Raw genomic sequence first — 113,393 nt, 5'->3', positions numbered from 1 at the left:
TACTGGCTCGCCTCACCCCCAGGTATTACCGACGCTGCCTTCCATTTTGCCCCATGGCGAAGCGTCGCCGCCGCCGCCGCCGCCACCACCGCCGCTTGGTCTCCCGCCGGCGCCGCCCGCAGTGGACGCTTCGCTGCAACCGCCGAGCGCCTCCCTGGGTCACGCGCCGCCGATCGCCTCTCGTGACCAGCTGTCCTCCGCCATGGAACTCTTGCCCGCTCCGGACCACATGGCGTCTTCGCGCGTCGGGTACCCCGACGCAATGGAGGTCGACCCTTCGGCCCCTCCTGTCTCTTTACGGGCGCATACACCGCATGTTGACGTGCACCCTGGACTAGGTTTTCAGGCGTTTCCTAGCTCCCCTCGGACCGAATGGCCGGGTGCGGGTGGCACAGCCTCGCCTGTTGTTAGGCTGCCCACCTCATCGCATACGTCAACATGGGGTCCTCCCCACGGCGGGCGGAAGCCTTATAACACGGCCGTTCGCCGATTTGTGTGGGAGGAATGTGGTGTCACCGCCAGACACCACACTTGCTAGGTGGTAGTTTTAAATCGGCCGCGGTCCATTAGTACATGTGGGACCCGCGTGTCGCCACTGTGTGATCGCAGACCGAGCGCCACCACAAGGCAGGTCTCGAGATACGGACTAGCACTCGCCCCAGTTGTACGGACGACGTAGCTAGCGATGCACACTGTCGAAGCCTCGCTCATTTGCAGAGCAGATAGTTGGAATAGCCTTCAGCTAAGTCAGTGGCTACGACCTAGCAAGGCGCCATTAGTAACATTGCATGTATCTACAGAGTCTCACTTGTATCGTCAAGAGCGATGTACCACAAGTATGGATTAAAGTTAAGTATTCCAGAAGCTAAGTACTTTTCTTTGTAGCATTCATTACGTATCCTGTTTCAGACCTCACGCCCATCTGCGTGAGCTTGGCGCGTGCCTTTCGGCTACTTCCGTGGCGTGGCTGTCTTGCTACGCCACAACAGCTAGTCTGATTAATTTTGAAATTAATTTAAATTTTCTAAAACCCCTTTAAGAGCCGTAAGTGCCGATTTGTTCTCAATGTTTTGGAAGAGTAATTCTTTTAATTATTCCAAGGCCACATTGTTTTAATTAAGACATATCTTACCTTATTACCTTGCAATTAGATCAATGGCTTAAACCGATTATTTGTAAAAAAGAGAAAAGGAACAGAAAAACAGTAATAGTTCTGTTGCTCATTCTTTGGCATGGTTAATATTGTACTCGGTTTGTTAGTGTAATTGCTTCTATAAATAAATGTGAACTGTCAAAGGAAAAATGATGCTATTATCGTGGGTGCCCACTCCCATGTGTCCTTCTCCTTTCCCGTCTTGCACAAGGGGATTTCACTCGGATTAATTATTCCACCACATATATTGGTTTCTGTATGAATAGTGGATTATGTATAGTATATATTGTATCATTTACTCCCAATGTGGCCCAAATAACGCCATTTTTCAGCTGTCTCGCTGCCTGGCGGCAGCTCCTGTTAGCTAATTGTGTAAAGCTGTTTATTGAATTCTGTATTCTGTACGCACTGTTGTACATACTCTTCTTTTATCGTATTTCTAAGTTTATTCTCAGATTTTTAATGTAAAGTTGCTCAACTATTTATATGGGCACAATACAGCGCCACTGTCCTTTATGATATCAGTTAAGCTTTGTAACACCGTCCTGCTACCAGCTAAATTCCGATGCTGACGGATGATACACCTGACTCCACACACTGAATGAATATTTTGTTCATATTTTTGGTATGTCTACTTTTGTACTTACTGTAACAACTTTTGTAAAATTTTCTCTAAGTGATGTGTTGTTAATTACATTTGTGCTTATGACTTTGCAGTCTTCCTTGGCTGGTATTTCTAATGATGGGCAGAGCCCGAAATGCATCAGTAAATCACTCCTGAACAGCAAAGTCGACAGTTATTTTAATGAGGTATTTAGCAGTGGATGAAGATTCAGAAGTAAGGAGTCCAGCAACCAGGCGGTTTACAAACAAAAAGTACAGTGGTTACACTTCGTCTTGCTTAAAATGAGGGTTCAGGGTATGGGAGAGGCAAGTGTCTCCTGAGAGGGGAGTGGTGCAGAGGAATCATTTTTTGTACCGTGCGTACCGTTAATGTGGATAGTTAACGTCCTTTTAAAACTGTTTCATCGTTCTATAAAAAGCTGTTTTTTAAAACAAGCTGTATAATTGTATAGTGCCTCAATAGATCTTGGTTTAATAAGACACCTACAAAAAGTATAATTTACCTTTCGTCTTTTTTTTTAAGCGGCCAAAGAATATCCTTTTTCGTTCTGAAATTTAGTCAGGTGCTAATGGTGGTGTTGATGGCAGAAAGGGGGCGGCGGTTACTAGCTAATATATGATACATGGGTGATGGTCTCAGGTTGGCAACCACTGCTCTAACACGTCAACCTTCAGGAAAGCACGAGTGAACAATTTGTATGTCCTACGACTTCCACTCCTTCAGAAACTCTCCACGTACGGGCGGCCTTGTGTGATTACGAAGACTAAAACTAAAACTCCGCCTGAACAGGCCATGAAGGACCAACGGTACCGACCGGGCGCCGTGTCATCCTCAGACACAGGCGTCACCAGATGCGGATATGGAGGGGCATGCGGTCAGCGCACCGCTCTCCCGGACGGGTGTCAGTTTACGAGACCGGAGCCGCTGCTTCTCAGCCTCAATTTGCCGCACAAGGACTGAGTGCAACCCGCTTGCCAACAGCGCTCGGCAGACCGGGTGGTCACCCATACAACTACTAACCCAGCCCGACAGCGCTTACCTTCGGTGATCTAACGGTGTTACCACTGTGGCAAGGCCGTTGACATTTCGAAGTAGCTGATTTCTTTCATAGTCTAAAACTATATTTAAGAACTGTTCGTCTTGACATTGCACTTTATCTACAGTGTGGAAGAGAAGTCCCCGTACACCCTAGTATGGAATGCTAATTTATTTGTTTTGTTTTAGCACAAGTACTTACTTAAGTAGTAAGTGTCAAAAATATAGGTATGCTCCCCATAATGCTGTAAATGCATTTCCATGCGCCTCCATGTTCTACTTGACATATTTTTGGCCATGTCTGAAATGCATTCTCAACAGCATAACGATGTGTAGGTAGCCTACAAGCGCCTTAATGACTCCCCTCACAACGAGTTGCCAGGCATGGCAAGGACAGGACATCTTGGGAACCATTTCAAGGGAGCTGGTGTTGTTGGCGAGCCACGACCTATCCACCGTCCTAGAACGCGTTCATTCACGAACTCGCGCACTGCAAGAGCGAAGTGAGGTGGCGCTGCGTTTTCCTTCGACCATATGCATTCAGTGAGGCCCCTTTCCTCAAGCTGAGATATTAACCATGTTTATAACAATTTTGCCATTCATAGTCCCTTCAAAAATGTACAGTCCAGGCAGATGTTGTAATGTCATCGCTGTCCATATCATTACGTGAGGAGGGTTCCTTTCTGACTCGAATATGCAATGAGAATTCTCTTATTTCTAGAACGTGAGCAGCAATAAATACCACAAGATCCTCTGAAAATATAACCTTGGTGCGGTTCATTGCATTTGGAAACTGAGTTAACAATGCACGGCATGCCTAAACGCGCTCACTTCGATCTGCAGCCGATAACTCGTTTACGAACGTCGGTCGAAAAGGGTTTGACCTTCATGTCTTTTTTCATGTGACCTCGCACTGTTTCCCTCAGCATACCGAGCTCCGAAGTACGTTTACGTGCCAACTTCATAGGATATTGTTCAATCGAAGCAGAGACTCCGGTACATGTTTCTTCTCCTGTCTTGTTCCTTCGAGTCCACGGTCTCTCTTTAACGGTGCCAAAAGGAAAAAGCACGTCTTCCCAAACCCAAAAGTGTTGGCTTTCGCAGTGTAGCTTTATTAAATCTTTCCTGGAATGCTCCTCTAATCTGTCTCATTGTCTGTAGTCGTTCGTACACCCACACATTTGTCAGTCTGCGCTGCTCAGTAGTTAACTATGACCGCTCACATCTCTCATGGCTACAAATTGTAGCTCGACTGCAACTGCGAAAACATATAAATATGAATTCCAACAATTGATAAGAGGTAACATAGTATCAACCTGCATAATACAAGGGATGTTTGGAAAGTAAGTTCCGATCGGCCGCGAAATGGAAACCACTGTGAAAATCAAAAATGTTTTATTTGCAACAATTAGCTACACCTTCTATAAACTAATCTGCATAGCTGCCGCTCCGACTTAGACATTTGTAATAGCTTTGTACCAACTTTTCAATATTCTCGTCATAGAAGGCAGCCGCCAGTGCTTGCCGCCAATTCTGTACACTGGTCTACAGCACGCTGTCCGTGCCAAAATGTTGTCTTCACAGCCACTGATTCATGTGAGGAGCAATGAAACTCAGAGAGTGCTAATTACGGGCTGTATTGTGAATGATCGAACATTCCCTATCGAAAACGCTGCAGGTGCATCTTCATTGCCCCTGCAGAATGCGGCTGAGAATTGTTTTGAAAGGGGATACGCATGACAGTTATGTTATGTGGGCTGCATAGTTTGGTGGGAGACACTATTTTCTAGGCGTAATTACGTGCTCACAGTGCGCTCACGCCTTAAAAGACGTGACGCGATTGATGGGCGTACTAGAGACACTGCCCAACACGTCAATGCAAAGCTTCATCCGATTTTCACAGTGGTTTCCATTTCGCGACCGATCGGAACTTACTTCCCGAATGGCCCTCGTAATTTCTGATACTAAAGTAAAGTCGTATTTACGAACGGCTGGGAGACCCCGAAGGGCAGCTTCAACCGCCTGATTGGAAAGGTTTTCTCTATCCTTTAGCCCTTAGGCAACTTTCCTTCGCGAAGTATGAGAGCTGTGTACGGAAGCGTGTTTTTAAGTGTAGGTGTCTTTGATGGGTATGTATGTAGTGTAGTGCCGTGTTCGTGTTGGAGATGATGAGAGAAGGGAGAGGGTGGAACCTGGTGCCGGCACATAGCCTGCCGCCCTCGAAAAGCAGCAACGGGACCACGGAGCTTAGCGTCCCTCCGAATGACGAATCACCTCAACAGTGTCGGTATGCCCTCACTTAGAGACGCTGCAGAGAGGTTTCGAATTGAATCGAGGACAATTGGCACCACCATCCCTCCGGTCCTCTCTGGCGTAAAGGCAAATGGAAAAATGTCAACAGGGAGCGGCATACCTCGACGATCACCAATTCAAGTACTGGCCATGCCCGACAGTTGTTAGCTTCGGCGATCTGACGGGCCGGTGTGTCCACCTCGGCACGGTCGTTGACTCACATTTTATATTAAACAGGGGGACTTCTCGCCCCTCTTTTACATCGTTAATAAAAAAGTATTTATTACAAAAGGCATACAGAGCTATACAACATGTATAAAATATCGTTATACAGTAACGTAACATACGTAAAACAGAACTAGCACAAATAACAAGTAGCAAACAATCTTCTCCTTCGATGCAGAGCTCAGCTGCAGCTGCGACGTGTCGGAGGGGCGAGCAGTCGGCACGATGCGGACAGCGAGGCGTGAGCCGGCGCGGTCACAGGTCTGCAGTGGAGGCAGCGGCACGCACGGCTCCCAGGATGAGGGCGGTGGAGTGCGGGCAGCCGCGGAACGCCGCCCAGCACGCCGCCGGGTCCGCAGCGCTGCGGCCCACCTCCACCGCCCGCCAGAAGGCGCGCCACGACACGTCGCCGCGGCCGCCGCCCCCGCCGTCACTGTAAGCACAGCAGCCAGCTGACATTCAAGAGCCGTCTCAAGCGCGTACGGGTCGTGTCGGCGGCCTCTGCAGGTACATCAGATAACTAAAGGGAATATTGAAGTAACTTACGGAAATGCAACCGCCGAAATTTCGACAGGAGCACACCCCATAATTTTTAGGGGAAGGCTGCAGCAAGTGAGCACTGTACAAGGAAATATATATACCTGGTGATCAAAAAGTCAGTATAAATTTGAAAACTGAATAACTCACGGAATAATGTAGATAGAGAGGTAAAAATTGACACATGCTTGGAATGACATGGGGTTTTATTAGAACAAAAAAAAGTTCACAAAATGTCCGACAGATGGCGCTGGACAGCAAAATGTCAGTGACTGCGCATGACAATCGTGTATAAAAGGAGCTGTAATGAGAGAGAGAATCGCCGCCCCACCCTTTTATAAATCCCTTCAAATCCTTGAACGCCATGCTCTCCGCCTCGCCTATCGCATCCATCTCCCCTCCCCCATCGGATCCTGTACGATCTCATTCCGTTCCCCCACCTCCTCCTTTTCCTTGAAAAGATACGGATCCTGTACACCTCCCGCAAACTCGATCCTCCTCACCCGCTTGTCTCGCCCATCCTCTCCCACCCCCGCCTGCTGCCGCACCTGTATTCCCACGTCCCGCCCGGTCTCCATCTCTCCACCCTCCTTACCCTCTCCCAAGGTGGCTTCCGCCAGCTCCCCCTCCCTGATGATGTCCTCCTCCCCTCCATCTACCCCTCCTATCAACTTTGATCCTGCCCCCCCACTTCCGGTGTCCTTTCCTTTAGGCACCCTCCCTCCCTTCTCTCTCCTTTTCGCCCCATCCCTCTTCCCCCGGGCTTCCCCTCCCCCTTTCTCCTTTCCCCCTATCTCCTCTGCCCATGGCATCTCTGCTCTCCCCTCTCCCTCTCCCACCCCTCCCCTCTTGGCAGGTCCCCGGACTCGCACACGCTACGTGGACATTCGCGTGCTGGAGATCATCGCCATCAGTGTCTCGTGTGTGCCGTCGTGTTTAGTGTTCAGTGCTCACCATCGCACTCCATCGTTCACCTGTGCCATGGCCATCTTCAGTGTTTGTGCGTCGTATCAACAGTTTGCAGTGTGGATTATCATCAAGTGTGAACGGCTCCGTGTTTGTCTTTATGTGTCTACTGTTTTATTGCCCACCGTTCTGTAACTTATGTGTATTCTTCATGTTTTTTCTCATTGTGTATTCTATGGCTGAAGAGCAGCGTAGAATGCTGCTGACAGCCTGCCTGTTGTACAGGTTTAAAAATAACAATAAAGTAAAAAAAAAAAGAGAGAGAATCAGATGCGCCAGCAGTTGCAGCATGTTGACGTTACTGGAAGACGCGCTTTTAGTGAAGCTGTATTATCAGAATGGGGAATGTGCTAGTTCAGCTTTACGATCCTATCGCCATAGGAAGGGGATTCGAACGGGTAAAGGTCCGTTGACAAATGCAGCTGTGGCGAGAATGATTTCGAAGTTCGAAGCCACGGGTTGTTTAGACGATAGACCCCGTAGCGGCCCACCGAGCATAAGGCGTAATGCTGCTCAGAGAGTTCAGGAAGAAATGGAGACTGTAGCGGGTTCGTCTATGCACGGGGAAGTCAGCGCTCGTGCAGTGGCACGTCGCACTGGCATTCCATACACTACTGTTTGGTTGGCACTTAGGCGTACACTCCGATGCTATCCGTACAAAATCCATCGGCATCATGAACTGTTACCTGGCGATTTAGTGAAGCGGAGGGCATTTGCTGTGTGGGCGTCTCAAAAGATGGCGGAAGATGACGATTGGTTGAGTAACGTGTTGTGGACCGACGGAGCTCATTTCACGCTCCGAGGGTCTGTCAACGCCCACAACTGCAGAATTTGGGCTACCGAAAATTCTAGAACTGTCGTGGAAACTCCATTGCACGACGAGAAAGTCACGGTATGGGTTGGATTTACCACATCTACCGTTATCGGGCCTTTTTACTTCGAGGGCCGGCCGCGGTGATCTAGCGGTTCAGGCGCTCAGTCCGGAACCGCGCGACTGCTACGGTCGCAGGTTCGAATCCTGCCTCGGGCATGGATGTGTGTGATGTCCTTAGGTTAGTTAGGTTTAAGTAGTTCTAAGTTCTAGGGGACTGATGACCACAGATGTTAAGTCCCATAGTGCTCAAAGCCATTTGAACCATTTTTTTTACTTCGAGGAAATGAGTGATTCTGGTTTTGTAACTGCTACCGTGTCGGGTGAGAGGTACGCCGATATGTTACAGAATCGCATCATCCCCAGCCTCGCTGATAAACATCTGTTGGAACGTACGATGTTTATGCAGGATGGCGCTCCACCCCATATTGCTAGACGCGTGAAAAATTTCTTGCGCGCGTCGTTTGGTGATGATCGTGTGCTCAGCCGCCACTTTCGTCATGCTTGGCCTCCGAGGTCTCCAGACCTCAGTCCATGCAATTATTGGCTTTGGGGTTACCTGTAGTCGCAAGTATATCGTGATCGACCGACATCTCTAAGGATGCTGAAAGACAACATCCGACGCCAATGCCTCACCATAGCTCCGGAAATGCTTTACAGTGCTGTTCACAACATTATTCCTCGACTACTGCTATTATTGAGGAATGATGGTGGACATATTGAGCATTTCCTGTAAAGAACTTCATCTTTGCTTTGTCTTACTTTGTTATGCTAATTATTGCTATTCTGATCAGATGAAGCGCCATCTGTCGGAAATTTTTGAACTTTTGTATTTTTTTGGTTCTAATAAAACCCCAAGTCATTCCAAACATGTGAGACAATTTGTACCTCTCTATCTACATTATTCTGTGATTTATTCAGTTTTCAAATTTATACTGACTTTTTGATCACCCGGTACATACACACAAGCACTGTGAACACTAGCGCCTTCACAAGCCAAATATGAACGACGTCGGAGGTCATCGACAGCGAAATTAATAACACTAGTCTGCATTTTAAAACTTTTTTTGTCATACAATTTGTTGAAAGTAGGAGTTCTTGAATCAATTTTTTATGCGGATTCTAGAAATAACTTCCGATTTCTCTATCACGTCAGCTTTTTACACAAAATAAGTTATATTTTGATGATTTTGACTACTGAGGCCACAAATATATTCAAACATCATTTCACACAAGGAGAATTTTTAATCAAAACGCATTTGAAAAATGAAATACATTTAAAAATATTCTACAGAATTCCACTAATTTATTTCGTGATTACTTTTTATAAAAACAAGAAGTCAACACTGAACCATCAATTTTTAAATTTTCTTTGTGTATGACGACTTTCCCTCTTCAACATCCGACAGTGGTCGGCCCTTATAAACGCATTACAATTCTCCGGGTACCCCCTCTTCATCTCCTTGAGATCAGGGTAAAAAGGCTCACCCCGATCTCACCCCGATAACGTGCCAAATTTTCCGGAAAGTAATCGACATGCGAGTATAGAATGTGGACTTTCACACTCATGTTACAACATAACTTCTTGAAGTTTTGGAACACTTTTGCAATAGCCTTGTTATAAGGATCTTTGTTATTCCCTTGAAACTTATCAGTGACTGATCGTAAGGCGGTCCATGCGTCTTTTTCTCTGTTCTTCACTGTCTTATCAAAATCTTCAACCTTCATCAATTTCTTCATTTGAGGACCAACACAAATTCTAGCTTTCAGTTTGTCTTGTGTGGTGAAGGCAAATTTATTCGAAGGGTACTTGAAGCAGTGTCCATCCGGTGGTAGAGCCTTTACAAATTGCTTCATCAAGCCCAATTTTATGTGTAGTAGTGAAGCAAGATTTTTTTTGTACTAGTGGTTCGTGCAGGATATTTTTAGTTCCGACACAAAATTTCTCAGCTCTGGTCAGACGCTCAGACTCAAATGTCTTTGTCTTGCCCAACTGTCCCATTTGCGTAGAAAGCAAGGAATTTTTATGATCTCAGCTTCTTGTCCTAATATTATTCCGATGTAACAGAAAACGTTTAGATTGTTGTCACACTTGCGTGTTGACATTTTAGTAACTACAAACAGCAGGCGAACTGTTTTATTAATATTGTCTTAAACATTCAGAATAACCATAACATAGCACTATAATGCACGCTTTTGAGGCAAACAACATTTCCAAGGTCACACAATAAAAATTAGCATCAACAAGTGTAACAACATGGAAGTATACAGGACCGTATAGGGAAATTTCCTCCAACATTACGCGTAACCTACTAGCACAGCAATATATCTTTGAAGTCAAATTCCAGAAGAACTATACGTTATAGAAACAGATCTGAGAACTGATTTGGAATCTACATAAAAATTTGAGGTAGTATCACATAGGCCTATTAGTTTTCATTCATCTGATACCAATGCAGACTAGTGTAACCATCGGGTGAGGTAGCATTAACTCTGATCCTCTGCATTTTGACAAGGGAGAAAGCAGCATTCCATGCAGAATTTAAACAAAAACCATTTATAAGGTCACTTGCTAATTTAATTTCAACAGCTTCTTTAATAACATTACCCCAACAGCTGGAGGTGCATGCCAGAATATCCGTGTTGTTATAATCAGTACGATGACTGGTGCCATGACAATGTTCTGCAATGGTGTATTTGCTTGGTTGTTGTAAGCGTGTGTGACGCTCATGCTAGTACACCCGTCTTCCACAGTCCTGGTAGTCTGACCAATATACGACATACCATAACTGCAACTTGGTACTTTTTTTTGGCGTCAAGGCAGTTAGAACTTGAAAGACTTTTTAGAACACTTAAATTCAATTCATCGGAATATTTGTTTCGTGATGAAGGTGCAAAAGGATAGCTGTCTTCCCTTCCTTTACGTATTGCTCAGGAGGAAGGGGTAGGTTGGGACATGCCGTTTATCGGAAGCCTACTCACACTGACTTATATCTGCAAGCTGATAGTTGTCACCATCCGGCTCAGCGTGAAGGGATACTTAGTGCCTTGGTTCGCAGTCCCACGTGACCTCTGATGGTTCAAATGGCTCTGAGCACTATGGGACTCAACTGCTGAGGTCATTAGTCCCCTAGAACTGAGAACTAGTTAAACCTAACCAACCTAAGGACATCACAAACATCCATGCCCGAGGCAGGATTCGAACCTGCGACCGTAGCGGTCTTGCGGTTCCAGACTGCAGCGCCTTTAACCGCACGGCCACTTCGGCCGGCTCACGTGACCTCTGACCTTGAGAGTTTGTTAGCTGAGTTAGCCCATCTCGAGTCACCTTTGTCAGAATGGTTATAGTGAAAGACAGATCAGACGTACGTTGTGCTATCTACCAACTGTGCATCGTGTGAGTGATGATAGCAAAGAGGTGGTGCCAAAGTCTACGGCCATTTTGCCTTATTTAGTGAACATTTAGAACGGGATTGGTCGTATTTCGTGGAAATATGATGTGAAACGTGTTTTCCGACCAGCATCTAAGATCAGAGTTCTTTTAGGTCCCGTAAAGGATGATCCTGGTGTGCGTAAGGCGGATGTCTGCCGTATTTCTTGCTGTTGTGGACTGCACTATCAGGACTGCGGAGGACTGGTGTACTGAGCACATGCGTCACACACGCTTACAACATCCGAGCAAATCCCCCATTGCAGAACATTGTCTGTGCGTCGGTCATATTATGGAATATAACAATACTGAGATTCTGGCATTCACTTTCAGCCATTATTTCTAAATAAGCAGTGGAAAGTAAATTAGCAAGTAACCTTATAAATTGAGATGGTGCTTTTTGTTTGAATTCTGCATGGAATGCTGCTCTCTCCCTTGTCAAAATACAGAGAGACAGGTGTGTGTGTGTGTGTGTGTGTGTGTGTGTGTGTGTGTGTGTGTTACCTTTCCGGAGTTTCTCTACAAACCGAGGTTTTGAATTCAATTGCACAGCGCTTACTTGCTCCATTTTGTCTTGGAACTGGCCGAGTGTGCTTCTGTAGAAATATCGGCGGTTGTCAACGACGTCAGGGTGCTGTATTCCAGTAAGTTACTTGACTGTTGTATACGTCAGGAGAAACTAAGTCACACAGCTTAAGAAAAGTTATAATGCACAGATAGTGCAGTATGGAGTAGGAAGTTGGTTGAAAACGGAAGAGAACGGAAAAGAAATTCTACGTTCAGATTGGGATATTTATCGCAATGATAGGTTAGTGTCGTCAGTGGTAGTGGTCTATTTATTTCAGTAAAGAATTGGATAATATCTATCGAGATCATTACGGATTCCGAGTGTGAATTAATCTGGGCGCAGTTAAGCACCAAAGGTCGGTCAAAAATGGTAATCGGATGTTTTTATAGACCGCCTGGATCAGGAGCTGTAGCGGTAAAGCGCTTCAGAGAGAACTTGCAAATATGATATCTTCTCAGGTTATCAGCCGAGAGGCATCGTCGTCCTGTTGCAGCTTTTCGATGAATTCCGTATCCATCATCTTCAAGCGAAGGAAACAGTTCTGAAGATGATGAATATGGAATCCATTGAAACGTTGCAACAAGACGACGATCCCACTCGGCTGATATCCTAGAAGATTTCATAGCCGAAATACGCCGAGAAAGCCTGCGATCGCATGTAAAACTGGTAGAATATTGTTAATAACTTTCCTGATCATGCCTTTGTAGTAGCGGGTGACTTCAACTTGCCAGGTATAGATTGGGAGTGTCATGCTATCAAAACCGGTGCCAAAGATGGGGCATTGTTCTGGATGACTGGTCCGAAAATTACATTGAGCAGATAATTAGAGAACCAAATCCAGAAGGCAACCTCTTAGACCTCCTAGCTACAAGCGGACCTGAACGTATCGAATCAGTTAACACAAAGGAAGGTATGGTAATCATAAGGCTGTGACATCATCTATGACAACGGGACTTACAAAGAATGGTAAGAGAGGTAGGAAGATATTGTTGCTTAGCAACAGTGACAGGATACGCTCTGCAGAGTATCTGGGTAGTTAACAGCAAATATACAGTGCTGAGGACGAAGATGTGCAGCAAAAATGGAAGAAATGCAAGAGCATCGTTCAATATGCCTTAGACAAGTATATGCCGGCCAAGGCCTTAATGGGTGGGAAAGACACTCCGTGGTTTAGTGGCCGTATTAGAAAACTGCTAAATAAACAAAGAGAGCTTCATCACATAGATTCAAGGCAAGTCACAACATAGCTGAGATACAACATTCGAAAGAAGCGAAAGTGAGCGTAAGGAGAGGAATGAGAGAAGCATTCAATGACGTAAAAAGTAAATTTTTGTCAACTAATCTGACTAAAAGTCCTAAGAGGTTTTGGGCTCACGTGAAATCATATATTCAATCATTCAGTGGCCATACAGGCACCGAAACGTAAGATTACAGAGAGAAGGTCGCGTTACTGAATTCGGTCTCCCGAAATTGTTTCACCGCGGAAAATCGTAATACTGTCCTTCCTTTCAGTTATCGTTCGAACATCGAAATGCAGGTATTGAGATAATCGATTGCGGAATAGAAAAGCAACTACAGTGGCTGAGTAGTGAAAAGGCATCAGGACCAGATGAGATACGTGTAAGGTTCAACAAACATTATGTGGAAGAATTTGCTCCCCTTGTAGATGCAGTTATCGTAGTAGGGTGGAGCAACAAAGGGTACCTAGTGACTGGAAAAAAGCGCAGAACATTCCGTTTCCAAGAACCGGACCTATGCCGCTGACGTCAATCTGTTGTAGAATTATGGAACATGTTTTATGCTAAAAAAATTATGACTTTTTTGGAGAATGAAAAATCTTCTCTACAAAAATGAACATGGATTCCGCAAACAGGGATCTTGTGAAACACAGCTCGCTGTGTTCTTTGATGAGAGCCATAGCACTGTAGAAAATGGCGCTCAGGTTGTTGCCGTGTTCCTTGACTTCAGGGACGCATTTGACACCGTCCCGCACTGCCGTCTAGTGAAAAAAAATAAAAGCTCACCGAGTATCGGACCAGACTTGCGACTGGATTCAATACTTCCTTGGAGCCAGAACTCAACAAGTCGCTCTTAACGGAAAAAAATCGATAGATGTTAAGGTAATTTCCGGAGTACCCCAAGGAAGTGAGATGGGACTGTTACTGTTTGCGGTGTATATGAATGATCTAGTAGTAAGCGTTGGAAGTCTTTAAGATTCTTCACACATGATGCTGCTGTCTATAAGAAAGTAACAGCGCCGGAAGACAGTATCGCTTCGCAAAATGAGCTGCAGAAGATTGATGAATGGTGCAGTCTCTGGCAGTTGATCACGAACGTAAATGAACATAACTCGCACCTGAACTGTTCCGTACTGTCACTCATGTAACGAACTCATATTCTTTATGATACTAAACGGATGGGATACGAGGGATAGGATACGGCAGATGAGATACAAGGGAAGATCTTTGAGAACTTTCGAGCTCGAGCAGCTCGAAAACTTCTGAATACATTTTCTCGTAATACAGTAAGCGTCTCAAGAGACCAGCGAGAAGACCAATTCACTTCTTACGTTACTGCAAAGCATCCTGCTGAGAATAACAGCAGGCTTAGGCACCTTGGTCTAAGGAGCAACAGGATGTTATGAACGGAGGTTTGGCCTTCGGAAGATTGGACAGAAGAATGTTCTGTCAAGACTGGTTTGATGATGTTCTTCACACGATTCCATCCAGTGCAAGGCTCTTCATCTGACTGTGAGCGTAACTACTGCAACGTAATTTCAGCTTGCTTATTGCAGTCAAGGTTTGGTCTTCCTTTACAGTTTTACCCTCCTTACTTCCTTCCACGATACCAAACTGATGATTCCTTGATGCCGTCTGATGTGTCCTAACAACCAAGTCGTTTGTTTAGCTCAGTTTCGCCATAAATTTCGTTTTTGCCCAGTTTGATTCAGTACTTCATCATTAGTTATTCGATCTATCCATCTGATCTTCACCATTCTTATACAGCACCATATTTCATAATCCGCTATTCTCTTCTTGTCTACAGTGTCCTTCGTCCAAGTTTCACATCTGTACAAGGCAACACACTAAACGAATACCTTCAGAGAAGACTTGTTAACACCTAAAAATCCCACTTGTGAACCTCCCCGGTTTCGTGTGGTTACCACTAACTGTCTACTTATCTGATGTAGCGCTAACTTTGTTGACAGACCACTGTGTACAGTTACCATAAAAATTCTAGGAACAACATTGGCTAACTGAATGTCATCACTTTCAATAGCAAACGGTTTAAAAAGTGCACGCAAGGCAAGTTCTCCAGAGGCACGAATGTTACACGTTCCCATATTTAATTGACGTTTGGAATCACATCTCTTGGCAATGATGGTACCGCGAACTACTGAGTCGCCCAGACTGCCTGACTTCAGTGTCAGTTCGGTGCATGCTTTGACCACTTGTTGGCCACGCGACTCCACTGTGAGTCCGGCACAATTTACAATTTCGGTGTGGCTTTTTCCCATATCTTCCAACATAACATGACTAAAAAGCACCATCTGCCACGGAAAATTTGTAAGAAGCACAGACCATTTGTGTGAAACAACCTCTATCAAATAACATCGGTTGCATGCAAAACTGGTAATAAGTATCCTCTGCATTCTAACATTGATATAAAGACCCTCTGCCACACCCCCTGCCGTGTATCATTGGTACGAGGCACCCTCTGCCTTGCCAAGTTGGAAAGGAGGATCCCCTGCCATGCAACGTTGGCACAAAGCATCCTCTGGCATGTAACATTCCTTACGAAATATGCTCTGCCATGCTAAATTTGTTCGATGCACCCTCTGCCACACAACGTGGGTGGATAGCGCCCTCTGCTATGTAACAGTGGTACCAAGCATCCTGTGTCACGTAACGTTGGTATGGAACACTGTCGGAACAACGGTAATTCCAAGGAGTTTTGCCGTCCACTAGTGGATGGCAATGTCATCGTTTTGACAGTGGTGCGTGATTTTAATTTATCATTGCTCTCAATTTCCACTAAATATTTATAGATTATATACACTCCTGGAAATTGAAATAAGAACACCGTGAATTCATTGTCCCAGGAAGGGGAAACTTTATTGACACATTCCTGGGGTCAGATACATCACATGATCACACTGACAGAACCACAGGCACATAGACACAGGCAACAGATCATGCACAATGTCGGCACTAGTACAGTGTATATCCACCTTTCGCAGCAATGCAGGCTGCTATTCTCCCATGGAGACGATCGTAGAGATGCTGGATGTAGTCCTGTGGAACGGCTTGCCATGCCATTTCCACCTGGCGCCTCAGTTGGACCAGCGTTCGTGCTGGACGTGCAGACCGCGCGAGACGACGCTTCATCCAGTCCCAAACATGCTCAATGGGGGACAGATCCGGAGATCTTGCTGGCCAGGGTAGTTGACTTACACCTTCTAGAGCACGTTGGGTGGCACGGGATACATGCGGACGTACATTGTCCTGTTGGAACAGCAAGTTCCCTTGCCGGTCTAGGAATGGTAGAACAATGGGTTCGATGACAGTTTGGATGTACCGTGCACTATTCAGTGTCCCCTCGACGATCACCAGTGGTGTACGGCCAGTGTAGGAGATCGCTCCCCACACCATGATGCCGGGTGTTGGCCCTGTGTGCCTCGGTCGTATGCAGTCCTGATTGTGGCGCTCACCTGCACGGCGCCAAACACGCATACGACCATCATTGGCACCAAGGCAGAAGCGACTCTCATCGCTGAAGACGACACGTCTCCATTCGTCCCTCCATTCACGCCTGTCGCGACACCACTGGAGGCGGGCTGCACGATGTTGGGACGTGAGCGGAAGACGGCCTAACGGTGTGCGGGACCGTAGCCCAGCTTCATGGAGACGGTTGCGAATGGTCCTCGCCGATACCCCAGGAGCAACAGTGTCCCTAATTTGCTGGGAAGTGGCGGTGCGGTCCCCTACGGCACTGCGTAGGATCCTACGGTCTTGGCGTGCATCCGTGCGTCGCTGCGGTCCGGTCCCAGGTCGACGGGCACGTGCACCTTCCGCCGACCACTGGCGACAACATCGATGTACTGTGGAGACCTCACGCCCCACGTGTTGAGCAATTCGGCGATACGTCCACCCGGCCTCCCGCATGCCCACTATACGCCCTCGCTCAAAGTCCGTCAACTGCACATACGGTTCACGTCCACGCTGTCGCGGCATGCTACCAGTGTTAAAGACTGCGTTGGAGCTCCGTATGCCACGGCAAACTGGCTGACTCTGACGGCGGCGGTGTACAAATGCTGCGCAGCTAGCGCCATTCGACGGCCAACACCGCGGTTCCTGGTGTGTCCGCTGTGCCGTGCGTGTGATCATTGCTTGTACAGCCCTCTCGCAGTGTCTGGAGCAAGTATGGTGGGTCTGACACACCGGTGTCAATGTGTTCTTTTTTCCATTTCCAGGAGTGTACATAAATCTTACTTGTAAATCAATCTATCTATTAGTGAAAACTGTACAGAAATCCTGACAGTAGTTGTTCCAGTTAGCCTGAACATTTAGACACAACTGCGGCTGGGAGCTTGAATTGATCTGTGTGTAGATACATACACTGAAGCGCCAAAGGAACTGCTATAGGCATGCGTATTCAAATACAGAGACACGTAAACAGGCAGAACACGCCACTGGCGTCGGCAACGCCTGTATAAGACAACAAGTGTCTGGCGCAGTTGTTAGATCTGTTACTGCTGCTACAATGGCAGGCTATCAAGATTCAAGTGAGTTTGAACGTGGTGTGATGTTCGGCGCGCGAGCGACGGGATAAAGCATTTCCGAGGTAGCGATGAACTGGGGATTTTCCCGTACAACCATTTCACGAGTGTACCGTGAATGTTAGGAATCCCGTAAAATATCAAATCTCCATCATCGCTGCGGCCGGAGAAAGATCCTGCAAGAACAGGACCAACGACGACTGAAGAAACCGTTCAACGTGACAGAAGTGTTACGCTTCCGCAAATTGCTGCAGATTTCAATGCTGGGCGATCAACAAGTGTCACCGTGCGAACCATTCAACGAAACATCATCGATATGGGATTTCGGAGCGGAAGGCCCACTCGTGTACCGTTGATAACAGCACAACATAAAGCTTTAAGCCTCGCCTGGGCCCGTCAACACCAACATTTGACTGTTGATGACTGGAAACATGTTGCCTGGTCGGACACGTCTCGTTTCATGTTGTATCGAGCGGATAGACGTGTACAGGTATGGAGACAACTTCATGAATCCGTGGACCCTGCATGTCAGGAGGGGACTGTTCAAGCTGATGGAGGCTCGGTAATGGTGCGGGGCGTGTGCAGTTGGAGTGATATGGGACCCCTGATACGTCTAGACGTATCAGGGGTCCCATACGGCTCTGACAGGTGACACGTACGTAACCATACTGTCTGATCATCTGCGTCCATTCATGTCCATTGTGCATTCTGATGGACTTGGGCAATTCCTGCAGGACAATGCGACACCACACACGTCCAGAATTGCTACAGAGTGACTCCAATAAGACTCTTCTCAGTTTAAACACTACCGCTGGCCACCAAACTCCCCAGGCATGAGCATTATCGAGCACATCTGGGATGCCTTACAAGAAGAGATCTCTACCCCATCGTACACTTACGGATTCATGTACAGCCCAGCAGGATTCCCTCCCGCACTACTTCAGACACTAGTCGAGACCATGCCACGTCGTGTTGCGGCACTTGTGCGTGCTTGCGGAGGCCCTGCATGATATTAGGCAGGTTTGCTAGTTTCTTTGGGTCTTCAGTGTAGAAGAAGATAGATAAATAATAGGTACATAGATGTTAATTAAGAAATTTTTATTTACCTGTATATTGAGTGAAATGACCATGAAGAGGAAATCATGTGAATTAGAGCTCATGCGAGGTTCATCGACAGTCGTTCTTCATGCTCACCTATTGCGAAACCCTCACCACAGACTGTAAAGTGAGTTGCGGAGTATGGCTGTAGATGAAGGTGTAGATCGAGAACTTGACTTTCGGCGAGTCAGTATTCAGTATCTTCATATCCAAGAAAACGAAGTGTATAATATTGATTTTACAAATTTCAGTATATCTAATTTTATTTTGCTTCATGTTTCTGGATGACATACTGGGTCATCGCCCGAAGCCATTTAAAACAGGGCAAGTAGGTGTACGCACGTGACGAGGGCGAGGAGCCGCCTGTCGGCGTCGCTGAGCCGCAGCTCTGGCTTGGCGGCCAGCTCGCAGAGCACCCTGCGCGCGCAGCCCGCGGGGTCGGCCCGCAGCACGCGCCCCCAGTCCAGCGACGGCCGGCCCGCCGACGCCGCCTCTCCGACCACCTGCGCGCAAACCACACACAGCCTGCAGTCCGAGCTACCCACCACTCGTTCTCACAAGGCATAAAAACACCAACACGAATATGAACACGCCAGTACGATCCCACTTCTAGCTATTCTAAATTTTCGCTTCTGCTGTACTTACCTCATTTGAAACATTCACTATTACTGCGTATGAGGTGCAGGTCATAACTCATTCCATGTCGTACTGGTATGTTCGTACTCACGAGGAAATATTGGAATGTCACTGCATAATTCAACATAGATATGAGATACTATACAGCTTTCCAGGTTCTGTACTGTCTGGTTAACCACATTTATACAATGTGAAAGTATTTACCTTTATGGCCCTTAACGACTGTATGTACACTTCTAACGTGCTGGATATGTGGACAAAAGATGAAACTTTCTGGCACATTAAAACTGTGTGCCAGACCGAGACTCGGACTTGGGAGCTTTGCCTTTCGCGGGCAAGTGCTCTACCAACTGAGCTACCCAAGCACGACTCACGCTCCGTCCTCGCAGCTTTATTTCCGCCAGTACCTCGTCTTCTACCTTCCAAACTTAACAGAAGCTCTCCTGCGAACCTTGCAGAACTAGCACTCCTGGAAGAAGAGATATAGCGGAGACATGGCTTAGGCACAGCCTGGGGGATGTTTCTAGAATGAAATTTTCACTCTGCAGCGGAGTGTGCGCTGATATGTAACTTTCTGGCAGAAGTAAAACTGTGAGGACGGGGCGTGAGTCATGCTTGCGTAGCTCCGTTGGTAGAGCACTTGCCCGTGAAAGGCAAAGGTCCCGAGTTCGAGTCTCGGTCCGGCACAGCGTTTTAATTTGCCAGAAAGCTTCATATCAGCGCACACGCCGCTGTAGAGTGAACATTTCATTCTGGACAAAATATATTTCAGTATGCACTAGATGTATTAAAACGTACGTATAAGCCATGAAAGTATTCACTAGCAATATATTGTACAAAAACGCTACTTACGTACGTAACTTTCTATGCTTTAACACCCTGAGTTGTCTCTGTAGTGTGCCACTGAAGATGGGCGGAGAACGTAGTCTATACAGCTCCCATAAACAAATTTTAAAACCTAAAATAATCCCTCCTATACAACAGACATCGCCATATTAGTCACCGTGCAGTTCCTGAAATTCGTGTGAAATACAAAATACCGTCTGTATATAAAAAGTCAAAGCATTATGGCTGGTGTTTCGAAATGAACATAGAGTTTTTAAGGCTATGTAGTATTTATTACATTCAAATTACAAGTACAAATAATAAACCAAATCTTTAATGCGTTTAATGTGAACACCATTCGTCACGTGAAACACATCGAGCGTAAAGACGAGATCTTCCCAAACCATGATCAGTGTGTCTGGAGTAACTGACGCAACAACTGCTTCAGTCCTGTTTGTTAAGCCGGGTAGATCAGCAGGCAGCCGAGGCACACACATCATCCCTTATGAATTCCCAAAGGCGGCGTCAGATCGGGTGAACCTGGAAACCATGGGAAACAAGCTGTGTCATCCGACCCCTCGCGGCCAATCCAACGGTCGTTTACGTCGTTTATCCCGTAGTTACGCCAGTGAGGCGGCACATCATGTTGCTTTCAAGTAAAGTTCTGTGTTCAGCTTGTCCCAGTCGAAGAAAGAGTCACAGTTCTAGCGCATCAAGATAGGAAACAACAATTACATTTGCTTCAAGGAAAAAATGCCCATAAAATTTCTGCCGCGATGTAGCACAAAGGGGAGTCTCGTTGCTGCTGAACCATCTCCTGGGGATTTGCTGAGTCCCAGATACTAACATTATCTGAGTTCACATTTACACTTAGCTGAAATGTCGATTCGTCTCTGAAAACGACAGGATCCAGAAAATCTTCGTCAGGCAACATAATTTCTCTCGCAAAGTTGGCATGTAAACTGTAGGCTTAGGAGCTTGTAACATCTGCAAACGGTGAGGACGTAGTTGTTAAGTGTCTCCTTAAGCCGGCCGGTGTGGCCGAGTGGTTCTAGGCGCTTCAGTCTGCAACCGCGCGACCGCTACGGTCGCAGGTTCGATTCCTGCCTCGGGCATGGATGTATGTGATGTCCTTAGGTTAGTTAGGTTTAAGTAGTTCTAAGTTCTAGGGGACTGATGACCTTAGATGTTAAGTCCCATAGTGCTCAGAGCCATTTATTTTTTTGTCTCCTTAAATGTTTCCTCACATACATCAATGAAACTGTTAATTCACGACTAGCCTTCCGAAATGACTTCTTGGGACTACACATGAAAGACACCTTGACTCGTTCGATAAGTTCTTGAGTTACTCTTGATTGTTTCATACTCTTCCCTCTGCAAAGATAGCTGGTGTCTTCAAACCGATGGTACCATCTACGGACGTTATTATCACTTGGAGGGTTTACAATGGAACTTAATACGGAACACACGTTGCACTGTGACAACAGATTCAGTCGTTGCAAACTGTAAAACACAAAAAGCTTTCTGTTCACTTGTCGCCATCTTTGCTACTAGCGCTTTCTAACGGAAGACACAGTAAACAGTACATGTGCACATGTATACAAACTAAACTGTTTGAGTCACTCTTTCATTTGATTTACTATTTATAATTGTAAGATGAATGTAATAAATTCTACTAAAATCTTAAAACCCCAGTGTTCATCTTCAAAAACCCAGTATTAGTCAGTCTAGGTGAGTTACGTGTGTAGTGCTTCCGCTGGTTTGACTCAAGGACTGGAACAGCAAATTTTCAGTCCTTTCAAGATTTATGAGATGATACGGGGGTGTCAGAAAGAATTCCTACTCTCTGGCAAGGTGACGAAATATGACATCCAAATGCAAGAAACACGGAACTTCTCCCATAAGAAGCACAGGTGTACGGTAAATATTACATGTAACGTGCTGAAGTAATTCTGTATTCTGGTTAAGGTTTGCCATACACGTAAATTGGGCTCAATTAAATTGGGACTCAACCAAAAACTTTACATTTGAAACACATTTCTACTATATACAACAATATTTCTTACTGCAGTCAGTGCCAGCCTGTTGCCACACGTTCCCAATTATTTCGCAAATGGGTCAGTTTCAGTCTCATATTTACTGGAATATTTGTGCTTCTGTCATTATATAAAAGGTTATTATAAACGCCTGACGCGATTTCATAAATTTGCTGTAAATATTCTCATATATTATTTGACATATTGTCATAGAGGTTTGCCTCTACTAATCCTGCAAATATGAAATCGAGAATCAAGTTCTTCCTACGTTGTTCAAAACCACTACTGATACGAGCTCGCAGTTCTTGCAGGGTTGTTGGCATAGGAAGAGTAAGCACTAAATCTTTCTCACAACCCCACGCAAAAAAATCGCATGGGGTTAAGTCCAAAGAGCGTGGAGGCCATACCATGAATTGCCGATCATCAATTTCAACGTGACCAACCCATTGGTTTCTCTATTTCCCATATAATAATTTGCGAAAATCATTATGGAAATGAGGAGAAGGACCATCCTGTTGATAGGTCACACTGTCGGTCTCCAGCTGTGGCATGAGCCAGTTTTTCAGCATGTCCAGATATACGTGCCCTTTGCGGTCTTCTCGCAGAAGAAAATGGGACTGTAAACTTAAAATCATGAGATTGCACAGAACACATTGCGCCGGCCGCGGTGGTCTAGCGGTTCTAGGAGCTCAGTCCGGAACCGCGCGACTGCTACGGTCGCAGGCTCGAATCCTGCCTCGGGCATGGATGTGTGTGATGTCCTTAGGTTAGTTGGGTTTAAGTAGTTCTAAGTTCTAGGGGACTGATGACCACAGATGTTAAGTCCCATAGTGCTCAGAGCCATTTTTTGAACACATTGCAACAGCATGAAGATTCTCTGTCCATCACGTCATCAGTGAAGATGAGTTTCTCACAAAACCTGTCCTCTTCCACAACAGCAACTCTGTCGAAAATTCAAAACATCTGACATTGTCATCGCTATCGGGGCTTGTAAAAGTTGGAAGCGGTAAGGCTTCAGCTTCAATTGTTTCCTTGAGATCTTCCAGCGGTCGGTTGCAGTATGTTCAATTTCCTTCTTGATCTGTTCGTCGACTTCTGTAGGCTACGTGCGATACAAGCCCCCACACATGGTCAATCGTTTCTTCATTCACTGCAAGTGGACCCGTCGATTTCCTTTTGCAGAGGGCTCCTGTAGCTTTAACCAGCTTATACCTCAGCTGAATGGAGTTGGCAGTTGGTGGTCCCAGCTGAACTTCGTTCTACAGTGTCGTTGCAATGCTACGATGGACTGATGTGAATGCATTTCAGGCACAATGCATACGCTTTCTCGGTGTCTGTCCCCATCTTGCCCAACCGCTCACTGAAGCGCTCTCGGGACAGAAATTTGAAGTGCGACTGCAACTTTCTGAGTTTTTCTATATGAGTCTTGAGTTTTGTGACAATAAGTTAATTAATGTAGCTGCAGCGAATTTGTGAAAGTGATTCACTCACAATAATCTCATATTTTCGCTCGTATCAGCTTTAGCTGTTAATTTTGATACAGCGCGTTTTTATTAGTGATTTTGCAGTTTACCGTACCAGAAGACTGAATACTGTGTTTTCTGGGTGTGTGTGTGGGGGGGGGGGGGGGGGGGGACCGGGTTTAAGGGGGGAGGAGGGGGTAGAAGGAGGGCTTTCTGCCAGGGACCTAGAGAGAGAGAGGTCATTCTGAAACTTCCCCTTAGAAAAATTTATGAATGACTGTGCTGATAAACCTCTTACATTATTTGATTTTCAAACAGCTGAGCAGAACTGAACGTACTCAGACATTTCGCTCTAAACTGACAGCCAATATTTTTAGCGCAACGCAATCTGACTTTCAATAATCCCTACAAGAGAATGGCCCTGACAAACATTAACTTATACGTTTCACAAATCACTTACCTCACAAAAATCTTCGTTACTCGAACTACTGCAATACAGCGAGCGCCACTACTGCCAGCTAAATAAAAGATTCAAACTACTGAAATCACTAACTACTGATAGGCGTGGTTAGCAAATGAAAGATTTTGATAGAGAACAAGCAATGTATTTACCTTAATAGTGTTCAAAAGTCATAATATATATAGCAGTTCATGGCATCCAGTCTTACAAATTTACTGACTCTGATGGACACACGTCCAGATCATCCGCTCTCAAAACTTCGCCACTTCTCTCCCCACATCCACCACTGCTGACGGCTCACCTCCAACTGCGCAACGCTACGCGCTGTTAACAGCCAACTGCCCAACACAACAATAGCATATACTCCAACAATGCTAACCAGCCACAGACTGCACACAGCACAGCCAGTGATTTTCATACAGAGCGCTACGTGGCGTTACCTACATAAAAACCTAAACAGCCTACTTACAATTCGAAAACCTCCAAGTGCCACTCACTGGCTGAAAAGAATGGGTACATACCCTGCCCGTGTTTAGGCCGGTTACAGGAATGCAGACATTTATAGAATTAAGACCCTTATCAAAGACATCTGCCAAATGAACACATTAACGGAAGGCAGGGGATATGGATACCGGGGGAGTTACACGCAAATAAACATTGGCCTGGAAAGCTTTCGAAGAAGAACTTTCTTGGCGAGTGCGTGTTTTAAAGAAGGAGAAACAGACATTGCAGAACAACTAAAAAGTTATAATTAAGAAATTTCAGTTTTGAGGACGAATAAACTAAGCTGGCGAATCAGATATGAAGCCACAAAAAACTTTGCAGAACGCTACATGGGATATCCTCCTAGTATGACACTTTGCTACTGTGCCTAGTGAGGCACATCGTCTGCTGACTAGCCACAAAGACTATGCTTGCGCGCGTAAATGAGTCATAGCCACGACCGTTAGCTGTGGTCCTTTCTGGGCTGCAAATACACAATTGCTCCCACCCAAGAACGCTGCTAACAGATTCTACATTGAATCTTTTTGACTACGGTATATTTTATAAATATGGCTGTATATTATTATGGAATTGTGGAAATTTAGGCTTCGGGTAGCGTAAATTACGATGGATATAACATAAGCTTATAGTATATTCACATATTGGCTATAGTTCAGTCACTGAATGACTGTTAAGCAAAATTTCTTCAAACTTAATGTATCCCAATTAAATTTTCTATCCTACTGTTATTTAAATATACGCATGAGACTAGTTACCTTTAATACTTACATATTCACACACAACTATTAGTACGTGGAATAATTAGAGGTATCACTTCTTATCCTTAATTAAAAGTAAATGAGTTAGATATTTCACACACAGCCACTTTTCTTGACTTTATAATAAAAACTATTTTTATCAGAAAATGCACACAATATCACTTCACTTCTTAATGTATTTTACTCTTTTTACCTTTTTTGCTTGAAGTTTTGTAATCTCAGGGAAATTTCTAATTGTCTTCTGGCCTCGCGAGAAATTCAGAATAATTTGATTTAATCCTGTGAGTATCGCGTTGGCACCATAAGAAAAAAATGTAGTAAAGAAATAGCTATAACATTTATAAATTGGAAATTTGGGACTGCTGTTACGAAATGAAAGCAAAAATGTTAAATCAAACAATTATTATTTAACGAAGTAAATAATTTGTACAGAAATCTAACATTTTGTGAATAATTGTCACAGTTTTGAATATAACAAATAATTGTGCCGTATTTCGACAAAATACTTGGAAATTAAAATAATCTTAGCTCAACTCTGAAGCGAAAGAATAAAGCATTCATAATAAGGTCATATTAGTGCTCGCAATTGGCGATAATAATAGAATGAATAAATAAATTCCCAGCAGCAATACAAGTTGAGTTCATTCGAACAAAACGGAAGAAAATAGTTACCCATCTAAACTTCAGCATTCGTCTGTAGCACCACATTTCAAAAGCTTCTATTCTCTTCTTGTCTAAACTGTTTATCTTCCATACTTCACTTCCGTATATGGCTATACACCATACAAATACTTTCAGAAAGGACTTCCTGACACTTAAATCTATGCTCAATGTTAACAAATTTCTTTCCTTCAGAAACGCTTTTCTTGCCATTGCCAGTCTATATTTTATATCCTCCCTACTTCGACCATGAGTTATTTTGCTTCCCAAATAGCAAAACTCATCTACTACTTTAAGTGTCGGATTTCCTAATCTAATTCCCCAGCATCGCCTGATGTAATTCGATTACATTCCATTATCCTTGTTTTGCTTTTTTTGATGTGCAGCTTATGTACTCCTTTCACGACACTGTCCAATCCGTTCAACTGCTCTTCCAAGTCCTTTGCTGTCTGTGATAGAATTACAATGTCATTGGCAAACCTCAAAGTTTTTATTACTTCTCCTGGAACTTTAATTCCTACTCCAATTTTTTTTCGTTTCGCTTACTGCTTCCCCAATACGCAGATTGAATAACGTCGGGGATAGGCTATAACCCTGTCTCACTCCCTTCTCAACCATTGCTTTCCTTTCGTGCCCCTCTACTCTCATAACTGCCATCTGGTTTCTGTGCAAACTGTAAATAGCTTTTGCTCCCTGTATTTTACCACTGCCACCTTTAGGATTTGCAAGAGATTATTCCAATCAACATTGTCCTAAGCTTTCTCTAAGTCTACAAATGCTACAAACGTAGGTTTGCCTTTCCTTAACCTACCTTCTATGAGAAGTCGTAGGGTCAGATTGCCTCGCCTGTTCCTACATTTCTCCGGAATCCAAACTGATTTTCCATCAGGTCGGCTTCTATCAGTTTTTCCATTCTTCTGTAAGGCATTTTGCAACTGTGACTTATTAAACTGATAGTTCGGCAATTTTTACACCTGTCAACACCTGCTTTCTTTGGAATTGGAATTGTTATATTCTTCTTAAAGTCTGAGGGTATTTCGCCTGTCTCATACATCTTGCTCGTCAGATGGAAGAGTGTTGTATGGCTGGCTCTTCCAAGGCTATCAGTAACTCAAAAGGAATGTAGTCTACTACCGCAGCATTGTCTCCGCTTATGTCTTTCAGTATTTTGTCAAATTCTTCTACCAGTATCATATTTCCCTTCTTATCTTCATCCATGTCCTCTTCCATTTCCATAATATTGTCCTCAAGGACATCCCCTTGTATAGGCCCTCTACATACTCCTTCCACCTTTCTGCTCTCCCTTCTTTGCTCAGGACTGGCATTCCATCTGAGCTCTTGATATTCATACAGGCGGTTTTCTTTTCTCCAAAGGTCTCTTTAATTTTGCTGTAGGCATCTTCTGTCTTATTCCTAGTGACATGTGCTTCTACATCTTTACATTTGTCCTCAAGCCATTCCTGCTAGGCCATTTTGCACTTCCTGTCGATCTCGTTTTTCAAACGTTTGTATTCCCTTTCGCCTGCTTCATTCTTTACCTTTTTATATTTCCTCCTTTCATCGATTAAATTCAATATGTCTTGTGTTTCCCAAGGATTTCCACTACTCCTCGTCTTTTTACCTACTTGTTCCTCTGACCTAATGTCACTATTTCATCTCTCAAAGCTATCCATTCTACTGTATTTCTTTCTCCCATTCTTGTCAATCGTTCCCTAATGCTCCCTCCGAATCTCTCTACAGCTTCTGGTTCTTTCAGTTTATCCCGATACTATCTCCCTAGATTCCCGCCTTTTTGTAGTTTCTCCACATTTAATTTGCCGTTCAGAATACACATCTGCCTCTGGAAATGTCCATCAATTTAAAACATGGTTCCAAAACCTCTGTAGTACTATCATATAACCAATCTGAAAGATTCCAGTGTATCCAGGTCTCTTCCATATATACAACCTTCTTTCATGATTCTTAAACCAAGTGTAACTATGATTAAGTTATGCTCTGTGCTAAATTCTACCAGATAGCTTCCTCTTTCATTCCTTTCCCTCAATCAATATTCACCTACTACTTTCCCTTCTCTTCCTTTTCCTACTGTCGAATTCCAATACCCCATGACTATTAAATTTTTGTCTCATTTAGCTGTCTGAATAATTTCTTTTATCTCATTATACACTTCCTCAATCTACTCCTCATATGTGGGGCTAGTTGGCATATAAACTTATACAACTGTGGTAGGTGTGGGCGTCTTGTCTATCTTGGCTATAATATTGCATTCAATTTCCTGTTCATAGTAGTTTATCCGCATTCCTATTTTATTATTCATTATTAAACCTGCTCCTGCATTACCCCTATTTGATTTTGTATTTATAACCCTGTATTCACCTAACCACAAGACCTGTTCCTTCTGCCCCCAAACTTCACAAATTCCCACTATATCTAAATTTAAACTATTCATTTCCCTTTTTAAATTTTCTAACCTACCTGCCCGATTAAGAAATCTGGCATTCGATACTCCAACTTGTAGAATGCCAGTTTTATTTCTCCTGATAACGACGTCCTCCTGAGTAGTCCCTACCCAGAGATTCAAATGGGCAACTATTTTACGTCCGGAATATTTTACCCAAGAGGATGCCATCATCATTTAACCACACATAGAGATGCACGCCCACAGGAAAAATTACAGCTGTAGTTTCCTCTTGCTTTCAGCTGTTATCAGTACCAGCACAGCAAGGCCGTTTTGGTTGATGTTACAAGGCCAGATCAGTCAATCACCCAGACTGTTGCCCCTGCAACTACTGAAAAGGCTACTGCCCCTCTTCAGGAACGACACGTTCGTCTGGCTTCTCAACAGGTATCCCTCCATCGTGGCTACACCTATGGTACGGCTATCTGTATTGCTGAGGCATGCAAGCCTCCCCACCAACAGCAAGGTCAATGATTCATTTCCTTGTAGTGTTTTATTTACGAATATCTCTATTTGTCTGAAACATGGATGGGTTATCGATCACAAATTTCATAAGAGAATAATTTACTGCGAAGTTGTGGTAAATTTTCCCAGCTGCTTAAATAGACCTTTGGAAGTTGTACGTGTGTGAACTTCACACATAATTCTAATTACTGAACACTTTTTACCTAAGTTAGGCATTACCACTCAATATTATCACATAAGGCATAAGTAAATGAAGTGTGTAAAATATGTTAAGTAATTGTCTTCTGTATTTCCAAAGTTGGTAGTTATGGTGGAAATAGCTGAGTTGAACGTTTTAGCAGATTTACTATATGGAAAAATAATATAGTAAATCTGTTAAAATGGTCGACTCAGCTATTTCCACCATAACTGCCAACTCTGGAAATATAGAAGACAATTACTTAACATATTTTTCCAATTTACGTTTTCATCAGTATGTACTCATCAGAACACAGCACTTCTAGCCTGTTTATTATTTCTTGTTGATGTATTGGGTTAATAATAGGAAGTGGAAAATTTCCGAGAGCACAAAACTGAATGAGCTATGTTATTTCAAAGATTAGCCATTGACATACCAAGGTAAGTGAAGATGGTGTTCTTTACGCCCACCTTTTGAAGATATTGTAATACACTCCTGGAAATTGAAATAAGAACACCGTGAATTCATTGTCCCAGGAAGGGGAAACTTTATTGACACATTCCTGGGGTCAGATACATCACATGATCACACTGACAGAACCACAGGCACATAGACACAGGCAACAGAGCATGCACAATGTCGGCACTAGTACAGTGTATATCCACCTTTCGCAGCAATGCAGGCTGCTATTCTCCCATGGAGACGATCGTAGAGATGCTGGATGTAGTCCTGTGGAACAGCTTGCCATGCCATTTCCACCTGGCGCCTCAGTTGGACCAGCGTTCGTGCTGGACGTGCAGACCGCGTGGGACGACGCTTCATCCAGTCCCAAACATGCTCAATGGGGGACAGATCCGGAGATCTTGCTGGCCAGGGTAGTCCTGTTGGAACAGCAAGTTCCCTTGCCGGTCTAGGAATGGTAGAACGATGGGTTCGATGACGGTTTGGATGTACCGTGCACTATTCAGTGTCCCCTCGACGATCACCAGTGGTGTACGGCCAGTGTAGGAGATCGCTCCCCACACCATGATGCTGGGTGTTGGCCCTGTGTGCCTCGGTCGTATGCAGTCCTGATTGTGACGCTCACCTGCACGGCGCCAAACACGCATACGACCATCATTGGCACCAAGGCAGAAGCGACTCTCATCGCTGAAGACGACACGTCTCCATTCGTCCCTCCATTCACGCCTGTCGCGACACCACTGGAGGCGGGCTGCACGATGTTGGGGCGTGAGCGGAAGACGGCCTAACGGTGTGCGGGACCGTAGCCCAGCTTCATGGAGACGGTTGCGAATGGTCCTCGCCGATACCCCAGGAGCAACAGTGTCCCTAATTTGCTGCGAAGTGGCGGTGCGGTCCCCTACGGCACTGCGTAGGATCCTACGGTCTTGGCGTGCATCCGTGCGTCGCTGCGGTCCGGTCCCAGGTCGACGGGCACGTGCACCTTCCGCCGACCACTGGCGACAACATCGATGTACTGTGGAGACCTCACGCCCCACGTGTTGAGCAATTCGGCGGTACGTCCACCCGGCCTCCCGCATGCCCACTATACGCCCTCGCTCAAAGTCCGTCAACTGCACATACGGTTCACGTCCACGCTGTCGCGGCATGCTACCAGTGTTAAAGACTGCGATGGAGCTCCGTATGCCACGGCAAACTGGCTGACACTGACGGCGGCGGTGCACAAATGCTGCGCAGCTAGCGCCATTCGACGGCCAACACCGCGGTTCCTGGTGTGTCCGCTGTGCCGTGCGTGTGATCATTGCTAGTACAGCCCTCTCGCAGTGTCTGGAGCAAGTATGGTGGGTCTGACACACCGGTGTCAATGTGTTCTTTTTTCCATTTCCAGGAGTGTATAATTAGTTGCTTTCTGTTTTAAAATTCAGAAAAAAATTATTGTTTTTAATAAACTCTTTTACTGGATTCCCTATCTGTTTAAAATTTTTGGTTAAACTTAACCCGCAAATTTAAGTCTCGACAGCAGATGTTACAAGATGTTTCAAAAACGATTTTACAACTTCGAAAATCCATAGAAATTAGTTCATAGTGCCTACAGAGGTCATTGAAGTGTCAGATTGTAGCGAAATTCATCAAGTTTTGTTTCGCGTAGTTCGCTAGTGCCGAATCGCATCGTAAAGAGCGCTAGTGGCACTTGCGTCAAAGATGGCTGCCTTCACTGGACTCGAGCGTGCCAGCTGTGTGTTTTAGTTTGAAGAATCAAAGTTGGCGACAAAAGTTCAGTACGCTAAAGATCCTCCTAGTAGACCTACAATTTATGAGTGGTATAAATGTTTTGTAGAAACAGTGTTTTCGGTAAGACATGGGAAATCATCAGGTCACCCAAGCACATGTGACAACATCGTTGAGTGAGTGAGACAACGTTTTGTCAACAGCCCTACGAAATCAACCTGGCGTGCATATCACGAACTGCGAATCCCACATACGACTGTTTGGCAAGTGTTGAGAAATTGTTTGCGTTTGAAACCGTGCAGAATGACGATCGAACAAGCAGTAAAATACACTGATAAAATTGCTCGCAAGAAATTTCTTGGGCAGAATCATCTTTTCTGGTGAGTCGACTTTTCACTTAAGTGACAGGGTTAACACACATAACTGTAGGGTTTGGGGCAGTGAAAATCCACATCAAACATTGAAACATGTTCGTGAATGCCCTAAGCTGAATGTTTTTTGTGCATTCAACAAGAACAAAATGAATGGCCCCTTTTTTATCCGTGAGAGAACCATCAACAGAATAGTGTACCTGGATATGTTACAACAATTTTTGATACCACAGATCGATGAGGATGACCAAGAACGAAATGTTTACTTCATGCAAGATGGTGCACCACCCCACTACCTAGTTGACGTCTGAGAGTTTCTCAGTGACCGCGTTCCAGATCAATGGATTGGCCATGATGTGTCAATTGCACGGCCCCAACATTCCCCAGACCTGACACCACTCGATTTTGTTTTTATGGGGATTCATCAAGGATATCGTGTTTGTTCCTCTTGTGCCGGCTTCTCTAACTGAACGTAGTGCAAGAATTTACGCCCCCACTGAGCAAGTTACACTTGCAATGCTACAGTGAGTTTGGGAAGAAATTGACTGCCAATGGGATGTGTGTAGGATAACCAATGGAAGCCACATATATCTTTAGTTTTAGTTAAAAAAGCTTGATATGTTCCCCTACAAAATAATACTAAATCCAGCTCTACATCTTCTGTCAATAAATTTACATGAATTTTTAAAGTTGTAAAGTCCTGTACTTCCTGCAGTGAATGTTGTATTCAATATTTCCAGGCTAAGGAACTTAATTACACATAAATATCTCTTTAAAAATTATGTTAAGAGCAAAAGCGATCAAGAATGACAAAATATGCGTCTTTTTTATGGTGGTAATAAAATCGGTAGTATATGTTACTGAAAGTATATTACGAGGCGTATTTTTTAAGTAAGTACCGTTTTGAAATTACAAAAAGACATGCTAAGATATCTCAATAATTTTATTTTTACAAGAAAGCCTGTACCTTACTCTACTTTCCTACATAATTTCCGTCAATATTGAGGCACTTGTCATAACGTTGTACCAGTTTTGGAATACCCTCCTCATAGAAGTCTGCCTCCTGACTTGTTAACCACTGCATCACCACTGTTTTGACTTCATCATCGTCGTCTTGAAGACGCTGACTGCCCAGCTGTTTGTTCAAGTGCTGGAACAGATGGTAGTCACTGGGCGCAAGATTGGGGCTGTACGCAGGATGATATAGAGTTTCCCATCGAAAAGATGTGATGAGGCATTTGGTCTGATTCGCCACATGCGTACGGGCATTGTCTTGCAGCAAAACGATGCCCTTGCTCAACTTGCCATGTCTTTTGTTCTGAATTGAACGGCGCAGATTGTGCACAGTAAGCTGCTGCATTGATTGTCTCATTACGAGGCAGAAATTCCACAAGCAATACTCCTTTTCTGTCCCAAAAAACTGTGCACATGATTTTCCAGGCAGAAATTGTTTGCTTTAACTTCACTTTCCTGGGTGAATCTGAACGCCGCCATTCCATGCACTGTTGCTTTGATTCTGGTGTGATGTAGGCCACCCATGTTTCATCACCCATAACAGTTTGGCTTAAGAAATCATCACCGTCGTTGTGGTACCGCTCAGGGAAAGTCAGTGCACTGTTTGGTTTTGTGCACATCCGTCAACATGTTCAGTACCCAATGTGAGCACAATTTTCGGTAATCCAAGTGCTCGGTCACAGTTCCATACAAAACACTATGAGAAACATTAGGAAAGTGATCCCGCAAGGAGGAAATTGTAAAGCATCTATTTTCTCTCACCTTATTGTCTACTTCCTGCACCAAAGTTTCATTAACGACCGAAGGACACCCACTCCGTTGTTCATCATGCACATTTGTGTGGCCATCTTTAAATGCTCTCACCCACTTTCGTACCATTCCATTTTCTCCATAAATTGCACAGATCTCACGATGACTATCGTTCGCTTTTAGGCCTTTAGCATTAAGAAATCTTAAACAGCCTGTGCTTCACAGTTGGCGGGACTCACGATTATCGTAGGCATCTTAAACACTCAGTACACAATGTAAACAAGGAAGAATCAGACTTTAATGGCGTCAGTGCGTAGACAACAGATGTAGGTACCCAGTGCGCATGCGCAGAACGCCGACCGCAGCGCTGCGGCCGCGGTGTGGCAAAACGGTACTTACTTAAAAAACACGCATCGTATTATTGTTGAGAGAGTGCTAAAAGGTATTTTCAAGTTCTGGAATCTAATTACAGGTCAATACCTCTTTAAAAAGTATGTTGTTAGTGTAATTCAACAAACGGTTAACGAATTCTGTTTTCTTCTACAATAAATGAAAAGATACGTAAGGAATAAAACTGAATGAAATGTGATGCGAACTGTAAAGGCCCCCCGGCAATTCACATTATGGAAAATGCCTTGGTATTGCAAGGGTTACAGGTAAAGTATTTGTTGAGAACTAGTCACTTACACAAAAACACCATTATGTGTTTTCTCTGTTGCTGCTTGTTTGTTTGGGTTCAAAACAGTACTTGTATCATATGTTAAATGTACCAGTTTTGCCTTGTTTTAAATAAAATGGCAGATCATTAACATAATGTAAGAATAGTAATGGGTCAATTATTGAACCCTGTGGGACTCCCATTGTAGTTTCTCCTCCATGCCATTGGTGTGGTGACGGTCTCGTAATACCTACCGGCGAGTCTGCCGCTGACCTCTTGGCGATGACGGAGCGCAGTATGGCGGAGGCGACCTTGGCCCTGACGGGCTGTCGGATGGCGTTGTAGTCCTGGGCGAGCACGTGCAGCATGTACATGCCAGCGAGGCCCATGACGGCGACCAGCGCCAGCCGGATGAAGTGAGCGCTGGCGCGCGCCACGCCCGCCGCCGCCGCCAGCAGCAGCACCGTCGCCAGGCGCCTGTCCATGGCCTGCCCTGCCTGCGCACACACAGAGCAACGGTCCATGAGACGGCGACGAGCACCACCGAGCACGCGATATGCTTCAGAGAACTACATGCTGGAGAGCCATTTCAGACCATCTGTTAAGGGCTGCAGTCTTCACAAAAAGCTACATCTCACTATCAAAATACAAAATGGAGAGTAACCAGTGATTCGCATAATTTTTCAGCCATTGTCCTCAAAATAGATCCACAAGCAGTTGGGATACAAAAATGTACTCGTAGGAGGACAGTGGAGCACTTCACCTATCTCCCATCAAATAACTACACCCTCACTCTAAACACTCAAGAATGTTTTGATAGACCTCTCTAATACTTGTCGTTCTGACACACTTAAATGTTCTTGCAGTAGGTTCCTCCTCTGCCTTTACAATTCGCATCACATTTCATTCAGTTGTGGTCCTTACGTATCTTCAGCTCACGAGTGACACATTTCACCATTGCTTCAGGTTCTTTTTGTTCTATTTGCTTGTTTCTAATTACACTACTGGCCATTAAAATTGCTACACCACGAAGATGACGTGCTACAGATGCGAAATTTAACCGACAGGAAGAAGATGCTGTGATATGCAAATGATTAGCTTTTCAGAGCATTCACACAAGGTTGGCGCCGGTAGCGACACCTACAATGTGCTGACATGAGGGAAGTTTCCAACCGATTTCTCATATACAAACAGCAGTTGACCAGCGTTGCCTGGTGGAACGTTGTTGTGATGCCTCGTGTAAGGTGGCGAAATGCGTACCATCACGTTTCCGACTTTGATAAAGGTCGAATTGTAGCCTATCGCGATTGCGGTTTATCGTATCGCGACATTGCTGCTCGCGTTGGTCGAGATCCAATGACTGTTAGCAGAATATGGAATCGGTGGGTTCAGGAAGGTAATACGGAACGCCGTGCTGGATCCCACCGGCCTCGTATCACCAGCAATCGAGAGGACAGGCATCTTATCCGCATGGCTGTAACCGATCGTGCAGCCGCGTCTCGATCCCTGAGTCAACAGATGGGGACGTTTGCAAGACAACAACCATCTGCACGAACAGTTCCACGACGTTTGCAGCAGCATGGACTATCAGCTCGGAGACCGTGGATGCGGTTACCCTTGACGCTGCATTACAGACAGGAGCGCCTGCGATGGTGTACTCAACGACGAACATGGGTGTACGAATGGCAAAACGTCATTTTTTCGGATTAATCCAGGTTCTGTTTACAGCATCATGATGGTCGCATCCGTGTTTGGCGGCATTGCGGTGAACGCACATTGGAAGCGTGTATTCGTCATCGCCATACTGGCGTGATGGTATGGGGTGCCATTGGTTACACGTCTCGGTCACCTCTTGTTCCCATTGACGGCACTTTGAACAGTGGACGTTACATTTCAGATGTGTTACGACCCGTGGCTCTACCCTTCATTCGATCCCTGCGAAACCCTACATTTCAGCAGGATAATGCACGACCGCATGGTGCAGGTCCTGTACGGGCCTTTCTGGATATAGAAAATGTTCGAGTGCTGCCCTGTCCAGCACATTCTCCAGATCACTCACCAACTGAAACGTTTGGTCAATGGTGGCCGAGCAACTGGCTCGTCACAATACGCCAGTCACTACTCTTGATGAACTGTGGTATAGTGTTGAAGCCGCATGGGCAGCTGTACCTGTACACGCCATCCAAGCTCTGTTTGACCCAATGCCCAGGTGTATCAAGGCCGTTATTACGGCCAGAGGTGGTTGTTCTGGGTACTGATTTCTCAGGATCTATGCACCCAAATTGCGTGAAAATGTAATCACATGTCAGTTTTAGTATATTTGCCCAATGAAAACCCGTTTATCATCTGCATTTCTTCTTGGTGTAGCAATTTTAATGGTCAGTAGTGTATGATCCTATTTCGCAGAAGGTGCATACTATCAATGATCCTCATTCGAATACTCGCTTCCTGGCATGGATGAAGGCACCAACAAAGGAGTTCTCAATTAGAGGTTGCTGGAACTGATACTCAGAGGGCAATCTGTCGTGATCAGGCGGAGGTATTGAAAGGTGAAACATATCGTACGGCTGGTAAACATCACCAAAACAGTAGGCTGCGTGTCCTTTGGCGATGTCAGGATTATCTTTCAGAAATCAAAAACAGATAGGCACGATTGCAGAGATTCAGCTACAAGCCAGCTACAGAAAATATTGCTGCGAGGGTTACAATCACAGTTATTGAATGGAAGGGAAGTTAAGAGTGAATTCTTTGACCCAATAAGTTACACCACTAATTATCTAAAAACAAGTAAAGCGATCAACATGACTTGAAACACGTAATACCCGTACCCCAATCGACAGCTTGTCAGTGCGTGACAGTGGTTGCTCCAGAAAGTCCGTATAGGGGATGCAGCGACCCATCCCCTAAACAACAGGTTCGGCTTGCTGTCTACGACTGAAACTGGCTCCGCGCCAGCAAGACGCACTTCACCTGTCGAGAAAGCGTCTGTGTCCTGTGTCAAGGGTAGGCCAAAACACAAAAGCATATACGGTCCGTTAATCGTCGGAAGTTCAAACGTGCAGTAGATAATGGTACCTCTTGCGTAACTGACAGTAAGAGATGGGAGGGATCACTTTGTGTACTCTGTGTATATGAATGGAGGCCACGTTAAACGTGATGAAGAAGCTGTTCCGGCAGGCATTGAGGAAACAAGATACAACCAACTGTATATTATCGTGCATGTACGAACAAGCGATGCCTGTCGTCTAGTGTATGATAATACTTCGATCATTCCAGCAGCTGGAAGAGAGGGTAGAGAAGACCAGCTCACAATCTGCAGCATTGTCGCCAGAGCTGACCGGGACCCTCTGATTCTGAGCCGTATAGAAGTTTGTACTAAGGACTGCGAAGATTCTGTGACAAACGAAGTTCCGATTCGTGGGACTTGGAAATAGAGTAGAGAATTGGACGGGCCCGTAAATGAATCAGAGGCGCACGATAAAAGCTGCTACGCAGGTAGACGACTGTGTGTGGAGTGCACACAATTCTGTTTTCAGTTTAGGTGACTAGTCATCCATTTTAGATAATGATAACTGCAAGAGACTTCGACTTGTTAGGGTAATATTCAAAGAAATGATTAGAATACTATTGATCAGCTGTCGAAGCATTTGTAACAAAATCCCACAGTTTGAAGCTTTCTAAAAAGCAATGGAGCTTATATAAATCCAGATATAAAAGCTGGTTAAAACCGGATTTTTTATGTTGTTGCTCAGTGAATGCTAATAATAACAAAAGTAAATGTTTCCGAGCATTTATCATTTTTGAATTTAACATATTGCATTTTGGTGTCCCTCAACAATTTTTACTTTATTATAGTAAAAAAATTCTTAACAAACAGCACCTTGTACATAATAGGTGCAATACAAAGCACAGGGCCGAGATAGATTTGCTGAATTAAACGTGTAACTGCTATGATTTTGTTGTTTTTTGTGTTGTGTTGTAAACTGAAATCGGTTCCTATTCTTGAGCTTCCGTGTATTTCTGTGTTGAATTTGAACCTAACCGAGCCAAGTGTTGTGATTACGTAAACCCTATCTAATAAAAAAAGTAGCCAAATGACTCAAACTGTACAACTGTATTGCAATTAACTATGACCAAAAATAATTAGAACACCTACAACTGTATACTAAACAAGCAGACTCGTCAATTTCTGTGTTGCACAGTGCTACAATGCGTGACGTCACAGCATGTGACTAACATTTACAACCCTCAAAACTAACAGAATAAACATTCTACACAAAATTACAAATCCAATTTTGAAAGAACTGTCCAAAACGCTTCTATTAAAAATGCCCTGTACATTTATGTACCCAAAGTGACTAAAAAAAATCCAAACATTAAATGATGCACACGCGAATATAACGCTGCACTGTAAGAATAAGACTATCTAACAAAGAAATGAAACCTGAACCAAACTTTACCTAAACTGACCCTGACAGTAATTTTAAAATGCAACACATAACTTAAATGATCTTATTGTGTCCTGACTGTACGTTAAGCTGACCATTATAAATTATGTGAGAAGAAAAAGCCTGTGCAATGCGAAGACGAGCAGCTGTGCTAAGCACACTATGCTTTACTTTCGAGCAACAGTGTTCCGCTACGTGCAATGCAGAACAAAATTTTTGTGAGGAGATGGTGGTAGAATCTCGCCTTACTAAATGACTGAAAAAAGACTAGCATTCAAAAACTTTCTGCAAAATCTTACAAACGTACATGGCTTTCAAGATCGCAGTATATGAAGCTTTAATAACTACCATAGCAGAATGCCATCGAAAGATCTCTCACAAATCCCAGAGAAAACTGGGCATTTGTAAAGGCTGTCAGTAACACCAAAGTTAGTGTCCAGATTGAGAGTAACCAAGCAAAAGAAGAAATACTGAACTTCGTTTTCAAATTTGCCCTTTCTGAAGAAGGTAGAGCTGACTGCATTAGTTTATTTCCTGCACCAATGCAAACATGAGTGATATAGATATTAGTATCAGTGTCGCTGAGGAACAAAACTACCAATAGAATTAAATAAGATCCTAGATCCCGGAGGGAACACTCTCAGATACTACACATGAATTACTGGTCAAAAGTTTTAGATCACCTATCAGAACTGTCGATCTGTGTTTATTAATTCTGAATATTCTATCATATCGCCATTCTGAAAATAAAACAAGTATAAACATATAAAGTCTAAGCGCCTCTGCTGTGTATTTTACACGTGGTTTGCGTAGAGGGGCGCTTATGAGTTACCTCTCACATCACTGACGTTCCTTTACCTAAGATGGTTCTATTCGAATATTCCTCATGCCTTCAACTGTCTGTGAAGCAATCAGCTTGCATTAGTTTGCATAGCGTGCATCTAGCAGCGTGTTTGTATACCCGATCAACTTCATACCATATTACCTCTTACATTGGAGCGGAAGCAGGACATTGGAACTGAAACATGTGCTGTAATTGTAGCTCTGCATCAGGAAGACTATTCTAATAGGACAATTGCAATAAAAGTTGGCGTAGCCCAATCTATAGTGGTGTACACGTTGCAGCGGTTAAAGCAAACTAGTACCAATGCAAGTGTTTTGCGACTTGGAAGATCTCAAGTAACATCATATACGTAAAATCAGTTCCTGTGTTTACATAGTAAACGTCAAAAACCAGAAATTCACGAGGAAGTAAACAGTATGCGAGCAGCTCCAACCTCTGTCTCAATAGTGCAATGCCGTTTTCATGAACACGGCGTGCATGGCGGTGAAGAAACCTTTACTGCGCAGACAAAATAAGTTGAAAAGGATACAATAGGCACAGCAACATAAAAACTGGAGCGTTCATCAATGGTCCAACGTGTTATTCGCGGTCGAAACTAAGTTTGGAGTACCTGGAAACAAGTGTCGAAAGTTTGTTCATAGGCATCGTGGAGATGTATGAAGAGTCAGTTTGTGACGCCAATGGTGAAGTATGGTGGAAGGGAGGTAATGGTATGAGGTCATTTTGCGGATGATAAAGTCGACGATCTAGCAACAGTTAATGAAACATGAAAGAGGGAAGGATACCACAGGATAGTTATCAACAATGCAGTTCCATCTGGCGAGAGACTTATTAGTCGTGGGTTTGTTCCGCAGTAGGACATTGCTCCAAAACATGCTTCTCAATTGTGCAAACGGTCTGTCAGTACAAAAGAGAAATGTGTGGAACTGAAGAATATGAAACTTCCTGGCAGATTAAAACTGTGTGCCGGCCCGAGACTCGAACTCGGGACTTTTGCCTTTCGCGGGCAAGTGCTCTACCATCTGAGCTACCCAAGCACGACTCACGCCCCGTCATCACAGCTTTACTTCTGCCCGTACCTCGTCTCCTACCTTCCAAACTTTACAGAAGCTCTCCTGCATGGTTCGCAGGAGAGCTTCTGAAGAATATGATTTGGCCAAGTCAGTCACCTGCCCTAAATTCCATTGAACTCTTATCGGATGAACTTGACAGGGAAGTCACAATAGTGAGGCTATCTAATGTTGAAGATCTGTGGAATAATTTACAGACTTGTCGAACTACAATATCTGCAAAAACAGTATTAAATCTTATCTCCAGAATGACAAGAGTTTCTGTAGCTTCTCTGAGGGCAAAGGATGGATACTTTGAAGAGCCTAAAATCTAAACCACATTGAATTGTGCTTATTGATACATAGAGAAAATAATTATTTTGTTGGTCTACCTAATTTGTACGCTGTATTTGCTCACTGAAATGAAGTCATCATGAGTAACGAAAATTTTTGATGGATAGTGGAATTTGCAGCTAAGTTAGCTCCCACTGACTCTTAATATTCTGCATGACGGAAAAACTGTGGCCAGTGACTGGAAGAAAGCACAGATCACACCCATCTACAAGAAGAGTGGTGGAGATAATCTAGAAGCCTATTAAACAGTCTACATCTACATCTACATTTATTCTCCGCAAGCCACTCAACGGTGTGTGGCGGAGGGCACTTTACGTGCCACTGTCATTACCTCCCTTTCCTGTTCCAGTCGCGTATGGTTCGCGGGAAGAACGACTGTCTGAAAGCCTCCGTGCGCGCTCGAATCTCTCTAATTTTACATTCGTGATCTCCTCGGGAGGTATAAGCAGGGGGAAGCAATATATTCGATACCTCATCCAGAAACGCACCCTCTCGAAACCTGGCGAGCAAGCTACACCGCGATGCAGAGCGCCTCTCTTGTAGAGTCTGCCAGTTGAGTTTGTTAAACATCTCCGTAACGCTATCACGGTTACCAAATAACCCTGTGACGAAACGCGCCGCTCTTCCTTGGATCTTCTCTATCTCCTCCGTCAGACCGATCTGGTACGGATCCCACACTGATGAGCAATACTCAAGTATAGGTCGAACGAGTGTTTTGTAAGCCACCTCCTTTGTTGATGGACTACATTTTCTAAGCACTCTCCCAATGAATCTCAACCTGGTACCCGCCTTACCAACAATTAATTTTATATGATCATTCCACTTCAAATCGTTCCGCACGCATACTCCCAGATATTTTACAGAAGTAACTCCTACCAGTGTTTGTTCCGCTATCATATACTCATACAATAAAGGATCCTTCTTTCTATGTATTCGCAATACATTACATTTGTCTATGTTAAGGGTCAGTTGCCACTCCCTGCACCAAGTGCCTATCCGCTGCATATCTTCCTGCATTTCGCTACAATTTTGTAATGCTGCAACTTCTCTGTATACTACAGCATCATCCGCGAAAAGCCGCATGGGACTTCCAACACTATCTACTAGGTCATTTATATATATTGTGAAAAGCAATGGTCCCATAACACTCCCCTGTGGCACGCCAGAGGTTACTTTAACGTCTGTAGACGTCTCTCCATTGACAACAACATGCTGTGTTCCGTTTGCTAAAAACTCTTCAATCCAGCCACACAGCTGGTCTGATATTCTGTAGGCTCTTACTTTGTTTATCAGGCGACAGTGCGGAACTGTATCGAACGCCTTCCGGAAGTCAAGAAAAATAGCATCTACCTGGGAGCCTGTATCTAATATTTTCTGGGTCACATGAACAAATAAAGCGAGTTGGGTCTCACACGATCGCTGTTTCCGGGATCCATGTTGATTCCTACAGAGTAGATTCTGGGTTTCCAAAAACGACATGATACTCGAGCAAAAAACATGTTCTAAAATTCTACAACAGATCGACGTCAGAGATATAGGTCTATAGTTTTGCGCATCTGCTCGACGACCCTTCTTGAAGACTGGGACTACCTGTGCTCATTTCCAATCATTTGGAACCTTCCGTTCCTCTAGAGACTTGCGGTACACGGCTGTTAGAAGGGGGGCAAGTTCTTTCGCGTACTCTGTGTAGAATCGAACTGGTATCCCGTCAGGTCCAGCGGACTTTCCTCTGTTGAGTGATTCCAGTTGCTTTTCTATTCCTTGGACACTTATTTCGATGTCAGCCATTTTTTCGTATGTGCGAGGATTTAGAGAAGGAACTGCAGTGCGGTCTTCCTTTGTGAAACAGCTTTGGAAAAAGGTGTTTAGTATTTCAGCTTTACGCGTGTCATCCTCTGTTTCAATGCCATCATCATCCCGGAGTGTCTGGATATGCTGTTTCGAGCCACTTACTGATTTAACTCAAGACCAGAACTTCCTAGGATTTTCTGTCAAGTCGGTACATAGAATTTTACTTTCGAATTCACTGAACGCTTCACGCATAGCCCTCCTTACGCTAACTTTGACATCGTTTAGCTTCTGTTTGTCTGAGAGGTTTTGGCTGCGTTTAAACTTAGAGTGAAGCTCTCTTTGCTTTTGCAGTAGTTTCCTAACTTTGTTGTTGTACCACGATGGGTTTTTCCCGTCCCTCACAGTTTTACTCGGCACGAACCTGTCTAAAACGCATTTTACGATTGCCTTGAACTTTTTCCATAAACACTCAACATTGTCAGTGTCGGAACAGAAATTTTCGTTTTGATCTGTTAGGTAGTCTGAAATCAGCCTTCTATTACTCTTGCTAAACAGATAAACCTTCCTCCCTTTTTTTATATTCCTACTAACTTCCATATTCAGGGATGCTGCAACGGCTTTATGATCACTGATTCCCTGTTCTGTACATACAGAGTCGAAAAGTTCGGGTCTGTTTGTTATCAGTAGGTCCAAGATGTTATCTCCACGAGTCGGTTCTCTGTTTAATTGCTCGAGGTAATTTTCGGCTAGTGCACTCAGTATAATGTCACTCGATGCTCTGTTCCTACCACCCGTCTTAAACATTTGAGTGTCCCAGTCTATATCTGGTAAATTGAAATCTCCACCTAAGACTATAACATGCTGAGAAAATTTATGTGAAATGTATTCCAAATTTTCTCTCAGTTGTTCTGCCACTAATGCTGCTGAGTCGGGAGGTCTGTAAAAGGAGCCAATTACTAACCTAGCTCGGTTGTTGAGTGTAACCTCCACCCATAATAATTCACAGGAACTATCCGCTTCTACTTCACTACAGGATAAGCTACTACTAACAGCGACGAACACTCCACCACCGGTTGCATGCAGTCTATCCTTTCTAAACACCGTCTGTACCTTTGTAAAAATTTCGGCAGAATTTATCTCTGGCTTCAGCCAGCTTTCTGTACCTATAACGATTTCAGCTTCGGTGCTTTCTATCAGCGCTTGAAGTTCCGGTACTTTACCAACGCAGCTTCGACAGTTTACAATTACAATACCGATTGCTGCTTGGTCCCCGCATGTCCTGACTTGGCCCTGCACCCGTTGAGGCTGTTGCCCTTTCTGTACTTGCCCAAGGCCATCTAACCTAAAAAACCGCCCAGCCCACGCCACACAACCCCTGCTACCCGTGTAGCCGCTTGTTGCGTGTAGTGGACTCCTGACCTATCCAGCGGAACCCGAAACCCCACCACCCTATGGCGCAAGTCGAGGAATCTGCAGCCCACACGGTCGCAGAACCGCCTCAGCCTCTGATTCAGACCCTCCACTCGGCTCTGTACCAAAGGTCCGCAGTCAGTCCTGTCGACGATGCTGCAGATGGTGAGCTCTGCTTTCATCCCGCTAGCGAGACTGGCAGTCTTCACCAAATCAGATAGCCGCCGGAAGCCAGAGAGGATTTCCTCAGATCCATAGCGACACACATCATTGGTGCCGACATGAGCGACCACCTGCAGATGGGTGCACCCTGTACCCTTCATGGCATCCGGAAGGACCCTTTCCACATCTGGAATGACTCCCCTCGGTATGCACACGGAGTGCACATTGGTTTTCTTCCCCTCTCTTGCTGCCATATCCCTAAGGAGCCCCATTACGCGCCTGACGTTGGAGCTCCGACTACCAGTAAGCCCACCCTCTGCGACCGTCCGGATCTTGCAGACTGAGGGGCAACCTCTGGAACAGGACAAGCAGCCATGTCAGGCCAAAGATCAGTATCAGCCTGAGACAGAGCCTGAAACCGGTTCGTCAGACAAACTGGAGAGGCCTTCCGTTCAGCCCTCCGGAATGTCTTTCGCCCCCTGCCACACCTTGAGACGACCTCCCACTCTACCACAGGTGAGGGATCAGCCTCAATGCGGGCAGTATCCCGGGCAACCACAGTCGTAGTCCGATCGGGGGATGCGTGGGACGAGCTGGCCGTCCCCGACAAACCCCCTTCCGGAACCCCACAGTGATGCCCATTGGCAACAGCCTCAAGCTGTGTGACCGAAGCCAACACTGCCTGAAGCTGGGAGCGAAGGGATGCCAATTCAGCCTGCATCCGAACACAGCAGTTGCAGTCCCTATCCATGCTAAAAAACTGTTGTGCAAAGAACGTCTGAACTAATCTACAGAGAGCGCAAACCAATCGACACAAAATTTAAACGGTTATTAAAATACAAGATTGCCTAATTAATGCAGTAATGCTGCTATTTGCGCACTGCTGACACTGCTCGGCGGCGGAAGGAGACTACGCGAATTTACACTATTCAGGTACTAACACGCGATGCTACAACTCTCAAATACTATAATACGCCCGAAATTTATGAATTAAACAATGCAAGTACCAAAACACACACAAAGAAATTAAGAATTAAACTATGTAACAAATGAGTGAGCTAGGAGTATACGACTTGCTGCTGCAGCTGCTTATCCAACGGCGGCAGGGAGCACACTGACTGTGACCAACCGACACTGGCCGTTCAAAACAAAAACAGAAGACAAACGACTACGCGAATTTTTCACTATTCAGGTACTAAAACGCGATGCTACAACTCTCAAATACTATAATACGCCCGAAATTTATGAATTAAACAATGCAAGTACCAAAACACACACAAAGAAATTAAGAATTAAACTATGTAACAAATGAGTGAGCTAGGAGTATACGACTTGCTGCTGCAGCTGCTTATCCAACGGCGGCAGGGAGCACACTGACTGTGACCAACCGACACTGGCCGTTCAAAACAAAAGCAGAGGACAAACGACTACGCGAATTTACACTATTCAGGTACTAAAACGCGATGCTACAGCTCTCAAATACTATAATACGCCCGAAATTTATGAATTAAACAATGCAAGTACCAAAAACACACAAAGAAATTAAGAATTAAACTATGTAACAAATGAGTGAGCTAGGAGTGTACGACTTGCTGCTGCAGCTGCTTATCCAACGGCGGCAGGGAGCACACTTTGATCCGTATGTTGAATCCTAGAATATATTCTGAGCTCAAACATAATGTAGTATCTCGCACAGAATGACAACATTGATTTGGAAAGCACTTATCATGTGAAATCCAACTCATGATTTTATCACATGAAATCCTGAAAGCCATGAGACAAATCAGTCAGGTGAATGAAGTATTTCTTCACTGCCGAAAAGCATTTAACTCCGTACCACACGTTAATGAAAGTGCGGTCACGTGGGATATCAACAGAAACTTGCAACCGAATTGAGAATTTCTTGATAAGGAAGACGGGGAATTGTTTTGGATGGAAAATAAGCGAAAGATGTAGAAGTAATTTCGGCTGTGCCCCTGGAGAAGTGTGTTGGAACTCTTGTCATTCTTGTTGTAAATGGTGGAAATGGCTCTGAGCACTATGCGACTCAACTGCTGAGGTCATCAGTCGCCTAGAACTTAGAACTAATTAAACCTAACTAACCTAAGGACATCACACGCATCCATGCCCGAGGCAGGATTCGAACCTGCGACCGTAGCGGTCACGCGGTTCCAGACTGAAGCGCCTTTAACTGCACGGCCACACCGGCCGGCTCTAAATTTTTCAAATGGCTCTCAACTGCTGAGGTCATTAGTCCCCTAGAACTTAGAACTAGTTAAACCTAACTAACCTAAGGACATCACAAACATCCATGCCCGAGGCAGGATTCGAACCTGCGACCGTAGCGGTCTTGCGGTTCCAGACTGCAGCGCCTTTAACCGCACGGCCACTTCGGCCGGCCTCTTGTTGTAGATTGATGATATCGCAGACAGTATTAACAGCAACCTCAGAACTTTTGCAAATGATGCAGTTATTTATAACGATGTGTTGCCTGAAAAACTATGGATTATTCAATCAGATGATAATATTTAAAAGTGGTGTCAGGATTGGCAATGGTAGAGAAATGTAAAATTGTTCACTTTCGCATAGTTGGCCTGTCTTCGTTATTACCGATATAAAGCAAGAAAACAGACTAAATTCAACAAATAAACAACACACTACGACATCACGCTTCAATTTTCCACGAAAGTACTTTATTGGCTTCACATAAACCTCATCAACTCTGACCTCGTTCACTAAATACCGATGTCGTGCTAGCTACTTGGCTACCCAAACTAATCTGAGGCATGTACTTACTGAACATGTTCACAACCACTATTCGGCCACACTCGCCTACGAAAGCGGAACTCAGTCGCGTAACCAGCATTCCACATACGTGAGGGAACGCATTTTCGAAATCTTTCCGTATTTGATCACTTCGGACCAACATTTTTCAACACACCTCGAGGGCGCACGAGTTGCCTCCTACACCCCGCGAGGACTGCCAGGTTACCCGATTTTTGCTCCGCTAGGGCCAAGTACCTCCAAGGAATTTATTTTTAACATTCACCGCTTACAGCCAGTCAGCCTCCAGAACAGAATTCAAGCATTTGTACCGCCCATTTTCTGCTCTCTCTAACACCTCTCATCAACACAGATTTCCTTCCTGCCACGTCTTGTCAAAGTTTATTTCCAAGAGGAACCGGTAAACACCTGACATAATGGGGAACCCATTCGCCATTAAGACTATAACCTATGGTATTTAGAAGGACTGCGGGAAGATCAACCTATCATCTTCAAATTGGACGAGGCAGCGTTCTACCCCGGTTACCAGAAACTCGATTACTTTAAGTAATGACGCAGCCCACCGTGATCTAGAAATAGTATTTTACAACTTTACTTAGAAATTCGAAAACACTACTTGAATCGGCATCCGTCAGAAAACTTGTTGTCGTAGTGTTCTAATCACAGTCGTAGCCGACTACACTAACGGACAAAAAAATGCACCAATCTCAAGGACAAGGTTATTCTGTTGACAACTGAGGTAACATATAGTTCACAACTGTAGAAGTATATAACAAATTCAGACCAAATCAAACACACCCGCCACAGTAAGCGATACGCAAGCATTGCAGCAGTATATAGTGTACCCCCGCCCCCTTTCTCTGAAGGTGTGTATTCTCGCATGCAAACGATCAAAATAATGCCGTACGGCATTTTGCGATAGATTGTCCCAAGCATCCTCTGCATTTTTGTTGAAATTTGGCAATGGTTCTGGTTCTGCACGCCCCAGAGAACGAGTAAGTTCCCTTTTCTTCAAAATTATTATTTTTAAATTATATCACTTTACTCCTCTGAGTCGGTTGTATCCAATAATATTTTGTTAATTTTTATGTTTGCAGCACATTGAAATTTATACATGCTTTGTCCACTGAGTACCATTGGGGTCAGTATGACAACAGTTTAAATTGTTTGTTTATTTCTTGAATGACTGTTCCGTTGAACAGCTGTCACACGAAACGCCAGCAATAATGAAAATATTATTTCTCGTTTATTTCTGTACCCATTTTTATGGTTCCTTGCCTCAGCTTCCGTTTAGCCCTTCCTAGTATAACTGGTGCAAATGCAACCCCATAAGCATATTGAAAATTTATATCTCCCTAGTTTTCAAAGCTATTATTTTCGAAATAAATGACTGTCTCCCTCTGATTCACCTGCTGTATCCAATGATATTTTACTGAGTTTTACACTCATAACGCATTAAAGTTTATTCATGGTTTTCTGCATTGCGTACCATTGGGACAACATGACCACGATTCAAGTTGTTTGTTTATTTTTTTAACGTAACATGTATGAAAATAGAACGATTACTGTTATGATGAACGCTGTAATGTATATTCCTATATTAGTTCATTAAAATACATTTCCCGTGTAAATTATTTGGGGTCTCTATGACCCTAGTAGTACCCATGAAAGAAAACAGCCCTGGTAGTAGGAAGGTTACCGTGCAGAAACACCGAATGTGGCTGCGAGTTGTAAACTGTGGGCGCCACACTATGAATTCTGGGTGGGACCTTTGTGTCTTGGGCGAATGCATTCTGGTGTAGGAAACTCAACAGGTGTACGCCGAACACTTGTACACACATAAACTCACATGCACACGGAGCCTACTATCGTCACTGAGGACAACAGAGCTGCGTCCTACTCTCCAGACAACTCTTTTATGACACCAGAGTAGCCATGCTTGGCAGTGTCGTGGCGTAAGTGGTAGCCTGGATAGAGGCATACGTCATCTTAATCCTGCTGCAAGCAGACGGCCCCCAATGGTCCCTGATGAGACGCGAGGTGCAACATGTGCCCTTATTTGGCCCCTGGATGATGTTCGGTTGGCCACTGCTGTTCGCACCATGTATCGATCTTGACGTGCGACTGCACTATACAGACGTCCAAAATCTGGTGTACAGAGTAGTAATGTTTCACAGACCACTGTTGAAAGCAACGATACACCAACGATACACTGTGCCCAACATATGCAGCAATCCATCAATACGTCCATCCACAGGCCCACAATGCGACCACGTCCAAATAAATGAAACTGTTCAACAGGAGTACGTACTCGTGGGCTGGTCACAGTTGTACCCTAGAATGTATGTTGCTAATACTGTTCAGCTCCGAACGCAGTACAGTTACAGGCTGTAGAGTCAAAACAGAGGACGCACAGGCAAGCGTCCCTGCATGAACGTCCATTTACAGAAGGTGTTCGAAGTGATGACCATTGGTATCAATGCAGTGCTGCAATCTTCTTATCATGGATTGAGTGGTGGATTGAGTGGAATTGCTTGTCATATCGGCATTTATCGAAGCACATGCTCTGACAATTCTCCCTCGCAAATCTTCAGGTGTAGTCGGAACGTCTTTATAAACAATGTCTTTTACGAATCCCCACAAGAAAAAATCAAGAGGCGTCAAGTCTGGGGAACGAGCCGGCCACGACGCATCTCATCCGCGTCCAATCCAACGATCTAGGAATTGTCTCTGCAACTCATTTCTAGCCATCAGCAAAAAATGTGCCGGACACCCATCGTGTTGATACCACATTCTCTTCCCTGTTCCTAAATATATTTCTTCCAATAACAGACTACTATTTCTTGCAGGTAGGTGGTGCACTTCCTACTATTAAGATTTCCTTCGAAGAAATCGGGGCCTATAGTTCTATCCTCCAGAATCCCACACCATACATCCACCGGCTACGGCTTTGGGTGTGCAAAGTGCCGCAGCCAACATGGATTTTCAGTTGCCCAATAATGCATGTTATGCAAATTCATATTTCCATGGCTCGTGGATGTAGCCTCGTCAGTAAATAAAATCGAATTAATAAATGTGTCATCCCTCTGAATCTGAAGTTGAGCCCATCGGCAGAATTCAATGCGACGCATACAATCCATACCAGTTAATTCTTCGTGTAGACTGATATATAAAAGATGATATTTATGGCGACGCAGAACACGGACAACACTACTCTGGCTCATGCAAGATTCCATTGCGACTTGACGCGAACTAACACAAGAACCTCGAACCACAGTGGTAAGAGTACCAATTTCCGTTTCCTCGTTAGTAACTTTCCTTTGCCGGATATGTTTCCTATGTGTTAAAGATCCAGTTGTTCTCAATTTGTCATACACAAATTTAAATGTACGACGTGCAGGGTGAGTATGTTGAGGATATCTTTCAGCGTATAAGTCTCTAGGTCTCACTGAATTTCGTTGGCATTCTCCGTAAATGAGAAGCATATAGACTTGTTCTTCGAAGGAATACATCATTCACATTCGCTTCATTCGACGATACTAGTCTTACCGTTACTATTAGTGTTTCATTGCGAAACCGTCGAGACGTTTACATGTCGATGGCACGTTAGATGGATACGCCGTATTCGGTGAATATTTACTATTTGCACGATACACGAGAGAGAATTGTTAGAGCACGTGCTTCGATAAGTGACGAAGTGATAAGGGATACCACTCCATGATAAGAAGATCGCAGCACTGCATTAATACCAATGGCCATCACTTCGAACTCCTTCTGTAAATATATGTTCATGCCAACTTTGTGATCTTCGTTGACATTCAAAGACCTTACTGTTACACGTCATTCGTCTCGATAGCCGCTGTCAAAAAATAAGTGCCAAACCATAGCATCCCATTTAAAAAAACAAAGTTGACCTTCATAATCTCTGAAGCGACCCCACCTAGCAACAAAAAACCAACGTCATATTATGTCCCCCATTGTCCCAGGTAACATTTGTCCCACAAAATTTTCAGCTACTATCACACTTTCGGAGCTATTCTAGATGGCAATAGTTAGTGACTCACTCTGTATTATAGCCTAGTGCTACTGGATACGGCCCGTCGGGATGTTGTATTTTTTTAAGGCAGTGTATTTTCTTCCACTTTTCCCGCAATCACTGACATTAGTTTGTGATAAGTGGCCGTTGTAGAAATTGCGGCTGTAAACATTAACTCCTGGACGGCAGTCATATGAGACTTTCTCTCTTGTGGATAGGAGATTAAGCTACGGCATGCACGTGTCTGGAAGATGGCGGCCTAAGCCACGGATAGAAAACTGTGGCACCGGCCGGTCTGCTGTCTGGAAAAGCGCGGGGTCGCGAACCGGGGGACCGGCCGTTGCGCCACTGACGGAGACAGCGGCTGTGGCCGCCAGCTTTCTAGACGCCTCCATGACTCCGCTCGTGCCGCCTTCCTGTTCTCCCTTCCGCCCGCAGAGAATTTTCATTTTAAAGTGGCTTTCCTTGTTCCACATACTGGTCTACATCCGCATCACTGCTAGAAAGGAGTATCTTCTCACATTTCAACAAATTTCTACGACGGTTTCACGCTTCCGATGTGACAGACCGAGATAGCAGCTACATTAACGGGAAGTGGAGGCTGGCTACCAACCGTCTCTTTTGGCCCTGTTGCTGTTCGCCTGAGGTCCTCCGCCGGGCTCGGCTCGTTCGGCCAGTTCTTCCACGTCACTGACTCTCGATAAGGAACAATAGTCTCTCCTGCTGACAAAACAACTCTTCAAAAGGATGCAAGTTTACAGTTTAACGACGATGTTAATCGTCCGCCATACCCAGAACGCTGTAGATACCAACGTCCAGACCGATGCCTTGTTCGCAGAATTCCGGAAGATTTTCGGTACATTTCCGCACTATCACCTAGTAAACAAACTGCAAGTGCACGTCATGTCAGATCATACTTGTGACTGGCGTGATACGATTGAAGAGTTACTGTAAAATAAAATACAGCATGTCACTTATAATGAAGAGAATCCTTCTGATGTAATCAACACTGGCGCCAAGGTTAATAATGAGTTCCCTGACTACAGGAAGGCGCTGCAGTCTGGAACCGCAAGACCGCTACGGTCGCAGGTTCGAATCCAGCCTCGGGCGTGGATGTTTGTGATGTCCTTAGGTTAGTTAGGTTTAACTAGTTCTAAGTTCTAGGGGACTAATGACCTCAGCAGTTGAGTCCCATAGTGCTCAGAGCCATTTGAACCATTTTTGAACTACAGGAAGGCGCTCGACACTGTTCCGCAAGGCCGCCTAAATGGAAAAAAACCCAGCCGAATGGAATATCAGAATATCTTTGGACTGGAGAGTCCTGGAAAATAGAGCGTATCTTATCATCATTCCCGAAGAAAAATCTTCAGATATACGAGGTGTGGCTAGAAAAAAACCGGACTAGTACTGGTAAAAACAATAAAACGAATGCAATAAGGCTGAAAGTCGCGTGGCATGTCACGTGACTCTCGCTCCGCCTACTGCTCGAGTTTCAACTGCCTCCTGCACTCAGTCTGCCCGTGGCGTCTGTTTTAAGTAGTTGACGTTTTGTCTGTGCGTCGGAAAATGTTGAGTGTACAGAAAGAACAGCGTGTTAACATCAAATTTTGTTTCAAACTAGGAAAATCTGCAAGTGAAACGTTTGTAATGTTACAAAAAGTGTACGGCGATGATTGTTTATCGCGAACACAAGTGTTTGAGTTGTTTAAACGATTTAAAGATGGCCGCGAAGACACCAGTGATGACACTCGCACTGGCAGACCATTGTCAGCAAAAACTGATGCAAACATTGAAAAATTCGGTAAACTTGTTCGACAAGATCGCCGTTTAACAATCAGAGCAGTGTCTGAGTTAACAGGAGTTGACAAGGAAAGTGTTAGGCAGATTCTTCATGAAAGTTTCAACATGAGCAAAGTGTGTTCAAAAATGGTTCCAAAGTGTCTCACAATTGAACAGAAGGAACGCCGAAGAATGATTTGTTCTGACATCCTGGAAAACATTGAAAGTGATCCCACCTTCTTACAAAATGTTATTACTTGCGATGAATCGTGGTTTTTTACTTACGATCCCGAAACTAAACGCCAATCGATGCATTGGAAAACTCCTGGTTCTCCACGACAAAAAAAAGCACGAATGTCAAAATCGAAATTCAAGGCAATGATGATTGTTTTTTTTTGACATCAAAGGGATTGTGCACATTGATTGGGTACCAGAGGGACAAACAGTGAATCAGCATTACTACATTAGCGTCCTGGCTACCTTACGTGAGCGAGTACGGAGAAAACGGAACGATTTGTGGAGAAAAAAGTCATGGATCCTTCACCAAGACAATGCCCCAGCTCACAGTGCGTTGTCAGTGAAGACGTTTTTGGCAAAACACAACATTCCCATCTTAGATCATCCACCCTACTCACCTGATTTGGCCCCCTGTGACTTTTTTCTTTTCCCTAAAGTCAAGTCAGCTTTGAAAGGAACTAGATTTGAGACTGTTGAAGCAGTAAAAGAAAAAGCGACGGAAGTAATGTATGGACTTACCGAAAATGATCTGCAGCATTGCTATGAACAGTGGAAAATTCGTATGGAGCGGTGTAGAGACCGAGGAGGAGAGTACATTGAAGGAGATAACATGAAATTGTAAATAATTGTAAATAAATGTTTTTTCCAGCATCAGTCCGGTTTATTTCTAGCCGCACCTCGTAAAAGTGCGTTGCGACTTATCGCATGGGGGTGTTACAGGACAGTTTCTTTTCACAATATACAGTGGCTGTAAAAGATTAATTAAAGTAGTTAGCTGTGTCAACCACTTTTTCTTTACTTCCATGACGCGTTTGGGGGGCTTACACCATCGTCTTCAGATGGATGAGAGGATTAAATCACATGAACATGAAGGTGTAAGTCATCGAAATGCGTCGTGGGGCTAAACAAAGAGAAACTCATAGAAATTATTACTTCAATTCATGTGTCATCGTCGCGAACAGTCGCAGTTTCATAACAGCATTCCAACATGGACGATATAAGGTTATACACTGCTTGACAAAAAAGTGAAGCACCAAGTGGACGTGGCCGGATGTCGATGTAACTTCGTAAATGCATATATCACACACTGTAATGAACGTTATTGGAATGCAATTCCCTGTGACAGACAGAATGGCCGCCAGAGTACAATAGTGCTGTTCCTGTTGTTACTTGAACTGGTAGTGTGTATAAGGGTCGTGAACAGCGTCAAATGTTGAGTGATCGGTGTGAAGGGCACGGAGATGCCACGCACTCATTTGGTTAGCGCTATCAGTGCCTGACGAAGTTTGAAAAGGTCCACATCACGGGTCTCCATTCGGCCAGCAGGTCGAAACGTGCAGCACCTGCATCTCTGGGACATTAGGGTATGTGAGACAGGCGAAATACCCTCAGACCTCAAGAAGAATATAATAACTCCAATCCTAAAAAAAAAAAGCAGGTGCTGACAGGTGTGAAAATAATCGAACTATCAGTATAATAAGTCCGCCTGAAAATACTAACACGAATTCTTTACAGACGAAAGTAAAAACTGGTAGAAGCTGACCTCGGGGAAGATCAGTTTGGATTTCGTAGAAATGTTGGAAAACATAAGGCAATGCTGACCCTACGACTTATCATAGAAGATAGATTAAGGAAAGAAAAACCTCTAGCATTTGCAGACTTAGAGAAAGCTTTTGACAATGTTGACTGGAATACTCTTTCAAATTCTGAAGGTGGCAGGTGTAAAATACAGGGAGCGAAAGGCTATTTACAACTTGTACATAAACCAGATGGCACTTATAAGAGTCGAGGGGTATGAAAGGGAAACAGTGGTTGAGAAGGGAGTGAGGTAGGGTTGTAGCCTGTCCCCGATGCTATTCAATCTGTATATTGAGCAAGCAATAAAGGAAATAAAAGAACAATTTGGAATAGGAATTAAAATCCATGGAGAAGAAATAAAGACCTTGTGGTTTGCTGATGACATTGTATTTCTGTCAGAGACAGCAAAGGACCTGGAAGAGCAGCTGAAAGGAATGAACAGTGTCTTGAAGGAAGGACATAAGATGAACATCAACAAAAGCAAAACGAGGATACTAGAATGTAGTCGAATTTAATCAAGTGATGGTGAGAGAATTAGATTAGGAAATGAGACACTTAGATGGGGAGCAAAATAATTGATGACTGTCGAAGAAGGGAGGATATAAGATGTAGACTGGCTATGGTAAAGAAAGCGTTTCTGAAGAAGGGAAATTTGTTAACATCGAGTATAGATTTAAGTGTCAGGAAGCATTTTCTGAAAGTATTTGTATGAAGTGTAGCCATGTAAAGAAGTGAAACATGGACGATAAGTACTCTAGACAAGAAGAGAATAGAAGCTTTCGAAATGTGGTACTGCAGAAGAATGTTGAACATTAGATTAGTAGATCACATAACTAATGAGGAGGTATTGAATAGGATTGGGGAGAAGAGAAGTTTGTGGCACAACGTGACTAGAAAAAGGGGTCTGTTGGTAGGACATGTTCTGAGGCATCAAGGGATCACCAGTTTAGTATTGGAGGGAAGCGTGGAGGGTAAAAATCGTAGAGGGAGACCAAGAGATGAATTCACCAAGCAGATTCAGAAGAATGTAAGTCGCAGTAGTTACTCGGAGATGAAGAAGCTTGCACAGGATAGAGTAGCATGGAGAGCTGCATCAAACCAGCCTCTGGACTGAAGACCAGAACAACAACAGGATGTGACAGTGGCCCAATGACTGACTGCGTGGAAATGGGAGGGCGTCAAGGTGCCAGTTGACCACGTCTGACTAAGAGGGAGAAAAAAATGTTCAAATGTGTGTGAAATCTTATGGGACTTAAACTGCTAATGTCACGAGTCCCTAAGCTTACACACTACTTAACCTAAATTATTCTAAGGACAAACACACACACCCATGCCCGAAGGAGGAATCGAACCTCCGCCGGGATCAGCCGCACAGTGCATGAGTGCAGCGCCCTTGACCGCTCGGCGAATCCCGCGCGGCGACTAAGAGGGAGGATCGCCATATTGTACACGAAGCACATCGTAACCCCTTCACGTCTCCGCCTGCCATCCTAGAACAAGTAATGGCCTCTGTGGTATCGATAGTTACGATGCCACGGCTTAGGTACAAGTTCTTAGGTTGGCACTACGACTCTAGCCGGCGCCGTGCAGCTCTACGAGCGCCGCTCCAGATTCTGCCGAGTTGATTACGAGGAGACGACCTAGCAACATTGTTTCTATTTCATAGTGGGCGAGCCGCTACAGATTTTGCCTTTGTAACTTCTAGCCGCTGTTAGAGTTGATGGATGAACGGCTTCGCGCCTACGTGCTCATCTCTACGCAAAGTTAAATAAAAGAGTTATAACCTAAGTGCAGTACCAAGTGTTGCTCCTGCTAGTTTCCTATATTCGGCCTACCGTTCAGTTTTCAGGAGCAGACCCAGGCGCCGCCTTCCAGGCGGGATACAAAAGCCTCCTTGCAACATCACGAATCGGCCTGTCCCGTTAGTCCGAGACCAACTGCAGCTGGACTTGGAAACTACCGTCCCATATACAGGCTGCCATTAACACCACAACCCAAACGCCACGTCATACTCCGTTCAGCGATGAATCGCGGTTCCGTATGACACCAGGCGACCATAGTCGGCGAGTATGGCGGCGATCTAGGCAGAGGTCCCATTCTTCCAACGTTTTGGAGAGGCACAGTGGTGATACTCTTGGCGTCATGGTGGGGTCATAGGGTATCACGGATGGTAGTTATTAGCTGGACAACGGCACGTCACGGACACCTCGCGTCCTCATGCGTTGCCCCTCATGCGACGGTATTTTTCTAGAATTTTTCAACAGGACAGTGCTCCTCCTCATGTGGCGCGTGTCTCTGTAAGCTGTCTTCGCAATGTTGAGATACTCCAGTTACTAGCAAGTTCCACACATCAGACCACGATAAAACATGTGTGGGACCAGTTCGGACGTCAACTCCACTTCAGTGCCAGTATCCAGAATATTGAGGACCGGTTATAACAGTCGTGGGTCAGCTTGCTTCAGTAGAGGATACAACAGCTTCATGACATTCTTTCCAATCGAATCAGTGCATGCATTCAGGCCAGAGGATGTACAACGTCATACTGGTAAGTGGGCCCATACTGCCAAGTTCTTTATAAATTGAATGGATTTTGTAATAATTGAAATAATATAAGCTCTCTTAACCAGTGAAGTTTCATTTGCTGTTCTCTTCCGCTTCTGGTTGCTTCAGTTTTTCTATCAGGCAAGTTGTGTAAATGACATAGTGGGTAATGTCGAAAGCTTCGTGAAACTGTTCGTGGGTGACCAGAAGAGGATCGACGTTTGACGCAGTAAACGTTATATAAGGTATTGCGCGTGAACAATCAAAAGATCTTGTTATTGTTTGATTACAGGATTGCCGAACAACCAGTGGAAGCAGTCGCATTCATTAAATGTGGGAAAATGCGTTTGGAGGGATTTAAGGTAGAACGATCTTAAAAAACTAACTGTAGAAAGGGATGATACCAGACGGATATCCTTTGGAAGATTTCTCAGGAAATGTAGTCAACCCTCAAAGAAACCATCCTACAAAATATTTGTTTCACTGATACTAGAGCAGTGCTCCTCTGTCTGGGACCGTTGCGAGATATGATTGATAGAGGAAATAGAGAAGATCAATACAAGAGCAGTACATTTCGTCACGAGTTCGATTAGTAAGTGCGAAAGTGTCGTGGATATGACCAAACAAATCCAGTGGCATACACCACAAGAGAGGCGTTTTGCATCACACCATGGTTTACCGTTAAAAACGCGAAAACGTACGTTGCTAGGAGTGTCATACAATGTAATGCTTTTCCCCTCACATATTCCACAAAATGATTATGGAGGCAAAATGTGAGAGGATCGCGGTTCGAGCCAACGTCCGTTTTTCCATTCACGACTGGAACAGAAAAAGGGCGAATTGATAACGGTACACGAAGAACCCTCCACGACACACCAACGTGGCTTGCAGAGTTTAGATGTAGATATCCTCGTTGAAAGAACAAACTCGGCAATCACTTGAAATGTTAATGGAAACCACAAGGTACGGCCGAAGGTAGTGGTGGTATTCCTCCGGAATAACAGCAACCTTAAACAGACCGCCCACTCTTTAAGTCATTGCACTTCAAACAAATCACGTAAGACCTTACAACCACTAAGCTCGGCTTTGATGTTGGATGACACAAAGCGTTATTCACGGACGTACTTTAGTCAGTCTCCAGAGTTTACAAACCAAACTTAATTCTATCCCTATGTGTCAGTAATTCAACCATATCGAGAGGTAGCTGAAACAGAGTAATTTATTTAAACGCCTTCATGTGTGTAACATTTTAATATGAGTTACACCTACTGTCTACATTGACATTGAAAATACTTTAGCATTTCGAAATGTGCGCTGATTTTCACTACGTTCTTGCTATGCTGGCAAAATGGAACGTCCTTTATCGATAGCTAAGAAAGAAGCAACACTAAGAAACGTATTGTACTCAAATGGACTTACAAGTAATTTGTGCGGTCAGTGATATAATGCTTACGATACTCCGACTTCAATAGTTCCGTTATTCATCACCATTGTTCTTCGGTTGGGTTCGTAGTGATTAGTAAATCCTGTTCATCCCACCTTTAAAAAGTTGAATAACCTCAATAAATCGGCTAGAGGTCGCTGACTTCCAAACTGTGTCACTGTATTATCTTTTCATAAACAACTGGTCAGTGAATTTATTTTGAAAGTGTCGTTGTTATTCTGCCTGACCAAACAATGATAATATTTACGAGCCTCACAACCGTAGCCGATGCAGTGTGGGTGCTACTGGGGCAAAACAAAAATTTCTCAGTCTGACGCTTCGATCACACTGACACAAACATATTTTTTTGTTTTATTTATGTTGATATACGTACGTACCAACTAAGGTAGTTGCTCAATTTTGGTTCCAAAATCTTTCTTTTGAATGTTTTATCGATAATGGAAATACAGATCACATTCATGAACGTTTATAAGGAGTTTTTCTGTTCCACTTTCAACACATATGAAATGAAAATAGACAATTCTCTTGAAGTTGATCACGAGAAGGAGTCCCAAAACAACAACTTCAGACGACGGTATTGACAAAGTGCATGAAATGATATATATATAGAACGCTCAGCGATTAAAGGTATATAAAATAGCGAAAACAATAGACACTGCGGAAGAGGTGAGACACATATTGTATCAGGACTTAACTGTGAGAAAAGTATATGCAAGCTGGTGGTCGCATTTTGTGGATACTGACCAAAAGCAAAAGCAACAATGTTTACAATGTATAATAAAGTATATAACTGGTTGTCGGTGACGATGTGTTACTTCACGCCACAAACTAAATAACGAAAGCAGTAGCCGCAAGTCATTGCCCCCACACGAGAAACAGAGAAGTCGTTTCCACCTACCAGACAATCTACATAACATCCGCCATTTTTACGAGTTTTGGCATTCTCTGACTTCCACAGTCAGTAAAGAGGTTACGGTAGATGTAACCCCGGTATTTTTCAAACGTTCCAAGACTGCACTTCGCGGATAAAATCAACTCACTGGAAATACGTTGGAGAAGTGTATTAATTTAAAGGGAACGCGCAATCAGAAACAGCGTGCATTTTTATCGCGTGCAACCAAGGCAAATAAATTTTCTCCTTATCGACCGCAGATCTTCTTGCGTTAGAGGGATCTTGCCTCCTTGGTTCCGCATAGTCCGACCTACGCAAGATGGATCTTGCCTCCTTGGTTCCGTATAACCTGACCGCCTCACAACTTTCCTTTTTGGCTCGGTGAAAGTTGCTGAATCCTGAACGTTAAGTCAGAAAGCAGGAACGCCATTTACAGCCTACAGTTACGCGCCGTTAGCAAAGATTGGTTCTGTTCAGAGGGCAATCTGTATCACTGATGAAAGTTATTAACGTCTGTCATCATTTACACCTGAGATGATCTCACCGTGAACACGTATCCTACTATTCTCGCCTACGGTCTTCTACACACAGAGAGTCTGTGCTATCATCATTGTTCAAAACGTACAGTCAAGTATCACTACCGGAAGTGAAACTGTAAGTTTTCGAATATTTCAAAGAATATCTAGCAGCTAAATTAATAACAGAGATTTTTCCTTTCCTCTCTTGTCATGTACCATCACATGCACTTCCCTACATTACACTCAACAGAGTGATCCTTATTTGCCCGAATTTCATGCCTCTTCACACACACACACATTCACACCTAGGTTTCTTTCCTTTCGTTTTAAGAAGGTTAGACCTATTTTGTTGAAACTGAAGACTAGGAACCCACGCCGCAGTAGCCGAGAAGCAGCATCATGTCACTACGTGTTGTTTATTACTGCTGATGTGTGTGCTCGTCTGTTGTCATGCGCTAGAATGAAATTTTCACTCCGCAGCGAAGTGTGTGCTGATATGAAATTTCCTGGCAGGTTAAGACTGTGTGCTGTAGGGAGACTCGAACTCGGGTCCTTTGCCTTTCGTGGGCAGCTCCTCTGCCGACTGAGCTACCCAAGCACGATTCATGACTCCTCATCAGACTTTTACTTCCACCAGTATCTCATCTCCTACTTTCCAAGCTTCACAGGAGCTCTACTGCATAACTTGCATGACTATCACAGCTGGAAGAAAGGGTATTGTGGAGACATGGCTCAGCCACAAACTGGCATATGTTATGAAAATGAAATTTCACTCTGAAACGGAGTGATGAATTTATTTCAGTAAATAGTTTGGATATGCTAATGAAGTTAGGCATAGATTTAGATTTCTTAAATAAGGTTCCTTTTACTTTGATTCAGACACTTCCTACCTTTGTGCTAAAGAGGCTACTAACACATCTTAAGGTGACATAAGATACGGCGGAAAGAGGAGTGAAGTTAACGTAAGATTTGAATGGACCGTTAAGAGCCGTTGAAGAACAAAAAGAATTAACTTTGCAATATGTGAAAGATCACCGCAGAAAATAACCAGGTTGCAAAAATAACACACTGAAAAGAAAATTGTGCTGACATTAGTATTGATTCATGCTGCATTCACGCATTTTGTGTGTTCTATTACATAGTAGTACTTAAATTTCTCCCATTTAAATGTATTTTAACAGTATTTGCAAAACATGTGCATATTGGTCGAGTTCAGTCGTTTATTCCAATAGAAAATACACACACTTATTTCAGTATAAAAGTTTATTTGAATATGTAAGTCAGTTACGGTATGAATTAATATTAATTGATTGTAATAAAATTTGGCACATTATCAAAACGTCCCAAAAGTAAAAAAATGGGTGGAGTTGTGTGTGCTCAAATCACTTTACATTTTTATGTAACCCCCGTATAAGGACCACCCTAATTACGGCAGTCAAGCACATGTATAAGCAGTAATAAACAATGCGTAGTGACACAACGCAACTTCTCGTTCATTGTGCCATGGGTTCCCCGTCTTCAGTAACAACAAAATAGCTCCTAAAATTCTTCTTATAACAAAAGGAAAAAACCTGCGGAGTGGACGTAAAGAAACATGAAATTCAAAAAAATAAGGGACACCCTGATACATACACGTGTAAAGACATTGTTGTTGATCAACTGAATGAAAATCAAAGGGAATTTAATGTACCTCTTACGACATTTCCAGATTTCCGATGGATTGATCATAAAACATCCATGGCAGTCCCTTCACGACCACGTAAACTTTTAATATGTTGGAAATAATATTGAAAGACTGAGTGAGCGGCCAAATTGTAGCGATGGGCAAATGATTACTAATGATTGTATCTGTCCTATAACTTTTATGTGTATCAGAAATGTAATATAGAAGAAGCGATTCTACGAAAATGGTAGGTTACGGATGTAGACTTTTCCGAATGATCTTTTCATAATAGAGACACGACTGATGAGGATAAAAATGTTGAAAGCCCCATAAAGCAGTCAGGGATGAAATATCTAAATCACGAAGAAGTCACTAAATGTCATAACAGGAGAAGAACTTAAAATTTTCCGAATACACGAAAGTATTAAAGATTAGTTGCAAAAAATGTAAAAAAATAAACGCATTAGGAAACACCGAAAATAATTAATCAGTAAAATTCAGTGTATGAAAGTGGTAATATACGATAACATCAGATACGAGGTCGACTAGACAAAGTACAGGTCAAACACAACAACAACAACAACAACAAGAAAGTGAGGCAATGCTGGGTATACAAAAATGAGGTGATGTCATATAGTGTGTGATCGTACAAGGCAAGCTGGTATTTACATACAACTTGTCTCATTTCCTCTAAATGTCACCACAGCTAGAGAAGCAGTTTCAGGTAATCATAATCATACTTGCGAAAATATTGAGTAGTCACGATGAAAGAGCTTATGCCTACACGAACAACAATAAATTACACTCCTGGAAATGGAAAAAAGAACACATTGACACCGGTGTGTCAGACCCACCATACTTGCTCCGGACACTGCGAGAGGGCTGTACAAGCAATGATCACACGCACGGCACAGCGGACACACCAGGAACCACGGTGTTGGCCGTCGAATGGCGCTAGCTGAGCAGCATTTGTGCACCGCCGCCGTCAGTGTCAGCCAGTTTGCCGTGGCATACGGAGCTCCATCGCAGTCTTTAACACTGGTAGCATGCCGCGACAGCGTGGACGTGAACCGTATGTGCAGTTGACGGACTTTGAGCGAGGGCGTATAGTGGGCATGCGGGAGGCCGGGTGGACGTACCGCCGAATTGCTCAACACGTGGGGCGTGAGGTCTCCACAGTACATCGATGTTGTCGCCAGTGGTCGGCGGAAGGTGCACGTGCCCGTCGACCTGGGACCGGACCGCAGCGACGCACGGATGCACGCCAAGACCGTAGGATCCTACGCAGTGCCGTAGGGGACCGCACCGCCACTTCCCAGCAAATTAGGGACACTGTTGCTCCTGGGGTATCGGCGAGGACCATTCGCAACCGTCTCCATGAAGCTGGGCTACGGTCCCGCACACCGTTAGGCCGTCTTCCGCTCACACCCCAACATCGTGCAGCCCGCCTCCAGTGGTGTCGCGACAGGCGTGAATGGAGGGACGAATGGAGACGTGTGGTCTTCAGCGATGAGAGTCGCGTCTGCCTTGGTGCCAATGATGGTCGTATGCGTGTTTGGCGCCGTGCAGGTGAGCGTCACAATCAGGACTGCATACGACCGAGGCACACAGGGCCAACACCCGGCATCATGGTGTAGGGAGCGATCTCCTACACTGGCCGTACACCACTGGTGATCGTCGAGGGGACACTGAATAGTGCACGGTACATCCAAACCGTCATCGAACCCATCGTTCTACCATTCCTAGACCGGCAAGGGAACTTGCTGTTCCAACAGGACAATGCACGTCCGCATGTATCCCGTGCCACCCAACGTGCTCTAGAAGGTGTAAGTCAACTACCCTGGCCAGCAAGATCTCCGGATCTGTCCCCCATTGAGCATGTTTGGGACTGGATGAAGCGTCGTCTCACGCGGCGCGGTCTGCACGTCCAGCACGAACGCTGGTCCAACTGAGGCGCCAGGTGGAAATGGCATGGCAAGCCGTTCCACAGGACTACATCCAGCATCTCTACGATCGTCTCCATGGGAGAATAGCAGCCTGCATTGCTGCGAAAGGTGGATATACACTGTACTAGTGCCGACATTGTGCATGCTCTGTTGCCTGTGTCTATGTGCCTGTGGTTCTGTCAGTGTGATCATGTGATGTATCTGACCCCAGGAATGTGTCAATAAAGTTTCCCCTTCCTGGGACAATGAATTCACGGTGCTCTTATTTCAATTTCCAGGAGTGTATTTTGTCTTTCAAGGTTGTAGAACATCACTTCATATATATGTTGACTTTTCGTGCTTCGATATCGACTTTTATTATCACTTCCTTTCCTTCCATGACGCTATTAAGTCTCTCTTCAGCTAAAACGACATAGATTAATTCTGTAATTACAAAAGAACGTTGCTATAACCTATGGACAGAAGATTACTTTATTTACGTCTTGGAATCTACAAACTCTTCCTTGGCTGTTTATTTATGTTGTGGGCATAATGACTTTCTTGCATGTATTGCATGTATATGTGTTCCTAAGCTATAATCTCTAAAAAGTAAAAAATGGTTCAAATGGCTCTGAGCACTATGCGACTTTACTTCTGAGGTCATCAGTCGCCTAGAACTTAGAACTAATTAAACCTAACTAACCTAAGGACGTCACACACATCCATGCCCGAGGCAGGATTCGAACCTGCGACCGTAGCGGTCGCTCGTTCCAGACTGTAGCGCCTAGAACCGCACGGCCACTCCGGTAGGCTCAGAAATAGTATTCCATTTTCATTTCATCTGGAATGGAGAACAGTGATTGTCCATATGTAAGAAATACTTAGAAGCTTTTGAGAGGAATGGGCAAATAACCACGCCAGTTCAAAAAGTTTTGAGACTGGATTAATAAAAAAACATAGGGAAGTTAAGATTGTGGTTCTAATGCTTCAGATGTTCTACATAGCCTCCCCCCACTTGAGTGCAATGCACAAAACATTCATACAACCACTTGAAGCTGGCAGAAAAGTCCTTCTTTGGGATACTGTTCAACTCCAGTGTCACACTGGCTTCAAACACGGTTGTATCACCAAAGCGTTGTCCTGTCGTGTGAATTTCTGTTCTTTGCGTTTGTGGTAGCTTCGCATTAGTAACAGCAAGTTTCTTCACACGTGAGATCTTTTCCAGAAACGAATACCCCGCGTTTTGCATTTCAGTCAAGCCGCGGCAGGCTTCCACCCGTCGTTGTTTTTGTTCGGTAATCAGAGTGTGCACGACAAACTTTGCATTCTGCGGAATGTCTTGAAAGCTTAATTTAGAGATGCTGTTTCATTGCGATTTAACAACAACAACGCTGACACACTACGGTCGTCTGTCCACTACTTAACACCGCCTGCTCACAATTAACTGGTCGAATGCAAATCTGTTGTTCACAATTGTTAGATCAAGCTATCACCACGGTTACTGCGCTGCAGTGCTTATACGTCAGGAATAAAATCAGTCTCAGAACTTTTTGGACAGACGGTGTATGCAAATAATATAAACTTCTTTGATTCAAATGACCCGGGATCTGAGACACATTTAACCATCACAACGACTGGTTTCATTTGTGTCCTGGTTCATACTCACGGACATGTTGTTGCATGAACGTGTATTTGGATACTTGTCTTACCGATGTAGTTTCCTCCCTGTTTCTTTGTGTGTCTGCCGGCTACAGGCCAACGGCCTTGCCACAGTGGTAATACCGTTTCCCGTCAGATCACCGAAGTTGAGCGCTGCTGGGCATGGCTAGCACTTGGATAGGTGATCGTCCGTGTCTGGCAAGCGGGGTGCACTCAGCCGTTGTGAGGCCAAGTGAGGAGATACCTGACTGAGAGGTGGCAGCTCCGGTCACGAAAGCTGACAGCGGCAAGGAGAGCGGTGTGCTGACCGCATGTTCCGCCTTGTCGCATCCAGTGACGGCCGTCGCCAGTGGATGACAGGGCGGTCGGTCGGTACCGCTGGGCCTTGCGAGACCTGTTCTGATGGAGATAGAGAACTGCCGGCTATCCATTCAGCTATACGTCTTCCACAAAGTTATTGTACTAACTTTGAATCTTAATTCGTACAGGGTTGTGAGGTGATCCTCTGAGTACTCAAATGTGGTAAGGAGTTTGTAATAACGTACATTGCTATCAGGAAAGAGACGGTATTTGCTAGGAGCCTAAACGCACCAAAGTTCAGTTCAAGTTAAAATAACTTCCTTTGCTTCCTTTCCCAGGGTTTTCAAAAATTATTTGTATCCAAGAAAATTTCTGTACGACGCCGAAGAGTGTCTACAATTCATTTGCGTGACTGAACCCATAAATTTAAATTTGTAGTTAGTTGTCAACTATACTTAATTTTGTTAATGCCGTTACTGAAAAAATTGAGAAAACTTGTATATGCGCTGACGTTTTCGAATTACGTTTATCTGTGCTAATTCTTATTTCTGGATTGCAGTTTTTGTCTCTTAGAACATAGACGTCTTGATTCTCTCAGAGCATTGGTGAACGCCTTCACCATTTTTTCGTTGTGTATTGTACCAAATGACTTACTGAAAAATAAATTTTTATCCCAGAAAGTCTTCTCTTTATCTGAACAAGCAACCTACTATGCTGGTTCACGATTTCCTGTCGACGTAAATGACCGGACGGGGTTGGGGCGACAGTTAACACTAAAAAGAAGCTTGTGTTTCAATCTTGCTATGTCAATGTTTGAGATTCTAGGGAAATGACAGAGCACGCCATTCTTGGAAAGAGCGTATAAGTTATTCAACGATGGCTGGTGGGTTCATGGTAGCGGTACCAACGCATGTTGCATAACACACATTGCCAACGAGGAGAGAGAGGGTTATTTTTTGCCTACCCCTAAAAAATTTAAAAAAAAGCAGGACTTTAAAATGAATTTTAGCACACTCTTAGAAATATTATCACACATTCAATAATGTGTACTACGTGTATTCTGTGACCACTACAGAACACTTTAAAAAGCAAATTTCATTCATGGTTGTTGACTTTACTCACAACATACATTTTAAAGGAATATTTAGATGTAAGTAAGGTCCTGAACCTAGAAATATTAAATACGGCATTCACTGGGAAAAGTAACATCCATTGGTAAGACAAAAATTTTTGGGCTAAGTTTAACCGAAAATATAAAACATGAAATATATTTTTCAATATTTTAAAATATGAAGTAACTGATTAGATCACAATATTTTCAAAAGATGGGCATAATGTATCCCCCTCCCCCCTTGGTACGGCGAGGTTTAAAGCAAATACGCGCACATGAGAAGGCAGCTTCCTTTGGCTGTTTATTTAATGAAACAGTATTGGTTACAGTGAACGTTGGTATTCCGACATTCTTCCTGGATTAAACGAGTGGGTTGAAAAGAGATTATATGATGCGACTGTTCCATTTGCTGACAAACGTGAGATGGAATGATGTTCTTACATCGGCTGCGCAATTTTAGATGTAACACATTTGAGGACGTGTATCGATACAGCACATTTTTCTGGCACATAGTGAACCGTGTTCGGAGATACGATTGTTTGCCGAGCTGAATTCTGTCACAACTTCTGGATGGGACCCGCTACCTTACCCGCATCAGTTCCGGAGCCGATATGTCAGGAAAGGAGACCATGGAGTCCCGTGAGGCTAACAGTGATTTGCTTAAGTGACGAAGCGACGACACTGAAACGTAGAAGTGGGTTCAGGTGAAGACGCACTTGACAGTGACATTCAGAGGAACCGGTCTCCGCGTGTTAGCCTCTAGTATTGAGGCCATACGGGAGAACGGGCCGTTTGTCAATCCTGCTGCAATTAAGAAGGAGGCCATTCTGTATATTCCAAGCAGCAGCAATGGATTGACATTTATTTGGACTAAATTGCAAGTTCTGATCATACACAGCTGGCCATTAAATTTGCAACATCGGGAAGGATGTAAATAAACAAAATTTGACTTGTTATGTGTGTAGGACGAATATGTGGTTAGTTTGAAAAAAATGCGGAATTTGTTGCGGGTCATCGTGGAGTATTCCCGCTTCAGCCCCTGTCGCTTTACGAATTTCCGGTTGGTGGCGTCGCCATATGTAGCCTTCAAAAATGGCGTTTGTAACAGAGGTGCGCTCCAAGCAGAGGGCTGTCATCGAATTTCTTTTGGCAGAAAATCAGAGCCTTGCAGATAGGCGCTTGCATAATAATGTCTACGGAGACCTGGCAGTAAACAAAAGCACGCTGAGTCGTTGGACGAGACGTCTGTTATCGCAACAAGGTCGAGCAAACCTTTTCGATTTCCCGCGTGCCTGACGGCCGCACACAGCTGTAGCTCCTGTATTGTTGGAACGTGTGGACACTCTCTTCTGAGGTGATCGGTGGATCACAGTCAAACACCTAGATTGTCAGCTGGATGGACGTCTCTGTTGGTCTGGTCATCGGACTGTTCTCCCTCATCCACCTTATAGCCCGGATCTCACACATTTCGATTACGACCTGTTTGGCCCAATGAAGGATGCGCTCCTCGGGAAGCAGTACATGGATGACAGAGAGACTACTGATGCAGCAAGACGTTGGTTCCGACGCCGACAGTAGAGCGGTAACATGGGGGCGTACAGGTTCTCCTAGCAAGGTCGCGTAAGGCGGTCGCATTGATCGGGGATTATGTTGAAAAAAAGGGATTTGTTTCCAAAAGAGAGGGAATAATATCGTATATTGGAATTCTGGATAAAACCAATCTGGTATCAGAAAAAAAGTGTTGAATTACTCATTTAAGGCTCCTCGCAGATCTGTAGGTAACTCGAAGTGTGCACAGTGCGAAATGTAATGTACAGTGCTGCCAACTCTGGTAGCAACAACGACTCTTACCTAGTTGGCCACCAAGTCGAACTGAGCTTAGATGACAGATACGAGTAGGCAGTACGGCGTTCCATGCCGCCTCAACTGTACGCCGGAGTTCAACAACTGTTAGCGCTGGATAGTGGTGGCTCTTCTGCCCATGACCAGATGTTTTCAATGAATGAGGGTTTTCGATAACGTGCGAACGCATCGATTATACAGGGTGGCGCAGTGAAAAATACATTTATAGAAGATGTTGGCAGTGACCCCCTGCAACACCAATACACAGCTGTGCACGTCTAAGCATATACAGATACACTCGGCGTAAAGTTGGGATATTTATGGCGACAACCTCACGACTGAAGTTGTCTTTCAGTTCCTGTATTGTGTGAAGGTTTGTTTCATAGGCGTTGATCTTCAAGTGTCCTCACAGGAAAAAAATCACATGTTGTTAGATCCGTTCGTTCCACAGTGAAGGCATCATGGACTCGTTCCAAGGATACCTTAGACGAGTGGCATCTTGTCCCATCTTGCTGGAAGAAACAGTATTGTCTTTCGTACTCAGTGAGTTGAGCACAAAATGTATCAAAAAGTTTCAAATATGAACTGCGTTGGGCAGTAGCGAATATTATGGGTCCACTGATACGCGTTCTTGTTACATCGCACCGAACGCCGATGTTTTCATCATGGAGTGATTGCTGACACACATTATTAGGGTTCTCCGATGCCCAGTACCTTGTGTTCTTTGAAGTCACAAGAACGGAAAGATGGAACCATGCTTCATCGGTCGAGTGTACTGGAAGGGATCTAACAAACTATCGTTGATATTATTCAGAAGCCACGTGCAATAATCTACACGTTTCTACTCTCATACTCCCGTGATTGTTACAAAACCGTCACACGATACGGCTTCATATTAGGGCCGAAGGAATCATTTATAGTTTTACATTTTGCACAGATCCGTAGATGCGGCAATTTTTATAAAGAGTCTGTAGTGGTCTATTTGCCGGTAGTCCTCTGTGCGGACGCTTGACTCCGAAAATTCTGCGAGTTTCCTTAATCGAACCTGTTTTCACATATGCTTCAACAATTTGAATTCTTTCTCATATTGAGAAAGTCATTTTGCAAACTACAAACGCCCCGTTTACATGGTGCTCCCGAAACCGGATTTCGTAAACCGATTTCCCAATACCTCTTCTGCGTGGTCAGGGAAACACATCAAAATCGATACTGGAAATCCGCTTCTGGCTGCCGGCTTTCCAATTACGCAATCGATTTTCGCACCATCGTAAATGCAGCCGGTTTTTAAAGGTGCTTGGCCTGTCAGGTTTCGTATTGTTTCTAAAAATTTTCGACTGATATGGACGGAGTGACTTTTTGTACAGTAAATGATAACTAGAAATATTAGACTGAAACTGTTTATATCGCACCTAATTGAAGAGAAATAACGACTGTGCTGACTAAATCATAAACTTTATCAGCTGTTTACCGGGCGCCATATTTAAATGGTCTAACAAATCCGCTTCTAACCTTAACGTGTAAGCGAGAAATGGTTTCCGAAATTCGGTTTTTATCTTTCGCAAGATGTGTCGCATGTAAACGTACTCAAAGAGAAATGTCTAGCTTCACTGATGAATGCTAACACTCGATTATTGCATAAAACTGTCCATTGTTGTAGCTGTTTACTCCATTACAGGAGTCGAAATACTGCATTCGCATTCAGTGGGGAGGCGGGCTCATTTTAACTGCGCTACCCTGTATACTCTCATGACAATCGTGGTATCGCGGAAGAAGCGAGCAGTAATATCGCGGAACGATAAGCCGCACTCTCGATAGGACACGGCCGAGCCACTGGCGAATTCCGACACGTACTGGTGGACGGTTCTTCTTCTCATACGTGGCACAACACCATCTCGTCACAAACAAATAACATTCAAATGCGGTTTTTGAAACCTGCTGCATGATCTTCCACTATTGTATTGTATTGTACGGAACTGGGGACCTAGAAACGATGGAGAGGTTTCGACCCGCCGTAGCCCTTAGTGGTACACAACCCCACAACAGGCTACAGCACACTCACGCCACCGCCGCCAACACCGAGCCCAGGGTTACTGTGCGTCTCACACCAGACGAATGTAACCCCAATGTCTGCGTGGTAGGGTACTTACGGTGTACGCGTGCGTGGAGAAAGTGTTTGCACAGCAGTCGCCGACATAGCGTAACTGAGGCTGAATAAGGGGCGCCAGCCCGCATTCGCCGAGCCAGATGGAAAGCCGCCTTAAAAACCATCCACAGACTGGCCGGCACACCGGACCTCGACACTGACTGATCCGCCGGGCGGATTCGTGCCGGGGTTCGGCACTCCTTCCCGCCCGGAAAGCAATACGTTAGACCGCATGGCTAACCGGGAGGGGTATCTTTCATTATACACAGAAAGTAGACGGCGTCACACCTACCTGCTTTGTAAGGTTGCGCTAAAATGCTAATCATTTGCGTATCCAACCGTGCAGTACAGTTCATATGATGGTGTAGCAATTTGAAGGGTCAGTACTCTACAATTAGTCTTCATAGAGCAGAAAATTGTGCAAGTAGTAAGCTGTACAAGTTAGGCGAATGCGAGAAAAGCAGAAGAGAACTTTTACGCGCCATTGATATACCACTGCATTGCCACACTAGGCGTGACATCGCCGCCGTTTAAGCTCCGTAAGCGATGGACCACGGGATGGAGTCCTGGTCATGCTTTTCTGTTAATTGATATTTTTTTCAACATTAGTCATACTATTTCATACACATTACATGTGAAAGATAATAGGATGAAAAGGCACATGTGTTTGCATGAACTTTTACTAAATTTCCGATGTCATTTGTTTGCTAACTTTTAGTATCACAACAAATATTATAACTATCGGCACATGTTCCTGAAAATGTATGCCTGTCGTGATCTCCGTAATCATTTATACCTGCAATTGGGTAAGGTACCAAGAAGTGCTTTGCACGTAGACGCTTCGATCTGCAGACACATGTCCAAGGACGACGGACAGGCTTGGAGAGCCCAAGTCAAACATCAATAAGTAAAAGTGTATACAACTTCATTCAGCTACACAATGAATTACAATATGACAGAATATGAGGGTAATGTACGATTAGTCGTCGCATGTGCTTTCGACATTACAAGTTCCAGGATGTTATTTTTCACACAGACAGGGAAAACATAAAATAAAACGGTATCTACTACATCAAATGAATACCATTTTCCCGCATGCACAAGGAAACTTCATAGTTTCTCAGGAAAAACAAAACTCATTAACATTTTTAAAAACTTCTCTTTCTTCCGATAATATGGATTCCAATCATGTGTAATGCAACATTTTCATAGATATCGGTGCCGAAAATTGGCAATGTACGATGAATGTACTTTTAATAGTATCAGCACGAAAAGCAATTTCTCGTTCGTTCCACATATGAACAAGTTTTAAGGCACTTGATAAAGTTTTTAACTTACCTGTGAAAATAAAAATCGCGTACTATTTGTTGTAATAATAAAAATTAGTAAACAGAGAAATAACATTGGAAATCCAATAAAAGGTCATGCAAATACACGTGTATTTTCATGATATTACCATTTGAATGCAATATGCACAAACTAATATGACTAGTGTTGAAAAAATATACATTAAAAAAAATGAGCGAGACTCGACCCAGCGAGCCACCGATGACGCAGCTCGAACGCTAACCTCATGACCGCCGCCAGCTCGTGCTCAGGGTAGCAACACACCGGTGCAGCACTGACGAGTGAAACTTCTGACGCAATTTCCTCGAAATCGCATAAACAGTACGCCTTACTACTTGCCCATTATGTTGCCTAAAGGACTGCTAAAGGTTTACAACGTTTGAAGTACATCCGTGGTCCGAAAATCGTGGCCTCTCACATTCAGGCAACATTGGCCGGTTCCAAGACTGCACTGAGAGTGGATGGAGAATTCAGTAAATGGTTTAGCATTAGTGAAGGACAAGGGCACGCCCTCTCTACCATGCTTTTTAATCTGACTCTTGAAGCAGCCATTCGAAAGCATCAGGTATCTGTTACATAAGCACAAAATCAACCAATAAATGTGCATATGTTGATGCTGTAGCAATTATTAGTAGAAGAGGAGTTTCAATAGAGAGAACAATATGTGAGATGAAAGAAGTCACACTGCCTAGAGACGTTGCTATTAATGAAATGAAGACTAAGTAGAGGAAAATAATAACATGGTTAATCTGTCAGTTGCACGTTTCAATTTTGGACATGTGCAGAACGTTGACTATCTGGGATCTAATATTAATGGGACAAATTCCATGTCAACTGGAATAAAACTGCGCATCCTCTGTGGTGACAGATATTTACTCACGTTTAAGAAATTCGTGGTCTCTAGATTTTTAAACAAACCGCTGAAACTATAAATTTACAAGGTCATGAACAGGCTAGTTGTAATCTACAGATGTGAAACAGGGACACTATCGAGTATTGTTGAGCAGCAGCTGGGATATTTCAACGCAAGGTTCTGCGCAAGATCTATGAGCCATTTCAGGATTACAGTGGTGTCTGAAGATATAGAGGGAACCCGGAGCTGGATCGCCTCATACAGTGAGCTGACATTGTAAGAATAATAAAAAGTAGAATAGCCGGCCTTAGACATGTCCTTATAATGGTTATTGAAAGAGCGACTAAAATGGTTTTTGAATGGAGGCTAACTGGAAGAAGACAGAGGAAGGCCACGAAACCGGTGAATAGACGATGTGGGAGAAGATACAAAATCTCTCGAAGCCCGAGGATGGCGGGGAAACGCGCTGGAGAGTGCAGAATGAAGGAAACTTGTTGAACAGATTAAGACCGACACTGGGTTGTAACACCATGAGAAGAAGAAGAAGAAGGGTACAGTTACGACTCATAAGAGGTAAAAATAAAACTGCAGCTGTTCTGGAAAATCTAAATTAGATTTTAAAAGATTTCGAAAGGTAGTGTCACTTGAATCGCGTGATCTAAGTAAGGCATTCGACTGCATTCCTTTTAACATAAGAAAATTAGACTATTACGGCGCACAAAAATCCACATTAGCAGTGATTTCTTCCCACCAGAACACCAGAAGGCTGTTTGTCTCATTTAAAAATACACACCCTCCCTTAGTAGTACAGGTGTTCCACAGGGCCCCTTCCTTTTCATTGTGGCTGTCAGTGATCTGCTCCTCTGCTGCACAGTCGGTCATCTGCGATGCTGGTGATAAAAGTCTACCTATTTCGCATTACAGATGCCAGCTCTTGATAATATTACGCAATAAACACTTAACTGCATAAAATTGTTTTACAGGCAATAAACTTTTTTGTAATCTAGATAAAACACAAAAGGTAATGTTAGGACTGTTTAAGAATATAGATAATAAATGTGTCAAACTCTTAGGAATACATATTGATGCCAAACTCAATTGAGAAGAGAATGTCAACTAAACCCGTAAAAATATCTCACGAGTGTCCTACCTCCTATGGAAACTGAGAGATATGGTCAGTGACAATTATCTCCGTACAGCACATTTCACAATCTTTCAGTCACATATATCATATTGCTTACTCGTATGGGGACATTTCCCTCATACTAGTAACAAAAACAAATTGCCAGTGTAATATGCAAGGTTATCCTAAAAAGCACTATCACCCTCTTTTTACTAGCCTTAGATTACATTAGATTATATTTACTTTCGGGCAACGGCCTTGCCGCAGTGGATACATCGGTTCATGTGAGATCACCGAAGTTAAGCGCTGGTCGGCACTTGGATGGGTGACCATCCAGGCTGCCATGCGCTGTTGCCATTTTTCGGGGTGCACTCAGCCTCGTGAAGCCAAATGAGGAGCTACTCGACCGAATAGTAACGGCTTCGGTCAAGAATACCATCTTACGACCGGGAGAGCGGTGTGCTGACCCCACGCCCCGCCTCCTCCACCAAGGATGACACGGCGGTCGGATGGTCCCGGTAGACCACTCGTGGCCTGAAGATGGAGTGCTTTTTTATATTTACTTTCATTCCAATTGATCCATAGTTAGGAGGTCCTCCGGGATGTAGAACATGTCAGAAAAACAATAACACATAACAAATATTTACAAATGGTTCAAATGGCTCTGAGCACTATGGGACTTAACAGCTGTGGTCATCAGTCCCTTAGAACTTAGAACTACTTAAACCTAACTAACCTAAGGACATCACACACATCCATGCCCGAGGCAGGATTCGAACCTGCGACCGTAGCAGTCGCGCGATTCCGGACTGAGCGCCTAGAACCGCTCGGCCACTGCGGCCGGCAAATATTTACAACTGAAACAAATAAGCTAATGTACCTTCCACAGGTCCCAAGTGTAATTATGGAAATTTTTTTAAATGAACGCTATATTAAAGAATCATTTTACAAATACTAATGCACTGAACACTTTACTGCACTGAAATGGTGCGGAAGTTAGATTGTACTTACTTACATTCACACACACAAACACACACACACACACACACAGACACACACACACACACACACACTTATTTACGATGAACACATAACTGCACTGAAATTGGCCACCAATAAATCCTTTAGACTTCTCTTAAACTGAATTTCATTGGTTGTTAAGCTTTTTATGGCTGCTGGCAAGTTATTGAAAATGTGTGTTCCTGAATAATGCACACCTTTTTGTTAGTATCCCCAGTTCCCTAAACAGGCTTCTGCAGGATGTTCTTGAGTTCACACCTTACTGTACTTTTTGTGCCCAGAAAACTTTAGCTTGTCTTGATGAATTACCCCAAAAAATAATCCCATATGACATTATGGAATGAAAGCAAGCATAGTATGCCAGCTTTTTAATTTTTATATCCCCTATGTCTGATACAATTCGCATTGCAAATAGAGATTTGTTAAGACACTTCAGCATTTCTGTGGTGTGCTCCTCCCAGTTGAATTTATTATTAAGCTGTAATCCCAAGAATTTAACACTGTCCACTTCTTCTATCTGCTTGTCATCGTATGTTAGGCATATACTCGTGGGACACCCCTTACAAGTTCTGAACTGCATGTAGTGTGTTTTTTTCAAAGTTTAGTGACAAAGAATTGGCTAGGAATCAGTGATTAATGTCCACAAATATTTTATTAGCCGATCTTTCTAAGACTACAATTGAATTGCTGTTTATTGAATGTTTGTATCATCGGCAAACAAAACGAACTTGGCATCTGGTAATATTACTGATGAAAGGTCATTGACATACACAAGAAAAAGTAAGGGCCCCAAATGGAACCTTGTGGGACCCCACATTCAATAAGTTCCCAGTTGGATGATGCCTAATAGCTTAATACATGTCTCTTTCCTTACAAAACCCTTCGTTTCCTACCAGAGATATGATTTGAGCCATTTTGCAGCATTTCGACAAGTGCTCAGGCACAACGCTAACGCTCACAGAGCTTTGTTTACTTAGGGAAGTCAACTGCCAAACACCTACTAAAGACTGCATTCATTCGTTTTCAAAGCCCTTTATTTTCCACAGTATTATATGTACAAATATGACTGATGCCTGAATAAATTCGTAAACTCACCAAGTTTGCATTTTGCACTCTACAAATATTCTATAAGTACACCTCTGGTCACACGTCATACCCAATGTGATCAAAAATATCCGGATACCTGGCTGAAAATGACTTACAAGTTCGTGGTGCCTTCCATCAGTAATGCTGGAATTCAATATGGTGTTGGCCTTGACAACAGCTTCCACTCTCACAGGCATACGTTCAATCAGGTGCTGGAAGGTTTCTTGGGGAATGGCAGCCCATTCTTCACGGAGTGTTGCACTGAGGAGAGGTATCGATGTCGATCGTTGCTGCCTGGCACGAAGACGGCCTTCCAAAACATCCCAAAGGTGTGCTATAGGATACAGGTCAGGTCTCTGTGCAAGCCAGTCCATTTACAGGGATGTTACTGTCGTGTAACCACTCCGCCATAGGCCGTGCATTATGAACAGGTGCTCGATCGTGTTGAAAGATGAAATCGCCATCCTCGAATTGCTCTTCAACAGTAGGAAGCAAGAAGGTGCTTAAAACATCAATGTAGGTCTGTGTTGTGATAGTTCCAGGCAAAACAACAAGAGGTGCAAGCCCCCTCCATGAAAAACACCACCCCCTCCGAATTTTACTGTTGACAGTACACACGCTGGTAGATGACGTTCACCCAGCGGCACTATATCAGGATAAGTGCTCGGCCCCACAATATTCTCACAGAAGAAAAATGTCTCATTTCTTAGAAAACAACTCTCGGTGAATCTCGTTCATGCGCAACTATTTTATGGTGATTTTCACAGCCTCACCCTCTCGCATTGTGGCGATTAACCTTTTCAAATAAATGAAATGAAAGCTTGCTTCACTGCTAAATATCAGGTTGTAGGCGAAACGTTTGTCTCAAGTGCTTCCTCCAAGCTATGTCGGATATAATCTTTCGGTTTAATTGTTGCGCAAGCTCCACATAGAACTGTTTAAAATGTACCTCCGCTGCAAACCCTTTAGCCGCGCTGAATTAGCCGAGCGGTCTAAGGCGCCGCAGTCATGGACTGTTCGGCTGGTCCCGGCGGAGGTTCGAGTCCTCCCTCGGGCATGGGTGTGTGTGTTTGTCCGTAGGATATTTTAGGTTAAGTAGTGTGTAAGCTTCGGGACTGATGACCATAACAGTTAAGTCACATAAGATTTCACACACATTTGAACTTTTTTTTTTTTTTTGCAAAACCTTTCACACAATTTCTGCGATATTCCAAGCTCCTGGTTTGCGCCGACCGTTGATTTTTTGGGACTGCGTACGAAACTTTTGCTCACCCTCTCCACGGCTGCACCTGACACACTTGGGCAAAACTTTTGGATCTCCAACATCAATGAATCAGGGGAAATACGGCTCTTTGAGAATCTTATTAATCGAGACGGTGACTTCCACTTAATTTCGGCATGGAATCCTGTCAGAAGGAGTTCGTGCTTTGCGTAGCCAGGGTCGTCCTTTGGTTTTATCGTACGAAGACAATCGATCTGATATCAATGAGGCGAGCGAGCTTTCAGCACGGAGAGCGCGCGGCGGGACGCACAGACTTTCAGCAGAAGTACACTTGCTCAAACAGCCAACTCTATACACCACGCATGTGCCGGCGGGGTCTTAAACACGGGAGCTCGGTGCATTTTCTTCAGTATTCGCCTGAAGATGGATAGATGGCCCTTAGCCGAAATATCGTGGCAACAAGTTGCAGACATCCGGCCGTTCGCTCGAAATTTCATTGAAGAATCTGTACGCCAGGAAAGTTTTAAATTTCAAACCATTCTCTTTATCATTACGTTCTTTGAACCTTAATTTAAAATTCTCACAGTTCATCCCCAAATTTTGAGGTATTATCTCATATACTCCTGTTTATCCTATCCAGTTTGCACATCTTGTGATCTTATGTTTTAGCATTTTCGCGAGTTTGTCATCCTACCAGGATGCAATTTTAACTACTTTGTTGTTGAACAATCTCGCCAGTTTATGTTAGACGATTTCTCAATACGGCATGACTATATTTCTGCGGATTTACCTCATTTAGTTGGTTTCTGTGTCCTATTGTTGTATTAATCCTATCTACTTATATTAACGCACATAACAATCTTCTACTGCTATTTGATTAAGCGTTTTCATTTGTTTATCTTTGCCTCGAGGCTTAACGGAATGGTATTACAAATATGACTGAAAGCCATTACTGAGGCGTGTGACCATTTTCGATGAAATTATTAAAAGAATCTAAAATGCGCTGAATTTATCTTTAAGTATAAGAATGACTTCAACAATAACCACAAGCCGAACCACATATAATGCGGCCATCACCAGTGACAACCGAGCACTAATTACGACAACTGTCACACCTGCTTGCATTCTTCCAGCAATCTAATATTTAAATTGATTTTTTGTTATACAGCGACACCAGAGACCAGTCAGACAAATACGATTAGCATGCTGCGAGATAATTTGAAGGATCAGCCAAATGGGCTTAGCTTTCTAAGGAGAACGGGAGACGCGATTTCCCCCGAAGGTAGTTCTCCAGGGACGCTTAGCCAGCACGCGCAGTGCATCAACAGTGCCTCTGCCATCCCGTCGTTCCTAAGAATTACGAGAGAAAGCGGACCACACCTCGCTGTCTGCATCTGCATGCTCCTCCATATCAACAAGGCCTCTCCCTACGTCCCTCGTAGTCGCTTTCCCCGTTAACCTCTGTCTGAAAGTTCTGCCACTCCTTAACGACTCAGTAAATTTTATGACGCCCTGCCTTGGAGCCGAAGTCCGGTTCTCTCTATTTTTCGACAAGCGCGGCTCCCTCCAGTAGCGTCGCCTCCCACTCCTGTAGAAGCAGGTGTGACGTCGAATAGTGGATACGTGGCGTAAAGTCGGACGGTTTTCCTGAAGATTCGCAGCAAGCTCTGATACTACGATATTCGTACCAGATACTTGAAATAATCACAGCACATGAAATTTTGCCATGTTTATATTCAGTTTCGAGCCAAGAGACAAATCATAGGTCACTAGTTAGTTAACAACACATAGATCACTTCCAAGGTTGTTATTACGTGGATCGAATAAGTTGGCATTCAAAATGTACGTTAATTTTTTGCGTTGGTGACTACGGGAATACCATTTACATATTCGCTCTGAACCACCGTCCGCGCTGGTGATAAGATATTTTCATAGCTACCCACAAGAGATGGCAAGGGAGTGCATTTGTCCCCTCCTGGAATCTGGAGGTTTAGACTGATTACTCATTAAAAAATTCTCACGCTTTTCTAGCACTGACTGTCTGCGAATGTAATAAACCATAGACCTAGCCTTGCCGAATGCGACGACAAGCACTACGGCCTTAGAAATCTCTATACAATTTGAGTTTATCAGGTCGTATCTCCGTTCACTGGAAATTACGCAATTTCCGTGGTGCGGTCGCGGTTTTGGCCCTGCTCTGCAGGCATAATGGATGTGAAACTTTGCAGGAAAGGTAAAGACGTATGGCATCGTTGGCTGGGAGACCCCGATGAGCAGGGTCATCCGCTAATTGGAAAGACTTTCGCTATCCTTCGCGCACAAATGCGCCTTCCTTTCGCGACGTGTGAGAGTCGTGTGTTAAGTATGGTGTCATGTTTGCGTTGTATGATGACGAGAGAAGGGAAGGGGTGAAATCCAATGCCGGCACGTAGCCTACTGCTCTCGAATAGCACCAAGATGTCGACGGAGCTTAACGTCCCCATCCGGCGAACAGATCACTATCAACAGGGTCATATGCCCTCCACGAGACGCTGTGGAGAGGTTTGCAACTGAATCCAGGTCAATGGCGCAAAGTCAGGTGATCAGGAACTTTGCTGCTTTACCGGAAAGGCGAATGAGAAACAAGTACCAGTGTGCGGCGTATCCGAGCGATTGCCCATCCAGATATCGGCCACGCCCAACGTTGCTTAACTGCAGTGATCTTACACAAACGGGGTCTTCAACGAGGCAAGGTCGTTGGCACCGTTGCAGAAAAGTGCTTAAATACAGTCTCCGATCTTTCTCTGTCTCTTCCTCGCACAGTATTTATCCAGCTGAAGAAAATGACCGGGCCAAGATTCCGCCGACAATTTCCAGCACAACACAAACATGAACTTAATTATTAAGCAGTCTAGATCGCAAAGACACGTTTATTACAAGCTGACTGGTTTCGTTCATCACATGATCATCTTCAGACCTTCAAAATCTTATTGATAGACAATGGCTGTATATGAAGCAGGAACCGCTGAATGAAATGCTCACAGTCGATTATTTTCATTCAGCGGTTTCTGCATCATTTGTCCACCAATATGGTTTTGAAGGTCTCAAGAGAATCATGTGATGATCGAAACAAGTCAACTTGTAATAAACGTTCCTTTGCGATCTAGACTATTTTATAATTAATTTCAAATAATTCATTGTCTCTAGCGATGTTTTAGAAAATAAACAACACAAACATGGCTGCAGTGTACCCGCCCGTGGGCCTTCTCCAATTTCCACAAGCACGTCGCCTCCCCTTACTGCACAGTTTAGTCACGACAGCAGTTTGGCATTTGAAAGTGTACAAAGAAGCCCCGGGAATGTAGGTGTGTACATCTGTACATATATTGACACAAATGCATTAGCCGAGAAGAGAGAGGGAAAATAGGTGTGAAATTTCAAATGCGAATAGGTAATCTCTCCATGAATTAAGACCACAAACTCTGTAGGTGGGTACATAGCACCACTAATGCTGCTCTCTAGTTGGCACGACGGCATGGTACTATGTCAAACGGGGGAAACGAGGACTGCCTTGAAAATCCTCGGCTGTCGTAACACACAAAAGGCGCTTTAGAAATATATTAGCCGGTCGTTGTGACCGAGCGGTTCTAGGCGCTTCAGTCCGGAACCGCGCTGCTGCTACGGTCGCAGGTTCGAATCTTGCCTCGGGCATGGATGTGTGTGGTATCCTTAGGTTAGCTAGGTTTAAGTAGTTCTAAATTCTAGGGGATGATGACCTCAGATGTTAAGTCCCATAGTGTTCAGAGCCATTTGAACCATTTGAAAAATATGTTTTGCTCAATTGTAACAATTCCAGTTGTGCGTGTCCGGCACTATAGTTATGTCGGCAACACTCTCTATCGATGCTGACGTGACCTCTTTGGCCGAAATAGGTGTTTATCTTAGCCTTCAGAGCAGTAGAAGAGCGATAGTGACCCGGGGCAGTGACGGCTAGTAAGCAACGAGTGCGCGTCTCGACGCATGCACTGTCAGCGCAGACACCTTTTTTACTTGGCTCTAGAGTAGACAGAAGGCGCCGTGCTCTGTCTTACCGGATATCCACACTGTGCATGCCTATTGGTCACGAGCGTACTGAGCACTGAAGTCTGTGAACGAATAGATGTGCATAAATTGTCAACCTTGACGGTGTTGGAGGCTCGTTGTTTTCGGGTACTGTGTAATGGTCATTGTGTCTCGGGTTATGGATTCTTGCTGTCAATTACTGTACTTGTTCGTGAAACAATTGCTAGATATGGTGCCCCACGCGAGGCGTCGATGTACACTTGGATTGCAAGTGCATTCTTTTACTTGTGCTCTAGTCATAAACGCCTTCAGCGTGTGTTACTGACGTGAGTTAAGTTGACGTACTCTGTCTTAGCTGCTATTTGCGCATGTGCCGTTAAGCTCACCTTCTTTACTGTGGCATTCATTTTTTCTATTGATTCAGCAGTAGCCTTTGCTAATATGTTCATTACAATAAAAATATCTGCAATGTACTTGCTTTATTCTGCTGACTTACGATAACTTTGGGCCGAGCGCATACATTAGTGAAATATTGTAATGCATTTCCTAATACTGCGTTGTTTCAAGTGTACTATGAGATATTTTGTATACTCTATGAAGGGCTTGGTAATCGATCAAACGAGTATCCGCATGTAACGAACGGCACCTGGAAATTGAATGAGCATTGCAAAAGGGAAGTATATGATAATTTAGGTTGATAATAATAATTTTAATGTTGGTCTGGCTGCTAGATGAAATAGGCAGTATTTCCTCAATGCAAGATTATGCTTATTACTGCTCTTTTAAAATTGCCGCCTTAGTAGAATTATCAGCTGTACAGTTACCTTACCCAAACTTTGAGACTTGTGAATATTCTATTGTTTGTAGTGTAATTTCATTTCAGATAACATACTCGATGCTCTTGTCAACAACTGCTTATTGCGTTCAATTGTTTTTTTCGCATTCGGTCAACTTCTCTGCTGTTGGATCCATAACTGCTTTAAGAGCAGTTCAATAATATTGAGCTACTGTCGGTTTGAATAATTGTCATGTTTCAGCAAAGTAATTTTTCTTATGAGATATCTGACGATGAATGGAGTTGCTCTATGGAATATACAATTGTCATTTGCTGAGCTGCGAAAGTATTTTTTATTTTTAATAAAGTGTTTTTTATAATGTATCTGTCGCTCAGCCGATCGTTTCCGCCCTTTCCTAATCTATGGGTTCCAACGTTTCCGCAACAGTCTTCGATAAATAAGAGAAGAAATGAAAATAATGCAATAAATCCACTACCTTCGTATGGTTTTGTAAGCAAACACAGGCTTGCACTTGACATCAAGTTGAATAAATATTTTTTAAAGTTCATTTCCATTTCCTCCATTTCACAGAGTACTAGTGCGTCATTTTTTACTGTTTTTTTGTTGCTACCCAACAGAAGTTTCTCGTATCATTCTTTTTTATTTCAGATTGTTAAATTTGTCACTGTAACATTATTAGCGAATTTTATTTTTTTCTGTAAACAACACGTGACATTTCACGAATTTAACTGTTAGAAGAATGTAATTTCAGCTCCTCGAAACAAAAAGATGCATGTCGTATTCATAATATAAAAATATCTACTTTGAATTTATTAATAAACTATGCTTTCAATGTAGGTATCAAAGTACATATATTGACCTAAACACGTCAATCGATAAGAGAGAGGGGGAAAACGTGTGAAATTTCAAATTCGAGCAGATGCTCTCACCATGAATTAAGGCCACAAACTCTGTGGCGAGCAACGTATCTTCAAAACAATGAATGAATAGCTATCAGTCGTCTGAGGCGCAATAAGTTTTATGTACTTCCTGTCAAAATTAGTTATTTAGACATGATGCGTTCTCAAACTTAGTCTGGTATCAAAAATGGCAGTTGCAGAATGTTGCCTGTCTTGGACAAATTTCAGTGGACTTCCATGAGTCTTTCTTTCCTTACAGTGTTGTAGTTCAGGGTATTAATATTATTTTCAATTTTTGATGGATAATTTGTTGGGAATTTTATCAGTGATGTGTGGATAGAAAGACTCACTCCTTGAAGGAGGACCCACAAGATGACTGCCGAAGAAAACCAAATACTATACACACTACTCGCTTTTGATCAAGAAACACATTCACTCTTAATGTTTAACCATCCCACAAATTAGACCATACAACACTAGTGGAAGAAAATATGCAAAAAAATATTGTTTCCGGGAAAAGATATATGAAAAGTAATATGCTTCTTTAAATTCTCGTCATTACGTACCCCAAAAAACTTGAACATAGCACCCCATACATTGACCGCTTTACATTGCTTGTTTTATAAAACCGAGTATAGTGAGGTTTTTTATTCTGAAAACTATGGAGGGCTGTTCAGTCACAGAGAACTGCTTAATTTATCTTCGAAAATTGTCGGTTTACGCTGTTTGAAGTTCACGTTCCATGTAAAATGGAAACTGATCACAAAATAAAATTACAGCTGAGCAAAACTCCCTTAAGTGCAAGTGAAAATATTTTAATAGAATAGACCATGGGTTGTACCGTCTGTTCTCCGAATTGGAATTAAGTCGACTCTAACTTCAGTAAGAGGGAAAACAGTAGCTGTATAACGTATATGCATTTAGCCTTTACAGGCAACACGTAGCCCTAGAGGGTTGTGATTTGGCTGCGACGAATCCAAGCGCACTAATAACTATAACTATAATTAATTTTCTGTCAGCTCTACATTTTATAACGCACATGACAACTTTTGTATAACAATATATTTCCAAACAAGTATCAGAGATTAAAAAAAAAAATTCTTGCTCACCGCTCATACCATAAAAAATGCTTACAAAAGTGTAACTGAGAAAGAAGAGCACATATGTTTAAAAAAATCACTCGATCAGTGGCCATAACAGAAAAAATCCTTGCAAAAATGTTGCTGAGAAAGAAAAGCACATAAAGGAGGTCGATTCGATAGGTTACATGACATGTCTTACCTCTAGAAAGTCTATCTCAAGTCAAATCTGCTGAAATTACGAAAATCCTATATCAGTCATAAAACAGCCTCAATATACGTACAAATACACAAGAGCGGAAATTCTACAACAAGGGCCTGCAAATAAATAGCATTAAAACAGTATGACTACTAACATTTATTACATGGCACTGCAGCAAGTTTTTGTAATGTCGTCGGATATCTACGAAGGGAACCACGTCTAACTCGGTACTGTTCTGGTAAATGACGTCGTAACCTGACGCTGCTAACTGTGCTTTGGATGAAACGCCTCTGACAAAAAATTAACAGAAACTCGACAGTTTCAGCGTATGATGAGTGGTGAGTGTCCCGTAACTACTCTCTGTTTCCTTCATAAAACACTGAAACAAATATAGCAATGAAACCTAACGAGGAGTCAAGCACTAATAACTCTCCAGCATTTAATTAACAAGCGACCCACTACACACCGATCATCGGCTCTACACTCGAGCGCGATCTGGCACCAACACATTTTTTTCCGAATTACGTTAATCGCAGCACTCGACTGATAAGCTGGAGCATTTAATGTCCAGAACTTGCACGACCTCGGAAGTGGTATGTCTCATGCGTCAGTCACATTCTGTCCGCGCGTCGGCCGGCCGCGGTGGTCTCGCGGTTCTAGGCGCGCAGTCCGGAACCGTGCGACTGCATCGGTCGCAGGTTCGAATCCTGCCTCGGGCGTGGATGTGTGTGATGTCCTTAGGTTAGTTAGGTTTAAGTAGTTCTAAGTTCTAGGGGACTGATGACCACAGCAGTTGAGTCCCATAGTGCTCAGAGCCATTTGAACCATTTTTGTCCGCGCGTCTCATCCAACCTGCAAACGCCTACACACTGTCTGCCAATGCGTGTCTCACGACACGTCCACTTTTCCAACCTTAGATCGTATGGACCACACAGGACGTCATCACACAGAAACCAACATCTAGATCAGCTGAGTGGCGCACTGTTCATTTGCAGACACCTTCAGGAACACTGTTTAATTTATTTTTATTTCTATTTTAGTACCGTATTTTCAGTAAAGGATTCTTTTATTACAGTGGTGAAATCTTGTAAGATATATAAAATGAAGTAATATTCCTGCACACTGGTAAAGTTGCTTAAAAATACAAAAATAAAAAGAAATGCGAACACTATTTAGGAGATTAATTCAGTGAATTTCCATGTAGAAGCCAAGGAGTGCTGTCGTTACCAAGCAAATTCGAATAGTCTGCTGTCTGAAAGTATATACTGTGTTTAAATATTACAAATTAAATTATAAGAGTTATTATATATCCATCCCGTAAAAATACCTGCAGAAATTTATGGAATATTGATTGCAAAGTCTTTCTATTTTTCAGTTTTACGCTCATCTTTTTGCGTAATATCGAAACTGGTTGCAGTTTTCTCACTGATGAAGTACAAAGGAATGTTTGTACCCTTGCTTCGAAAAGGAAGAATTTTAGGCCACAAGATTTCACAAAGCTATGCATCAAACACATTTCAAAAACCTTGAGGAGATATTGCCATGATTTGAAAGGATGTACATTGGTCCTCAGATCCAAAACTCGATGAATGACGAAGATTTTTAGACGAAGTAATGAGTGGGTAAAGACATATGGCATGGAATGGCAGATTTATCCACCTAATTGGAAAGATCTTTCCCAACGCTCAGGCGCCTTTCCGTCGCGAATTATGAACGTTGTGTAGTAGGTCAGTGTACTAATCGACCACAATCAGAAACCTAAATGTCTCTTGCAAAATTGATAAATTTATTTTTTACTGTTGTGTAAGGGGTGACCTATAAAGGGCGATCAAAAATTTTCCGTTCGTAGGACGTGCGGGGCAAAGTTGGTGTGCCAATCGGGCAAAACATCCGTGAGCAGTGAGGTTGAAGATAGTCCATTTGGTAAAACATCGTGTCCTGCTGCATGAAGAAGTCCTTAGTTATCTGGTGTATATCCTCATCCGACCGGAATCGCCCAACTTTCGAGTCTTTTTAAGGTACGGGGAGGCGTGATAATCGCTTAGGGAGAGATCAGGACTATAGTGCGGGTGCTCGAGCGTCTCCCACTTAAGTTAGCGTAACCTCTGCGTTGCGACATACAGAATAAAAGCAGAACGGAAGTTGGATTTTCGAAAAAATGTTTTGCATTTATTTTGGAATGAACCTGGTTCATAATTAGCATGGAAGAGGATGTTCAAAGCTTGCAAGGGGCGCTGCTTTTTCTATTGCACTTGCAAATGTAGCGAGGTAGGTTTGTGTGTTTGTAACCATCCTGGTATAACTTCCTTTTTACCCTGTTACAGAGCAATAACAAAAGACAGGTAGCGTATAGCATTCAGTCGTCTCCGTTTATCATTACAGTAAAAACATCAGTCCGGTAGAGGACGTAGTATGGAAAGATTCCACCATGATCTGTTGTACGGAAAGTCCCACTACTATGCTGATATGATTTAAGACACGAAGAAGCTAAACCTGGACGACTGGACGAGGTTTTAAGGCCCTCTTCTTCTTAACACGAGTCGAGCGCAGTAATCATTGCAATACCTCGTTCGAGTTATCGATTAACAGAAAGAAATGACACACGGGTAGTGGAGTTGCAGCCGCTCCTGTTGCTTAAAGAGTGCCAGTCTCTCTAAGCGGCACCTCTCCTCGCCTGTGCTTTCTGGCTATATTGCTGACGTATAGGGTCTTGTCCTTCAGAGTCTTTCTAGGAAATGTTCCTGTGCCTAAGCTGTTAAGAGAACTCTTAAATACCTTTTGCGTCAACAATCAATGAAGAATCGATCATTTTTATACACTTTTCTATGGACTTCATTTCATTGCAACCAGCAAATAATTACATTTAATGCAAAAACCACTGATTACGTGAAGATATGCAAGTATTATGCGCGAGATTTTTGTACATGTGGTGAACTCCATAACGTGGAAGTGTAACCAGAGCCTTTAATTGAATGCTGCGATCACATAGCATTTGCACTTTTCTATAACTATAGATTAGCGAAGTCGTGTTACGTTCAGCTGCGTCGGTGTGTTTAGGACTCATAACTAACTGAAGTTCCTGAGCTGTCCAATCATGTTTCTTCATGCCACAATCCACATCAAGTAACAGTTTTACGACGTTTTATAGTTTCGCAGTTCCTACGTTTCTTTTGTGTAATTGTTTCTCTATCGTATAATAAGTTACAATACTACTGTATAAAACCAGTAGAAGAGTGAAATATAATTTTATATGGTGACTGCGAAATTTGCCGATAGAAAAACGGAAAGCACTTAAGAACGAGCTTTTTTGTTGTTTTGTTTATGTACTCCAACGCGCTAAGAAAATTTGTAAGTTGTATGTGCGAGGAATATAACAATGTAAGTATCAGTTAACATGTACAGCCAGGGAAGAAAGAGCTATCTAGTCCGTCAGGGTCTTCACTTAGTAATGCCTCTCACACTTGTATGCAGCCGTCGAAAGAGATGCTATAAGGGTATACTGAACAGAAACATAGTAAGTCCAATCCGGTTGTTCGGGTTTGCAGCCGCATCTGCTTGGTTACAATTGGCATGCAGTGCTGCGGCCTCTAGTAGGTCGCCGCTTCTCGAACAGTCGTGCAGGTTGCAATCCCGGGGAACTGGACTCTGGTTTTTCCCAAGCGGTCCAGGTCAGGAACCAGCTTTCCTGCAACCGGTCAACATTCCGTAATTCTCCGTACGGGGAGACCAGAGGCGATGACCACCTCTCACTCTCCTCGGGACAGAATCACGTACACATCTACATACTCACTCTGCAAACCGCTTTGAAGTGCAGAGGGTAGTTAGCTTTGTACAATATCCCGTGGTTTCTTCCAGTTCCAGTCGCATTTGAAGCGCAGAAAGAATGAAGTGCCTCTGTGCGCGCGCCGCTATTAATCTAACCTTTTCTTCGCGGTCTCTACGGGATAGACACGTAAGAAGCTGAAGCACGTATTCAGATTTCTCACTTACTGCTGGTTCTTGTGTGAGAGTGGGCTTTCACGGGACAACTAACATCTATCGTCAAGTGTCCGCCTGTCCAGTTACATCAGCAGTTCTGTGGCGCTCTTCCGTTAGTCAAACAAACCTGTGACCATTTGTGTTGCTCTTCTTTGAATGCATTGAATAGCCCCTCTTAGAGGATCTGGTATGGGTCCCACACACTTCAGCAGTATTCCAAGATATAACGCGGAAGTGATTTGTAAGCAGCAGTGGGATACTATCCTTTCGCGTTTTGTGAAGTGTAGAGTTTTACGTTTCTGTATATTTAAAGCAAGTTGCCAATCGTCACACAACTTTCAAATCTTATCCAGATCTGACTGAATATTCGAGCAGCTTTTCTCAGAATAGCACTTCGTTACACATAAGTGTCTCAAATGCTAAAAGGTGGAAGTTACTGTCAATATTGTCTACTAGATCATTAATGTACAACATTACCAGGAAGGCCCCCAGTATATGTCCTTAGAAAATGTCTGAAACTACTACAACTGCTGTTGAGAACTCATTATCCGCCGGCCGGAGTGGCCGAGCGGTTCTAGGCGCTACAGTCTGGAACCGCGCGACCGCTACGGTCGCAGGTTCGAATCCTGCCTCGGGCATGGGTGTGTGTGATGTCCTTAGGTTAGTTAGGTTTAAGTAGTTCTAAGGGACTGATGACCTCAGAAGTTAAGTCCCATAGTGCTCAGAGCCAACTCATTATCCAAGATGAGATACTGCGTCATCCCTACTAAGAAATCCTTAAACCAGGTAACAACTACTGTTGATATCCCATACCACAGTATTCTTTTCGGAAGTCAAGAAATACTGCATATCTCTGAATGCCTTGATCCATGGCTTTAGAATGTTATGCGAGAAACGCACTTGTTAGGTTTCGCACGATCAATGTTTTCGGAATCCATCCATATTGGCGTGGATAAGCTCATTCAGTTCGACGTACCACATTTTGTTTGAGCCAAGAATAAGTCACAGCATTCTACAACAGATGGTCTTCAATGAGTTTAGCCGGTAATTTTGTGGATCACTTCTGCCACAGTCGGTGTCTAGTACCGTCCACCATTGTTCCCCTACTCATCAGACCGCGAAAAAGGAGAAATGGTCCTTATTCCGATCTGAAACTGATTTCACCTCGCTGGCCTGTCAAAAATGTGAAACGTGCAAATGTTAAAGCAGTTTTTACTCTATGTGTGGATATGTACCTCGAATGAAACGTCAACGTCTTGGCGAACAGTTGCTTTTCTTCAAAGATCAAAACTCGAATACTAATCTTTCCTTCTAAGGGCAACGCTGAACCAACTGAACAGTTCGAGAATGCCGCACATCTCAGCTCAAAGCTACAGTACATCAGCGCCCTTTTGGCCTGTGTTCCGAGTCCCCCACTACTGCGGGTATAGAGCTTTCTAGAGGAAAAACTAGTGTGGATAATGACGTATGACCCTTTTGTCTTTCTTTCAACGGAACTTGGCTCACAGCACGCTGAGAGGGATTGATTGGTTGGTTGGTTGGTTCGGGGGGGAGTGGACCAAACAGCGTGGTCATCGGTCCCATTGGATTAGGGAAGGATGGAACGGAAGTCGGCCGTGTCATTTCAAAGGAACCATCCTGTGAGAGAGCTTCCATAACCCCAAGAAAAACGCACTGACCTACTGGAGGTGTAAGGAAGTCGTTTTCACATGCTCGGATTGATCATTTGAGAGAGTGTTGCTCGTGACTGTGAAAGATCCGGATGCGAGTTTCGATACAGCAGACAGTTTGGATCTATCAAGTGGTACGGTTTGTACAAGCGTATCTGCTAAACTGTCATGTTACAAACCCAGTGGCCAGGAAGTCAGTCCTCAGTTGGTCGTAGGATTCTCTGTCACTTGTCACTTGTTTCACGTATAGCAATTATTTCCATTTGTGATAAATCCAAGTTGGTTCAGACTCCACGTTAAGTAGTAAATCCCTCTAAAACTGGATAAGCAAGTCAATCCAAATGTCGGAGAAAGGTAAGGGCCTATTGCATCCAATAGGACAATAACTAGTAAAGCAATGAGCGGTTCAAACAAACCAGCAGGTTGAGAAAACTTCAGCTATGAAGTCTGTATCACCTGGTACTAGACCTGGAGCATTACATGAAATCGTACATTTCTAATATATTTCTTGGGAATATATTTCATGGGAATGGTCCACTGAAGAATGATAGTGCCTGTACTTAATGGAATTGAAAAGCGTTGAGCCGTTTTGCCTGGTCGCTTTCCATTCATCTTGATATGTAAACTTAATATAATACAATTAAATTTATGCAGATCGTGCAAACACATTTTTCGTGTTGTATAAAGCTATAACAATGATTGTAAGGGGCGATTTCCTTTTCTTTGCTGTACTGCAATTAACTTAGTGCATGCTGTTAGAATTGTTTCTTTGGGTGAACCTTCAAGCTGTGGCATGCTGTAGTTCGTGGGACTGCAGCAGACTGAAGCACACGTGAAACTGAACCCTTGCAGATACGGGATAAGGTGCACTGAGAGCTGGCAGGTGGCCGAGGTAGGTAGAGGTAACTGGGGTCTTACGCATTGTCCGCGTGAAAATGAAGGACCAGATGACGGCTCAGTGGCGCCAGCATGGAGGTGTCCATGAGTCTGGAACAATAAGAGCCAAGGTGGAAGACAAGCTGAAAGGCGAGGTCCAGCTGGGGGACAGAGCATTTTACGGGCTGTGCGCTGTTAGAGGAAGGTGTCCTGAAAGCATTAGTTGTACGGTAAAGTAAGGGATGGCAGTCGGACTCATTTCAAAGAAACATCCCTTATATTTCACCTTGGGAGGTCAGCAGGCGACACCAAGGAACGAGTTTAGTTTTTCTCTTAATTCTTTTCCCAGGGCTAAAGAAAACCGCGATCACTGCTAAAGAGACCACAGACTAGTAGCTATAGTCTGAAGTAAGAACGACATACTACCTGAGTTGTTTTTGGAGAATAGAGGGGCGAAAAGTGACCTTATTTGATTTGATGTTTGTGGCGGTTTCGGGTGGGAGATTTTTAACAACAAAAAAATACGCTATTCGCAGAGAAAATGTAACTTTTTGAGGACTGGTAGATGAGAGTTTCTAGGCGTGAAACAAATGCAGTCTTCGTTTTAACTTTTTTAACAAACTGGACTGTTGCTTCTGAAGCGGCACGAGACGGGAGACTTTGGCTTCGGTCTCAACCGGGGATCCAATGCTCGAGTTCACAACAGAACACTTCTAGTGAACTCGATGGGGACCAGCTACTCCATCAACAGTCGGCTCAAGTTACATCAAAGAGTATCGCGACAGTAACTTGCAGCAATGGCACATTACGATGAAGGGAACTTAAGGTTTCAACACTATTTTCGATTTAGCCGTCCCATGATCTACAATACAGTCACAGTTGCACGAATAACTTTAGTTTCTCTTTCAAGCCACACAATCACTGTTCTTGATGCATAGCCAGATAGCCAGACTGGGGTAAATTCGTTAGGAAAGGGAGAACATGTTTAGCAAACTTCAATTCCACACCAATTATCTTACAATCGTAATCAATGTTTTACTGCGCATCAAGAAATTTCATGTTATGTGTGGTATCATCAATGCCCACACCACGGCGCCTACCGCCACACGGGCGCAAATCGCACTCGCATAGCACAAGGCCAAATATTTCCGGGTCACGCGCAGCGCTGTCCAGCTGGACGGCGCAGGGGCAGTTGCGCACAGCCTCAGCGGTAACATAGCAGTGCCCACCCGGCGTAACCCCATTATATACTCTGGTGACACAAGTCATGGGATAGCGAGATGCACTTATGCACATGACGGTAGTACCGCGTACACAAGGTATAAAAGGGCAGTGCATTGACGGAGTTGTCATCCGTACTCAGGTGATTCATGGGAAAAGGTTTCCAACGAGATTATGGCTCCACAAAGGAGATTAACAGACTTTGAACGCGTGATGGTAGTTGGAGCTAGACGCTTGGAACAGTCCACTTCGGAAATCGTTAGGAAATTCAATATTCCGATATCCACAGTGTCAAGAGTGTGCCGAGAATACCAAATTTCAGGCATTACCTCTCACCACGGACAACGCAGTGACCGACGGCCTTCACTTAACGACCGAGAGTAGCAGCGTTTGCGTAGAATTGTCAGTGCTAACAGACAAGAAATACTTCGCGAAAGCCGGCGTGGAGTGGCCGTGCGGTTAGGGGCGCATGTCACGGTTTGTGCAGCCCCTCCTGCCGCAGGTTCGAGTCCTCCCTCGGGCATGGGTGTGTGTGCTGTTCTTAGCCAAAGTTAGTTTACATATTGTGTAAGTCTAGGGACCGATGACCTCAGCAGTTTGGTCCCTTAGGAATTCACACACATTTGAACATTTGAACTTCGTGAAATAATCGCAGAATTCAATGTGGGACGTACGCCGAAAGTATCAGTTAGAAATTTGGCGTTAATGGTCTATGGCAACAGACGACCGACCCGATTTCCTTTGCTAACAACTCGACATCGCCTGCAGCGTCTCTCCTGGGCCCGTGACCGTATCGGTTGGACCCCAGACGACTGGAAAACCGTGGCCTGGTCAGATGAGTTCCAATTTCAATTGGTAAGAGCTGATGGCAGAGACCGAGTGTGTCGCAGACCCCACGAAGCCATCGACCCAAGTTTTCAACAAGGCATTGTGCAAGCTGGTGGTGGCTGCGTAATGGTGAGGGTTGTGTTTATATGGAATGGGCTGCGTCGGCTGGTCCAGCTGAACCGATCACTAATTAGAAATAGCTATGTTCGGCTACTTGGAGGCCATCTGCCGCCATTCATGACTTCACGTTCCCAAACATGTCAATGGGCCACAATTGTTCGCGATTGTTTGGAGAACATTTTGGACAGTTCGAGCGAATGATTTGGCAACCCAGATCGCCTGGCATGAATCGCATCGAACAATTATGGGACATAATCTTGAGGTCAGTTCATGCACAAAATCTTGCACCGGCAACGTTTTCGCAATTATGGACAGCTATAGAAGCAGCATGGGTCAATATTTCTGTAGGGGACTTCCAACAAATGGTTGAGTCCATATCAAGGCACAGGGGCCGTGTTCCTGGACATCGAAAAAGCTTTCGACCGTCTCTGACAGAACGGCCTTATACGCAAACTAAGCGAAGCTGGTTTTCCGGGCAGATTCGTACGTCTCATACACTCATATCTCACGAAGAGATGTTTCAACACTGACGTTCGGGGCAAACAATCGACACAACACGGCATCCAAGCTGGAGTACCGCAGGGAAGCATCCTGGGGGCCATGTTGTTCAATCTGTACTTTAATGACTTCCCAGCAATATAAAACAAGACCTTAGTCATCTATGCAGCTGACACAGCCATCCTTGCGCAAGATTGGAAACCGTCGAACATAAATTCACGAATACAGACGGCACTCAGAACTGCCGAGCCTTGTTTGAAACGATGACGTATTAAAGCAAACATCGACAAGTGCGAAGCAGTTGTGTTCACACACACACCGAAACTACTGTGCAAACATCAACACTGTAGACAGGTAACACTACATACACGCCCAATACGTTTCCGAGAGAAAGTCAGATATCTCGGTGTCTGGCTGGACCGGAAACTTACGTGGGGGGACCACATCGAATATATTGCCATCAGAGCGCACGTGAGGCTCAAACAACTCCACCCAATGCTCAAAAGGGAAAGTACACTGAATAGGAGGGTGTCAAGGTCCATATACTTGACACTGATTATACCTTTGATGACGTACGCAGCTCCCGTCTGGGGATACGCTGCTCCTACACCCCTGCAGATCATACAGAACAAAGTGCTACGCATTATTAGCAACACTCCACGCTACAAACGCACCGTGGATCTTCACAATGAATACCCTCTTGAAACCCTCAAGGAAGTATTCAAAAAACATGCCACACGACTATAAAAGAACTCGAGACACTCGAACAATCCTTTCATCCTTACTCTGGGAAACGATGATCACAACCATAGGTGGAAGCATAAGCGGCCAAAGACACTTCTAGCTAGGGCATAACCACCTATGGCAAGCTAACAAACACCCACAAGCGGCAAACGTCGGCCAACAGGCTACAGCAGGGAGACCGACAAGCGCAGACACTGACGCACAAACAAATCGCCAACATCACCCTACACCGTGAATCTGATAGAGGTATGCTGAGCTGACCGAGAAATCAACACCGGCGCCCAGCGGCAGCCGCCGAATAACAGCACCACACAATGTCAAAGGTATCGACCAGCATGATACCCACTAATTAGAAAGCCTACCCTTGCATGACCTGTCGCAGGCAGCAAGAAAACCGCTACTGCTCTTACAACCCGACCCAACGATCGCAGAGGTTTTTTTTTTCCTCTTGGCTCTTGCTCTTACCTTCAAACCGCTACCCTTCGTTCAACTTTCGACGCACTCTATCTCCAGATGACCGCGTATTAATGGTTAACCCTAACCAGACGTACGCAAACATCGCAGTACCCACATCCTGCGAGACTTCACTCTAGTCACAACTAACCCTTATGCAGTGATGACAGTAGACCTTTTGTGTTGGCCTTCATGCCGGTGTGGGCGTGGTGGGGCTCCACCTCTTTCTGATGTCAAGTCAAGTTGTTGCACTACGCCGGGCAAAAGAAGGTCCGACACGGTATTAGGAGGTATCTCAAGGCTCCCGTCACCTCAGTGTTTAGCTGCACGACGGTGCCGCACCAATCGCGCTGTTCCACGCAATAATCGATACATCGACGGCGCGCATGTTCCTACGCCGCCAGGGCTTTGTAAGCGCATTCGGCCCCTCACTCCGCAGTCTCGTCTTGGACTTCACAACTGCCGATACCTCGACGTCACATCAATCGATTTGCCCTAATCTGGACGACCACTACGTTTCGAACAGGACTATTCAGAGATTTCTACTACTCGATACTCCAGCCACCGCATTCATCCACGTATTTTGCTGATTACTTTACTAGGGGCAGCGGTAGCCCAAGTCACTGAAGTGTTGTATCATTCTGTTTCCCGTCTGTATTGTAGAGGAATAAACCTTGTTGATTACTCTCGCCTTCTATTATTTGTTATTCCACCATTCACGGATACAACATCAAGCTTCTTCTTTTTCGTGCACTTAAATATTTGTAGTAAATACAGAGATCACCCAAGCTATACTTCTGATTCACGAAGTTAGCAAATCGTCTGTCACGCTCAGTGTATTTGAATGATAACTTGTGAATACCGCAACTTAAGTTTCACTGCTAGGGTCATAATCTTCTAAAGCGTTGATTTAATCCATTATGCACGTTTAATCTACCACTGATTCTTAACGGTTGGTCTGTCTCAAAAGCAGTCAATTCCGCCACGGATTATTTTTCATAACACGGATGTTTCACAAAATGAAATGACCGTACGGCATTACCGAGATCCCGTCTGGGATTGCTTGGCCGCCTGGTGTTTTTCTCTTTGACGTCACTTCGGTGAATTGCGTGTCTTTGTGATGAAGGTAAGGAGAAACGATTAGGACAGCACAGATATCGAGTCCCCGAGCGAAATGAATCTCCGATCCGGCCGGGAGTTGAACCAAGGACTCTGTGATCTAGAGGCAGTGAGACTAATCACTAGGCCACCAGTAGCGAACTCTTGTCATTTATCAGCTCTATTATAGCTCTCTCAGATGAGATATTCATTCGCAACATGATGTGCATCTCAGTTCGGAAAAGAAGGTTACTAGTGACGAAGCGCAAACTGTGGTTAAATGAGAATGCCGAAAACATCAGTCGAATTCTTGTTTTAAAGAACCATCGTGACATCATTCCAGGGAACCATGCAGAATATAGCTCCACTTGGCTGGACAGCAGTCTGGCGTCTGCTTAACCCTAGAACACTAAATGAAGGAAAGTATTACATTATTATATGAGAGCTGATCAACAAAGACTGAGACCGATTTTTTTCACAAAAGTTTATTACTACATTTCAGTGTTTACATTATCTTTTTCAGGGTACTCCCTTCTTACGTGAATGCACTTTTTACAGCTTCTCTGCCAGTCCTCGAATACATTGTGCAGACGATTTTTTGTCACGTCCTCGACAGTCGCTCACTTTTCTTGAGCACTGCTTCACAGTTCACAAATCGAATACCCCGAAGCTTTGGCCTTAAGTGATGGGGAAAAAATCACGGTAATGTTGAACTGAGGCAGAAACTGCATGACTCGATTTGCAGCGTGAGGCCGCACATTGTGAAGATGATGTCACTACCCAATTCAAGAAAGTATTGGTCGTTTCCCTGCAATCTGCTTCCTCAGTTTAGCCAGTACTGACGTATGACATGCTGCTGTTAACGGTAGTGTAAGAGGAAACTGCATGCTGGTAAATCATTCCACGACAGTCAAAAAATGTGACCACCATTGCTTGCCCTGCGGATGGAACAACTTTCCCCTTTTTAGTGTATTGGAGAACCTGGCGATTTTCACATTGTGCTGCCTCGCTTTCTTTCAGGATCACAATGGTGGAGCCATGTCTCATCACCGGTGATAATTGAGTCCAGAAATGGATCCGTTCCATCAGCAAAGAGGTGCAACACCTCAAGACCTGTAGCCATTTGCACAGCCTTTTGTTCGGGAGTCAACAGAATTGGCACCCAACGGGCACAAACACGGGACGTACAGAGATGATTACGCATAATCTCAAAGACATTGCCATACGAAATTCTCAGTACGTCAATGAGGCTATGTAATATTATCTGTCGATCCTCACGGACAATCACAGCAGCTATGTTGATGTTGACTTCAGCTACAACAGAAGCCGAAACATCAGGCCCACTTTGCTTAAGGTAGACAATTCAGCCTTTTTTGAAGTCCTTGAACCACTTAAACACTTGCACGAGTTAGAGTATCTTAACCGTATTCCTGCTGCAGCTTTACGTATATTTAGTGGCTGTGTAGTTTGGGCGAACCCACTGAATTTTATCGCTCTCTACTGCTCCTCTTGCGTCAGTCCATTATTTGGTATGCGAAATGCAAAGAACGTCTACAAATTGAGCAATGCTAATAACCTTCCGATACGAGAGTGCTGCCGCCTATGGACGTTATACGTAGAACTCTGGTCTTTTTAAATATTTGTGGTAGAGAGAAGAAACTTTCACGGAAGCTACAGGAAAAAATCCGTCTCAGTCTTCGTTGATCAGCTCTCGTAAACCCTCGAAAATTTTACTACTCCATATTTTGTTCAAAGGAAGGCACAATTTACAGTTTAGGCACTAATTAATTACACTGTTAGGGTCTCTATTGGTACGTCACATATAAAATAAGTAAAAAATCTCCCGTTTTACGCCCTATACTGGCGATACCAGATCGTCGGGAACCGCGACATGGTACCAACTTCAACCGCAAATTTTATGAGGGTTTAGTAATCAAGGCTTGGCAAGATTCTCATTTAGCGGTAGGGCTGAAACATTTCTGTTCACCTTAGATGCTGGCAATAAACTGTGTGCTCGCATGATCCGAGACGACTCGTCGATGCGGTAGAGCAAATCAGGTCTGCGAAGCATCTAATTTGGATTGCAGGTTGTAACTGCTCTTTTTTATTTTTAGAAGGAGAAGGAAACAATTTTCCTGGACGGTTACGGTGAAATGTCTAAGAAAGTAAACTGTTTGACCTCTGTACCAGGTTAATGACGATTAATCGGATATGCGGATTCAGTTAAAAGCCGCGTCCCCTCCCAGTCTCGATAGCAAACGGTTGCTGTGTGAGGTGAGCAGCTAGATCAGCTACAGAAAACATACCCATAATATAGAAAATTATAATGTCAGGAGCGTGTAGAAACCTCAAAATGGTTCAAATGGCTCTGAGGACTATGCGACTTAATTTCTGAGGTCATCAGTCGCCTAGAACTTCGAACTAATTAAACCTAACTAACCTAAGGACATCACACACATCCATGCCCGAGGCAGGATTCGAACCTGCGACCGTAGCGGTCGCTCGGTTCCAGACTGTAGCGCCTAGAACCACACGGCCATTCCGGCCGGCTAAAAGCCTCAAAATGCCCATGAAAAACACCTTAGATTTCTATCCCAGCACATCTAAAAGCATACGTAAATAAGTCAGGCAAAGGCGTAAAATGAAAACCAACTTATTTACAGTCAGTTCCCTTAAGGTACCTCTTGACAACGCACTAAGATTTACAGAAGAAATTTCAAAAAAGGACAAGAGTATCGCTCATAAAGATTCCATTACGAAAGTACGTTGAAGAAGGACTGCACATATTGTGCCCACAACAGGTCGATGTAAGGGGTTATTCTAAATTTCCAATACAAACTCTGTGATGCAGAGCGCGCTGGATAGCTAGCGTCTTGAATAGGAACCTATATTCGCAGACACGGGGCTTCTGCGCTGAAGGAACAAACTTGAAAACCAGTTTGCACTCCTGCCCCACTCCGCGCCTGCAGACTTTTTTTTTTTTTTTTTTTCAGTGCAAGCAACTTACAGCGGATCTGCTAGTTACGACGTGTGTAAGTCAGTCATAAGTAGTAACAATGTGAAAAGCTGAAGCGCTGCTGTAGGAGGCCACGATACGACCCACCAATGGAAGGAGAGACACGAGTTTGTATTACATACATAAATATTGTATGTTTCCAGTGTTTCCAGTCCGTAGCTCAGAGGTCATTATGTCTGACTGCTAACAAGTAAGCAGAGGACCAGAGGGATTTTTCCTTGCTGGGAGGACAGCAACGGTGTGTACCCAGCCGCCGGCCGCGATGGCCGATTGGTTCTAGGCGCTTGAGTCAGGAACCGCGCTGCTGTTACGGTCGCAGGCTCGAATCCTGCCTCGGGGATGGATGTGTGTCATGTCCTTAGGGTAGTTAGGTTTAAGTAGTTCTAAGTGTAGGGGACTGATGACCTCAGATGTTAAGTCCCATAGTGCTCAGAGCCATTTGAACCATTTTGGCACTCAGCCTAGTGTGGTTAACTGAGTAACTCGCTGAGTGAGAAGCAGCAGATCCAAGGTCAAGAAAGCCGGCAACGGCTGGGAGAGCGGTGTGCTGCACACGTGCCCCACCATACCGTATCAGAATGACGCCATTGGCAGAGGATGACACGGCGGTCGGTAGGTCCCGATTGGCACAGATGGGCCAGAATGCGGAACTTTGCTTTTTACGTATGCTTCCAGCGTATCTTATCACTGCGAATTGTTACCACATCAGTCACTTGGTTACAACGGCCAGTACATATAACACACGAAAAAAAAAAAAATACAATTTCAGAGCTATGTACAGTTGCAAGAAAGTAACTGTAGCGAAATACAGAAGCTTTCTGTAGCGTTACGTCGAACCACTTCAGTATGTGACTCGAGCCGAGTATTATAAGCCTGGTACTCACAACTTGGATTTCTTGCGTGATCGAGCTATTTTCTCCGTTCAAACATTGTTTGGTATTGCAGCTCTAGAACAGCCATTGCCGAAACACTGTCTCAATAAATCCATGAACAATAACGTTGTATTAGAATGTTGCCTTGTGGCACTGGTGTAAAGAAGATGAATGCCAACAGTGGCATTAACGGACTATACGTGAAACTTCCTGGCAGATTAAAACTGTGTGCCCGACCGAGACTCGAACTCGGGACCTTTGCCTTTCGCAGGAGAACTTCTGCAAAGTTTGGAAGGTAGGAGACGAGATACTGGCAGAAGTAAAGCTGTGGGTACCGGGCGTGAGTCGTGCTTCGGTAGCTCAGTTGGTAGAGCACTTGCCCGCGAAAGGCAAAGGTCCCGAGTTCGAGTCTCGGTCGGGCACACAGTTTTAATCTGCCAGGAAGTTTCATATCACTCCGCTGCAGAGTGAAAATCTCATTCTGGACTATACGTGCACTGTTAAAGTGACAGCATTTTCTGTGCATGGAGCAGTAACGATATTAGTCTATCATTTACCGATGAATCTATGCCGCCAAACATGTTTCAGGCACGATGCATATCTTTTTTGACCCCCACTGTATGTATGTATGCAAAGTATAGCAACAGCCTGTAATAGCATAATTAAAATAAGCAAAAATCTGCCACACTGATAAGTCGTAAAGAATACATATAGAGCATCTAATTGCTGTCCAACATTGTTCTTCTTTACGGCGTAATAGCAGTCTAGTGCTTTCGTTCTTTGATTTATCGTAGTACCCGCCGGGCAAGCACGCCACTCAAGACCGATGCTGCACGCTTACAACTACTATATACATAGCAGTTCTAAGCGTGCAGCATCGGTCTTGAGTGTTACTACGATAAATCAAAGAACGAAATATATATATATATATATATATATATATATATATATATATATATATATATATATATTGTGTGTGTGTGTGTATGTGTGTGTGTGTAGAGGAAAGAATATTAAGCCTCGAGAACGGACGGCTCTTCAGGAACAGATATTGTGGAATGAGCTAATCCATAATAATTTATGCCCGCTGCTCTCATTATGGCATCACATGATCCAGAGACCGTCGCGCGCTTCAACCTGTACATTACAAATTCAATAATTGCAATTACTCACTAGTATTTTGTATTCTTAGGGCAGCAAGAATCTAGGGTCACAGCAGAGCACAGGAGCAAGTAAACAGCTGCCTTGATTTTTCGACATTTCTCAGACGCTCACCGGCTTCGGAAACTACACTGGTGTGCAAAACGTCAGGACGAAAGCAGCTTTCTCATGATGTGTCACTGTCAAGTCAAATATCTCGATGAAACTTTGGCCATACTTAGAAAGAACTACTAGAGCGTAGTATAGAAGGTAGGTGTGTGAAATCTGCGGTCATAAGAACAGAAATGACATTTTTATTCAACGACAATTGCACTGAGATTACCGCGACTTATCATTGTCCCATGGACTTAACAAAAGACAGGAAATGGCTCTTCAAAGCGTGTGTGAGATCACCACGGCGGCCGTGCATGCTCTGTAACGCGCTCCCAAGCTGGCCACAATAATGGTAGGCAGTGCTTTTGTGGTAGGGCTTTCCATTCTACCACCAGCGCTGTTGAAACTGATTGATGGTCGTTGACGCACGCGGACATACTGCAACACGCCTCCCCATCTCGTACGTACTCGATGGGATGTAAGTCGGGGAACGGGCAGGCCATTCCATCCGCCGAATACCGTCTCGTTCCAAGAACTACTCCACCTGCGCAGTTCTATGCGGTCTCCCACCACTGTCATTACAAAAATGAAGTCAGGGCTAAATGCAACCCTGAAAAGACGCATATAGAGAACCGTGTTCAAACACTTCGAGGCCAGTACGTCCATGCAACATTATGCCTCCACACATCATAAAACCTGAACCATCAAAGCGATCATGTTGTACAATGTTCTGGGCGGATTATGTGTTCCACCTCTCGCCACATGAGGGTAAGTTCAGCATTGCTGAACATGATCGTGGTCGAAGTTTCATCGACCTATCTTACTATGCGAAAATGGGCTTCATCCTTAAGGTTTGGGCCGAGCGATGTGGCCGAGCGGTTCTAGGCGCTTCAGTCTGGAACCGCGCGACCGCTACGGTCGCAGGTTCGAATCGTGCCTCGGGCATGGATGTGTGTGATGTCCTTAGGTTAGTTAGGTTTAAGTAGTCCTAAGTTCTTGGGGACTGATGACCTCAGATGTTAAATCCCTTAGTGCTCAGAGCCATTTGAACCTTAAGGTTTGCAGTCTAGTATGGTACGGTCTTGTCTGATAGAATTTTCCGAGCTCTTGATTGTCCGCTGCTGGTACGCAGCATCACTTCAAAACAAGTAAACCACCGTTTCAGGTCAGCTTATACATTAAGTAAATATTCAGCAACACTGTAGTCTCCCTCAAGTGTACAAAGGAAACTTCATAATATCAGAACTTGCAATCGTTTCGTAATTGAGAGATATCAGGAAGCCCCTATATACACGGAAGCTCCAAACAAACTGGTATAGGCATGCGTATTCAAATATAGGGATATGTAAACTGCCACAATACGGCGCAATGCCTAAATAAGACAAGTGTCTGGCGCAGTTGTTAGATCGGTTACTGCTGCTACAATGGCAGGTTATAAAGATTTAAATGCGTTTGAACGTGGTGTTGTAGTCGGCGCACGAGCGATGGGACACAGCACCTCAGAGGTAGCGATGGAGTGGGGATTTTCCCGTACGACCATTTCACGAGTGTACCGTGAATATCAGGAATCCGGTGAAACACGAATTCACCGACATCACTGCGGCCGGAAAAGGGTCCTGCAAGAACGGGACCAATGACGACTGAAGAGAATCGTTCAACATGACAGAAGTACAACCCTTCCGCAAATTGCTGCTGATTTCAATGCTGGGCCATCAACAAGTTTCAACGAAACATCATCGATATGGGCTTTCGGAGCCGAAGGCCCATTCGTGTACCCTTGGTGACTGTACGACAAAAAGCGTTACACTTTTCCTGGGCCCATCAGTACCGACATTGTTGATGACTGGAAACATGTTGCCTGGTCGGACGAGTCTCGTTTGAAACTATATCGAGCGGACGGAGGTGTACGGGTATGGAGACAACGTCATGAATCCACGGACCCTGCATATCAGCAGGGAACTGTTGAAGCTGGTGAAGGCTCTGCAATGATGTGCGGCGTGTGCAGTTGCAGTGATACGGGACACCTGATACATCTAATACGACTCTAATAGGTGACACGAATATAAGGATCCTGCGTGATCACCTGCATTCCAGCTGGACACCGCATCTCGTGGTCGTGCGGTAGCGTTCTCGCTTCCCACACCCGGGTTCCCGGGTTCGATTCCCGGCGGGGTCAGGGATTATCTCTGCCTCGTGATGGCTGGGTGTTGTGTGCTGTCCTTAGGTTAGTTAGGTTTAAGTAGTTCCAAGTTCTAGGGGACTGATGACCATAGATGTTAAGTCCCATAGTGCTCAGAGCCATTTGAACCATTTGAACCAGCTGGACAATGCGACACCCCACACATCCAAAATGTCTACAGAGTGGCTCCAGGAACACTCTTATGAGTTTATACACTTCGGCTGGCCACGAAACTCCCCAGTCATGAACATTATTGAGCATATCTGACATGCCTTGCAGCGTGCTGTTCAGAAGAGATTCCACCCCCTCTTACTCTTACCGAATTATGGACAGCCCTGCAGGATTCATGGTGTGAATTCCCTCCAGCACTACTTCTGACATTAGTCGAGTCCATGTCACGTCGTGATGCGGCACTTCTGCGTGCCCGCTGGGGCCCGACACGATATTAGGAAGGTGTACCAGTTTCTTTGGCTTTTCAGTGCAGTTTCTGAACAACAAGGAAGCTCAAAATTTTGTTGTAATTGTGGAACCGGCTAAAGAAGTTACTAAAAGACCATGTAATCTCGAAATTTTTATGGGTTCATCGTAGACAATATTTTGTCACCTTTTCTAACTGTTTTTGTTAGGTGCTGCCAACAATAATGTTGTTTGTGAGCGTTGTCCGACTTCAATCCATAACACTGCTCCTCGTCAGGAAGAGAGTGAGAAAGCACACGCCGGCCGGAGTGGCCGAGTGGCTCTAGGAGCTTCAGTCTGGAACCGCGCGACTGCTACGGTCGCAGGTTCGAAACCTGCCTCAGGCATGGATGTTTGTGATGTCCTTAGGATAGTTAGGTTTAAGTAATTCTAAGTTATAGGGGACTGAGGACCTCAGCTGTTAAGTCCCATAGTGCTCAGAGCCATTTGAACCATTTTAGAAAGCACGAAATACGTCAGCTAGGGCATGGTCTGAAACCGATGGGAGTTAGAGAGGCTAACGACACTGGATCAAAAAAACTCGGTGGTAATGTAAACACACTGATGTCGTAAAACAGTACTATGTCTTAAGTTAAGCTGTAAAGAGATAAAAACCGCAGGTATCGTTTCCTAAGACGTCTGTAAACAATTACCTGCTTCAGTTCATTTGAAGGAGACCAAAGACTGCAGGTGCTCTAGGGAGAAGAGTTGCTTAATAACACATTTGGATGACTCCCTTGAGCATTATGCGTGTAGTGTACTCAACGCAGATGATAATGACAATAAACAAACAGGTACAGAGAGAGGCAGCAGCCGTAGTCTACGGTTTCTTCTGAGTCTGCATCTCTCTGCTTACTTTGCAACCTATTCTACAGTGAGATGCAGTTTTTATCCTGTTCCACTCGTGTACTGAGCGAGGGAAAAGTTATCTTTCTCCGTACACGCCCTATCCACCCTTCTTCTCATGATTTTTCCGCGAGGCAATCTGGCAGCAGAATAGTCACCCAGCCTTCCTCGATTATAGATTCTCTTAATTTGTTCAAGAACGTCCCTTTCTTCCAAAGAGACAAATTTTATGTTCTCTGAGCATCTCTGATATACAAAGAGTGGACCAAAACATGGTGACACCAAAAACTCATTACCGTGCTTAATACGATGTAGGAAACCTGTTGGCATTCAATACAGTGTCCAGTTGTCTGGGAATGGATAAACACAGGTCCTATATGGTTTTCAAGGGAATCTTATACCATTATTCCAGCAAAATAGTGGCAAGTTCAGGAAACGACTACGAAGGTCGACAGCGATCACGCACACTTCTCTCCCAACTATACCACAAAAGATCAATAATACTGAGATCTGGTGATTGTGGTGGCCAGGTGAGATCCGTCAGTGTCTCCTCGTGCTGACAAAACCAGTTCTGGTCGATGCGATCTGTGTGAACATGGGTCCTGTCGTCTTGGAACACAGCGTCACGACTGGGGAACAAATATTGTACTACGGGATGAGCCTGATCAGCCCAAATGGACTCATAATCCTTGGCACTAATGCATCCTTGCGGAGTACCTACGGGAATACTCATGGAATACCACGATATGGTTGCCCAAACCATAACCGAATCCTCCGTCGAATTTCACTCTTGGGACGTAAAGTCGACCAGAAGGTGGATCAGTGTGCAACAAGACTCATCTGGCGAAATGACTTCCCCCATTGCTTTATAGTCCAGGCTTCGGCACCACGTTTTCCTGTTACGGGTATATCCGTCACTGATGAATGGTTTTGGAATCCCAGCTTCCTCTGTATTTCCCTACTGATTTCGTGTGTTTTGGTGGTGACAGGGTTCGCGAGTGCGACATTCAGTGACTTTTGCAGATGTCCTCTTCAATGACCGTCCGCCACGGTCACTCAACACACACATTTGTCTGCACTGTGACTCTGCGGATGGTGTTTCAGCACTTTCCCTGTGTGCGATATAAATATTAGATACGTGACAACGAAAGCACTCATTGCACAAGCACCAACAGATTTCCCGGCCCGCGGCCAACTTCACTTGACTTCGACATACTGCACTCACAGCTACACACAGCATTGCCCTGACCACGACCGACACTTGCAGCGTATTGAGAGCGTTGCACAGCAACCGGTCGTGTTCAAATACAACAGCGCAACCTGCGGGCTTTGCGAGCATCTGCGTTTATGTTCAGGCATGCATCTCTGGCAGTGTCTCCATATTTTTGTCCTATTCCTGTAGATGTATTAGATGTACAGGGAACACGAATATACATTAAATTTTTAGTACGTAAAGGAGTTGCGAAAGTTCAGATATCAACCGAAAATGTACATGGCTGTAACGAGTGATATTTAGGATGTTAGACTTTTCACTGCGCTTTTCGGAGGATTATACGTACATCATCAAGTGGACTTATGCCAGTTAATTTAGTATGAATGTACTGTATGTGTTCATGGTAAGAATAAACCTGATGTAAATATTACACCATGTATTCTTCTGTGTTTGCTAGAATCTGATTGGATTTCGTCTCACGTGGAGACGAAGCCAAGCTGTCTCGAATACAATCAAGTACGAGGGATATGATTTACGCTTGCGCTACACACACGTCGATAACAACTTCACCGGCGCATGTAACCTTAACAGCACTGGCCAGTCAGCCTAACCGGCAATTATGTGAAAGCTGCAATTAAGACGCAAAAAGAGGCGAGCAGAGAAACAATATAGCTTCTGATGTAATTTAATTTTTAAACACAATGATTAATATTCGGCAAAGTACCAGCAACACCGCACAGTTCTTAGGCAACCAGACGGAGAGCATAACATTTTCTCGTTCTTAGCTAACGTAGTATCGTAATTAAAAACAAGAGTAATGAAAATTCCTAACATACACACAGGGTAATTTTCCTGCAAGAGCTATGTGTGGCTAAAAAACGTGCTGCACGGATTTCATCGTATGGTTAAATATTGAAACCAATCAAGGTCCTACATACAGTCAGTCGGCTTTGTAATTCTGAACTCCTTCCATGTCCGAATCCGAGAAATACATTTCAATTTTAGATCATCTGCCACGTTGACAATAAGTCGATCAACAATAGAATACAGGAAGCTATCCAAGCGCCACACTTTCTTCGTTTCTCTTACGACGTCCGTTCTGTATCCCGCCAGCATTATTAATCGCGTAAACATAGTTGACACTCGGCGCGCTGGATGGTGCGAGCGGCTGTAAATGGGAAATGCCTTTGCAGTCGCTCTCATCAGCGACCGCGCCTAGCGTCAACTTAGTTTGAGCGTACAATAGTCACTGACGCCGGACAAAGCTTTGTACATTTTAAGTCCAATACGTCTGGCAGCCTTATTTCTCGCGACAAATTCCGTAACTTGACTCTCGATCAATTCTGTTGGGTTCATAGTGCAATGGTAAGACGACAACCGTAAAAATGCAGCATCTGTATGATGTTCCCGATGCCGTGAGGATTATTATTTCACATGTTTCTACGACCTACGACGTTTATCCCTCTGGCTCGTGTGAGATAACACGTCTGGCGTAAAACAACGGACATATTCCAAATAAAACGTCTATAATTTTTTTGTATTTTGTCCTAACAATTTGATTTGTTTTGTTTTATTAATTTAAATATTTGCATTGAAAACTGGAATTTTGCATGCAATTGTCATTAGAAACAAGAATACGAGCATATTTCATACAAACTGATGATTATGTTTTAATTAGCATGTATTTGATGAATTTTATAATTAAAAGATGAAGGTATTCTAAACAACGAAAAAATTGGACTAAAGAGAGATTTGAATTAGCGATGTATGGCCTTTCCCGGATTACGATGCCACAACGCTTCAAATAAAACTATGCTCCCATCTACGAGAATGCCTTAAGCTTAGTCCTCATAAAACTTCAACGCCATTTTTTCTGTAAACTTGTGAAAAACTTTGAGAACAATCTGTTTCTCGCCACTTTTTAACGGTGTTACACGCGCTTGTTGCACTACAGAGCAGGATGTAGCGTCAGCGATTTTGACACTACGTAGCAATGGGCGCGATAATCAGAACACAACACTACAGAGACTGCGACTATACACTATTTTTGAAATAAAAATTACTTAGATAAAGTATGATTAAGAAAGTTTGTAGATGTTAATACGTTAACATATCTTAAAGTTTCATTTATGGTAATACAGTATCATAGATAATTTTTCCATGAGAGCAAGAAAGCAGGTGTACGTATGCTACGGTTGCTGACCAGTCATCGAGTTTGTGTTTGTTTACTTCAAGTTTATTCTTGTTACGAGCAAGGTACTGGAAATGGAAATGGCTCTGAGCACTATGGGACTTAACACCTGAGGTCATCAGTCCCCTAGAACGTAGAACTACTTAAACCTAACTAACCTAAGGACATCACACACATCCATGCCCGAGGCAGGATTCGAACCTGCGACCGCAGCGGTCGCTCGGTTCCAGACTGAAGCGCCTAAAACCGCTCGGCCACATCGGCCGGCCAAGGTACTGATCGTACACTTTTACTTGGTCCCTCCGCAGATAATGCTGAGAGCGGAAGCCTGCTGCCGGCTCGTAACACATTGGCTCCTGGGAAAAGCCCCGTGTCCTCCCACAGCAGTCAGCTTACAGTTTATAAAAGGAATGAACCTGTAATAGGTCAATTGTGTATTGCGTATTGAACAGGGAACATAGAAAGGACGGAGAGGCTTCATCCCGCCGTAGCCCACTGTGGTCCACAATCCCACAACAGGTCACAGCAGTCGACCCATCCCACCGCCGCCCCACACGGAACCACCCCCGCCGGGAACGTGTCACACCAGACGAGTGTAACCCCAAATGTTCGCGTGGTAGAGTAATTATGGAGTACGCGTACGTGGAGACTGTTTGCGCAGCAATCCCCGACATAGTGTAAGTGAGGCGGAATAAGCGGAAACAGCCCGCATTCGCCGAAGCAGATAAAAAACCGCCTTAAAAACCATCCACAGGCTGGCCGGCACACCGGACCTCCACACAAATCTGCCGGGCGGATCCGTATCGAGGACCGGCACGCCTTCCCGCTCGGGAAGCAGCGCGTTAGACCGCGCGGCTAGCCGGGCGGGCTTTTAATATGGCAATTGTTACTGCGTCGCAGAAGAGACACTACAGTTGATGGCGAGTCGCTACAAGGACCAAGTACAGTCTCTTCTCTCACTTCTGTATTCATTAACGATCACTACGCACAACACCACACGAGGATCAACACTATATTCACAACAGGTGCTTATTGTTAGGCGCACAAAACTGTTACGCAGCTAATGTTAGCACCGACCGTAAATATACAGGAGCGGAAAAAAGACAGATGACTTCCACCAATCACATAGGGGCCAAACAAAAGTGCACGATCAGGTACACAATGTACACAGTGTATAATATATGATACGAATGCGAATCGGAAAGTAGATCGTAACCACTGAAAGATACTGCCACAGGTTAGCCAAAAGTCGTACATATAATGCAGCCGTGCAAAAATAATCGGCATAAATACACTTGTAACACGCAGCGGACAGCTCAAATTCGTAAATGTGCCTGGTTACAGCAATGCGTATCTTCAGATGTTGTTCATAACGGGAACGGTCAAGTGTAACAAGATATTCGCACTTGGAGTGTGGGTAAAGATTGAGACGGGCCTGACCTGCAAAACGGTGGCTGCAGGAGCCGTCGAGCAGCAGCGGCCCTCGCGCACGCACGCACGCAGCAGTGAGTGGTTTTCCCGCGGGAAGTGCCTCGCCTCGACCCGGGCCCACGTCCCACGCCGCACTGGCCGGCTCTGCTGCAGCCGCCACCGACGTCGTGCCGATTTTCTCTGCTGGCCCCTCCCATCTCGCACACGACGACCCGTCCACACGTCCGCTTCGAGATTTCCTTTTCTGCTTCCTTCCGGGGCGAAACTCTGGCCCGCCCACTTGCAGGATACTGAGTTTTGGCTCTCCGTGCACCAAAACCACTGCCAATTCAACCAAAAATATAAAATCTAGATTCTTAAACTCCTCCTTCTGCAAAATACATAATATATTATTTATACAGGGTGGCGCAGGGGAACGGGAAATTTTGAACGTTACAGTTGGCACCACTGTAGCGCCGACAGATGATCGAAACTTTGCACAATTGATGTGAACGCATTGCCATTTAGTAGAGATGGGCAAACTGAAACACGTAACTGTTTCGAAACAAATGAAACAGTACAATGTAATGTTTCGATACGCTGTTTCGAAACAGTGAAACAGTTTGTGTTTTGTAATCTAATAAACCTAGACATTTTATCATCTTGAATGTCTACTGTATAGGTATGTCCATATAAACACAAATGAGGTGCGAGAGCGCTAATCATATCGCAGAAAGTATGAAACTATCACTTAGGCGTCTTGGCAGTTTCGTATTTCATGCAGCAAATGCGCTGCTTTCGTGTCGTGTGACTTTCATACTTTTCAGTTGGCTGAGGACAGCCATAGCTGAAGACAGAAGAACCACCACGAACGGAACTGGAGGTGGGAACGAACTGCAGAAACAACGGATATGGTACTGGAATTCCCACATTCCGCTAGTATGGGAATATACCCATCCTGCTAATTCCCATGCACACAAAGGGAATCATTGTGGATAATAGGCACAGTGACTATAGACTGCCCGCATCTCGTGGTCGTGCGGTAGCGTTCTCGCTTCCCACGCCCGGGTTCCCGGGTTCGATTCCCGGCGGGGTCAGGGATTTTCTCTGCCTCGTGATGGCTGGGTGTTGTGTGATGTCCTTAGGTTAGTTAGGTTTAAGTAGTTCTAAGTTGTAGGGGACTGATGACCATAGATGTTAAGTCCCATAGTGCTCAGAGCCATTTGACTATAGACTCACAAATAATGCCAAATAATTCGAATAAATAACAAAATATAACAGAAAAATTTTTGTCTTTCAAGGTGTTCCGAACCGTAACTATAAATTCACCATGCTTCCCAGCCCTTCCCGTTCACCATTACACTATCACTGATATGTCAAACAGATTGCTTGCAATTATACCTACATTAAATTTATGTATATGTATAATAACTGTCACTCTACGCCTTTTTTTATTCAAAATGTTCTAGGCTTACTTGCGTTTCTTAATATGATTACTGTACTTGAACAGAGAAACGTATGTTATAAAAAAAAGTGTAATTTAACTGAATGATATTCACATATTTATTATTTTGAATGTGAATATTGTTTGGTTAATGTTTATAAAGTAAATGTTACGCCATTTCGGAATAGGACAGTCATCTAGAAACGAAGCTTTATTTTCGGATATCTTAAGCTTCATGCTACTGCTTGTCAAAACGATTTCGACACTCTTGAAAGTGTTTCACGAAGTGGTATGTTGTGTTTCAGTACCTGTGGCGAGCCCGAATCTCGTCCGACACAGAGCGGAATGAAACATCACTGTTTCGATACAATCAGTCCGTTCCAAGCACAGGTGGACTGAAACAGCTTTATTTTGAAACAACGATACAGTTTCTGTGTCTGGCTCGAGATCGAATCTGGTCCGGATATCCGAGACAGGGGCGGAATGAAACACCACTGTTTCGAAACAGTGAACCACAGCCGTTCCGAAACACTGAAACAGTTCCACGTATCGATACACTGTATCGAAACATAGAAACAGTGGCCAAGTCTACCATTTAGTAATCATGGAGAATTGGACTGGTGCGGAACGTGCAGTAGCTGTGAGAGCGTTTTACAAAAATGGTGGAACATTTCGACAGCATTACCAGCTTGGACGTCATGGACGTGTCCCAACTGCGCATGCGATTACAACGTGGGTGCGTAATTTTGAAGAAACAGGGTCTGCCTTGAAAAAGAAACCTCCAGGTGGCATTCCAACGGTACGTACCCCAGAGAACATTGCAGCTGCTAGAGCTGCAATCGAGAAAAGTCCTCGCCGCTCCGTTCGACAGCATGCATCTTCGCTAGGGATTAAGCGACGAAGCTTACAAAGAATACTGCACGAATTAGACTTCTATCCCTATAAGTTGCAGATTGTGCAACACTTACATGAACGAGACCCATGTCACGTATGGAGTTTAGTAGCCAGATATTGGCTAAAATCAACGAGGACGCGAATTTCCTTGGTAACTTATGAATATCAGACGAAGCCCATTTCCACCTGAACGGATTCGTGAACAAACAGAATTTTCGTTATTGGGCACAGGACAATCCTTGTGAGTTTCACCAGCGACCACTACATAGCGCCAAAGTCACAATATGGTGTGCTGTATCATGTCATGGTGTTATCGGCCCTTATTTTTTTGAACGTGAGGATGGTAGTGCAGTGACATTAACATCCGCTCGATATGTTGAAATGCTTCAAACATTCATTACACCGAGACTGTACGAGCTTAATCTTAATGTCCAAAACACGTGGTTTCAGCAGGACGGAGCCACGTCACACACTGCTCGACAATCGATAGCAGCAGTTCGTCAGTTGTTTGGAAGACGCATTATTTCACGTAACGGTGACATTGCATGGCCTGCGAGATCCCCTGATCTTAGTGTATGCGACTTCTTCCTGTTGGGATATCTTAAAGGCAAGGTGTACCGTACACGTCCTGCAACAATCCATGAACTGAAAACGAAATCACTGCCATTCCCCAAGACTTGCTACACCGCGCATTCCTGAGTTTTCATAACAGGCTGTTAGAGTGTGAACGGCGAATGGGAGCGCATCTTTCCGATGTCATCTTTAAAAAGTAAAAAGCCACTTTTGGACATTTTGATTGTAAAGACATAATGGCATACTGAATACATTCACTTACGTTAATAAATTACTAGTTTTATGAATTTATTCATGGAAATGTTATTTCGAAATTTCCCGTTTCCCTGCGCCACCCTGTATTTACCCAAATATGTTTCGAAACCTAAGTGTCCTCTTCTAGGGAGAAGGGAGGGGGGAGTCTCGATTTATTTCTGTAAAACGTCACACAAAGTACACTAATTTTTCTTTCTATATTAGGCCTAAAACCTATAACATGTGCATTTTATTTCTACTTCCACATCTACATACATACTCCGCAATCCAAAGTACGGCTAGTGTTGGAGGGCATCCCGTACCATTACTGGTCATTTCCTTTCCTGTTCCACTCGCAAATAGAGCAAGGAGACAACGACTGTTTACACTGAAGACTCAAAGGAACTGATACACCTGCCCAGTATCGTGTATGGCCCCACGAACAGGCAGAAGCGTCGCTACACGACGTGGCATGGACTCGACTAACGTCTGAAGTAGTGCTGGAGAGAACTGATATCATGAATCCTGCAGGGGTGTCCATAAATCGGTAAGAATGCGAGGGGATGGAGATCTCTTCTGAACAGCCCGTTGCAATGCAACCCAGATATGCTCAATAATGTTCATGTCTGGGAGTTTGGTGGCCAGCAGAAGTGTTTAAACTCATAAGAGTGCTCCTGGAGTCAATCTGTAGCAATTCTGGACGTGTGAGGTGTCGCATTGTCCAGCTTGAATTATCAACTCCGTCGGAATGCATGGATGCAGGTGATCACACAGGATGCTTACGTACGTGTCACCTATTAGATTCGCATTAGACGTATCAGGTGTCCGGTACCACTCCAGCTGCACACGCCCCACACCATTACAGAGCCTTCACCTGCTTGAACAGTTCCCTGCTGACATGCAGGGTCCATAGATTCACGACGTTGTTTCCATACCCGTACACGTCCATCTCTCGATATAGTTTCAAACGAGACTCGTCCGACCAAGCAACATGTTTCCAGTCATCAACAGTCCAATGTCGGTACTGACGGGCCCAGGCAAAGTGTAACGCTTTGTGTCGTGTAGTCATCAAGGGTACACGAGTGGGCCTTCGGCTCCGAAAGCCCATATCGATGATGTTTCGTTGAAACTTGTTGATGGC

The 113,393-nt window shown here is 44.1% G+C and overlaps 1 protein-coding gene across 1 annotated transcript; it reads right to left on the bottom strand.

Moving 5' to 3' along the window:
* Positions 1–5,487: 5,487 nt before the first annotated feature.
* On the bottom strand, positions 5,488–109,249 carry LOC124607407. The gene is made up of 4 exons (XM_047139732.1): positions 109,138–109,249; positions 34,260–34,502; positions 18,922–19,082; positions 5,488–5,763 (listed from the first exon to the last, which is right to left on the bottom strand). Exons 2-4 carry the CDS (start codon positions 34,488–34,490, stop codon positions 5,586–5,588), a joined length of 570 nt encoding a protein of 189 aa, XP_046995688.1. The 5' UTR covers positions 34,491–34,502; positions 109,138–109,249; the 3' UTR covers positions 5,488–5,585.
* Positions 109,250–113,393: the final 4,144 nt, after the last annotated feature.

This window comes from Schistocerca americana, chromosome 3 (assembly GCF_021461395.2).
Source record: "Schistocerca americana isolate TAMUIC-IGC-003095 chromosome 3, iqSchAmer2.1, whole genome shotgun sequence".
NCBI classification, from domain to species: domain Eukaryota; kingdom Metazoa; phylum Arthropoda; class Insecta; order Orthoptera; family Acrididae; genus Schistocerca; species Schistocerca americana.
This window is presented reverse-complemented; position numbering and strand designations above follow the sequence as displayed.

Coding starts and splice junctions, on each gene's coding strand:
- LOC124607407 (XM_047139732.1), bottom strand. CDS start 34,490: ATGGACAGGCGCCTGGCGACGGTGCTGCTGCTGGCGGCGGCGGCGGGC. Junction 19,083..34,259: donor GGTCAGCGGCAGACTCGCCG/GTAGGTATTACG, acceptor GTTTGCGCGCAG/GTGGTCGGAGAGGCGGCGTC. Junction 5,764..18,921: donor CGGCTCCTCGCCCTCGTCAC/GTGCGTACACCT, acceptor CTGTGCTTACAG/TGACGGCGGGGGCGGCGGCC.